At 40.5% G+C, this 144179-nt stretch overlaps 2 protein-coding genes across 5 annotated transcripts; one reads left to right on the forward strand and one right to left on the reverse strand.

Annotated features, from left to right (window-relative positions):
- Positions 1-40247: 40247 nt before the first annotated feature.
- On the reverse strand, positions 40248-106872 carry sntg1 (syntrophin, gamma 1). Of its 4 annotated transcripts, none has more exons than XM_080778077.1 (19): positions 106680-106872; positions 84227-84335; positions 82972-83027; positions 77832-77966; positions 73800-73856; positions 73521-73578; positions 71275-71318; positions 70303-70344; positions 69856-69979; positions 68968-69050; positions 62976-63106; positions 60476-60605; positions 55712-55750; positions 54069-54185; positions 53047-53118; positions 48993-49145; positions 48440-48532; positions 43321-43431; positions 40248-42828 (listed from the first exon to the last, which is right to left on the reverse strand). In XM_080778077.1, exons 3-19 carry the CDS (start codon positions 82996-82998, stop codon positions 42643-42645), a joined length of 1602 nt encoding a protein of 533 aa, XP_080634203.1. In that variant the 5' UTR covers positions 82999-83027; positions 84227-84335; positions 106680-106872; the 3' UTR covers positions 40248-42642. The 4 variants fall into 4 exon arrangements, with proteins under 4 accessions (XP_080634203.1, XP_080634204.1, XP_080634202.1 ...); XM_080778078.1 differs by having other exon boundaries at positions 69877-69979; positions 84227-84619; XM_080778076.1 differs by having other exon boundaries at positions 84227-84619.
- Positions 106873-110294: 3422 nt separating this feature from the next.
- snai2 (snail family zinc finger 2) lies at positions 110295-112994 on the forward strand. The gene is made up of 3 exons (XM_080777569.1): positions 110295-110509; positions 110763-111287; positions 111993-112994. The coding sequence occupies exons 1-3, from the start codon at positions 110431-110433 to the stop codon at positions 112172-112174; spliced, it is 786 nt and encodes a 261-aa protein (XP_080633695.1). The 5' UTR covers positions 110295-110430; the 3' UTR covers positions 112175-112994.
- The last annotated feature ends 31185 nt before the right edge of the window (positions 112995-144179 follow it).

Here is a 144179-nt window from a genome sequence, read left to right on the forward strand (position 1 = left end):
CGAAATGACAAAAACGATGGGTTATAGCCCATGTTTTTTGAAATTTTGAAAAAAAAAGTTAGCCTCGTTTCTCATCATTTTGGACCATGGGCTATAGCCCATATCGTACGGCATACTATAGCGCGCTGTTTTTCATCATTTTTGAAGATTTAAAAAAAATGACGAAATGACAAAAACGATGGGTTATAGCCCATGTTTTTTGAAATTTTGAAAAAAAAAGTTAGCCTCGTTTCTCATCATTTTGGACCATGGGCTATAGCCCATATCGTACGGCATACTATAGCGCGCCGTTTTTCATCATTTTTGAAGATTTAAAAAAAATGACGAAATGACAAAAACGATGGGTTATAGCCCATGTTTTTGAAATTTTGAAAAAATAAGTTAGCCTCGTTTCTCATCATTTTGGACCATGGGCTATAGCCCATATCGTACGGCATACTATAGCGCGCCGTTTTTCATCATTTTTGAAGATTTAAAAAAAATGACGAAATGACAAAAACGATGGGTTATAGCCCATGTTTTTGAAATTTTGAAAAAATAAGTTAGCCTCGTTTCTCATCATTTTGGACAGTGGGCTATAGCCCATATCATACGGCATACTATAGCGCGCAGTTTTTTATCATTTTTGAAGATTTGAAAAAAATGACGAAATGACAAAAACGATGGGTTATAGCCCATGTTTTTTGAAATTTTGAAAAAAAAAGTTAGCCTCGTTTCTCATCATTTTGGACCATGGGCTATAGCCCATATCGTACGGCATACTATAGCGCGCCGTTTTTCATCATTTTTGAAGATTTTAAAAAAATGACGAAATGACAAAAACGATGGGTTATAGCCCATGTTTTTGAAATTTTGAAAAAAAAAGTTAGCCTCGTTTCTCATCATTTTGGACCGTGGGCTATAGCCCATATCGTACGGCATACTATAGCGCGCAGTTTTTCATCATTTTTGAAGATTTGAAAAAAATGACGAAATGACAAAAACGATGGGTTATATAGCCCATGTTTTTTGAAATTTTGAAAAAATAAGTTAGCCTCGTTTCTCATCATTTTGGACAGTGGGCTATAGCCCATATCATACGGCATACTATAGCGCGCAGTTTTTCATCATTTTTGAAGATTTGAAAAAAATGACGAAATGACAAAAACGATGGGTTATAGCCCATGTTTTTTGAAATTTTGAAAAAAAAAGTTAGCCTCGTTTCTCATCATTTTGGACCATGGGCTAGAGCCCATATCGTACGGCATACTATAGCGCGCCGTTTTTCATCATTTTTGAAGATTAAAAAAAAATGACGAAATGACAAAAACGATGGGTTATAGCCCATGTTTTTTGAAATTTTGAAAAAAAAAGTTAGCCTCGTTTCTCATCATTTTGGACCATGGGCTATAGCCCATATCGTACGGCATACTATAGCGCGCCGTTTTTCATCATTTTTGAAGATTAAAAAAAAATGACGAAATGACAAAAACGATGGGTTATAGCCCATGTTTTTTGAAATTTTGAAAAAAAAAGTTAGCCTCGTTTCTCATCATTTTGGACCGTGGGCTATAGCCCATATTGTACGGCATACTATAGCGCGCAGTTTTTCATCATTTTTGAAGATTTGAAAAAAATTACGAAATGACAAAAACGATGGGTTATAGCCCATGTTTTTTGAAATTTTGAAAAAATAAGTTAGCCTCGTTTCTCATCATTTTGGACAGTGGGCTATAGCCCATATCATACGGCATACTATAGCGCGCAGTTTTTCATCATTTTTGAAGATTTGAAAAAAATGACGAAATGACAAAAACGATGGGTTATAGCCCATGTTTTTTGAAATTTTGAAAAAAAAAGTTAGCCTCGTTTCTCATCATTTTGGACCATGGGCTATAGCCCATATCGTACGGCATACTATAGCGCGCCGTTTTTCATCATTTTTGAAGATTTAAAAAAAATGACGAAATGACAAAAACAATGGGTTATAGCCCATGTTTTTGAAATTTTGAAAAAAAAAGTTAGCCTCGTTTCTCATCATTTTGGACCATGGGCTATAGCCCATATCGTACGGCATACTATAGCGCGCCGTTTTTCATCATTTTTGAGGATTTGAAAAAAATGACGAAATGACAAAAACGATGGGTTATAGCCCATGTTTTTTGAAATTTTGAAAAAAAAAGTTAGCCTCGTTTCTCATCATTTTGGACCATGGGCTATAGCCCATATCGTACGGCATACTATAGCGCGCCGTTTTTCATCATTTTTGAAGATTTTTAAAAAATGACGAAATGACAAAAACGATGGGTTATAGCCCATGTTTTTGAAATTTTGAAAAAAAAAGTTAGCCTCGTTTCTCATCATTTTGGACCGTGGGCTATAGCCCATATCGTACGGCATACTATAGCGCGCAGTTTTTCATCATTTTTGAAGATTTGAAAAAAATGACGAAATGACAAAAACGATGGGTTATATAGCCCATGTTTTTTGAAATTTTGAAAAAATAAGTTAGCCTCGTTTCTCATCATTTTGGACAGTGGGCTATAGCCCATATCGTACGGCATACTATAGCGCGCCGTTTTTCATCATTTTTGAAGATTTAAAAAAAATGACGAAATGACAAAAACGATGGGTTATAGCCCATGTTTTTTGAAATTTTGAAAAAAAAAGTTAGCCTCGTTTCTCATCATTTTGGACCATGGGCTATAGCCCATATCGTACGGCATACTATAGCGCGCCGTTTTTCATCATTTTTGAAGATTTTAAAAAAATGACGAAATGACAAAAACGATGGGTTATAGCCCATGTTTTTGAAATTTTGAAAAAAAAAGTTAGCCTCGTTTCTCATCATTTTGGACCGTGGGCTATAGCCCATATCGTACGGCATACTATAGCGCGCAGTTTTTCATCATTTTTGAAGATTTGAAAAAAATGACGAAATGACAAAAACGATGGGTTATATAGCCCATGTTTTTTGAAATTTTGAAAAAAAAAGTTAGCCTCGTTTCTCATCATTTTGGACCATGGGCTATAGCCCATATCGTACGGCATACTATAGCGCGCCGTTTTTCATCATTTTTGAAGATTTAAAAAAAATGACGAAATGACAAAAACAATGGGTTATAGCCCATGTTTTTGAAATTTTGAAAAAAAAAGTTAGCCTCGTTTCTCATCATTTTGGACCATGGGCTATAGCCCATATCGTACGGCATACTATAGCGCGCCGTTTTTCATCATTTTTGAGGATTTGAAAAAAATGACGAAATGACAAAAACGATGGGTTATAGCCCATGTTTTTTGAAATTTTGAAAAAAAAAGTTAGCCTCGTTTCTCATCATTTTGGACCATGGGCTATAGCCCATATCGTACGGCATACTATAGCGCGCCGTTTTTCATCATTTTTGAAGATTTTAAAAAAATGACGAAATGACAAAAACGATGGGTTATAGCCCATGTTTTTGAAATTTTGAAAAAAAAAGTTAGCCTCGTTTCTCATCATTTTGGACCGTGGGCTATAGCCCATATCGTACGGCATACTATAGCGCGCAGTTTTTCATCATTTTTGAAGATTTGAAAAAAATGACGAAATGACAAAAACGATGGGTTATATAGCCCATGTTTTTTGAAATTTTGAAAAAATAAGTTAGCCTCGTTTCTCATCATTTTGGACCATGGGCTATAGCCCATATCGTACGGCATACTATAGCGCGCCGTTTTTCATCATTTTTGAGGATTTAAAAAAAATGACGAAATGACAAAAACGATGGGTTATAGCCCATGTTTTTTGAAATTTTGAAAAAAAAAGTTAGCCTCGTTTCTCATCATTTTGGACCATGGGCTATAGCCCATATCGTACGGCATACTATAGCGCGCCGTTTTTCATCATTTTTGAAGATTTTAAAAAAATGACGAAATGACAAAAACGATGGGTTATAGCCCATGTTTTTGAAATTTTGAAAAAAAAAGTTAGCCTCGTTTCTCATCATTTTGGACCGTGGGCTATAGCCCATATCGTACGGCATACTATAGCGCGCAGTTTTTCATCATTTTTGAAGATTTGAAAAAAATGACGAAATGACAAAAACGATGGGTTATATAGCCCATGTTTTTTGAAATTTTGAAAAAAAAAGTTAGCCTCGTTTCTCATCATTTTGGACCATGGGCTATAGCCCATATCGTACGGCATACTATAGCGCGCCGTTTTTCATCATTTTTGAAGATTTAAAAAAAATGACGAAATGACAAAAACAATGGGTTATAGCCCATGTTTTTGAAATTTTGAAAAAAAAAGTTAGCCTTGTTTCTCATCATTTTGGACCATGGGCTATAGCCCATATCGTACGGCATACTATAGCGCGCCGTTTTTCATCATTTTTGAGGATTTGAAAAAAATGACGAAATGACAAAAACGATGGGTTATAGCCCATGTTTTTTGAAATTTTGAAAAAATAATTTAGCCTCGTTTCTCATCATTTTGGACAGTGGGCTATAGCCCATATCATACGGCATACTATAGCGCGCAGTTTTTCATCATTTTTGAAGATTTGAAAAAAATGACGAAATGTCAAAAACGATGGGTTATAGCCCATGTTTTTTGAAATTTTGAAAAAAAAAGTTAGCCTCTTTTCTCATCATTTTGGACCATGGGCTATAGCCCATATCGTACGGCATACTATAGCGCGCCGTTTTTCATCATTTTTGAAGATTTAAAAAAAATGACGAAATGACAAAAACAATGGGTTATAGCCCATGTTTTTGAAATTTTGAAAAAAAAAGTTAGCCTCGTTTCTCATCATTTTGGACCATGGGCTATAGCCCATATCGTACGGCATACTATAGCGCGCCGTTTTTCATCATTTTTGAGGATTTGAAAAAAATGACGAAATGACAAAAACGATGGGTTATAGCCCATGTTTTTTGAAATTTTGAAAAAATAATTTAGCCTCGTTTCTCATCATTTTGGACAGTGGGCTATAGCCCATATCATACGGCATACTATAGCGCGCAGTTTTTCATCATTTTTGAAGATTTGAAAAAAATGACGAAATGTCAAAAACGATGGGTTATAGCCCATGTTTTTTAAATTTTGAAAAAAAAAGTTAGCCTCGTTTCTCATCATTTTGGACCGTGGGCTATAGCCCATATCGTACGGCATACTATAGCGCGCAGTTTTTCATCATTTTTGAAGATTTGAAAAAAATGACGAAATGACAAAAACGATGGGTTATAGCCCATGTTTTTTGAAATTTTGAAAAAATAAGTTAGCCTCGTTTCTCATCATTTTGGACAGTGGGCTATAGCCCATATCGTACGGCATACTATAGCGCGCCGTTTTTCATCATTTTTGAAGATTTAAAAAAAATGACGAAATGACAAAAACGATGGGTTATAGCCCATGTTTTTTGAAATTTTGAAAAAAAAAGTTAGCCTCGTTTCTCATCATTTTGGACCATGGGCTATAGCCCATATCGTACGGCATACTATAGCGCGCCGTTTTTCATCATTTTTGAAGATTTAAAAAAAATGACGAAATGACAAAAACAATGGGTTATAGCCCATGTTTTTGAAATTTTGAAAAAAAAAGTTAGCCTCGTTTCTCATCATTTTGGACCATGGGCTATAGCCCATATCGTACGGCATACTATAGCGCGCCGTTTTTCATCATTTTTGAGGATTTGAAAAAAATGACGAAATGACAAAAACGATGGGTTATAGCCCATGTTTTTGAAATTTTGAAAAAATAATTTAGCCTCGTTTCTCATCATTTTGGACAGTGGGCTATAGCCCATATCATACGGCATACTATAGCGCGCAGTTTTTCATCATTTTTGAAGATTTGAAAAAAATGACGAAATGTCAAAAACGATGGGTTATAGCCCATGTTTTTTAAATTTTGAAAAAAAAAGTTAGCCTCGTTTCTCATCATTTTGGACCGTGGGCTATAGCCCATATCGTACGGCATACTATAGCGCGCAGTTTTTCATCATTTTTGAAGATTTGAAAAAAATGACGAAATGACAAAAACGATGGGTTATAGCCCATGTTTTTTGAAATTTTGAAAAAATAAGTTAGCCTCGTTTCTCATCATTTTGGACAGTGGGCTATAGCCCATATCGTACGGCATACTATAGCGCGCCGTTTTTCATCATTTTTGAAGATTTAAAAAAAATGACGAAATGACAAAAACGATGGGTTATAGCCCATGTTTTTTAAAACTTTGAAAAAAAAAGTTAGCCTCGTTTCTCATCATTTTGGACCATGGGCTATAGCCCATATCGTACGGCATACTATAGCGCGCCGTTTTTCATCATTTTTGAGGATTTGAAAAAAATGACGAAATGACAAAAACGATGGGTTATAGCCCATGTTTTTTGAAATTTTGAAAAAATAATTTAGCCTCGTTTCTCATCATTTTGGACAGTGGGCTATAGCCCATATCATACGGCATACTATAGCGCGCAGTTTTTCATCATTTTTGTAGATTTGAAAAAAATGACGAAATGTCAAAAACGATGGGTTATAGCCCATGTTTTTTAAATTTTGAAAAAAAAAGTTAGCCTCGTTTCTCATCATTTTGGACCGTGGGCTATAGCCCATATCGTACGGCATACTATAGCGCGCAGTTTTTCATCATTTTTGAAGATTTGAAAAAAATGACGAAATGACAAAAACGATGGGTTATAGCCCATGTTTTTTGAAATTTTGAAAAAATAAGTTAGCCTCGTTTCTCATCATTTTGGACAGTGGGCTATAGCCCATATCGTACGGCATACTATAGCGCGCCGTTTTTCATCATTTTTGAAGATTTAAAAAAAATGACGAAATGACAAAAACGATGGGTTATAGCCCATGTTTTTTGAAATTTTGAAAAAAAAAGTTAGCCTCGTTTCTCATCATTTTGGACCATGGGCTATAGCCCATATCGTACGGCATACTATAGCGCGCCGTTTTTCATCATTTTTGAAGATTTAAAAAAAATGACGAAATGACAAAAACAATGGGTTATAGCCCATGTTTTTGAAATTTTGAAAAAAAAAGTTAGCCTCGTTTCTCATCATTTTGGACCATGGGCTATAGCCCATATCGTACGGCATACTATAGCGCGCCGTTTTTCATCATTTTTGAGGATTTGAAAAAAATGACGAAATGACAAAAACGATGGGTTATAGCCCATGTTTTTTGAAATTTTGAAAAAATAATTTAGCCTCGTTTCTCATCATTTTGGACAGTGGGCTATAGCCCATATCATACGGCATACTATAGCGCGCAGTTTTTCATCATTTTTGAAGATTTGAAAAAAATGACGAAATGTCAAAAACGATGGGTTATAGCCCATGTTTTTTAAATTTTGAAAAAAAAAGTTAGCCTCGTTTCTCATCATTTTGGACCGTGGGCTATAGCCCATATCGTACGGCATACTATAGCGCGCAGTTTTTCATCATTTTTGAAGATTTGAAAAAAATGACGAAATGACAAAAACGATGGGTTATAGCCCATGTTTTTTGAAATTTTGAAAAAATAAGTTAGCCTCGTTTCTCATCATTTTGGACAGTGGGCTATAGCCCATATCGTACGGCATACTATAGCGCGCCGTTTTTCATCATTTTTGAAGATTTAAAAAAAATGACGAAATGACAAAAACGATGGGTTATAGCCCATGTTTTTTAAAACTTTGAAAAAAAAAGTTAGCCTCGTTTCTCATCATTTTGGACCATGGGCTATAGCCCATATCGTACGGCATACTATAGCGCGCCGTTTTTCATCATTTTTGAGGATTTGAAAAAAATGACGAAATGACAAAAACGATGGGTTATAGCCCATGTTTTTTGAAATTTTGAAAAAATAATTTAGCCTCGTTTCTCATCATTTTGGACAGTGGGCTATAGCCCATATCATACGGCATACTATAGCGCGCAGTTTTTCATCATTTTTGAAGATTTGAAAAAAATGACGAAATGTCAAAAACGATGGGTTATAGCCCATGTTTTTTAAATTTTGAAAAAAAAAGTTAGCCTCGTTTCTCATCATTTTGGACCGTGGGCTATAGCCCATATCGTACGGCATACTATAGCGCGCAGTTTTTCATCATTTTTGAAGATTTGAAAAAAATGACGAAATGACAAAAACGATGGGTTATAGCCCATGTTTTTTGAAATTTTGAAAAAATAAGTTAGCCTCGTTTCTCATAATTTTGGACAGTGGGCTATAGCCCATATCATACGGCATACTATAGCGCGCAGTTTTTCATCATTTTTGAAGATTTGAAAAAAATGACGAAATGTCAAAAACGATGGGTTATAGCCCATGTTTTTTAAATTTTGAAAAAAAAAGTTAGCCTCGTTTCTCATCATTTTGGACCGTGGGCTATAGCCCATATCGTACGGCATACTATAGCGCGCAGTTTTTCATCATTTTTGAAGATTTGAAAAAAATGACGAAATGACAAAAACGATGGGTTATAGCCCATGTTTTTTGAAATTTTGAAAAAATAAGTTAGCCTCGTTTCTCATCATTTTGGACAGTGGGCTATAGCCCATATCGTACGGCATACTATAGCGCGCCGTTTTTCATCATTTTTGAAGATTTAAAAAAAATGACGAAATGACAAAAACGATGGGTTATAGCCCATGTTTTTTAAAACTTTGAAAAAAAAAGTTAGCCTCGTTTCTCATCATTTTGGACCATGGGCTATAGCCCATATCGTACGGCATACTATAGCGCGCCGTTTTTCATCATTTTTGAGGATTTGAAAAAAATGACGAAATGACAAAAACGATGGGTTATAGCCCATGTTTTTTGAAATTTTGAAAAAATAATTTAGCCTCGTTTCTCATCATTTTGGACAGTGGGCTATAGCCCATATCATACGGCATACTATAGCGCGCAGTTTTTCATCATTTTTGAAGATTTGAAAAAAATGACGAAATGTCAAAAACGATGGGTTATAGCCCATGTTTTTTAAATTTTGAAAAAAAAAGTTAGCCTCGTTTCTCATCATTTTGGACCGTGGGCTATAGCCCATATCGTACGGCATACTATAGCGCGCAGTTTTTCATCATTTTTGAAGATTTGAAAAAAATGACGAAATGACAAAAACGATGGGTTATAGCCCATGTTTTTTGAAATTTTGAAAAAATAAGTTAGCCTCGTTTCTCATCATTTTGGACAGTGGGCTATAGCCCATATCGTACGGCATACTATAGCGCGCCGTTTTTCATCATTTTTGAAGATTTAAAAAAAATGACGAAATGACAAAAACGATGGGTTATAGCCCATGTTTTTTGAAATTTTGAAAAAAAAAGTTAGCCTCGTTTCTCATCATTTTGGACCATGGGCTATAGCCCATATCGTACGGCATACTATAGCGCGCCGTTTTTCATCATTTTTGAAGATTTAAAAAAAATGACGAAATGACAAAAACAATGGGTTATAGCCCATGTTTTTGAAATTTTGAAAAAAGAAGTTAGCCTCGTTTCTCATCATTTTGGACCATGGGCTATAGCCCATATCGTACGGCATACTATAGCGCGCCGTTTTTCATCATTTTTGAGGATTTGAAAAAAATGACGAAATGACAAAAACGATGGGTTATAGCCCATGTTTTTTGAAATTTTGAAAAAATAATTTAGCCTCGTTTCTCATCATTTTGGACAGTGGGCTATAGCCCATATCATACGGCATACTATAGCGCGCAGTTTTTCATCATTTTTGAAGATTTGAAAAAAATGACGAAATGTCAAAAACGATGGGTTATAGCCCATGTTTTTTGAAATTTTGAAAAAAAAAGTTAGCCTCGTTTCTCATCATTTTGGACCATGGGCTATAGCCCATATCGTACGGCATACTATAGCGCGCCGTTTTTCATCATTTTTGAAGATTTAAAAAAAATGACGAAATGACAAAAACAATGGGTTATAGCCCATGTTTTTGAAATTTTGAAAAAAAAAGTTAGCCTCGTTTCTCATCATTTTGGACCATGGGCTATAGCCCATATCGTACGGCATACTATAGCGCGCCGTTTTTCATCATTTTTGAGGATTTGAAAAAAATGACGAAATGACAAAAACGATGGGTTATAGCCCATGTTTTTTTAAATTTTGAAAAAATAATTTAGCCTCGTTTCTCATCATTTTGGACAGTGGGCTATAGCCCATATCATACGGCATACTATAGCGCGCAGTTTTTCATCATTTTTGAAGATTTGAAAAAAATGACGAAATGTCAAAAACGATGGGTTATAGCCCATGTTTTTTAAATTTTGAAAAAAAAAGTTAGCCTCGTTTCTCATCATTTTGGACCGTGGGCTATAGCCCATATCGTACGGCATACTATAGCGCGCAGTTTTTCATCATTTTTGAAGATTTGAAAAAAATGACGAAATGACAAAAACGATGGGTTATAGCCCATGTTTTTTGAAATTTTGAAAAAATAAGTTAGCCTCGTTTCTCATCATTTTGGACAGTGGGCTATAGCCCATATCGTACGGCATACTATAGCGCGCCGTTTTTCATCATTTTTGAAGATTTAAAAAAAATGACGAAATGACAAAAACGATGGGTTATAGCCCATGTTTTTTGAAATTTTGAAAAAAAAAGTTAGCCTCGTTTCTCATCATTTTGGACCATGGGCTATAGCCCATATCGTACGGCATACTATAGCGCGCCGTTTTTCATCATTTTTGAAGATTTAAAAAAAATGACGAAATGACAAAAACAATGGGTTATAGCCCATGTTTTTGAAATTTTGAAAAAAAAAGTTAGCCTCGTTTCTCATCATTTTGGACCATGGGCTATAGCCCATATCGTACGGCATACTATAGCGCGCCGTTTTTCATCATTTTTGAGGATTTGAAAAAAATGACGAAATGACAAAAACGATGGGTTATAGCCCATGTTTTTTGAAATTTTGAAAAAATAATTTAGCCTCGTTTCTCATCATTTTGGACAGTGGGCTATAGCCCATATCATACGGCATACTATAGCGCGCAGTTTTTCATCATTTTTGAAGATTTGAAAAAAATGACGAAATGTCAAAAACGATGGGTTATAGCCCATGTTTTTTAAATTTTCAAAAAAAAAGTTAGCCTCGTTTCTCATCATTTTGGACCGTGGGCTATAGCCCATATCGTACGGCATACTATAGCGCGCAGTTTTTCATCATTTTTGAAGATTTGAAAAAAATGACGAAATGACAAAAACGATGGGTTATAGCCCATGTTTTTTAAAACTTTGAAAAAAAAAGTTAGCCTCGTTTCTCATCATTTTGGACCATGGGCTATAGCCCATATCGTACGGCATACTATAGCGCGCCGTTTTTCATCATTTTTGAGGATTTGAAAAAAATGACGAAATGACAAAAACGATGGGTTATAGCCCATGTTTTTGAAATTTTGAAAAAAAAAGTTAGCCTCGTTTCTCATCATTTTGGACCGTGGGCTATAGCCCATATCGTACGGCATACTATAGCGCGCAGTTTTTCATCATTTTTTAAGATTTGAAAAAAATGACGAAATGACAAAAACGATGGGTTATAGCCCATGTTTTTGAAATTTTGAAAAAAAAAGTTAGCCTCGTTTCTCATCATTTTGGACCGTGGGCTATAGCCCATATCATACGGCATACTATAGCGCGCAGTTTTTCATCATTTTTGAAGATTTAAAAAAAATGACGAAATGACAAAAACGATGGGTTATAGCCCATGTTTTTTGAAATTTTGAAAAAAAAAGTTAGCCTCGTTTCTCATCATTTTGGACAGTGGGCTATAGCCCATATCATACGGCATACTATAGCGCGCAGTTTTTCATCATTTTTGAAGATTTGAAAAAAATGACGAAATGACAAAAACGATGGGTTATAGCCCATGTTTTTGAAATTTTGAAAAAAAAAGTTAGCCTCGTTTCTCATCATTTTGGACCGTGGGCTATAGCCCATATCGTACGGCATACTATAGCGCGCAGTTTTTCATCATTTTTGAAGATTTGAAAAAAATGACGAAATGACAAAAACGATGGGTTATAGCCCATGTTTTTTGAAATTTTGAAAAAATAAGTTAGCCTCGTTTCTCATCATTTTGGACAGTGGGCTATAGCCCATATCATACGGCATACTATAGCGCGCAGTTTTTCATCATTTTTGAAGATTTGAAAAAAATGACGAAATGACGAAAAAAAAAGTTAGCCTCGTTTCTCATCATTTTGGACCGTGGGCTATAGCCCATATCGTACGGCATACTATAGCGCGCAGTTTTTCATCATTTTTGAAGATTTGAAAAAAATGACGAAATGACAAAAACGATGGGTTATAGCCCATGTTTTTTGAAATTTTGAAAAAAAAAGTTAGCCTCGTTTCTCATCATTTTGGACCGTGGGCTATAGCCCATATCGTACGGCATACTATAGCGCGCCGTTTTTCATCATTTTTGAAGATTTAAAAAAAAATGACGAAATGACAAAAACGATGGGTTATAGCCCATGTTTTTTGAAATTTTGAAAAAAAAAGTTAGCCTCGTTTCTCATCATTTTGGACCATGGGCTATAGCCCATATCGTACGGCATACTATAGCGCGCCGTTTTTCATCATTTTTGAAGATTTGAAAAAAATGACAAAATGACAAAAACGATGGGTTATAGCCCATGTTTTTGAAATTTTGAAAAAAAAAGTTAGCCTCGTTTCTCATCATTTTGGACCGTGGGCTATAGCCCATATCGTACGGCATACTATAGCGCGCCGTTTTTCATCATTTTTGAAGATTTGAAAAAAATGACGAAATGACAAAAACGATGGGTTATAGCCCATGTTTTTTGAAATTTTGAAAAAATAAGTTAGCCTCGTTTCTCATCATTTTGGACAGTGGGCTATAGCCCATATCATACGGCATACTATAGCGCGCAGTTTTTCATCATTTTTGAAGATTTGAAAAAAATGACGAAATGACAAAAACGATGGGTTATAGCCCATGTTTTTTGAAATTTTGAAAAAAAAAGTTAGCCTCGTTTCTCATCATTTTGGACCATGGGCTATAGCCCATATCGTACGGCATACTATAGCGCGCCGTTTTTCATCATTTTTGAAGATTTAAAAAAAATGACGAAATGACAAAAACGATGGGTTATAGCCCATGTTTTTTGAAATTTTGAAAAAAAAAGTTAGCCTCGTTTCTCATCATTTTGGACCATGGGCTATAGCCCATATCGTACGGCATACTATAGCGCGCCGTTTTTCATCATTTTTGAGGATTTGAAAAAAATGACAAAATGACAAAAACGATGGGTTATAGCCCATGTTTTTTGAAATTTTGAAAAAATAAGTTAGCCTCGTTTCTCATCATTTTGGACAGTGGGCTATAGCCCATATCATACGGCATACTATAGCGCGCAGTTTTTCATCATTTTTGAAGATTTGAAAAAAATGACGAAATGACAAAAACGATGGGTTATAGCCCATGTTTTTGAAATTTTGAAAAAATAAGTTAGCCTCGTTTCTCATCATTTTGGACAGGATGCTATAGCCCATATCATACGGCATACTATAGCGCGCAGTTTTTCATCATTTTTGAAGATTTGAAAAAAATGACGAAATGACAAAAACGATGGGTTATAGCCCATGTTTTTGAAATTTTGAAAAAAAAAGTTAGCCTCGTTTCTCATCATTTTGGACCGTGGGCTATAGCCCATATCGTACGGCATACTATAGCGCGCCGTTTTTCATCATTTTTGAAGATTTAAAAAAAAATGACGAAATGACAAAAACGATGGGTTATAGCCCATGTTTTTTGAAATTTTGAAAAAAAAAGTTAGCCTCGTTTCTCATCATTTTGGACCATGGGCTATAGCCCATATCGTACGGCATACTATAGCGCGCCGTTTTTCATCATTTTTGAAGATTTGAAAAAAATGACAAAATGACAAAAACGATGGGTTATAGCCCATGTTTTTGAAATTTTGAAAAAAAAAGTTAGCCTCGTTTCTCATCATTTTGGACCGTGGGCTATAGCCCATATCGTACGGCATACTATAGCGCGCCGTTTTTCATCATTTTTGAAGATTTGAAAAAAATGACGAAATGACAAAAACGATGGGTTATAGCCCATGTTTTTTGAAATTTTGAAAAAATAAGTTAGCCTCGTTTCTCATCATTTTGGACAGTGGGCTATAGCCCATATCATACGGCATACTATAGCGCGCAGTTTTTCATCATGTTTGAAGATTTGAAAAAAATGACGAAATGACAAAAACGATGGGTTATAGCCCATGTTTTTTGAAATTTTGAAAAAAAAAGTTAGCCTCGTTTCTCATCATTTTGGACCATGGGCTATAGCCCATATCGTACGGCATACTATAGCGCGCCGTTTTTCATCATTTTTGAAGATTTAAAAAAAATGACGAAATGACAAAAACGATGGGTTATAGCCCATGTTTTTTGAAATTTTGAAAAAAAAAGTTAGCCTCGTTTCTCATCATTTTGGACCATGGGCTATAGCCCATATCGTACGGCATACTATAGCGCGCCGTTTTTCATCATTTTTGAGGATTTGAAAAAAATGACAAAATGACAAAAACGATGGGTTATAGCCCATGTTTTTGAAATTTTGAAAAAAAAAGTTAGCCTCGTTTCTCATCATTTTGGACCGTGGGCTATAGCCCATATCGTACGGCATACTATAGCGCGCAGTTTTTCATCATTTTTGAAGATTTGAAAAAAATGACGAAATGACAAAAACGATGGGTTATAGCCCATGTTTTTGAAATTTTGAAAAAAAAAGTTAGCCTCGTTTCTCATCATTTTGGACCGTGGGCTATAGCCCATATCGTACGGCATACTATAGCGCGCAGTTTTTCATCATTTTTGAAGATTTTGAAAAAAAAAGTCTTTTTGAAAAAAATGACGAAATGACAAAAACGATGGGTTATAACCCATCGTTTTTGTCATTTCGTCATTTTTTTCAAAAAGACTTTTTTTTTCAAAATTTCAAAAAACATGGGCTATAGCCCATGTTTTTTGAAATTTTGAAAAAAAAAGTTAGCCTCGTTTCTCATCATTTTGGACCGTGGGCTATAGCCCATATCGTACGGCATACTATAGCGCGCCGTTTTTCATCATTTTTGAAGATTAAAAAAAAATGACGAAATGACAAAAACGATGGGTTATAGCCCATGTTTTTTGAAATTTTGAAAAAAAAAGTTAGCCTCGTTTCTCATCATTTTGGACCATGGGCTATAGCCCATATCGTACGGCATACTATAGCGCGCCGTTTTTCATCATTTTTGAAGATTTGAAAAAAATGACGAAATAACAAAAACGATGGGTTATAGCCCATGTTTTTGAAATTTTGAAAAAAAAAGTTAGCCTCGTTTCTCATCATTTTGGACCGTGGGCTATAGCCCATATCGTACGGCATACTATAGCGCGCCGTTTTTCATCATTTTTGAAGATTTGAAAAAAATGACGAAATGACAAAAACGATGGGTTATAGCCCATGTTTTTTGAAATTTTGAAAAAATAAGTTAGCCTCGTTTCTCATCATTTTGGACAGTGGGCTATAGCCCATATCATACGGCATACTATAGCGCGCAGTTTTTCATCATTTTTGAAGATTTGAAAAAAATGACGAAATGACAAAAACGATGGGTTATAGCCCATGTTTTTTGAAATTTTGAAAAAATAAGTTAGCCTCGTTTCTCATCATTTTGGACAGTGGGCTATAGCCCATATCATACGGCATACTATAGCGCGCAGTTTTTCATCATTTTTGAAGATTTGAAAAAAATGACGAAATGACAAAAACGATGGGTTATAGCCCATGTTTTTTGAAATTTTGAAAAAAAAAGTTAGCCTCGTTTCTCATCATTTTGGACCATGGGCCCATATCGTACGGCATACTATAGCGCGCCGTTTTTCATCATTTTTGAAGATTTAAAAAAAATGACGAAATGACAAAAACGATGGGTTATAGCCCATGTTTTTTGAAATTTTGAAAAAAAAAGTTAGCCTCGTTTCTCATCATTTTGGACCATGGGCTATAGCCCATATCGTACGGCATACTATAGCGCGCCGTTTTTCATCATTTTTGAGGATTTGAAAAAAATGACGAAATGACAAAAACGATGGGTTATAGCCCATGTTTTTTGAAATTTTGAAAAAATAAGTTAGCCTCGTTTCTCATCATTTTGGACCGTGGGCTATAGCCCATATCATACGGCATACTATAGCGCGCAGTTTTTCATCATTTTTGAAGATTTAAAAAAAATGACGAAATGACAAAAACGATGGGTTATAGCCCATGTTTTTTGAAATTTTGAAAAAAAAAGTTAGCCTCGTTTCTCATCATTTTGGACAGTGGGCTATAGCCCATATCATACGGCATACTATAGCGCGCAGTTTTTCATCATTTTTGAAGATTTGAAAAAAATGACGAAATGACAAAAACGATGGGTTATAGCCCATGTTTTTTGAAATTTTGAAAAAATAAGTTAGCCTCGTTTCTCATCATTTTGGACAGTGGGCTATAGCCCATATCATACGGCATACTATAGCGCGCAGTTTTTCATCATTTTTGAAGATTTGAAAAAAATGACGAAATGACAAAAACGATGGGTTATAGCCCATGTTTTTTGAAATTTTGAAAAAATAAGTTAGCCTCGTTTCTCATCATTTTGGACAGTGGGCTATAGCCCATATCATACGGCATACTATAGCGCGCAGTTTTTCATCATTTTTGAAGATTTGAAAAAAATGACGAAATGACAAAAACGATGGGTTATAGCCCATGTTTTTTGAAATTTTGAAAAAAAAAGTTAGCCTCGTTTCTCATCATTTTGGACCATGGGCCCATATCGTACGGCATACTATAGCGCGCCGTTTTTCATCATTTTTGAAGATTTAAAAAAAATGACGAAATGACAAAAACGATGGGTTATAGCCCATGTTTTTGAAATTTTGAAAAAAAAAGTTAGCCTCGTTTCTCATCATTTTGGACCGTGGGCTATAGCCCATATCGTACGGCATACTATAGCGCGCAGTTTTTCATCATTTTTGAAGATTTGAAAAAAATGACGAAATGACAAAAACGATGGGTTATAGCCCATGTTTTTTGAAATTTTGAAAAAATAAGTTAGCCTCGTTTCTCATCATTTTGGACAGTGGGCTATAGCCCATATCATACGGCATACTATAGCGCGCAGTTTTTCATCATTTTTGAAGATTTGAAAAAAATGACGAAATGACAAAAACGATGGGTTATAGCCCATGTTTTTTGAAATTTTGAAAAAAAAAGTTAGCCTCGTTTCTCATCATTTTGGACCATGGGCTATAGCCCATATCGTACGGCATACTATAGCGCGCCGTTTTTCATCATTTTTGAAGATTTAAAAAAAATGACGAAATGACAAAAACGATGGGTTATAGCCCATGTTTTTTGAAATTTTGAAAAAAAAAGTTAGCCTCGTTTCTCATCATTTTGGACCATGGGCTATAGCCCATATCGTACGGCATACTATAGCGCGCCGTTTTTCATCATTTTTGAGGATTTGAAAAAAATGACGAAATGACAAAAACGATGGGTTATAGCCCATGTTTTTTGAAATTTTGAAAAAATAAGTTAGCCTCGTTTCTCATCATTTTGGACAGTGGGCTATAGCCCATATCATACGGCATACTATAGCGCGCAGTTTTTCATCATTTTTGAAGATTTGAAAAAAATGACGAAATGAAAAAAACGATGGGTTATAGCCCATGTTTTTTGAAATTTTGAAAAAAAAAGTTAGCCTCGTTTCTCATCATTTTGGACCATGGGCTATAGCCCATATCGTACGGCATACTATAGCGCGCCGTTTTTCATCATTTTTGAAGATTTAAAAAAAATGACGAAATGACAAAAACGATGGGTTATAGCCCATGTTTTTTGAAATTTTGAAAAAAAAAGTTAGCCTCGTTTCTCATCATTTTGGACCATGGGCTATAGCCCATATCGTACGGCATACTATAGCGCGCCGTTTTTCATCATTTTTGAGGATTTGAAAAAAATGACGAAATGACAAAAACGATGGGTTATAGCCCATGTTTTTTGAAATTTTGAAAAAATAAGTTAGCCTCGTTTCTCATCATTTTGGACAGTGGGCTATAGCCCATATCATACGGCATACTATAGCGCGCAGTTTTTCATCATTTTTGAAGATTTGAAAAAAATGACGAAATGACAAAAACGATGGGTTATAGCCCATGTTTTTTGAAATTTTGAAAAAAAAAGTTAGCCTCGTTTCTCATCATTTTGGACAGGATGCTATAGCCCATATCATACGGCATACTATAGCGCGCAGTTTTTCATCATTTTTGAAGATTTGAAAAAAATGACGAAATGACAAAAACGATGGGTTATAGCCCATGTTTTTGAAATTTTGAAAAAAAAAGTTAGCCTCGTTTCTCATCATTTTGGACCGTGGGCTATAGCCCATATCGTACGGCATACTATAGCGCGCAGTTTTTCATCATTTTTGAAGATTTGAAAAAAATGACGAAATGACAAAAACGATGGGTTATAGCCCATGTTTTTTGAAATTTTGAAAAAATAAGTTAGCCTCGTTTCTCATCATTTTGGACAGTGGGCTATAGCCCATATCATACGGCATACTATAGCGCGCAGTTTTTCATCATTTTTGAAGATTTGAAAAAAATGACGAAATGACAAAAACGATGGGTTATAGCCCATGTTTTTTGAAATTTTGAAAAAAAAGGTTAGCCTCGTTTCTCATCATTTTGGACCATGGGCTATAGCCCATATCGTACGGCATACTATAGCGCGCCGTTTTTCATCATTTTTGAAGATTTAAAAAAAATGACGAAATGACAAAAACGATGGGTTATAGCCCATGTTTTTTAAAATTTTGAAAAAAAAAGTTAGCCTTGTTTCTCATCATTTTGGACCATGGGCTATAGCCCATATCGTACGGCATACTATAGCGCGCCGTTTTTCATCATTTTTGAGGATTTGAAAAAAATGACGAAATGACAAAAACGATGGGTTATAGCCCATGTTTTTGAAATTTTGAAAAAAAAAGTTAGCCTCGTTTCTCATCATTTTGGACCGTGGGCTATAGCCCATATCGTACGGCATACTATAGCGCGCAGTTTTTCATCATTTTTGAAGATTTGAAAAAAATGACGAAATGACAAAAACGATGGGTTATAGCCCATGTTTTTGAAATTTTGAAAAAAAAAGTTAGCCTCGTTTCTCATCATTTTGGACCGTGGGCTATAGCCCATATCATACGGCATACTATAGCGCGCAGTTTTTCATCATTTTTGAAGATTTAAAAAAAATGACGAAATGACAAAAACGATGGGTTATAGCCCATGTTTTTTGAAATTTTGAAAAAAAAAGTTAGCCTCGTTTCTCATCATTTTGGACAGTGGGCTATAGCCCATATCATACGGCATACTATAGCGCGCAGTTTTTCATCATTTTTGAAGATTTGAAAAAAATGACGAAATGACAAAAACGATGGGTTATAGCCCATGTTTTTTGAAATTTTGAAAAAAAAAGTTAGCCTCGTTTCTCATCATTTTGGACCATGGGATATAGCCCATATCGTACGGCATACTATAGCGCGCCGTTTTTCATCATTTTTGAAGATTAAAAAAAAATGACGAAATGACAAAAACGATGGGTTATAGCCCATGTTTTTTGAAATTTTGAAAAAAAGAGTTAGCCTCGTTTCTCATCATTTTGGACCATGGGTTATAGCCCATATCGTACGGCATACTATAGCGCGCCGTTTTTCATCATTTTTGAGGATTTGAAAAAAATGACGAAATGACAAAAACGATGGGTTATAGCCCATGTTTTTTGAAATTTTGAAAAAAAACGTTTGCCTCGTTTCTCATCATTTTGGACCATGGGATATAGCCCATATCGTACGGCATACTATAGCGCGCCGTTTTTCATCATTTTTGAAGATTTAAAAAAAATGACGAAATGACAAAAACGATGGGTTATAGCCCATGTTTTTCGAAATTTTGAAAAAAAAAGTTAGCCTCGTTTCTCATCATTTTGGACCATGGGCTATAGCCCATATCGTACGGCATACTATAGCGCGCCGTTTTTCATCATTTTTGAGGATTTGAAAAAAATGACGAAATGACAAAAACGATGGGTTATAGCCCATGTTTTTGAAATTTTGAAAAAAAAAGTTAGCCTCGTTTCTCATCATTTTGGACCGTGGGCTATAGCCCATATCGTACGGCATACTATAGCGCGCAGTTTTTCATCATTTTTGAAGATTTGAAAAAAATGACGAAATGACAAAAACGATGGGTTATAGCCCATGTTTTTTGAAATTTTGGAAAAAAAAGTTAGCCTCGTTTCTCATCATTTTGGACCGTGGGCTATAGCCCATATCGTACGGCATACTATAGCGCGCCGTTTTTCATCATTTTTGAAGATTTAAAAAAAATGACGAAATGACAAAAACGATGGGTTATAGCCCATGTTTTTCGAAATTTTGAAAAAAAAAGTTAGCCTCGTTTCTCATCATTTTGGACCATGGGCTATAGCCCATATCGTACGGCATACTATAGCGCGCCGTTTTTCATCATTTTTGAGGATTTGAAAAAAATGACGAAATGACAAAAACGATGGGTTATAGCCCATGTTTTTGAAATTTTGAAACAAAAAGTTAGCCTCGTTTCTCATCATTTTGGACCGTGGGCTATAGCCCATATCGTACGGCATACTATAGCGCGCAGTTTTTCATCATTTTTGAAGATTTGAAAAAAATGACGAAATGACAAAAACGATGGGTTATAGCCCATGTTTTTTGAAATTTTGGAAAAAAAAGTTAGCCTCGTTTCTCATCATTTTGGACCGTGGGCTATAGCCCATATCGTACGGCATACTATAGCGCGCCGTTTTTCATCATTTTTGAAGATTTAAAAAAAATGACGAAATGACAAAAACGATGGGTTATAGCCCATGTTTTTTGAAATTTTGAAAAAAAAAGTTAGCCTCGTTTCTCATCATTTTGGACCATGGGCTATAGCCCATATCGTACGGCATACTATAGCGCGCCGTTTTTCATCATTTTTGAAGATTTGAAAAAAATGACGAAATGACAAAAACGATGGGTTATAGCCCATGTTTTTGAAATTTTGAAAAAAAAAGTTAGCCTCGTTTCTCATCATTTTGGACCGTGGGCTATAGCCCATATCGTACGGCATACTATAGCGCGCCGTTTTTCATCATTTTTGAAGATTTGAAAAAAATGACGAAATGACAAAAACGATGGGTTATAGCCCATGTTTTTTGAAATTTTGAAAAAATAAGTTAGCCTCGTTTCTCATCATTTTGGACAGTGGGCTATAGCCCATATCATACGGCATACTATAGCGCGCAGTTTTTCATCATTTTTGAAGATTTGAAAAAAATGACGAAATGACAAAAACGATGGGTTATAGCCCATGTTTTTTGAAATTTTGAAAACAAAAGTTAGCCTCGTTTCTCATCATTTTGGACCATGGGCTATAGCCCATATCGTACGGCATACTATAGCGCGCCGTTTTTCATCATTTTTGAAGATTTAAAAAAAATGACGAAATGACAAAAACGATGGGTTATAGCCCATGTTTTTTGAAATTTTGAAAAAAAAAGTTAGCCTCGTTTCTCATCATTTTGGACCATGGGCTATAGCCCATATCGTACGGCATACTATAGCGCGCCGTTTTTCATCATTTTTGAGGATTTGAAAAAAATGACAAAATGACAAAAACGATGGGTTATAGCCCATGTTTTTGAAATTTTGAAAAAAAAAGTTAGCCTCGTTTCTCATCATTTTGGACCGTGGGCTATAGCCCATATCGTACGGCATACTATAGCGCGCAGTTTTTCATCATTTTTGAAGATTTGAAAAAAATGACGAAATGACAAAAACGATGGGTTATAGCCCATGTTTTTGAAATTTTGAAAAAAAAAGTTAGCCTCGTTTCTCATCATTTTGGACCGTGGGCTATAGCCCATATCGTACGGCATACTATAGCGCGCAGTTTTTCATCATTTTTGAAGATTTGAAAAAAATGACGAAATGACAAAAACGATGGGTTATAGCCCATGTTTTTTGAAATTTAAAAAAAAAAAGTTAGCCTCGTTTCTCATCATTTTGGACCGTGGGCTATAGCCCATATCGTACGGCATACTATAGCGCGCCGTTTTTCATCATTTTTGAAGATTTAAAAAAAATGACGAAATGACAAAAACGATGGGTTATAGCCCATGTTTTTTGAAATTTTGAAAAAAAAAGTTAGCCTCGTTTCTCATCATTTTGGACCATGGGCTATAGCCCATATCGTACGGCATACTATAGCGCGCCGTTTTTCATCATTTTTGAAGATTTGAAAAAAATGACGAAATGACAAAAACGATGGGTTATAGCCCATGTTTTTGAAATTTTGAAAAAAAAAGTTAGCCTCGTTTCTCATCATTTTGGACCGTGGGCTATAGCCCATATCGTACGGCATACTATAGCGCGCCGTTTTTCATCATTTTTGAAGATTTGAAAAAAATGACGAAATGACAAAAACGATGGGTTATAGCCCATGTTTTTTGAAATTTCGAAAAAATAAGTTAGCCTCGTTTCTCATCATTTTGGACAGTGGGCTATAGCCCATATCATACGGCATACTATAGCGCGCAGTTTTTCATCATTTTTGAAGATTTGAAAAAAATGACGAAATGACAAAAACGATGGGTTATAGCCCATGTTTTTTGAAATTTTGGAAAAAAAAGTTAGCCTCGTTTCTCATCATTTTGGACCATGGGCTATAGCCCATATCGTACGGCATACTATAGCGCGCCGTTTTTCATCATTTTTGAGGATTTGAAAAAAATGACGAAATGACAAAAACGATGGGTTATATCCCATGTTTTTGAAATTTTGGAAAAAAAAAGTTAGCCTCGTTTCTCATCATTTTGGACCGTGGGCTATAGCCCATATCGTACGGCATACTATAGCGCGCAGTTTTTCATCATTTTTGAAGATTTGAAAAAAATGACAAAATGACAAAAACGATGGGTTATAGCCCATGTCTTTTGAAATTTTGAAAAAAAAAGTTAGCCTCGTTTCTCATCATTTTGGACCATGGGCTATAGCCCATATCGTACGGCATACTATAGCGCGCCGTTTTTCATCATTTTTGAAGATTTAAAAAAAATGACGAAATGACAAAAACGATGGGTTATAGCCCATGTTTTTTGAAATTTTGAAAAAAAAGTTAGCCTCGTTTCTCATCATTTTGGACCATGGGCTATAGCCCATATCGTACGGCATACTATAGCGCGCCGTTTTTCATCATTTTTGAGGATTTGAAAAAAATGACGAAATGACAAAAACTATGGGTTATAGCCCATGTTTTTGAAATTTTGAAAAAAAAAGTTAGCCTCGTTTCTCATCATTTTGGACCGTGGGCTATAGCCCATATTGTACGGCATACTATAGCGCGCAGTTTTTCATCATTTTTGAAGATTTGAAAAAAATGACGAAATGACAAAAACGATGGGTTATAGCCCATGTTTTTTGAAATTTTGAAAAAAAAAGTTAGCCTCGTTTCTCATCATTTTGGACCGTGGGCTATAGCCCATATCGTACGGCATACTATAGCGCGCCGTTTTTCATCATTTTTGAAGATTTTAAAAAAATGACGAAATGACAAAAACGATGGGTTATAGCCCATGTTTTTTGAAATTTTGAAAAAAAAAGTTAGCCTCGTTTCTCATCATTTTGGACCATGGGCTATAGCCCATATCGTACGGCATACTATAGCGCGCCGTTTTTCATCATTTTTGAAGATTTGAAAAAAATGACGAAATGACAAAAACGATGGGTTATAGCCCATGTTTTTGAAATTTTGAAAAAAAAAGTTAGCCTCGTTTCTCATCATTTTGGACCGTGGGCTATAGCCCATATCGTACGGCATACTATAGCGCGCCGTTTTTCATCATTTTTGAAGATTTGAAAAAAATGACGAAATGACAAAAACGATGGGTTATAGCCCATGTTTTTTGAAATTTTGAAAAAATAAGTTAGCCTCGTTTCTCATCATTTTGGACCGTGGGCTATAGCCCATATCATACGGCATACTATAGCGCGCAGTTTTTCATCATTTTTGAAGATTTAAAAAAAATGACGAAATGACAAAAACGATGGGTTATAGCCCATGTTTTTGAAATTTTGAAAAAAAAAGTTAGCCTCGTTTCTCATCATTTTGGACCGTGGGCTATAGCCCATATCATACGGCATACTATAGCGCGCAGTTTTTCATCATTTTTGAAGATTTAAAAAAAATGACGAAATGACAAAAACGATGGGTTATAGCCCATGTTTTTGAAATTTTGAAAAAAAAAGTTAGCCTCGTTTCTCATCATTTTGGACCGTGGGCTATAGCCCATATCGTACGGCATACTATAGCGCGCAGTTTTTCATCATTTTTGAAGATTTGAAAAAAATGACGAAATGACAAAAACGATGGGTTATAGCCCATGTTTTTTGAAATTTTGAAAAAATAAGTTAGCCTCGTTTCTCATCATTTTGGACAGTGGGCTATAGCCCATATCATACGGCATACTATAGCGCGCAGTTTTTCATCATTTTTGAAGATTTGAAAAAAATGACGAAATGACAAAAACGATGGGTTATAGCCCATGTTTTTTGAAATTTTGAAAAAAAAAGTTAGCCTCGTTTCTCATCATTTTGGACCATGGGATATAGCCCATATCGTACGGCATACTATAGCGCGCCGTTTTTCATCATTTTTGAAGATTTAAAAAAAATGACGAAATGACAAAAACGATGGGTTATAGCCCATGTTTTTTGAAATTTTGAAAAAAAAAGTTAGCCTCGTTTCTCATCATTTTGGACCATGGGCTATAGCCCATATCGTACGGCATACTATAGCGCGCCGTTTTTCATCATTTTTGAGGATTTGAAAAAAATGACGAAATGACAAAAACGATGGGTTATAGCCCATGTTTTTGAAATTTTGAAAAAAAAAGTTAGCCTCGTTTCTCATCATTTTGGACCGTGGGCTATAGCCCATATCGTACGGCATACTATAGCGCGCAGTTTTTCATCATTTTTGAAGATTTGAAAAAAATGACGAAATGACAAAAACGATGGGTTATAGCCCATGTTTTTTGAAATTTTGGAAAAAAAAGTTAGCCTCGTTTCTCATCATTTTGGACCGTGGGCTATAGCCCATATCGTACAGCATACTATAGCGCGCCGTTTTTCATCATTTTTGAAGATTTAAAAAAAATGACGAAATGACAAAAACGATGGGTTATAGCCCATGTTTTTGAAATTTTGAAAAAAAAAGTTAGCCTCGTTTCTCATCATTTTGGACCGTGGGCTATAGCCCATATCGTACGGCATACTATAGCGCGCCGTTTTTCATCATTTTTGAAGATTTGAAAAAAATGACGAAATGACAAAAACGATGGGTTATAGCCCATGTTTTTTGAAATTTTGAAAAAATAAGTTAGCCTCGTTTCTCATCATTTTGGACAGTGGGCTATAGCCCATATCATACGGCATACTATAGCGCGCAGTTTTTCATCATTTTTGAAGATTTGAAAAAAATGACGAAATGACAAAAACGATGGGTTATAGCCCATGTTTTTTGAAATTTTGAAAAAAAAAGTTAGCCTCGTTTCTCATCATTTTGGACCATGGGCTATAGCCCATATCGTACGGCATACTATAGCGCGCCGTTTTTCATCATTTTTGAAGATTTAAAAAAAATGACGAAATGACAAAAACGATGGGTTATAGCCCATGTTTTTTGAAATTTTGAAAAAATAAGTTAGCCTCGTTTCTCATCATTTTGGACAGTGGGCTATAGCCCATATTACGGCATACTATAGCGCGCAGTTTTTCATCATTTTTGAAGATTTGAAAAAAATGACGAAATGACAAAAACGATGGGTTATAGCCCATGTTTTTTGAAATTTTGAAAAAAAAAGTTAGCCTCGTTTCTCATCATTTTGGACCGTGGGTTATAGCCCATATCGTACGGCATACTATAGCGCGCAGTTTTTCATCATTTTTGAAGATTTGAAAAAAATGACGAAATGACAAAAACGATGGGTTATAGCCCATGTTTTTTGAAATTTTGAAAAAAAAAGTTAGCCTCGTTTCTCATCATTTTGGACCGTGGGTTATAGCCCATATCGTACGGCATACTATAGCGCGCAGTTTTTCATCATTTTTGAGGATTTGAAAAAAATGACGAAATGACAAAAACGATGGGTTATAGCCCATGTTTTTGAAATTTTGAAAAAAAAAGTTAGCCTCGTTTCTCATCATTTTGGACCGTGGGCTATAGCCCATATCGTACGGCATACTATAGCGCGCAGTTTTTCATCATTTTTGAAGATTTGAAAAAAATGACGAAATGACAAAAACGATGGGTTATAGCCCATGTTTTTGAAATTTTGAAAAAAAAAGTTAGCCTCGTTTCTCATCATTTTGGACCGTGGGCTATAGCCCATATCATACGGCATACTATAGCGCGCAGTTTTTCATCATTTTTGAAGATTTAAAAAAAATGACGAAATGACAAAAACGATGGGTTATAGCCCATGTTTTTTGAAATTTTGAAAAAAAAAGTTAGCCTCGTTTCTCATCATTTTGGACAGTGGGCTATAGCCCATATCATACGGCATACTATAGCGCGCAGTTTTTCATCATTTTTGAAGATTTGAAAAAAATGACGAAATGACAAAAACGATGGGTTATAGCCCATGTTTTTTGAAATTTTGAAAAAAAAAGTTAGCCTCGTTTCTCATCATTTTGGACCATGGGATATAGCCCATATCGTACGGCATACTATAGCGCGCCGTTTTTCATCATTTTTGAAGATTAAAAAAAAATGACGAAATGACAAAAACGATGGGTTATAGCCCATGTTTTTTGAAATTTTGAAAAAAAGAGTTAGCCTCGTTTCTCATCATTTTGGACCATGGGTTATAGCCCATATCGTACGGCATACTATAGCGCGCCGTTTTTCATCATTTTTGAGGATTTGAAAAAAATGACGAAATGACAAAAACGATGGGTTATAGCCCATGTTTTTTGAAATTTTGAAAAAAAACGTTTGCCTCGTTTCTCATCATTTTGGACCATGGGATATAGCCCATATCGTACGGCATACTATAGCGCGCCGTTTTTCATCATTTTTGAAGATTTAAAAAAAATGACGAAATGACAAAAACGATGGGTTATAGCCCATGTTTTTCGAAATTTTGAAAAAAAAAGTTAGCCTCGTTTCTCATCATTTTGGACCATGGGCTATAGCCCATATCGTACGGCATACTATAGCGCGCCGTTTTTCATCATTTTTGAGGATTTGAAAAAAATGACGAAATGACAAAAACGATGGGTTATAGCCCATGTTTTTGAAATTTTGAAAAAAAAAGTTAGCCTCGTTTCTCATCATTTTGGACCGTGGGCTATAGCCCATATCGTACGGCATACTATAGCGCGCAGTTTTTCATCATTTTTGAAGATTTGAAAAAAATGACGAAATGACAAAAACGATGGGTTATAGCCCATGTTTTTTGAAATTTTGGAAAAAAAAGTTAGCCTCGTTTCTCATCATTTTGGACCGTGGGCTATAGCCCATATCGTACGGCATACTATAGCGCGCCGTTTTTCATCATTTTTGAAGATTTAAAAAAAATGACGAAATGACAAAAACGATGGGTTATAGCCCATGTTTTTCGAAATTTTGAAAAAAAAAGTTAGCCTCGTTTCTCATCATTTTGGACCATGGGCTATAGCCCATATCGTACGGCATACTATAGCGCGCCGTTTTTCATCATTTTTGAGGATTTGAAAAAAATGACGAAATGACAAAAACGATGGGTTATAGCCCATGTTTTTGAAATTTTGAAACAAAAAGTTAGCCTCGTTTCTCATCATTTTGGACCGTGGGCTATAGCCCATATCGTACGGCATACTATAGCGCGCAGTTTTTCATCATTTTTGAAGATTTGAAAAAAATGACGAAATGACAAAAACGATGGGTTATAGCCCATGTTTTTTGAAATTTTGGAAAAAAAAGTTAGCCTCGTTTCTCATCATTTTGGACCGTGGGCTATAGCCCATATCGTACGGCATACTATAGCGCGCCGTTTTTCATCATTTTTGAAGATTTAAAAAAAATGACGAAATGACAAAAACGATGGGTTATAGCCCATGTTTTTTGAAATTTTGAAAAAAAAAGTTAGCCTCGTTTCTCATCATTTTGGACCATGGGCTATAGCCCATATCGTACGGCATACTATAGCGCGCCGTTTTTCATCATTTTTGAAGATTTGAAAAAAATGACGAAATGACAAAAACGATGGGTTATAGCCCATGTTTTTGAAATTTTGAAAAAAAAAGTTAGCCTCGTTTCTCATCATTTTGGACCGTGGGCTATAGCCCATATCGTACGGCATACTATAGCGCGCCGTTTTTCATCATTTTTGAAGATTTGAAAAAAATGACGAAATGACAAAAACGATGGGTTATAGCCCATGTTTTTTGAAATTTTGAAAAAATAAGTTAGCCTCGTTTCTCATCATTTTGGACAGTGGGCTATAGCCCATATCATACGGCATACTATAGCGCGCAGTTTTTCATCATTTTTGAAGATTTGAAAAAAATGACGAAATGACAAAAACGATGGGTTATAGCCCATGTTTTTTGAAATTTTGAAAACAAAAGTTAGCCTCGTTTCTCATCATTTTGGACCATGGGCTATAGCCCATATCGTACGGCATACTATAGCGCGCCGTTTTTCATCATTTTTGAAGATTTAAAAAAAATGACGAAATGACAAAAACGATGGGTTATAGCCCATGTTTTTTGAAATTTTGAAAAAAAAAGTTAGCCTCGTTTCTCATCATTTTGGACCATGGGCTATAGCCCATATCGTACGGCATACTATAGCGCGCCGTTTTTCATCATTTTTGAGGATTTGAAAAAAATGACAAAATGACAAAAACGATGGGTTATAGCCCATGTTTTTGAAATTTTGAAAAAAAAAGTTAGCCTCGTTTCTCATCATTTTGGACCGTGGGCTATAGCCCATATCGTACGGCATACTATAGCGCGCAGTTTTTCATCATTTTTGAAGATTTGAAAAAAATGACGAAATGACAAAAACGATGGGTTATAGCCCATGTTTTTGAAATTTTGAAAAAAAAAGTTAGCCTCGTTTCTCATCATTTTGGACCGTGGGCTATAGCCCATATCGTACGGCATACTATAGCGCGCAGTTTTTCATCATTTTTGAAGATTTGAAAAAAATGACGAAATGACAAAAACGATGGGTTATAGCCCATGTTTTTTGAAATTTAAAAAAAAAAAGTTAGCCTCGTTTCTCATCATTTTGGACCGTGGGCTATAGCCCATATCGTACGGCATACTATAGCGCGCCGTTTTTCATCATTTTTGAAGATTTAAAAAAAATGACGAAATGACAAAAACGATGGGTTATAGCCCATGTTTTTTGAAATTTTGAAAAAAAAAGTTAGCCTCGTTTCTCATCATTTTGGACCATGGGCTATAGCCCATATCGTACGGCATACTATAGCGCGCCGTTTTTCATCATTTTTGAAGATTTGAAAAAAATGACGAAATGACAAAAACGATGGGTTATAGCCCATGTTTTTGAAATTTTGAAAAAAAAAGTTAGCCTCGTTTCTCATCATTTTGGACCGTGGGCTATAGCCCATATCGTACGGCATACTATAGCGCGCCGTTTTTCATCATTTTTGAAGATTTGAAAAAAATGACGAAATGACAAAAACGATGGGTTATAGCCCATGTTTTTTGAAATTTCGAAAAAATAAGTTAGCCTCGTTTCTCATCATTTTGGACAGTGGGCTATAGCCCATATCATACGGCATACTATAGCGCGCAGTTTTTCATCATTTTTGAAGATTTGAAAAAAATGACGAAATGACAAAAACGATGGGTTATAGCCCATGTTTTTTGAAATTTTGGAAAAAAAAGTTAGCCTCGTTTCTCATCATTTTGGACCATGGGCTATAGCCCATATCGTACGGCATACTATAGCGCGCCGTTTTTCATCATTTTTGAGGATTTGAAAAAAATGACGAAATGACAAAAACGATGGGTTATATCCCATGTTTTTGAAATTTTGGAAAAAAAAAGTTAGCCTCGTTTCTCATCATTTTGGACCGTGGGCTATAGCCCATATCGTACGGCATACTATAGCGCGCAGTTTTTCATCATTTTTGAAGATTTGAAAAAAATGACAAAATGACAAAAACGATGGGTTATAGCCCATGTCTTTTGAAATTTTGAAAAAAAAAGTTAGCCTCGTTTCTCATCATTTTGGACCATGGGCTATAGCCCATATCGTACGGCATACTATAGCGCGCCGTTTTTCATCATTTTTGAAGATTTAAAAAAAATGACGAAATGACAAAAACGATGGGTTATAGCCCATGTTTTTTGAAATTTTGAAAAAAAAGTTAGCCTCGTTTCTCATCATTTTGGACCATGGGCTATAGCCCATATCGTACGGCATACTATAGCGCGCCGTTTTTCATCATTTTTGAGGATTTGAAAAAAATGACGAAATGACAAAAACTATGGGTTATAGCCCATGTTTTTGAAATTTTGAAAAAAAAAGTTAGCCTCGTTTCTCATCATTTTGGACCGTGGGCTATAGCCCATATTGTACGGCATACTATAGCGCGCAGTTTTTCATCATTTTTGAAGATTTGAAAAAAATGACGAAATGACAAAAACGATGGGTTATAGCCCATGTTTTTTGAAATTTTGAAAAAAAAAGTTAGCCTCGTTTCTCATCATTTTGGACCGTGGGCTATAGCCCATATCGTACGGCATACTATAGCGCGCCGTTTTTCATCATTTTTGAAGATTTAAAAAAAATGACGAAATGACAAAAACGATGGGTTATAGCCCATGTTTTTTGAAATTTTGAAAAAAAAAGTTAGCCTCGTTTCTCATCATTTTGGACCATGGGCTATAGCCCATATCGTACGGCATACTATAGCGCGCCGTTTTTCATCATTTTTGAAGATTTGAAAAAAATGACGAAATGACAAAAACGATGGGTTATAGCCCATGTTTTTGAAATTTTGAAAAAAAAAGTTAGCCTCGTTTCTCATCATTTTGGACCGTGGGCTATAGCCCATATCGTACGGCATACTATAGCGCGCCGTTTTTCATCATTTTTGAAGATTTGAAAAAAATGACGAAATGACAAAAACGATGGGTTATAGCCCATGTTTTTTGAAATTTTGAAAAAATAAGTTAGCCTCGTTTCTCATCATTTTGGACCGTGGGCTATAGCCCATATCATACGGCATACTATAGCGCGCAGTTTTTCATCATTTTTGAAGATTTAAAAAAAATGACGAAATGACAAAAACGATGGGTTATAGCCCATGTTTTTGAAATTTTGAAAAAAAAAGTTAGCCTCGTTTCTCATCATTTTGGACCGTGGGCTATAGCCCATATCATACGGCATACTATAGCGCGCAGTTTTTCATCATTTTTGAAGATTTAAAAAAAATGACGAAATGACAAAAACGATGGGTTATAGCCCATGTTTTTGAAATTTTGAAAAAAAAAGTTAGCCTCGTTTCTCATCATTTTGGACCGTGGGCTATAGCCCATATCGTACGGCATACTATAGCGCGCAGTTTTTCATCATTTTTGAAGATTTGAAAAAAATGACGAAATGACAAAAACGATGGGTTATAGCCCATGTTTTTTGAAATTTTGAAAAAATAAGTTAGCCTCGTTTCTCATCATTTTGGACAGTGGGCTATAGCCCATATCATACGGCATACTATAGCGCGCAGTTTTTCATCATTTTTGAAGATTTGAAAAAAATGACGAAATGACAAAAACGATGGGTTATAGCCCATGTTTTTTGAAATTTTGAAAAAAAAAGTTAGCCTCGTTTCTCATCATTTTGGACCATGGGATATAGCCCATATCGTACGGCATACTATAGCGCGCCGTTTTTCATCATTTTTGAAGATTTAAAAAAAATGACGAAATGACAAAAACGATGGGTTATAGCCCATGTTTTTTGAAATTTTGAAAAAAAAAGTTAGCCTCGTTTCTCATCATTTTGGACCATGGGCTATAGCCCATATCGTACGGCATACTATAGCGCGCCGTTTTTCATCATTTTTGAGGATTTGAAAAAAATGACGAAATGACAAAAACGATGGGTTATAGCCCATGTTTTTGAAATTTTGAAAAAAAAAGTTAGCCTCGTTTCTCATCATTTTGGACCGTGGGCTATAGCCCATATCGTACGGCATACTATAGCGCGCAGTTTTTCATCATTTTTGAAGATTTGAAAAAAATGACGAAATGACAAAAACGATGGGTTATAGCCCATGTTTTTTGAAATTTTGGAAAAAAAAGTTAGCCTCGTTTCTCATCATTTTGGACCGTGGGCTATAGCCCATATCGTACAGCATACTATAGCGCGCCGTTTTTCATCATTTTTGAAGATTTAAAAAAAATGACGAAATGACAAAAACGATGGGTTATAGCCCATGTTTTTTGAAATTTTGAAAAAAAAAGTTAGCCTCGTTTCTCATCATTTTGGACCATGGGCTATAGCCCATATCGTACGGCATACTATAGCGCGCCGTTTTTCATCATTTTTGAAGATTTGAAAAAAATGACGAAATGACAAAAACGATGGGTTATAGCCCATGTTTTTGAAATTTTGAAAAAAAAAGTTAGCCTCGTTTCTCATCATTTTGGACCGTGGGCTATAGCCCATATCGTACGGCATACTATAGCGCGCCGTTTTTCATCATTTTTGAAGATTTGAAAAAAATGACGAAATGACAAAAACGATGGGTTATAGCCCATGTTTTTTGAAATTTTGAAAAAATAAGTTAGCCTCGTTTCTCATCATTTTGGACAGTGGGCTATAGCCCATATCATACGGCATACTATAGCGCGCAGTTTTTCATCATTTTTGAAGATTTGAAAAAAATGACGAAATGACAAAAACGATGGGTTATAGCCCATGTTTTTTGAAATTTTGAAAAAAAAAGTTAGCCTCGTTTCTCATCATTTTGGACCATGGGCTATAGCCCATATCGTACGGCATACTATAGCGCGCCGTTTTTCATCATTTTTGAGGATTTGAAAAAAATGACGAAATGACAAAAACGATGGGTTATAGCCCATGTTTTTGAAATTTTGAAAAAAAAAGTTAGCCTCGTTTCTCATCATTTTGGACCGTGGGCTATAGCCCATATCGTACGGCATACTATAGCGCGCAGTTTTTCATCATTTTTGAAGATTTGAAAAAAATGACGAAATGACAAAAACGATGGGTTATAGCCCATGTTTTTTGAAATTTTGGAAAAAAAAGTTAGCCTCGTTTCTCATCATTTTGGACCGTGGGCTATAGCCCATATCGTACAGCATACTATAGCGCGCCGTTTTTCATCATTTTTGAAGATTTAAAAAAAATGACGAAATGACAAAAACGATGGGTTATAGCCCATGTTTTTTGAAATTTTGAAAAAAAAAGTTAGCCTCGTTTCTCATCATTTTGGACCATGGGCTATAGCCCATATCGTACGGCATACTATAGCGCGCCGTTTTTCATCATTTTTGAAGATTTGAAAAAAATGACGAAATGACAAAAACGATGGGTTATAGCCCATGTTTTTGAAATTTTGAAAAAAAAAGTTAGCCTCGTTTCTCATCATTTTGGACCGTGGGCTATAGCCCATATCGTACGGCATACTATAGCGCGCCGTTTTTCATCATTTTTGAAGATTTGAAAAAAATGACGAAATGACAAAAACGATGGGTTATAGCCCATGTTTTTTGAAATTTTGAAAAAATAAGTTAGCCTCGTTTCTCATCATTTTGGACAGTGGGCTATAGCCCATATCATACGGCATACTATAGCGCGCAGTTTTTCATCATTTTTGAAGATTTGAAAAAAATGACGAAATGACAAAAACGATGGGTTATAGCCCATGTTTTTTGAAATTTTGAAAAAAAAAGTTAGCCTCGTTTCTCATCATTTTGGACCATGGGCTATAGCCCATATCGTACGGCATACTATAGCGCGCCGTTTTTCATCATTTTTGAAGATTTAAAAAAAATGACGAAATGACAAAAACGATGGGTTATAGCCCATGTTTTTTGAAATTTTGAAAAAATAAGTTAGCCTCGTTTCTCATCATTTTGGACAGTGGGCTATAGCCCATATTACGGCATACTATAGCGCGCAGTTTTTCATCATTTTTGAAGATTTGAAAAAAATGACGAAATGACAAAAACGATGGGTTATAGCCCATGTTTTTTGAAATTTTGAAAAAAAAAGTTAGCCTCGTTTCTCATCATTTTGGACCGTGGGTTATAGCCCATATCGTACGGCATACTATAGCGCGCAGTTTTTCATCATTTTTGAAGATTTGAAAAAAATGACGAAATGACAAAAACGATGGGTTATAGCCCATGTTTTTTGAAATTTTGGAAAAAAAAGTTAGCCTCGTTTCTCATCATTTTGGACCGTGGGCTATAGCCCATATCGTACAGCATACTATAGCGCGCCGTTTTTCATCATTTTTGAAGATTTAAAAAAAATGACGAAATGACAAAAACGATGGGTTATAGCCCATGTTTTTTGAAATTTTGAAAAAAAAAGTTAGCCTCGTTTCTCATCATTTTGGACCATGGGCTATAGCCCATATCGTACGGCATACTATAGCGCGCCGTTTTTCATCATTTTTGAAGATTTGAAAAAAATGACGAAATGACAAAAACGATGGGTTATAGCCCATGTTTTTGAAATTTTGAAAAAAAAAAGTTAGCCTCGTTTCTCATCATTTTGGACCGTGGGCTATAGCCCATATCGTACGGCATACTATAGCGCGCCGTTATTCATCATTTTTGAAGATTTGAAAAAAATGACGAAATGACAAAAACGATGGGTTATAGCCCATGTTTTTTGAAATTTTGAAAAAATAAGTTAGCCTCGTTTCTCATCATTTTGGACAGTGGGCTATAGCCCATATCATACGGCATACTATAGCGCGCAGTTTTTCATCATTTTTGAAGATTTGAAAAAAATGACGAAATGACAAAAACGATGGGTTATAGCCCATGTTTTTTGAAATTTTGAAAAAAAAAGTTAGCCTCGTTTCTCATCATTTTGGACCATGGGCTATAGCCCATATCGTACGGCATACTATAGCGCGCCGTTTTTCATCATTTTTGAAGATTTAAAAAAAATGACGAAATGACAAAAACGATGGGTTATAGCCCATGTTTTTTGAAATTTTGAAAAAAAAAGTTAGCCTCGTTTCTCATCATTTTGGACCATGGGCTATAGCCCATATCGTACGGCATACTATAGCGCGCCGTTTTTCATCATTTTTGAGGATTTGAAAAAAATGACAAAATGACAAAAACGATGGGTTATAGCCCATGTTTTTGAAATTTTGAAAAAAAAAGTTAGCCTCGTTTCTCATCATTTTGGACCGTGGGCTATAGCCCATATCGTACGGCATACTATAGCGCGCAGTTTTTCATCATTTTTGAAGATTTGAAAAAAATGACGAAATGACAAAAACGATGGGTTATAGCCCATGTTTTTGAAATTTTGAAAAAAAAAGTTAGCCTCGTTTCTCATCATTTTGGACCGTGGGCTATAGCCCATATCGTACGGCATACTATAGCGCGCAGTTTTTCATCATTTTTGAAGATTTGAAAAAAATGACGAAATGACAAAAACGATGGGTTATAGCCCATGTTTTTTGAAATTTTGAAAAAAAAAGTTAGCCTCGTTTCTCATCATTTTGGACCATGGGCTATAGCCCATATCGTACGGCATACTATAGCGCGCCGTTTTTCATCATTTTTGAAGATTTGAAAAAAATGACGAAATGACAAAAACGATGGGTTATAGCCCATGTTTTTTGAAATTTTGAAAAAAAAAGTTAGCCTCGTTTCTCATCATTTTGGACCATGGGCTATAGCCCATATCGTACGGCATACTATAGCGCGCCGTTTTTCATCATTTTTGAAGATTTGAAAAAAATGACGAAATGACAAAAACGATGGGTTATAGCCCATGTTTTTGAAATTTTGAAAAAATAAGTTAGCCTCGTTTCTCATCATTTTGGACCGTGGGCTATAGCCCATATCGTACGGCATACTATAGCGCGCCGTTTTTCATCATTTTTGAAGATTTGAAAAAAATGACGAAATGACAAAAACGATGGGTTATAGCCCATGTTTTTTGAAATTTTGAAAAAATAAGTTAGCCTCGTTTCTCATCATTTTGGACCATGGGCTATAGCCCATATCATACGGCATACTATAGCGCGCCGTTTTTCATCATTTTTGAAGATTTAAAAAAAATGACGAAATGACAAAAACGATGGGTTATAGCCCATGTTTTTTGAAATTTTGAAAAAAAAGTTAGCCTCGTTTCTCATCATTTTGGACCATGGGCTATAGCCCATATCGTACGGCATACTATAGCGCGCCGTTTTTCATCATTTTTGAGGATTTGAAAAAAATGACGAAATGACAAAAACTATGGGTTATAGCCCATGTTTTTGAAATTTTGAAAAAAAAAGTTAGCCTCGTTTCTCATCATTTTGGACCGTGGGCTATAGCCCATATTGTACGGCATACTATAGCGCGCAGTTTTTCATCATTTTTGAAGATTTGAAAAAAATGACGAAATGACAAAAACGATGGGTTATAGCCCATGTTTTTTGAAATTTTGAAAAAAAAAGTTAGCCTCGTTTCTCATCATTTTGGACCGTGGGCTATAGCCCATATCGTACGGCATACTATAGCGCGCCGTTTTTCATCATTTTTGAAGATTTAAAAAAAATGACGAAATGACAAAAACGATGGGTTATAGCCCATGTTTTTTGAAATTTTGAAAAAATAAGTTAGCCTCGTTTCTCATCATTTTGGACCGTGGGCTATAGCCCATATCGTACGGCATACTATAGCGCGCAGTTTTTCATCATTTTTGAAGATTTAAAAAAAATGACGAAATGACAAAAACGATGGGTTATAGCCCATGTTTTTAAAATTTTGAAAAAAAAAGTTAGCCTCGTTTCTCATCATTTTGGACCGTGGGCTATAGCCCATATCATACGGCATACTATAGCGCGCAGTTTTTCATCATTTTTGAAGATTTAAAAAAAATGACGAAATGACAAAAACGATGGGTTATAGCCCATGTTTTTGAAATTTTGAAAAAAAAAGTTAGCCTCGTTTCTCATCATTTTGGACCGTGGGCTATAGCCCATATCGTACGGCATACTATAGCGCGCAGTTTTTCATCATTTTTGAAGATTTGAAAAAAATGACGAAATGACAAAAACGATGGGTTATAGCCCATGTTTTTTGAAATTTTGAAAAAATAAGTTAGCCTCGTTTCTCATCATTTTGGACAGTGGGCTATAGCCCATATCATACGGCATACTATAGCGCGCAGTTTTTCATCATTTTTGAAGATTTGAAAAAAATGACGAAATGACAAAAACGATGGGTTATAGCCCATGTTTTTTGAAATTTTGAAAAAAAAAGTTAGCCTCGTTTCTCATCATTTTGGACCATGGGATATAGCCCATATCGTACGGCATACTATAGCGCGCCGTTTTTCATCATTTTTGAAGATTTAAAAAAAATGACGAAATGACAAAAACGATGGGTTATAGCCCATGTTTTTTGAAATTTTGAAAAAAAAAGTTAGCCTCGTTTCTCATCATTTTGGACCATGGGCTATAGCCCATATCGTACGGCATACTATAGCGCGCCGTTTTTCATCATTTTTGAGGATTTGAAAAAAATGACGAAATGACAAAAACGATGGGTTATAGCCCATGTTTTTGAAATTTTGAAAAAAAAAGTTAGCCTCGTTTCTCATCATTTTGGACCGTGGGCTATAGCCCATATCGTACGGCATACTATAGCGCGCAGTTTTTCATCATTTTTGAAGATTTGAAAAAAATGACGAAATGACAAAAACGATGGGTTATAGCCCATGTTTTTTGAAATTTTGGAAAAAAAAGTTAGCCTCGTTTCTCATCATTTTGGACCGTGGGCTATAGCCCATATCGTACAGCATACTATAGCGCGCCGTTTTTCATCATTTTTGAAGATTTAAAAAAAATGACGAAATGACAAAAACGATGGGTTATAGCCCATGTTTTTTGAAATTTTGAAAAAAAAAGTTAGCCTCGTTTCTCATCATTTTGGACCATGGGCTATAGCCCATATCGTACGGCATACTATAGCGCGCCGTTTTTCATCATTTTTGAAGATTTGAAAAAAATGACGAAATGACAAAAACGATGGGTTATAGCCCATGTTTTTGAAATTTTGAAAAAAAAAGTTAGCCTCGTTTCTCATCATTTTGGACCGTGGGCTATAGCCCATATCGTACGGCATACTATAGCGCGCCGTTTTTCATCATTTTTGAAGATTTGAAAAAAATGACGAAATGACAAAAACGATGGGTTATAGCCCATGTTTTTTGAAATTTTGAAAAAAAAAGTTAGCCTCGTTTCTCATCATTTTGGACCATGGGCTATAGCCCATATCGTACGGCATACTATAGCGCGCCGTTTTTCATCATTTTTGAAGATTTGAAAAAAATGACGAAATGACAAAAACGATGGGTTATAGCCCATGTTTTTGAAATTTTGAAAAAAAAAGTTAGCCTCGTTTCTCATCATTTTGGACCGTGGGCTATAGCCCATATCGTACGGCATACTATAGCGCGCCGTTTTTCATCATTTTTGAAGATTTGAAAAAAATGACGAAATGACAAAAACGATGGGTTATAGCCCATGTTTTTTGAAATTTTGAAAAAATAAGTTAGCCTCGTTTCTCATCATTTTGGACAGTGGGCTATAGCCCATATCATACGGCATACTATAGCGCGCAGTTTTTCATCATTTTTGAAGATTTGAAAAAAATGACGAAATGACAAAAACGATGGGTTATAGCCCATGTTTTTTGAAATTTTGAAAAAAAAAGTTAGCCTCGTTTCTCATCATTTTGGACCATGGGCTATAGCCCATATCGTACGGCATACTATAGCGCGCCGTTTTTCATCATTTTTGAAGATTTCAAAAAAATGACGAAATGACAAAAACGATGGGTTATAGCCCATGTTTTTTGAAATTTTGAAAAAAAAGTTAGCCTCGTTTCTCATCATTTTGGACCATGGGCTATAGCCCATATCGTACGGCATACTATAGCGCGCCGTTTTTCATCATTTTTGAGGATTTGAAAAAAATGACAAAATGACAAAAACGATGGGTTATAGCCCATGTTTTTGAAATTTTGAAAAAAAAAGTTAGCCTCGTTTCTCATCATTTTGGACCGTGGGCTATAGCCCATATCGTACGGCATACTATAGCGCGCAGTTTTTCATCATTTTTGAAGATTTGAAAAAAATGACGAAATGACAAAAACGATGGGTTATAGCCCATGTTCTAGCGTCTAGCCCATGTTATAGCCCATGTACCAGGCATAACTAGTGTGCCATACGACCGAATTACCTCACTCAAACTTTGCTGAAATGGTCAGTCAGTCAGTGCCATATCTTTTCTGAAGTTATTATGGAAGTAAAGCACAAGTTAACTGTAAGACTAGACAGCAGTTCGGTAATTTTTCACATGGAAAATGGATTTTTGGATGCCACCTTCTTGATAAATGAATGTAGATTTATGCTACAATATAAAGGCATCCTCTGCACACTCAAATATGTGCTTTCTGTCATAGACCTTTATCAGGCCTGCTTGCTATTAAAAAAATATAAAAAAAATATAACTTTTTCACTATTCTGACTGGTAGATTTACACAATGTACATTTAATGAATTTCATGCTTGCACAGAATAAACAGATACATTTCAGCAAAAGGTTCACCAAATTACCTTGTCCAGTTAGTTACTGAACAACTTTGATTTATCCTTTCAAACAAGCAAGTTAATATCATCTACACATAGCAATTACGATCTAAATAAAACAGATTATGAATGCAAGCTTCTATTAAAAATATTGTGCATGTATCTTCATAGTCTCTTATTGTCTATATAGGAGAATATCAGTGCATATGTTGCACAAGCTGTTGAGTCCACTCCAGTCACTTTGAATTTGAACCAAATTCTGTGAAAAATGTAATCAAAATCAAAGGTTAGAAACGTCTCATTTATTAATTTATTACACATATTTGTTAATAAAACAGGTATAATCTGCAAAAAAATAATAAATCACTTGGTAGTTCCTGTGTTCAAAAGGGTATGCGACCAAAGGTCATTTTTAAAGCACGACCGCATCACTCAAACTCTCTTTGCATATAGGCTGCCATCACCGTCTCTCTCCCACTCTCTCTGACTGCATGTCAGCTTAACTAACACACATGAAGCACTTCAATGACTCCATTTAATTTCCTATCCTCTGAGTTCACTTACCCATGTGGTCCTCTCTTTTGTTGATCCTACTTAGGGAAATTGAAGGTAAGAGCATGACTGACTGCACTAATTGACCGTAAGTCTTTTAAGATGTTCAAATTTGGCTTTGTGGTCACACTGCATCATTTCATAAAATACAGAGAAAACACAAGAGTGGTGTACTGTAGACTGTTTGAAGCGCCATCTCAAACCCCTCTCAGTCTATGATGCTACATGTTTCTATCTTCCTTGATGTGTGTTTCATATTGTCATGGTGCTATATGGCTATGCCAAACAAGATCTGTGATCATAGTTTACTATTTACAAGCTAAATTTAAATTAGATGAAAGTATACAACCATAACTCATTTCAATCTCTTAACTTGGCCCATTGGGTTAATGATGAAGAGATCAAGAGGATATAAGCTACCTAGGCTATATTCTTCGGTATACACATCAAATTAAACAAATGCCATAATCCCTAAAAGTAATCCCTAAAAAAAAGAAAATCTCCATAATTAATTAATCTTTAGAGTTCATTTGAATGTCAGTACTGTATTTATATACACAATCAAGAACTGGATAAATCAATAAAAAACATCACATAAGGTGTCAACATTTTCCTAACCACGTTTGGAGCAGTGTGACTTTTCTCACACAACCCACTGCATGTGTTGTGTGCAGCACTTCTCCATTAAGCCATTCTGGATGGGAACCCCTTTTGGTGTTTTAAGCATTATGTTATACTTTAACTATTGAAAAATAGCAGCTTGTAGGTCTGCTATTTTTGAAAAATTGTGAAAATGTGGCGCAAATCTTTGAATATATATTCTTTCAGAGCGAATGTTTTTAACTCAAATCTTTGCATCTGGGGAGGTCCCTGGAACAACATATTTTCAGATGGGTGTCGGCGGCCAATTACACATAATCTCGGGGTTGACATAGAAACATAGACTTTTCAGAAAACTGTCAGGATTTAGAAGACATCTGTAGAATCGTTCCCAGGTCTAAATGTTAAGGTGATTCATTATTCACTATAGTTTGTAAATCTTCCCTGTAAAGAGTGTCCTGTATGAGTATACAGCCATGAATGATTCCATAATGACCATTTCTGAACCATTTCTGTGGGTGAGCTGATAAAACAAACTGTAATGCAACACAAACATAACATTACACATACTGTCACATACAGATATCTAGGGCCAATCTCTCTCCAGTGAAGTGGATACACATCTATCCAGTCAAACGGCACACTGGTATTCAACTGGATAATAGTCAAGGTTATGATATCCCCAACATATACATTTGTGTTAAAATGTATTAAATGGGCATAATTTACAAGCTAATAAGGGATAGTGTGCTGTAGTAGGATTTACAACTAGCATGGGAATGTATTCCATATATCCCCACACAGCATAAATGATAACCTTGTTTTATCAATGGCAACACATTTCTCCCAGACTAATATTTCACTAAACGAAAGCAAATGCTTTTGGCGTTTTTATAGGTATAGTAATTGGATTTGAATTATATTTCATTGAAAAATAATTGAAGGATAAATGTACAGTATGAAAATAAAAGTTTATCTCTGCTACACCACATAATCCAAAAAAAAGAGAAAGCATTGTTTTAACTGCAATTTACAACACCACATCAACATCAATAGTCAACTTTATGTGGAAAGTAATATTGTCAAGAAATGAAAAAATGACATTAGGGAAGTGCAAGTGGCATACAGTATTATATAAAAATGATAATCAAACTCTAAAATCTGTGCAGGAGTCCTGTACCTTGAGGATATAATTGAAGAATGCTGCTTTTAATGTTGGATGATCAACCAAATTATATCCACAGAAAGTTTCGTTCAGAAATTTTAAATAACACAATTTGTTTTCTTCATCACTGGAGTCTTTTTGTCGGCTACAAAGTTGTTCAACGTACATTGTGATGTTCAAGTCCAAGATAAGCACATGAATCCATGTTTTTTCCTTGAAATCATCCATTACATTTCTCCAGAAGAAGAGGTCTTCCACCAAAATAGTCCCACTGTCCTTCATAATATGGATGACCAGACACTGAATACACACATTTCTGTGTTTTAATTGTTCATTTAGGCCATGATTAAGTGCAAGTTTAGTGATAAGATGCCTGTCAAGTGGCATATTTGAGTTTAGATGTATGGGAATTACATGAGATACTGGTGAGAGAGGCCATCCCAGTGGTAGTCGCAGTGCCATGATGACTCTCCACAAACATTGGGTCCAGGCAAGCAACTTTGGCAGCAAAAAATGCATGGATACAATGGAGCACGGCAAAGAGGTTCGAAAATTCTAGCTCCTGTAACAGAAAGTCAATATTTGAAGTTGCACAGAAATGGGGTTACTCTAGTCTAAATATTGATGAACAAGAAATGGTCACATAGTGATATTTTGTCAGGTGAAAGAAGCGCTGTCTCCGTTGTGTCTCCCCCCCCCCCCCCCCCCCCCAATATTAGTATGAATGATTATTGTTTTAGTGTATTATTATTATTATTATCTAGTAACGTGTATGTTTCTGTGTCACAACCTCACGGCCGTTGTTTGCGTTTGTTTCCGACGCCGTGTCGGAGTATGCTGACTGAGTGTGTTGATGCTGCCTGTCTGGCTGGCCATTGGCCAGAGAGGAGGCAGACGTAGCAGAAGGAGGCAGCCAATCAGATCAATATGACGCGCGATGGTCGCTTACATTTCAGGAGCGTTCATGAGTCAGCTTTCACCTGACAAAAAAATCCACCAATCCACTTTATCTTTCTTGATGAATTTCATCACTGAAATGTACAGGCTACGTTACCTTTGCTTCGATTGCTTTGGAGTCTTGGTTTTGGAACAAAAACTTGATCTTGCTTTTCCCGTCATCGGATGATCCTTTAAGTTGCGAGAACTTGTATCTCCACAGCACAGCCTGTATAGGATACACATACCGAGAGAGGACAAATCGGGACATTTAAAATTGAAGCTATTATATTTGCAGTTTGGCGGATGAGAACACTGTGAATGTCACATTAAACAGAGGTAAAGATACAAGATACTGTATCCCGTTTCATAACGAATCAACATCGAGCTGTATAAACCGCAGCTGTGCAATATCTTTAGACAGCGGTGAGTTCTCATTCGAGCATCTCTCTGCTATACAGTTGGTGACCGATCGTCTTGTATGTGAATATGTATCTGGTACATACAGTACTACTACTACATACATCGGTACTGTGCAAGATTTAATTCCCAGTCTGACTGATAGTGGGAAAATTACACTGTACAATGCACTGTAAGTGATATTTGAATGTGCCATTGTTGAATTGTTATTCATACTTGAAATGAGTTCAGCCAATTTTCTGATGCATCGCAGAGGTCAGTACAGGGAGAGAATCACAATTCTTCAAATGCCTTCACACGCACGCACACACCCGCACGTACCCACGCACGCACGCACACACACAGTGTCGCACACACACACACACACACACACACACGAGAGAGAAGAATTGGCTTGGCTTTTCAGAGAGGGATCTCAAAGAGAGCATTATACCCATCCCATTCATATCAATTGCACCCACAAGGACTCCATAACACGTCAGAGCAGCTGGAGGGACGGTTGTAGTGGAAAGGTTTCCGAGGGAGCAGGGAAGAGGGAATGGAAGGAGAAGCCATCAATAGCAAACCCCTTGTTTTCCTGGACGGCTTCAGTAGTGACCGCTGTCTTTAAATCAGGTGAAAGAACTATCCCATCAGATTGTAGACCCATCAGTGTCCTTCCAACAGCTGATTCACGGGCTGATTTTAGGACACTTTTATATGGTAACAGGACAACTCACCCCAACCCTGTTTTCCTCCCGGAATGTTCCCCAGTGAGGGGTGGGAGAGGCTGGCCGGCAGACGGCCGTTGAACTTGAAGGACAACGGACGTGCGCTCATGAGAAACTATACAAAAATAAAAACTTTGGTGAAAACAGAAGCGCAACACGAGGATAAAGGAAACATTCGGTCCAAAATTAAATATCCAGTTCGCTAATTCACAACTACTACTTTGGTGTTGAAACTTTGAATTTCTCTAACTATAACTTTCACAGCAGACATATCCTAAGTATGAATATAATTTATGAAAAGGCTACTACAGTGATAGCCTTTCCATAGGAGTATATTTTTTGATTTTTACAAAAAGAATACGAACAGTCAATAGCATATTACAAGTTATGAATCTTAAGAACCTAAGACAACTATTGTAAAGGTTATTTGCTGTGTAGACAGTACATAAGGCAGTGTGTTGATATATAAATGCACCATATTTACCACATAAAAAGCCATGGGGGTTATCATCACTAATACTATATCTTGAAAATAATAATAATTTACTACATGTTGTTAGCTTCTTATTTTTTTCTTTGGAGCATGCCTGATGTTTATAATCTCATAATCTTCATCATCTCGCACCCATTGCTCTTAGAGGATGCCTAATATCCTGACATTTGCAGTACATCTAGTAGTAACTGGCTGTCTTTAAAGTCAATCTGCTTTCTTTCTTTCTTCTTTCTAGGCATACTGGAACCGCAGGAGGCTTTGCAACTATCTCAGTAGCTTCATTGAATGTTTGGCTGGAACAAGAGGCCATGTTGAATGAATAAATGAAGAGAATTCCTGAGTCTTTTTTTTTTTTTTACTTTTACTGAAGTCTCTTGCTATAGAGCGATCCAGCACCAGATCAAAAGAAGATTTTCTTGTGGGTGAGCACTGAGCACAATTTTGTTCTTGAACTTTGTTTAAGAACTGCCTCAAGCTTTGGCCAAAGTCAGCGCAAACGGGTGACCATCAAAGATTGCTGTCTTGTTGTTTTTGCGACAGAAACAAGTAGCCGGGTTGCGACATGCCCGCAAGGGGCCTAGAGCCTGTAAAGTGGCCGTTTCTATTCAGTCAACGATAAGGTTGAGATGTGATAATGTATTTGGCGATTTGTACTTGCAATGGATGTTGATACACAAGCGGAACTACAGACATAATTTTGTTTCTCCAAATAGTGGTTTGGTTTTTACTTGCCAATCGAAACCATTAAGTAATCCCACCATATATTTGGTGATTGGCCTCGAGACATGCACGCGCACGTAGAAACACACACACACACACACACACACACACACACACACACACATACAGAAAAAGACAAAACATATCTATTGCAGGACTTGGGCCTAAAAAAGGAGAAAACAATACAGTAGACAGCCATCGGCTGTGTCCTGTTAATTCACATAATGGGTGGCGGTCTTTTGCATGGCTCTCACTCAGACTTGAGTCAAGGCCAAAAACCAACTGCAGAAAGGAGTGAGGGTTTGTAAGCCAGAGGGGACGACCGGCCATCATAACAAATGCACTCAGACTACAAAACACTGCAGAATAAGTTAGCACCTAAAGAGATGCTCAGTCATCAGGACTAGTTTTATGAAAAAAGGAGTATATGCACATACCCACAGTTTATTTTTTTTAAGACACAGTGCTGGACCCAAAAATGATCAAATGAAGAAGAAAAGCAATGTCCACACATGATACAGTACGTAGGTTGCTCTCCCGTCTTTTCTTCGCTTTTTTGAGCCACTCCAACAACCAACTATGTCCGTCCGTCCCCGACTCCCAAGGTATATATCTGTCTAAATGAGTACGGCAATAGTGTTGGTTGACCACCAAGTGTCACTGTTGAGCAGCCTAGCACGCACGCACACTTCAATTGGCTTCATAGGCATGGGAAAACATACTTTTACAATGCCAAAGCAAAAAGTGGAACAATACAATCAAAACCAAAATGTTATGTACAATTGGAAGTCAGAATCTCAAATAAATCAATTTCTATGTACCAAAATCACTCGATGCAGATGCAGGAATACACACAGTGATTAGTCTTTAGGGTGGCACGCACGCACTCGCGCACAAACACACACAGACACACACACACACACACACACAGTCACACACACACACAGTCACACACACACACGCGTATGATTTTTAACCAAACAACAACGTTTCACCCAGTCAGAGCTTTCTCAAGTTATATGGGTATGGCTTTGAAACCCTTAAATAGGTCAGGGTCAGACATCACAGCAACATACTGTATGCCAGTGAACATGGACCTTTCAACATGTCCACCACATGTGTTGAATAACATGACATTCCAAATGGGAATTCCAGATATGGCAATTGCCCACAATGCAATTTCACATATACTGTAAATGTATGTCTCTTTAACCATCAATCAACAGGAAAGAAGTATGACATTAACATTCAAGGCATTTAACATTTAGGGACCCATCTTGCGTCAGGGGGCACTTTTTCTGGGATCTATTGTGTAAAATTGGCTACCTTATGCCGCCAGCCTAAATCCTTAAAACACCTCCGCTACCCGTTACACTATGCATGGGTGTGGTTTGGGTGGTTACGCAACTTAAACCAATCAGCGTGCCAGGTGCCGTTGCCTTTGAGAGATCCATTATCCATAATCCATTATGCCCCTGGGGTGATATCTTATAGCCTTGTGGAAATGCAAAGCGTGCTGCCTCGGAATACATTTATATTAGATATACAGAGGGTTGTTTTGTGTGTCCAGTGTCTGGCCGTCTGTCATCCACTCCCTGACCAACACCGTCTCACTTGTGCTGGGAAATCGGATTTATTAAACCGACTTGCACTGAACCGAGGGAAATATCAATGGAAATGACACCCCTCTAGCCTTTAATTACCTTTTATTGAAAAAACACATTTGGTTGACACAAGTATCAGCCTCGTGTGACTGATTATATGGGGAATTTTACATTATTTTAATCCATTAAATCTTTGCTGCGTAATGGGGTGATGAGGTGATGAAACTAATGGGGTGATGAAACTGAACGAGGTAATCGCGCACAATGCACCTTGGCACAAATCTACTTATTTGCATTGAAAAAAAGCATAACTTATTTTCACCCTTTGTCTGCCTTCTGATTGGTCCCTGACTGACAAAAGGCTCATACATAGTCTGGATTTTCGGTGGTTAGGTGACCACCGAACTACAACATGACGTCAAGCTGGAGGGGCTGGCGCCCCTCAAAAATCACACCCATGTGAAGTGAGGGGCGCTCTTATCATCGTACATCATCATACATCATCTCATTCCGGCCAATCACAATTGGCGTCCTCACCTTCGTCATCAATGTTTGTGTTACGCAACGATTGTGTCATTGTCAATGGCATTTAGCCATTTAATGTTTGTGTTAGGACAACATTGGAGGGGCTTTTGCCCCTCCAATAAGATAAGAAAAGAAAAAGACGGGTGCAGTGGCGTGCGTATCCAGGAATTACGTTTTGGGCAGGCAAGATCATGTGTTAATTGTCGTCTCCCCGCGCACAATCGTAGCACTAAAGGTTTTCAAAGAGATATACCTGCCAGACGAATATAGGATACAAAGGCTGAAAGGCACGCATTTACATTCCAACGGGTGATTGAGGGTCGCGCTCTACCGCGACGGCCAATCAGCTGTCCACTAATAGTTCTCAGGTCTTGTTTTTGTCCTCTTTTTTTGAGTGGTGCAACCACTCCTACAACCAGCAATGTCCGTATATTTATGTATATACAGTATGTGGTCATGAGCACCAGTATATGACAATAGGGTACCAGTAGGGGGCGCCAGAAACAGAGAGAGAGCGATAGTGCTGCAATGTTGCCTGCTAATGAGAGAGAGGGGGGGGGGGGGGGGGGGATTTTTTTCTCATTGTATGGATTTTGGCCAGGCCAGAAATGGATTTGGACAGGCGGACGGACACCTGCCCTCAGCCTTATTGTAGATACGCCTCTGGACGTGTGAGCACCCTTTCACATGTGTGTGGACATTGCCTTTTACCAGAGCACCCCCCCCCCCACCACCCCCACCTCCCTCCCAATCCCATGCACTCACCTTTGAGGCAGCATCGAAGCAAACGAATCCCATGCCGAAGTCGATGGTGAGTCCCATAAGGTGACTCTCCATAATGCAGGCGTACGTTTTACACTGTGGGCGCAGAAACAAGACATTATAAATAATAGCTATACCACAGAAAACGTCCCCATTTCACTACACTATTAAAGCATGTCACGGGACCATAAATCTGAGACAGGGTTTCACTATAGTGATAATGATAATGAATGTATTTATATAGCCCCATTTCTAGACAAAGTCACAAAGTGCTTTACATTAAAAGAGAACAACAAAAGATCAATCCATGCAATAGCAGGCATACCAATACAGAACATACATAATAATACAATAAAGGACAGTTAGGAAAAGGCTTTAACATAAAAGGTGGGTTTTCAGGAGAGTTTTTAAATGTGGATATTGATTTTGCACATCTTAGGTCAGCTGTAGGGGTGGGAGACCCTTCAGGGCTTTAAAAGTGAGTAATGAGTAAAAAATTCAAATCAATTCTGAAATGAATATGGGGGTAGTAGTGGTTTACGGTACACATACTGACCTGTATCCTCTCTACCTCCAGAAACGTGGCCATCTGAAAAGCCTTCTCCCAAATCAGCAGCTCACAATCCAGCTCCACGCTGAAGAACAGGTCCTCCCCGGCCTCCGTCTGGATGCTGAAGCAATGCTTCCTCTTGTCCAGAAGGTCATTGTCCTGAGAGATATATATATAACACCGAAACAGGGACGTGCAAGAGAGAGTGTTATAGAGAGAGGCAGGGGCTGAAAGAGGGCGCTTTTGAACAGGAAAAAAAATAGCAGATCTACAAGCGAAAATAGCAGATCTACTGCTCTCGCACTGCGACGCGTTGTATATCTTGAGAGCTTGAGAGCTTGTAGATCAGCTATTTTCGTGGGCGCAACCCAGCACTCTTTATCTACTGGACATGCGGTGTAACGACATGGATTTAGAAAGAAATTTGTTCCAACGCGAAATGGTGCGTTCAGGAGATATCGGGGAAAAAAAGCTATTCTCCTGAATGCTGCCTTCCAGTATGGCATGGGAAGGAGTGGCATAATTTGCATTTCTTCCACCAGAGTAAATGCTGCATTCGTGGTCTGGAGAGGGCAGTTTTCTTTTTTTTTTACAGACGGGTAAAAGGGCAGGGGCTGAAGCCCCCTTTGATGTCTATGTGTGCACGTCCCTGACCATCACGCACAGACAGTGCACAGTGACTCGGTGATAAACAAAACGTGGCAGTGATAATGATGTGTTTGAAGAGCATATATGGAACCTAAAGTCTGCAGGTTATGATCCTCAACACGCTCTGTTCATTTTGTTTTGCCACGTGAACCTTAGCGCACCTATTCTGGGGGGGGAACATTCTGCCAAAATAGTGATTTCTTGTACAGCTTGGCTATTTTCGGTGAAGAGCTTACATGTAGCAGGAAATACTGTAACAGTGGACCTAGCATAGACCCCTGGGGGACCCTATAGCTATTATGGTTTAAGTGGTTCAAGTAAAGGTAGCACAGAAAATGCTTCACCAAACAATGTTTTGCCAACAAAACAGAACAAGTACTAGAAAAGCGCTCCTCGGAGCACAGGTCTCCGCCAGGTCAGGTAGGTTATTGTGGGCAAGAATGCAGTCATTATAGAGGTGAGTGGAATGTGTAGAAGTCGAGGCGTTAATGTTGGAATTGCATGTCTTAGCCAACCAGGATGGAATATGAAAAATCGGACAGATCTGTCTTGTTCACATGACTAATAGTATAATAATATGTTTGGACAAAATCTGTAAGAGTAATATTTAAAAAAATAAATGTTTTGCAAAAATCGGTCTCCTGGTGGTGCTATAACAGGCCCTTCTGAAAAAATATTGTCTTGCCCACACCTTCGGCCTGGCAGAGACAATAACATGAAAGGCATGCTAGCTACACTAATGCCAAAATGTATGTAATAAAATCACACCCGTGTGAAATGAGGGGCACTCTTGTACATCAATGTTTAGCGGACATTGCTACATAAGGTACATAAGGTGGTCCCTTATTGGCCAAGCGCTCCCATCAACATGTGATTGGTTAGCTGATTTGCTCGTTTTGATGTTTAATTGACATCATATTTAGCGGAATTTTGACAGGATTTCTCCGTTCATTGTCAATGGCAAATCTTCAAAACGTGTGGGGACAAAAGCTGTTTATAGAAGGGGTTTAAATTAGGATCTAACTCACGCCAGCATTTTTCCCAGTTGAGCTCTTATTTTGAAAAGCCACATTTCCAGACTACCTGAAGTGAACATAACCTAGTAAATACAACAGGTCCTGGACAGGCCTTGTTTACAAGACGGGTCTATGCCGGGGCACTGGAGGGCTCCTCATCACCGGCTCTGTTCCATCAAAGAAACGTTGTTTTGACCCAAAATGCCATCTGGGACAAGGAATAGGAGATACAGGCGATTGAAAGAAACAGATAGAATGGATTATTATGGCGAGGACGATCTAAGATGGGCGATCCATTGTCATGACAACAACAGGTAGCTACCCGATGCTAACGCAATCGAAAGCGCAATTGCCATTGATCAACGGCAATGGCAGTAAGCGTAGTATAAAAAAATAGGCTTTAATTGACTTAGATGTACGGCAATGGCGCATAGAAATTTGGCATGGGGAGGGGTGGGATTACATTCCCTTCTTACAAGTACATTTAAGGTCACATTCCCACCTAATACTTCGGTAGACTCGATGCGAATAGGCGGAGAAGTTGGGATTCTTGCATATTTAATTTGCTGCGATTTGCCTTCACACTGCGCTGTCATCCGCAGCAATTGGAAACGCAGCAGGGGGGACCTTTATCAATGTGTTCCATTCATAAACTAGCCTATAAGTGAAATCGGTGTTAAAATTATACTCATAACGTGCATGTGTCGTCGGGGACGACATGCACCTCTCTCTCTCTCTCTCTCTCTCTATCTCTCTCTTTCAGCCACGCACTGTTCTTTTGGGCATGGAGGCACAGCGCGGAGCGAGATGAAAGTCCCTATACTCCCCAGTCCCCACACAGTGACAGCACTCCATGTTTACGCGAAGACAGACAGAATATTCTGTAGGCTACACTGCAGTGTTTTTATGCGTTTCCTTAAGCAAGTAAAGTATGCCTTCTCCGTCTCCAACTGTGTTCAGCTCCTCACCCGCCACATTGTTTGCTTCAAATCATTTCCTTTATTTGCTGCGGATTGCATTCCCACCTGCACCGCATCGTAATCAAGTGCGGTTGGAAGTCGAAGCGAAACCCCCGTTTTTGGTCGGAGTAGAATGCAGTTCTTTGATGCATTAGGATTCGAATGATGCTTCACACCTGCCAAACGAAGCAGCAGGATTCGTTTTAATCGCAGTAAAGCTTTCTGGCGTGAATGTCACCTATAAATTACAAAGCAATTTAAGATACGAAGCATTTGTATCCTGGTAAACCATCCTGTTCCAGCGGTCCCAGTCTCCACAACATCTACACCACTCGTTGTATGAAAAAAGCCCACAACATCATGAGAGACACCAGCCATCCCGCATATACCCTGTTCAAACCACTCCCTTCCAAAAAACGCTACCAGAGCATCAAATCTCGCACCACCAGTCTCAGTAACAGTTTCTACCCCCAGGCAGTCAGGCTGCTGAACAGCTGACCTTGAACTGTATTGCACTGTTTTGTCACTTCACTTTCTTGCACTTCTTTTTCTTGCACTATAAATGTTTGTTTATGTCCTATGTATGTAAGACTGAGAGTGCTCTGAGCAAAATAAATGTCATTGTATTTATACTCTGTATCTATACACATGACAAATACACCTGAACCTGAACCTCTCTCCCCCTTTCCAGTCAAACTACTGTAATTCTATCAATATAAAAATATCTTCAAAAAGAAAAGAGCCTATCAGCGTCTGTCAATCACAGGGCCCCGAGCGCAGACGCTGACTGACTCTTATCCCATTTAGACCCGACATCGAAATTTAAACCATGTCTTCTAAATCATGACAGTTTTCCGAAAAACCTCATGTTTCTATATCAGTGGTTCTCAATATTTCATGTCAAGGACCCCAGAAATGATATGTAATATGCCGCCGACCCCCATCTGAAATGATGTTGTTCCCTAGTATAGGGGGCCCTAGGGAAGCAAAGATTTGTGGTCAAAAACTTTCGCTCTGAAAGAATATTCAAAGATCTTTCAAAAATAGCAGATCTACAAGCTCGTAGCGCGGCACTCGGTGCCGCTCTATGAGCTTGTAGATCTGCTATTTTATAGCTAATTATTATTATATTATTATTATTATTATGTTATAGCTAAAGTATAACATAATGCTTAAAACACCAAAAGGGGTTCCCGTCCAGAATGGTTTAATGTAATGTGATGATAATGTGAATTCAAGCGACTGAGATGCTTTATCGGGCTGGTGCATTTTGCACCATACCGTTAAACCTCACTGTGGTTGGACTGCAAAAGACAATGCAGCAAAAATATTTTTCTAATTAACTCATTCCAAGTGCAGGTTCATTATTTCTTTCACCTCAAAAAAGCACACTTTTCAGCGTGTAAATATTAGACGTATGCCCCCTCGAAGCCTTACCTTCAGGACCTTGGACATGATCTCATACACAGTGAAACTCTTCTCGGCTCTGGTCCAGTCCCATGTCGTCACCTGAAACATGTCACATTATTTAATTGGATTTGATTTAATATATTCAATGAATATTTTAACTGAATAGCTATGCCGTGTGCTTTTAAAGAGAGCGGATGAGAGCCGCCCCCGGAACTAATACTTTGAGCCATTGTATTTCTCTCTCCAGGTTTGCCAATTTAAAAACCAACCAAATTTAAAATGAGTTACAGCTCAGTGGGTTGGTTTAACATGGTCTTAACTGCTATAATTTATATTCACATTATGTTCATTTACACGCAACAATTTATTATATATAAATATATTATATATAACATAATTCCCTATTCTCATCTCTCCTTTTCCAGCACGTTCAAGTGGCGCGTGCAGCTCTTACACATTAATCAATTATGCATCTATATAAAGCCAAACACTTCCCTATTCTCCTCTTTTAGCCTCCAGCACGTCGAAAGGGTGCCCGCAACTTTACTTATTAATCAATCATTTCCCATCTCTTAACTCAGTAAAAAATCAATAGCTTATCTCTCTTTGTCACAATCACTTCCATGGCTCACAAAATGTAAACACAGAGTTGATGATCACCATCAATCAGGGCCCTAGATCAATGCGGCACAATTGGTTTTGTTCGGAGTCATATCCATTTTGCGGCAGGACAATGTTTCGGTACGGGACACGGCAGCCCTTAACCCTCATACCAAAACTTATTTGCCACTTTTTTACTATTTAAAAAAAACCTTTTAAAATAGTTCAAATAGCCGATCTACAAGCTCACAACGTGTAGATGTAGATCGGCTAGTTGAACTATTTTAAAATGATTTTCCAAAATAGTAAAATAAAATGGCAAATAAGTTTAGGGGATAAGGGTGGCGCAAGATGGAGCCCTATATAAGCTCAATTCAAATGAACACCAAGACAAACGGATGACAAACAGAAACCAAGATACCTCCAACCCACAAACAAAAAAAACGTACAGGAGGCGCTGAGAACTTGAAGAGAGCGGAACCCCTCAAGGCGAGGAACTTTGGTGAGTACATTCGATCCTGAACAGAGTCCTGTTCCTTCTCGTCTGCCCAGCCCATGTAGATAATCTGTCAGATGATTAAGTGAAGTGCATTTTTTTTTAAGAGGAGAGATCGATAGAAACAGAGAGAGAGAGAGAGAGAGAGAGGTGCACGAGTAGTACAGTATATGGTACAATGTAGAAAGGGAGTTGTAGGATATACATTAAAGGGAGTTATGAGTCTGTTATAGAGGCTATAAAAGGATTGTAGGCTTCAAGGGTGTACTGTACTTATCACATTCGGGGCGATTGCAGAACCAGTGGAATGTTTTGGCAGTATTGCCATGTGGGAGATTTCGACGAATGCCAAATCCACTGAGTGAAAGATTCAGGGCGAGCATCCTCTTGTGATGCAATTTAATTGCAGAGATGATAAGTCAATCATGTGATGTTGTACTTTGTCAAATGGGAAGCAGCGACTGTTGAATTAATTATTATGGAAAACGCCAAATTCACAATCTGTATGCAGGCACTTGAGCTGCTTATTTTCTCCATCGATGGATTGGATTTTCATGATGCAAACAGTCTGCCTCTTTTGCAAGAGTTGCAAAAGATTTGATGCCGTTCTTTTCTTTGACCAACGTGGTTAGTGACAGTCCGTTTCATTCGGAAGGAAACTTTTCTTTAAAGACAGCATACAGTAGGTACACATTTATCTAAATGCCCTATTGACCATATGCAGCCCGCGTCCGTCTTGCCAACAAGGTGGTAACTAGGTGCAATTTCCCATTGGCGGCCCATTCATCCAAACAGAAAAGTCCTGTCTGATTGTATTAAACAACGTCAAACTCACCAACATTGCAGCTGTGCGAAAAGCTTGAATTATCCTCTTTCGATCTGCAAAGTGTTTGTGTCATAAAACTCCACCGTAGACATGTTATGACCTGTCAAGAAATTGCATAATCTTGCAGATTATTTTTCAGAGTTTCTTTTCTGTTTGGATGAACGGGCTGTCGACTGTGAAACTGCACCTTGTTACCACCCTGCTGGCAAGATGGATGCAGTCTGCATATGGTCAATAGAAAGATGGATGCAGTCTGCATATGGTCAATAGAAAGATGGATGCAGTCTGCATATGGTCAATAGAAAGATGGATGCAGTCTGCATATGGTCAATAGAAAGCAAGATGGCTGCAGTCTGCATATGGTCAATAGAAAGCAAGATGGATGCAGTCTGCATATGGTCAATAGAAAGATGGATGCAGTCTGCATATGGTCAATAGAAAGATGGATGCAGTCTGCATATGGTCAATAGAAAGATGGATGCAGTCTGCATATGGTCAATAGAAAGATGGATGCAGTCTGCATATGGTCAATAGAAAGATGGATGCAGTCTGCATATGGTCAATAGAAAGATGGATGCAGTCTGCATATGGTCAATAGAAAGCAAGATGGATGCAGTCTGCATATGGTCAATAGAAAGATGGATGCAGTCTGCATATGGTCAATAGAAAGCAAGATGGATGCCGTCTGCATATGGTCAATAGAAAGCAGCACAAACTTTTTTCTCACAGAGCTAATTTAGAACAAGTCAGATTCAAGCTGATTGACTTACCTGCTGATTCACTGGGAAATTTCTGTTAATCTTCTTTACCTGTTAGGAAAAGATAAATCAATTATATAGGAAAATCACTCCCGTGTGAAGTGAGTGGTGCAACTCCGTGTGGGGGTCCCCGGAACATCCAGACCCCCAGGAACGCGCCCAGGGGGCTGGGCCGATCCGGAGAGCAACCCCACGTCAGAGTTACCGTGTGGGGGTCCCTCTACTGTACCCTCTACCCTCTTTTTTTCTTATCAATTAGTCAACTAGTACCATCAAGGTCGACTAGTGGATTTACTAGTCGACTAGTCACTTAATGCCTTACTCACGACCGGATCGTAAACCCGAAAATGCTATACGCGTCCCAGGCTAGGTCTAAAGAATGAAAATACATCGCATGGATGCACCTAGGACGTATCCTCAGGGTATGTATCGTCAGGGATGTATCCCACAAGGTCATCAGGGTTTCGGGTCTCACGAACATCATACCCCTCACTCAGGCGGTGCAGTGGTACGTAATGGCGTTTGGTTTGTTTTGGTACCATGGCGTTTTAACCCATTCTGAACGGGAACCCATTTTGGTGTCAGCATCATGTTATGCTTTAGCTATTGAAAAATAGCAGATCTACAAGCTCATAGCGCACCACCGAGTGGCGCGCTATGAGCTTGTAGGTCTGCTATTTTTGAGAAATCGAAGAGCGACTGACATTTTTAGAATCTGATCTCAGGTCAGAATGGGTTAATCAGACCAGTGTGTGTCCAGTGGAAACCTCGTATGAATCTGATCTCAAGTCAGAATGGGTTAATGACGCCGCGCGCACGTGCACGCTATACACGCACAGAACAGCCGACAGCTAGCTGAATGAGTCCACTCATGACGAGACCAGGCAGCAAAATATCTAATTAATGAACTTAAAATTGATTAATATTATAGTTTACTGGTGTATAAATAGTAGTAGGACTTTTATAAATCTTCTCAAGGAATGCCTTGAGTTAAAAGGTGTACGCCATAATGCAAAGAGAAAACGACGTCAACACACTGCACAATGTATAACTGTGGGAAAGGATAAACAAAAACGATGTTTTTATAACTCTAGTCTTGATTGCATCGATCTGCGTCTGCTGCTGGAGGTGTAGGCAATTATTGGTGCCACGGTGTGGTACTGCGTTCTACGAGCATGACACCACTGCTCAGGTGACCCAGCCGGGGTGGGGTCATCAAGTCCCGACTTACGTCCCAGTAACTATACCCTCGATCAGACCCACTATAGGGAAAGACCAGGGCCACACAATCCGCCGCTCCGGAACTATACTCTACTGGGACTGGGAGGCACCATTCTGGCGCATGGAAGGACTATATAGACTCTGTGGGTTGACTCCTGTCCGGGCCCCTACTACGTCTCGCCAGGTCCACTCCTGCTCTCACCAGGCCCAGGACCTTATGCGTTGCACCAGACAACTTCATTCAGTAGTGGTGGATTCTTGAGCCGCAATGGTTCTGCCGGCTCCACCGCTGGGCAACGGTGGTGCTGCAGGCTCCGCTTGCGGCTCGAATGGCCCTCCTAAAGGCCTCACCTAAGGTTGGGCGGTTTGGGACATATTGCCAAAATACCCGGTTTTACGGTTTTACCGTCGAATACATTTTAACGTGGCCATGCGTTCGCATTATTTCATTCCATCCACAAGATGGCCCCTTTCGCTATTGTAATGTCTCGTCAGTCATGTTCGCCTGTCTTGTAGGGGCAGCGGTGGCAGCTGCCCCTACAGCGGTGGCCGAACGGTTTGCGGAGCGGTCTTGATATCGGAAGCCCCCAGGAACAGGCAAACAGCGTTGCCTGGCTGCCTGCTCCGAGTTGATCTCCCCCATACTCTATGGTTGACCGTCCTAAAGTCTCCTCTTCGGTGCTACTGAAAAGTATGAATCGGCCCTCCTAAAGGCCTCACGAGAGATTTCTGGGCTTCCGCCTCACGGAAGATGCAGGCTGGGGCACCGACCCATACTGCTCCCGGGTGCCGTCACTATCAGATCTACGTCTCACAAGGTCCACTCGTGCTCTCACCAGGTCCAGGACCTGTGCGTTGCACCAGACTCCCAGCACTGCAGCCACTTCTAGAGTCTAGAATATTATCCAACTGGCATTTGTCCCATTAGAACACACATTCAGGCCAATCGTTTCCTCCCAAGGACAAACAAATGGTGACACAAATATCTGTGGTCCTCCACATGCAATACAGAGGGACACTGTTATGGCTACTTTAATTCAATGCATGCAAATTGGAGAAAAAAAACAGGGATTCATAGTCATTTCGACGTGGACCCGAGGCAGCGTCTCTCCCTAAAATGCTGGTTATAAATGCAGGGAACGACTGGGAGAGATCAGAGCAGTGAAGCTTTAAATTAAATTAAAACATTCTGGACGGGAACCCGTTTTGGTGTTTTATAAGCATTATGTCGTACTTTAGCTGTTGAAAATAGCAGATCTACAAGCTCATAGCTTGTAGGTGATAATGCTTTCACAGCGAACGTTTTTAACTCATATCTTTGCTTCTGGAGGGGGTCCCTGGAACAACATATTTTCAGATGGGGATCCGCAGCCAAATGCAGATCATTCTGGGGGTCCTTGACATGAAAAAGCACCACTGATATAGAAACACAGGGTTTTTCAGAAAACTGTTTTCTGAAGACATTATTTGTAGAATCGTCCTCAGGTCAAAATGTGTTAAATCATTCGGTTCAGATCCCAGCAGGTGTCAGGCGTTCCTAATTCCACAGCACGCCATCAATAACTCACTCTCAAGGAACAGAACGTTGCGTTTAGACCCTCCAAATTGGCTCTGGTCTTCCAATGGAGGCAAGAACAACTGGCAAGTCCCCATTTTGAGCCCAGGGAGGAAACCACTATGTTCTTTCTTTTGCTAGCTGGAAAATAAATAAGCCTTGACTATACTGTCTGTTGAGTGTACATGTGTTCCTTCAACTGCATATTATTGTGACCAGTCACATTATTGTGTGGTCTACCAGTGTTACTGTAGCACTCGTTTGTTCGGCTGTCAAAATCATACACGGTAACACTTACACTTTATCCATTAAAAATAAATCACAGTATCTACTGTACATACACCCATATTACACTATTCTGGTGCAAACACTTTGCGAAAAAGCAGATCCGCAAGCTCATAACGCATCGCAAATATGTGACACGTTGTGAGTTAAGAGATTTGGTGCAGGCCCGGGTTCAACAAAAGGAGCAGACCTATATCACGTAGCCCTGGGTGACTCTGGTCAACTAAGTTGTTTAAGTGGAACCGAAATCTGTATGTCCTTCAGCTTATTTTGATGGCTCAGACTTTTAATAAAGGCCGAGGCCAGAAATGCCCTTTCAATCATTCAAGCCATTCTGACAATGAGTAATCTGCGTTATGCTCAGTATGACCCTCAGTTAATGCACTCCAAATTAGCCCGGGCTCCATTATCCCCCAGAGACACTCGCATACAGCTCTCTCATATAGAGCCAGCCCAAACACCACATCATAATTACCACCCTCTGAGGCTTTTAATTGTTGGACATTTATGTTGACTAGCATGCCAACACAGGTGGCTGGAGCTTTTGTGTTTCCCCCGGGAGTGTCTAAAAAACCAGCAAGCATTGGCTTTCTTAGCTCTATTAATGTACCCATCATTGGCGGAAATGATACAGGACAATACACCTACATGTTTATTTTGAAAGGTAATCAAAATGCTACAGGCTTGAAAGCGTGTTTACTAAACAACACCTGCTTAATTTGGCAATGTGAAAGCACTACATTTCCCAAACTCCTGTGAAGGACAGAAATGTGTTCACAAAGAGGCTTGGAATATAGAATTGCTATCTCAAGAGTTATTTTACTGGGCGTTTTACCCCTTGGCATCATTATTATATAATACATTGTAATGAATTATAGATAATACATGCACATGCTTTTACCTTTAGGCAGTAAATGTAGTGTGGTAGTGCTAACACTGTTAATGTTACCCCAGGGCATTAGAAGAGCATACTGTATGCACTCATCTCATTGTGTGAATATACGTCTACTTGCCATGTGACATTTGTAATATTATTGTTTATGTGAATAATGTGGACATTGTCATCATTGTCATCATGGTCCATAGCTCTAATGCGTTGCATTCAGAGCTATGTTATTCTCGACTACAGGGGCTCGCATGAATGCAGAGCAGCCTCTCGTCTTTAGCGTAAATAAAAAGAACGTTTTTGCTACTCACCAAAACAAATGCGGGTTGTGTCATTAGAAAGCCTACTTTCCTTAGTGGACGCACTCTGAGCCCCCCACCACACGTATAAACTGTACTTTTTGGGCAAAAAGGGATTTTGTTTCCACAGGAAAAAAATACTTTGTTACTCCACTGCACCAATATTGCCCAGAGAATTGCCTCATAGAGAATATTTTTCCTCCAGTGAAAACAAATCCCTTTCTGGCTAAAAAGTACCGTTTATACGTGTGGTGGGGGGCTCAGAGTGTTTCCACAAAGGAAAGTAGGCTTTCTATAATGACACAACCCGCCTTTGTTTTGGTGAGTAGGTAAAACGTTATTTTTATTTACGATAAAGACGAGAGGCTGGTCTGCATTCATGCGAGCCCCGGTAGTCGAGAGTAACATAGCTCTAAATGAAACGCATTAGAGCTATGGACCAGAGCTACTCATGAACTATACACACGTAGCAATAGAGGCTAACATATTTGCTAGAATCTTTCTGATGTTTGTCAAATACTTATACTTACATTGTGCTTAGTGAGGTTGGATATGTTTCTGGCTATTGCTTGAAGCCAGTCTAAGCTGTCTTCGGCTGTGTGGCATTGAATGACACCACTGCAAACCCCATCAACAGCTATCACTTGAAAAGCATTTTTCCTAAACAGAAAATTGGGGCAAAAAAACGGAGACAGAAAAATGTGATTAGAGGCTCATTTATACTTCATTGTGCGACAGCATCACTCAACAAACATATTGATTTTCTTTTGAGAATCACTTATTTAATCAAGCCACACACGGCCATGAAACTATAAATTAGGCTGAAGGATAGCGCCACTCCATATTACTGTAACAACACAATTATTGTACTTTTTTGTCTAATAGAAATAGCAAGGCTATGCTTTATATTATCCCAATCTGTAATGTTATTATTATTTTGATGAATTAATCAGGACAGAACTCTTTTGAACAGCATCCAAACATAGTATTGGCAAAGGCAGCATAGAGCACCGAAGTCTGACGTCAATATCGGCAGAGGGTTCATGTACTTTGCATTTATAATTCCCAAAGGGGGATTTTAGATCGCCTCATATAAGAACTGTGATCGAAAAATAAACAAATTTTCACTCATATGGATATGAAGAATCAACTGACTGAGAAAACGCTAATGTTACTGCTGCTGAATTAGTTACATTTTCGCTAGAAACAGACTTTATCAAATATGAGGGACTGACTGTCATGAACGATAAAGAGAGAGCACCTTTTTGGACCACTATGCTTATATGAGATGATTTTAAGAGGTAACAGGTACGGTCGCCCCTTTTCCAGCTACCTAGCTGTAAATAACAAACTATACAAAATAATTCATGTTGGTGATTATATAAAAGGTATTATTATCATATTAAAGTTCACTCTGTATATCCATGGGCATAATAGCATGATGATGCCATTACAAAACATGGGCTACATGGAAGAAATGTGTTTAATAACTGCTAGAAGGTCCTAAATTAACTAAATTAAGCAGGCACCGTCTCTGTGTCATGTTATTCTTTCTTAATTTTAGTAGTAGAGTATAGAGATCGACTACTATACAATCAAATAAATCTGTGTACAAGATAATTTCAGATTTCAGAGAGGAAGGGAAATACTAAATGAACTGTTAACTACATTAAAACACTTCGTGGGGGGCGAGTTGGTAAAGGGACAAGTCGTTTAGTATTCTTTTAAGATGTTATTCTCCATAGAGAAAAACTTCAGGACGTTAGAACCAGGGGATGAGCGAGTGACGTCAGGACTTTAGAAACAGGGGATGAGCGAGTGACTTCAGGACTTTAGAAACAGGGGATGAGCGAGTGACGTCAGGACTTTAGAAACAGGGGATGAGCGAGTGACTTCAGGACTTTAGAACCAGGGGATGAGCGAGTGACGTCAGGACTTTAGAAACAGGGGATGAGCGAGTGACTTCAGGACTTTAGAAACAGGGGATGAGCGAGTGACGTCAGGACTTTAGAACCAGGGGATGAGCGAGTGACGTCAGGACTTTAGAACCAGGGGATGAGCGAGTGACGTCAGGACTTTAGAACCAGGGGATGAGCGAGTGACGTCAGGACTTTAGAACCAGGGGATGAGCGAGTGACGTCAGGACTTTAGAACCAGGGGATGAGCGAGTGACGTCAGGACTTCGGCGCTCTATTACCCTCTACTGCTGGAATTGGACGGCTCCGTTTGAATAGTCATCTTGTGACTAAAACTAAGACTAAATATATTGACAATTTCGTCAACAAATAAAAACTAGACTAAAATGTTAGGGAGGGACTAGTGGACAAGAGATCCAGAACAAGTCATTTTACACTTGGTTGCATGCTGAAAATAGCAGCTCTACAAGCTCACAACGCGTCGCAGTCCGACGCGTGTTGAGCTTGTAGATCGGCTATTTTCTTCAGCAAGTGTGAAACCAGTCATTGCGACGGCATCAAGGCCCGCCAAAATACATTTTAGTCGACTAAATCTACAGTTGATTTTTTATCTTTAAATCTTAATAATAATTATTACACTACTGTAACTCAAGCTTGCGGGTGTACAGAGCCTATACAAACCGTCACCTGAAGTGACTATATGACTGCCTGAGCCACTTTTCTGACAAAATATGAGGTCCCCCTTTGTACCCCTTTGTACCACGTACAAATAGGTGTATCTACAATAAGGCGAGGACAGGCGTCCGCCCGCCCCGTACAAATCCATTTTCTGCCTGGCCAAAATCCATCCACACTGAGGACAAAAACAAGACCTGAGAATTATTAGTGGACAGCGGAATGGAGCGCGACCCTCAATCACCCATTCGAATGCAAATGCATGCCTTTCAGCCTTTTCTCTTTGAAAACCTTTAGTGCTATACTGATGGTGCATGTGGGGGAGACAGACGACAATTAGCACATCTTGCCTTCCCCAAAATGTAATTCTTGGCTGCCCAAAATTTAATTCCTGGCAACGCCACCGACTGCGCGCTGCCGTGCCGTGCCGTGCACTCACCTGCACACGTCGGAGCCCGGCACGTGCTGTGACAGGCGCGAGTGGAGCAAAGGAATGAGCCGCAGGTCCATCCATCTTTTCTCCCAGCGCAGCCCAGGGGACGTGGGCCAGGAGGAGCACGACAGGGTGTCCTGGAAGAAGACAACACATTTAAACCCATTTATAGGCCATTTAGAAATCTGTCTTCTCCATGTGTATCTTTCCGTTTTATTTTTTTTCCTTGTGTTTTCTTTTGTGTTTGTTGTTTGTGGTTGTTTGTTCTTTTAGTTTAGTTTCCATGTATTTTTTTTAGTTTTAGTTTTCTCTCTCTTCTGTTTGTTTCTCTGTCTGTTTTATGTCCCCTATAGGCACAATAAGCCATTGGCTTCAGCCTTTTGGTCTCCAAAAAGAAAAGAAAAAAAAAGAATACATGTAATGTTTTTGCTTTTTGACCAAAATAAAACTGAACTGAACTGAACTGAACCTCGAATCTATCTTCTAAATTCTGACAGTTTTCTGACATGTTTCTGTATTAGTGGTGCTGAATTTATGAGCTTGTAGATCTGCTATTTTTCAATAGCTAAAGCATAGCATAATGCTAACACCAAAAGTGGTTGTGTCACAGAGACACATTTTGTGGGGGGGGGGGAGCGTTTTACTCATTGATGGCTGTCTGAATACCAAAGAAAATTATACTAAACAAAGTCATTAAAATGTTGACATATTATTGCTTATAGCTGCTTTAACCAGAGGTCATCACATGCATGCTGGCTTGTGGTGGACATTTTAGCCAAAAAAAAAAAAAAATGCCACAGTCATACAAAATGAGTGGACAATAATATCACCGGAAACACAGAGCTATAGCCCTGAATGACCATAACAGGTCTGTAACTCTGAGAGTGTACAAATGGAACCAAATGTGCAACTAAAACATTTGAGAACGACTAGTACTAGTGCGCTCCTAATGTGCCATAGTGATATCACCTGCCATTATAACATTATCCAAATGAATACCTTTTTTTAGTGTAGGGACAGTAGGTCGGGACACGGTATTGATAAGCTACGAGCTTTTTTCGGTGGCACGTTATGTTTACCTCAGCGTTTGGGACATGTTCTGTGCTAACGCACTGAACAGGGCTACGTGGATGAGTGACTGAGCAGTGAGCACACAATCAATCACAGCTGTGAGCTGCGTGCACCACAGCAGACACGCATTAATTTGGTGTTGGACTCAGGTTTATTATGCTTTTAGCAGGACTTTTGGCTCTGTGCAGTGCTTTAATGAGCAAGATCCGTACCATAAATACCCTAGTAAAAGTGAAAAGAAATTGCGATTTCATTTAGAATTCGATTAATCGTGCAGCCCTATACGGTGACCGCTTTTCCACCGGTTGGTTCCCAATGGGAACCGGTTCAGTTCTTTTCGGTTCTTAGTCCACGAGCCAGAACTCCAAAAGCCTAGGACTAACGGCCAAGCTACACCAGGCAATTTTGCGCGCGTGCGTATGCGTTTACTGCGCACGTACAGTGCGTTTGGATAGGACCAATATATGTCAATGATACCAGCTACACCAGACGCACGGATACCGCAGGCCATCCTACGCGTGCTCTAAAAATAGGATCGGTAATTTTTTACGTGGGTATGCCCCCATGCGCGCGTATCTATATATCCTCCCGGAAGGTCCCGCACAAACCTGCCACGCGTCTGACAGATCGATGTAGCCAGGGCATTTGGCTTAGGCACGCACGGTCCGCGCGTTTAGAGTAAACGGGCGAGAAAAGCCTGGTGTAGCTTGGCCGTGAATGACACTATAGTAGCCTAACATGAGAGACTTGTTTATATATATTTTTTTCTTGAAAGCAATTCATCATGAGAGGTGCGTTTGCATAATTTAAAACATGTATAGAGTTGCTTCTTTATTATGGATTGTGATTAACAATTCGGTAGGCTAGTTGTGTCCCTTTGTCTTCATCATGTAGATTAAATGACAACCTTTGAACAGAGGGATGGACCAAAATTGTGGTGAAGAGACCCTAACCTAACCTAAGACATTCTTTATTAGTCAACTCAAGTGTTTTGTACATTGTGTTAGCTTAGCTGCCTAAAATGTTATGTGTAACTTGTATATTTCTCTTACCGAGTCCCCTAAATCCCCCTCCTTTTCAAGGACTCACTCAGATGTGTCTCAGTGTATTTTATAGCCTATAAGTGTTTTTCTATACAGGCCTAACTTTATGAACCTTATACATGGATGGAACAAATTACCCAAATATTCTGATATACTATGTTTGTATATTTATTCAAGGTTGCACTTTTGGTACATGTTGGCTGTGTAGTCATGGTTGTTGACATGACAGAGGGAGGTGTCCCCTCTATAGGGAGACCATAAAAGGTGTCACTTTCTGTGTTTGTAGCGTTCAACGCTGATGAAGGCTTGAGGATGGAAACGCATTCGTTGTTACCATGCCAACTCTTCTAAGAACAATACAAAGAGTGCCTTTGTATTATTTTCTCTTTTAGAGATGACCTTTTATATACTTGCACTAGTGTGCAAAATTATACCTATTTTAAATTGTTAGTCAATATAAATTATTATTAAATTGTAATCAATATAAGTAAATTAAAATATGATTAACCCTAGTAGCTTTTTCATATTTTCTTTTTGCATATTTCCCTATATAATGCCTCATTTGCATATTTCATTTAAAAATGTGTAATACAATAAATCATTGTCTTCGTGTAAGTAATCAACTGGGGAAGTTTCATGGCGATAACAATTTAATATAGGTGTTGTTTTGCATACTCAATTCCCAATGTTGGGAGCTCGATCTGGCTCATGGACTAAGAACCAAAAAGAACTGAACCGGTTCCCATTGACCTTATGCGGCGGCCATCTTACCAGCAAGGTATACGAACTAGATGCAATTTCCCACTAAGCCCTCACGTACACTCAGGTCCTCAGACAAAGCCCTCCTTGAGACCCCCACCCACAGCCACAGCCCAGCTCATCACAAAGGGTGGCAGCAGGCATTTGCAATTCGGGCTCCCAAACTCTGGAACGCCCTACCTATTAATCTAAGACTTGCAAAATCTGTGTCATGTTTTAAATCCCTTCTGAAACCCCACCTTTACGTCTTCTCTTAATTTCCTTTTGCATATACCTTATTCTATTTTTTGATTATATGTGCATGCTTTCATTTTGTGCTTGGTGTTATTCACCGATATCTTTTGTTGTAACTGTGATTACGTTGTTGTTGCTTTTTGTTGTTTTTTACCCCGTTATGTAAAGCACTTTGTGACCGTCTTGAAATGTGCTATATAAATAAATTCATTATCATATTGACAGCCCATTCATCCAAACAGAAAAGTCCTATCTGATTGTATTAAACAACGTCAAACTCACCAACATTGCAGCTGTGCGGAATGCTTGAATTATCCTCTTTCTGCAAAGTGTTTGTTTCATAAAAATCCATTGTAGACTTGTTATGAGCTACTTCCTGTCAAGAAATTCCTTGCATTTTTTTGCAAGTATTGGAGTTTGGAAGCACTCATTTTATGTAAAGCAACCTCCTGCTGCCTGCATCATGTGCAAATTCAAAACAGGTGGTACGCATGGGCCGTTGAGTGATATTCAACGAGCACTCCCAAACTCTGACGCTTTGAGCTTGGGAGTGCTTGTTGGATAATCACTCAACTGCCCTACATAACAACCTGTTTTGAATTTGCACATAATGCAGGAGTCAGCAGGAGGTTGCTTTACTAAAAACGAGTGCTTCCAAACTCCAATACTTGCAAGGAATTTCTTGACAAGAAGTAGCTCATAACAAGTCTACGGTGGATTTTTATGAAACAAACACTTTACAGATTGAAAGAGGATAATTCAAGCTTTCCATACAGCTGCAATGTTGGTGAGTTTGAAGTTGTTTAATACAATTAGATAGGACTTTTCTGCTTTGATAAATGGGCTGTCAGTGGGAAGTTGCACATACAGTAGTTAGCACCTTGCTGGCAAGATGGCAGCGGTATGCATAAGGATCCAACCGGTGGAAAAGGGGTCAGAGAGGAGTAGTGGTTAGCTCAAGCCAGCCGGATGGTGTGAAAATAATTCCCTGTTCATTTTCCTCATAGACTTTTCAAAAAGTATTTATTTAAAGACGTTTACGCCGCGGACAAAGCCAAATCTTGTCGTGACAAATCATGACACAATGTTTTGGGCCGAACAAATAATTAGTAAGAAGGGAAAAAAACGGCAGGTTACAACACTTTTTTTGTTGTTTTTCGTCTTTGTAATTATTAGTTTGGTCCAGTTTGTTGTCATGATTTGTCACGACTCGAGTTGGCTTCGTACGACGCAAGCTAAAAGGTCTTTAAATAAATACTTTTTGAAATGTCTATGGGGAAAATGCATTGGGAATTATTTCCTGGGCCTGGCGTCGCCATGAAAGGGGGCGGGACTGCGACGCTCTATAAGGGCATGAAAAGCCCCAAAACAAATTTTCAAAAAATAAATTGAGTCTCCAAAGTAACTTAAACTGACGTTTTCAAATAAATGACAAATTTTGACTACAGTACAAAGTATTGGAAATTGTAAATACTCAAGTAAAGTACAAATACCTCAAAATTGTACTCGAGTACAGACAGCACTTGAGTTAGAGGCACAACAGTGACTTCACACCACCGGAGAGGAGCTAGCTTATCGCTTTCCCACCGCGCGGCGCCTCATTTCTCACTCGCGCCTCATTTCATAACGGGCTGAAAATGTCAACAACCGGCGCTGCGCCGCGGCCGCTCAGGTGGGGAGAGCAGAGGAAGTTGATTCACGATCACCTCCGAGATAAAGATGGAGTGTGTTTGATTCTCAGCGAAATAGAAACGGTTGCATGGAAACAGCCTGTTGGCACGGCGCTGAGGCATATAGTGATAGAGGGACCGTTATAGAATGTGCCGTACTGTATATAGTATAGGCCAGTGATTCTCAACCTTTTCAAGGACAACCCAAGTATAAGTTTGTCACAGATTTTTCTGTTTTTTTTTTGTTTTTTTAATCTCTAGTATACCGCAAATCTACACTGTATATATCCAGTGGTAACTCTCAGAGTGTACAAATGGAACCTGACTCCCAAAGCATCATTTTTTGGGAATGTTTTTTGAAAATGTTTTGAAATAATAATAAATAAAAAACCACATGTAGGAAACAAAATCGAAGGGGACCCATAACAATGTGTCTGCGACCCACAAATGGGTCCCGACCCACTGCTTGGGAACCAGTGGAGTAAGGTAAGGGGGGCCAGAGCAGTGTTGATTTCGTCGACTACCTTTTTCCACTGACAAAAACTAAATGGAAACTAAATGAAAACTAAGCCATGATGACTAAAACTAAGACTAAATATGAGAATTTCGTCAACAAATCAAAACTAGACTAAAATGTTAGGACATGAGATCCAGTATTTATAAGTCATTTTACAATTAGTTGCATGCTGAAAATAGCCGATCTACAAGCCCACAACGCGTCGCAGCAAGTGAAAAATCACACCCGTGTAAACCGAGTGTTGTAACTCCCCTCTCCCCCCCCCCCCTCTCTCTCATTAGCAAGCAACAGTGCAGCACTGTCTCTCTGTTTCTGGCAAACAGCGCCCCTACTGGTACTAATAGTCATATACTGGTGCTCATTAACGTACACATAGGTGAACACAGACACACATAGGTGAACACAGACACACGGACATTGCTGTTCCTTGGAGTGGTTGCACCACTCAAAAAAACTGTCATTACAATAGCATCAAGGCACCGACAAAACACATTTTGTTCGACTAAATCAACTGTAGATTTAGTCGACTAAAATCTTATGATATTTAGTCTAACTAAAACTAGACTAACACTAAAACATTCCCGGGTGACTAAAATGTGACTAAAACTAAATGAAAACTATTCAAGAGATTGTAGGACTAAAAACTAAAAATCCAAATGTTGCTGCCAAAAACAACAACTGGGTCCAGAGTATAGCCTACCTACCGTGTTGTTGGGATGGTAGTTCAAATGGAGGCCACTGTCGCACAGAGGAGAGGACGTCCCGCTACTCTGGTCACTGGGCACACCTGAAGGAAACGAGCACATGGTCACTGGGCACACCTGAAGGAAACGAGCACAAGAAAGCCACATATCCCCCCGGTGTGTGTGTTCAAATTTCACAGCAGCAGTTTTCTGTGAAGAGCCATGTAGCATTTTCAAGGGCATCCTCCTTCAAAGTGAATTATACTCATCAGCTGCTAATACGATGCGGCGTTATCACACGCTGTGCAAATATTATAGGGATATCACACACACACACACACACACACACACACACACACACACACACACACACACACATTGTGCACATATTATTAGGGATACGGAATATTTGCTTACTTTACAGATAAGGCGACGGTTAAAGTGACTTAATGGCGAATGCCCGGGTATGATGGGTATTTGTCAGTCAGTGTGTGTTTTGTCTCTAATGAGGGGCTCATGCCTTCAATGTTTAGTAGTAAATTGCTCGCACAAAGGCAGCGTCTATACAATGTGCAGTGTGTCAGCACTGTCAACACCTTGTTTCGAAAGGTGCTTTATGAATAAAATTTACTTATAATATATATATTTTGGTGTGTTTGCTGTCAAATGTTTCTTCAGGTGGTATTAAATAATGCACGCTTGTCTGTTTCTTTAGTGGGGGTGGAAGTGCGTGCTTGTCTCTGTTTCGTTTATTTGGCAATTAATGTTCCTTTAGTCCTTGAAGAATGTCAGATTCACAGATTTTACGGATTTGTTTTCTCTTTTTTTGCATGCAGGTGGCACCGCAGTGGTAATTAGTTGTAAGGGACGCCGTCGTGTGGTGGAAGTATAAAAGAGGCGAATTCTTACTTAGTATGTGAGTATTCTTACATGTGCAATCTTCACAAAGGGGTAGTTTAAGAAAAGCCGGAGTCTTCTTCAGAAAGGAGACGGTGAGTGTCACGTCTTCACCAGCATTTCTCAAAACCTGGACCTGGAAAGGTACACAACATATAAATGTCTATTTGTGGCTAAACAGTAAAGGCTTATACCGCTCACCCCTTGGTGTGTGATGTTGTTATGACATGAGGCATTGTGCTACTGTACTTCTGTACAGAAAGGAAGGGTTAGATAAGGGCTTACATTGACCCTGATGTCACAGTGCTTGCATAGGCTACACGTTGTGAAGCCGTTCTTTTCAAAAATGGATAAAAATGGTTTTACACGTCCAAAAGATAATGATCGCACTGTTGAAACAAGATAAAGACGTGCTGTGAGTGTTGCTGTAGTGTAGGTGAAATATGAGACAAAACGTACCACTTCCTCATGGCGATAGCTTCTTACATTTATTCCATTTATCTGGAAACCAAATCAACATTTGGGTGTTAAAATAATAACGTCAAAGTATTGACTAACAAAACAACCACAATATTGTTATTGTCATACATAAAGGTACCTATATTTGGTATAGTTTTTTCATTTCTTATTTCCTCGGGCGGGAACCCCTTTTGGTGTTTTAAGCATTACGTTATTCTTTAGCTATTGAAAAATAGCAGATCTACAAGCTCGTAGCATGGCACTCGATGAGCTTGTAGATCTGCTATTTTTGAAAAATCGTGAAAATGTGTCGCAAATTTGGAATATTATTCCCTGGAACAACATATTTTCAGATGGAGGGTCGGTGGCCAAATATAATTCTGGGGGTCCTTGGCATGAAAAAGGTTGAGAACCACTGACATAGAAACAGGGTTTTCCAGAAAACTGTTAGGATTTAGAAGACATTTTTTAGAATCGGCCTCATGGGTCTAAATGGGTTAAATCTTGATGTTATAATTTAGCTATTGAAAAATATCTCGCTACAAGCTTGTAGGTCTGCTATTTTTTTTGAAAATATTTATTTCAGAAAACAGGAGGATTTAGAAGATTTAATTTTTATTTTGAGATCAGAAAGGCACTTGCAATACAAATACAGTTACGGGCTTGCCTTGCCTTTCTGGACGAAAAAAAAAACTGTAAACACAGGTGACATTCACAGCTGCCATTAATAGTGAATTGCTATCCTGTCGATGTTATCTTTGCAGAGTTGCATCACAGTCCCACCTATGCAACAACACAACACTGACATTTACACCTATAGAGGAATAACTGCTGAGTGTTTCAGCGTGGTGGTGGCTGCTGACATATGGCGTATGAAATATTAAAGATGTGAATCACTTTGCAGAGTGGGCTGAGGCGCATAAACAAGCATTTAAATGACATATGGTGTGTGTCTGCTTTCTCTATACCTACCTGGAGGATGCCGTCTCCGATGAAGAGCAACCCGGAGAGTTCAGCTGGAAGAAGAAAATCACTTTAGGTAAAGAAGCCTCCATGGAAAAAAAGGCACGAGCGAGGAATTCTTGCTAATGGCTTGTTGCAGAGTTTAGAGACATATAGAGCCATTGTGACTTTGACCATGTTAATTGGTGACGTCACAATGGGGCATGGTCATTGGTCAGGGCCATGGTTGCCATGGTTACAGAGGGTATTTACCCCCGCTTTCTTTCATTGTCTGTCAGCGTGTCATGTGCAATATGTGCGTAAATCTCCAAATCCCGACTTTTCTCTCCATATAATTTAAAAATTATAGACACTTTACCATTGCTCTGGGGACTTGGGAGCTTGTAGAGTGGCTATATTTTCCAGGTGTATTAATAAATGTCACGTTATAATGTAAGCTAATAAAAGTTGACGCGCGCACATTGTCGGCATGCGATATGCGATTCCATTCATTCACACCTCTCTCTCTCTCTGCACCCTCTCTCTCTCTCTCTCTCTCTCCCTCCATGACCGTGAAATGGAGAGCAAAATACAGCACGAGAATATAGTTTCACATGCGGCTATGAACACATCACCACGCATAGACTTGTTGGTGTACTGCGCAATGGCCTGGGTCCTTATTGGTAGGTTAATATCCACAGTTTATCTGTAGCGGTCCGCAATTAACCTAATGTTCAAGCTTCGCACTCGGCACCAATATACAAATGAAATCACCAGTCCGCACTGGAGGCTGATATATTTATTATTGGATGCAGCAGAGCAGAGCCTTTGCTCGCTGCAGTTGATGCAACATATGATACGTTTTAAAGTTGTTAACAGTGATATATAATATAAACACGAACAATCGGATGTGTAGTTTCCATGCAGGCACAAGCTGCATTTCTTGAACTTGAACTCATGCTTCCTTCATGCCTGAGTTTTGTTGCTCCTTTACACCTGACAGGGGGAGTTTCCCTGGTTGGACGTAGCACGTGGAAGGAACACGTTATTCCAACCAGTTCCTTTCCCCTCCATCAGGCGTCCCGGCTGGCCAGGGGGAGGCAGTTTAGAGACCAGGATTACTGCATGTTTTATGTGAGGGTACCTACCCTAGGGGACACGGGGAGAACATGCAAACTCCACACAGAAAGGCCTGTAACTCTTGAGCCATAGGTCATACAATAACAATTTTGATTCACAACAAACCCATGAACCCATGGATGCCCCCCCCCCCCCCCATAGGTGTGTCTCATTGTGAGCTTGTAGATCAGCTATTGTTGAATTTTCTATTTTTGAACAATGAAATGTATTATGTATGTTTTCAAAACAGAAGAAGAAGAAGTAAGTAATTTTGATAATGCAAAACAATGTTGCCTATACACCATGCAGATAAAAATAAGAATCAAATTTAATGAAGGAAAATAGAAGAATGTATTCATGATAAGACATCATGTTTGTTTTCACCACCAATGCTGCTGGCTTACTGGTAGTATACTTGACTTGAAATTAGCAAACAATAAAATGTAATATTGAAAGACCAGAAAAACACGAATAATTAAAGTTTGCTTTATTAAAGCAAACATATTTTGCGGCTCCAGATAGAATTGTAATATGTTTTTGGGCCAAAAATGGCTCTTCTGATAATAAAGGTTGCCTACCCCTGTTCTAGCGGGAGGCACACACTACCTAAAGTAGCCTAAACCAGTGGTTCCCAAAGTGAGGTCCGGGGACCCCCAGGGGTCCTTGAGGGAGTTCCAGGGGGTCCCCAGCTAAATTATAGTTTGGAACCAAATGGACCCTTATGGGTCTGTAACTCTGAGAGTGTACAAATGGAACTGTATACTAATGCATGTCAAACTGGTACTTGAAATTAAATGGGTTGAGAATCACTGTGTAAAAATCTTCTCTTATGGGGGTCGCTGGCATATATTTTATAATGGGCTGCTGATGTTGTTATGCTCATTTGGAAAACAAAATTCTACTTCAAAAGTTGTGGATAGCATATAAACAATAAGTTGAAGGGAAACTTCAACTTATTGCTTCGACTTATTGCATCGACATATTGCTTCAACGTATTGCTTCAACGTATTGCTTCAATTTATTGCTTCAAGGCATTGCTTCAACTTATTGCTTCAACTTATTGCCGGCCTTGCCGCACACGCCTGCGCCGCAAGGCCGCGGCAGGCGTAAAGAGTGTCCCTTATTTCAAGATCTCAAAGGTGGCAACCCTGGCTTACCTTTTTGTTCTTTTGATATTTTCGAGATCACGACAGGGATTCTGTGTTCCGCTCCACCCTGAGAGACAAATGAAACAGAGTTATTACAGAGGAACAAATAACTACTGAGACAAGATTAAAGGGCGATCGACTCCATTTTCCACAAAACACTCCTATACCCTCGCTATTTAATACATTTGAACAAAAAAAAGAAAGAAAGCTCAATAATATATCAGGTGACAGTACATTAAAAGAAGACTCTGTGGGGAGTGGGACTAGAATCAATGAGATCTAAATTACCTTAATACTCAGCCCAAACCCTCCGATTGTCTGCCTTCGGATCGTTACAGTCCTCTCCTGTCAAGAGATTTGGGTAGAATTCATTAAGAGCACAGTAATGATTTCAGGGGATGCTTGAGATCCTCTTGCATAAGACAATAAACTATGCTATACTCGAAGTGGTTCTCAAACGTTTCCTTTTTTAAATTATTTTCATTTCAAGGACCGCCGCCACCATAACTCAGAGAGTACAAATGGAGTTTGGCTCTGAGGGGACCTTTGAGAACTATTAAGTGTTACATGATATCAGTTGAAGTGTTCCAAAAAAAACTATCATCACTGAAATGCCATCATGTCTATACTAAACATTTCTGGACAGCCTATGATTTACTGCAATCATAACGACTCCAATGTCTAGTTCAGGTACCAAGATATTTTGATAGAAAAACTGTGCGTGCGTGTGTGCGTGCGTGTGTGTGTGCGAGCGTGTGCGCGCGTGTGCGTGCGTGCTAGTGAACTCACAAATCACTGGATTGATTGCAGCGCCAAAAGTCAATCCATGAATATTTGCCAATATTCAATATTGACTAAACATGATGCAACGCATCGCATCGCGACACGCTGTGAGCTTTATAGATTGGCTATGTTTGCTATTTTGGTGTGGCACTGCTGCATGATGCAAAAACTAAACAAAAAGTTGAAATATGGATATTCAAGGCTTCTGAAGCCCGACAGCAACAACAGCAACAATAGGCTACACCAACAGCCGTCTTGGTATACCTATACGTATGTGCATATAGTGCTGCAACAGACATGACTGTGATCCACAACCAAAGGTAAAACATATCAAATGTATGCTTTTCACTATAGAGAGCCTGGTTTTGGGAATTGGGAAACCGGTCAGAAATCAAAGGCAGGCTTCCCTGACCACGACGCGTCCCTCACGTGTTGTGACCTTGTCGATTTTTGGTGCGCGAGAGACCCACGCACCGAAGTATTAACCCATTTAGACCTGAAGACAGATTCTACAAAATGTCTTCTAACTCCTGACAGTTTTCTGAAAAACCCCATGTTTCTATATCAGTGGTTCTCAAACATTTTCATGTCAAGGACCCCCCAAAGATATAATGTAATTGGCCCCGCCGACCCCCCCCATCTGAAAATATGTTGTTTCAGGGAGCTCCCAGAAGCAAAGATTTGAGTTAAAGGAGAATTCCATGCTAGAAGGCTTTATTTGTAGTTGTTACGTCCCCACCAAAGAAGTCCAGGTGTTATTTTGTGCAAAAGTGCATTATTGGCTATTTCCCCTAATATAAGCCCTCAATGGGGGTTGGTTTTTTTGTGCCAATTCGCTTATTTCCATCGAAATAAGTAGTAAAGTGTGCCGCTTTGGATACTATTTACATTATGAAGAGAGGATGTATACAAAAATGTGATTTTTGAGCGCTGGAAATAAGCTAATTAGCACAACACCCCATAGCCTCATTCAATTCAATGCAATTCAATTAAATTCATTGCAGGCTTATGGTAGGGGAAATAGCCAATAATGCGCTTTTGCACAAAATAACATCCTTGACCTCTTTGGTGGGGACGTAACAACTACAAATAAAGGTAAGAAAGCCTTCTAGCATGGAATTCTCCTTTAAAAACGTTCGCTCTGAAAGAATATATACAGTATATTCAAGGATTTGCGCCACAGTTTCAAAAATAGCAGACCTACAAACTCATAGCTTGTATATCTGCTATTTTTCAATAGCTAAAGTATAACATAATGCTTTAAAACACCGCCCAGAATGGGTTTTAAAGCTTGCATGAGCACCTGCACCTTCTCCCACTGACTGCTCTGTCCTCCTGCTCTGGCAGGCCATCAGAAGAATTGACCGAGCTATAACCGTCACTCAAACAAGGTGAACATTACATTATACATATTTACCAACTAAGCCCAAATGTCGCTGGCAAGGGAAAAAACAAGCAATTTTAGCCACATGAATCCTAGCGTCCCAATTCTGCAGGGCATGTCATATAGGCGAACATTTGGTGACAATTAGAGGCAAACAATCACACTAAATAGCTCATCTACAAACACGAAGACCCAAAACGAAAGAATATTTCATTATCGTTGAATAAAGATTTTGTCCACAATTCCATGCTGTATTGATGCTGGGACCATTAGGAGAGATAACAGGCCAACCGATCAATATAACAATAATTCTTCTACATTCTCTAATTGTGTAGACGTCTTTGTATAAATCAAGTAACGAAGATGTTTAACAATAATGTAACTCTTGAGAGTGTAAAATGAAACCAAACGGACCCGTAAAGAGGTCCATTTAGTTACCAACTCTCCATCATTTAGCTGGGGACCACCTGGAACCCCCCCAAGGACCACTGGTTGAAAAGGACAACTACGGACTGCTGCAATTCGAAACTGGCCCCCGTAAAATGTTTCTTTCTTTTTCTTTTCTCCTTTATGATGAATTCCTCATTCCTGTTCTGTTCTCTGGCTATATAGAAGTGTCTATTTGTACGTCTCTAAATGTTTTGATGAATTGAACAAGGTGGACCCTCTTGTAAACAAGTGTAATGCTTTATTGGGTCGTCCACTCACGGTTAACAGTCTTTGTATTGAGTTTGTGCTTGAAATGTACTGTCATTCTGCAAACTGTTAATACATATTTCAATCAATCAATCAATCAATCAATCAGAGACACCTGGGAATGTGAGCTACTCTACGAAGCAGGCGTCACAGTGGCCGAATAATTACGCCACATTGCAATAACCACTATAGGATTAACTTCATTTTCCATGCACATCTATTATTACATTTGTGAGGATTCCATGCCCACACAATGCGATTGTATTTCTGCCCATGATGGAGCGCGGGTTCAGGTGGCCAGGTCATACACCGTGAGTGACGCATGCGGAAAACTTAGCCCATTCTGGGGCGGGAAACCCTTTTGGTGTTTTAAGCGTTATGTAATACTTTCGCTATTGAAAAAATAGCAGATCTACAAGCTCATAGCGCGGCACCGAGGGCCGCGATACGAGCTTGTGGGTCTGCTATTTTTTTTAAATCTTAAAAGATTTGGCCAAATACAGATCATTCTGGGGGTCCTTGACATGAAAAAGGGTTGAGCACCACTGATATAATATAGAAACATGGGATTTTCAGAAACTGACGTATACCACTGGCCGTGGTACGTCACTCATAGAGTATATACGAATAGAGAAGGCACCCAGAGGAAACCCTGAGGCGAAATGGACATAGTGGCCGAATGAGGGTATTGCAGCCTGGCCCCAAACACATGAACGCGCTGGTCCGTTGACTATCATTGTGCACGTTCAACGGCAGCGGGTTCATGTGTTTGGGGCCAATCCATCCCAGAATGCTCTCTGTTCCTACCCTCATGCGCTTTTGAGCAACTTAATGCAAGTGGATGGAAGGAGAACTCGGGTGCCCCCTCTATTCATATATACTCTTAAGACGTCGCTGCCTTCATTTGACCTCTGCGTTGTCAACTAAGCTCTGTGGCTGTTCCGACTATACTGGCCAATCACAGAAGGCCTTTCCTCCATAAGAAGGCGTCACCCCGCAGTTTCCTACAACTGCGGTGAAACGACACCCACCGCCACGGACGCATGCATTGTAGCACGGAACGCTCGCTCTCCCTGTAGTTCACCTACCTCTCTCTATCCTCGCTGCCCACAGTACACAACCTGCCCAGCACGGACAAAACATGGTCAGTGAGGAATACATCCCACCCTCTTCAACATTGGCCTGTCACAGCGCCACCAACAGGAACACAATTTTTGGAACAAAATGCCTCAAATCATCCAATTGCCATCCGAGGTCGTAAGAACAAATGGCACACTTTTCACATTGGGCTATTATAGCGCCACCAGGAGGCCAAAACCTGACCTGGCCTGGTGAAGAGCTGTGCCCAGAGGGGCACTTTTTCGAGTCTTAATCTGATTATAATGAATGCGTGTGTCACGAGAAGAGCAGATGATGTGGACATTTGCTATGTGTATTAGACAGCTTGGGTTACTTACACTGGAATAAAAAGGCTCTCCTGACACACAGATGACATCTTGCTCTTGAATGGTCAGAATGTCTTTGGCCAAGTGAAGTCGAATATTGAATGGCTCCTCATTACCTTCTTGCAGCAAATAAATCCCAGTCTTTGTCTGAAAATAATCGAAAAGACACCATCATTTATCATTCCTATACATCGCGACTAAATTAAGCGGCCCACGAAATGAAATGTCACAGACAAGGCCCCACCCGAGCGGAAGGAACTTGAAGAATGTGACAGTGTAAGCCTTGCCTATATCACTATGTCAGCTATTCCTCTTTGGCTTGTTGTTGTCAGTAGCCATCAGTCTCCACACAACCAAGCTTGACCCCCGTGAGAGTTTTAAAACCTGCACTGTCTGCTCGGCTCTAGTTCTTTTGGGATTACCGACTCCCGCTTTGACTCGAGGCACTGTCTGTTCTTTTGGATTACTGACTCTGGGCGCTTGCATATGGCCCGGACCACTGGGACGCACACATCAGAACCTTGACAGATGCCTGTTACGGATAACAGTTGTGAAGACATATTCATTCATATATTCACTGTTGATAGACTGCAAATTCTTATTCGTAAAACTTTTTTACTGTTCAAAGACCTTTTCATATTATGGCAATAGATCTATAGAGAGGGAGAAACTTTCACAGACAGACAGACAGACAGACAGACAGAACTGCATGGCCAACATTGAAGCTGCCACTACCTACTGGCCAAAAGTGGAACTGCAGCACGGTCGTTCATGGAGGTGGACCTGGACCGGACGTTCAGTGACGCCATGCATGTGCGTTAACTGTGGTCTCAAATTTGACGTTGTAAAATGCACGTAACTCGAGAACCGTTTGACCCACCGACTTCACATTCGACACACGCGTTACACACCCCCACAGGGAGTGCAGTGCCAGATATCAAGTCGGTCGGACACACGGTTCTCCGCCAAGCCCCAAGCCACGTTGAAGAGCCTCACTGGGGCTTTGGTTAAAACGGGTGCTATGACAACGTATTATATCATTAGGTTCCCAAGTTGCATCGTTCCCAAGTAGGCCGGTGGCCAACTGCGACGGGCACGTACAGGTCTAGCCCTTTATAACTATATATATGTGATATTATATATAATGTGATTGATACTAGTAGTTACACCAGAATTTGTGACCTACCGAAGCCTGTAACTCCAGGCGTCCCTGTTTTCTTCATATTCTTTGTGATGTTTTTGTCCTCGGTTTCCTACCACAGAGTATTTCATACCCTCGTGTGGTACACTGTACCGTACCGTATGAAGTGCATAACACGTAAGAGGACTGGACCCATTATGCTGGCTCCTTCAATTTGTATTAATTTCATCAACTGACTTGACTGATCATCCGGTTGACGCACAGGTTGGGTTGCATGCTATTATTTCAATGTCAATTTGGACAGACATGGGGGGTGGGGCGGGGGGGGCGCTATCATTTAAATTCCCAGACTGATTAGTGTTCCAAGTACAAATATAATTGACGCAAGGCATTAACAATCAGCAATCAGCATCCATTATAGTAGCCCTTTCCCCCCCATTGTAGTGTGCCTTTTTAAGCGCACGCACGCACGCACGCACGCACACACAACCCCAAAACATTGTTGTTGTCATCATCATGCACCACACGGACACAATGATGGAGGGAGGAACATAGGAGAGTGCCTCCTGGCAGAGATTTTCATTCCGCTGATAATGTCGGAAATCACCACTCAGTTCACACGGGTGTGATTTTTTTAACCCCACAAGTAGATGGCCTGTTTTTGTAATCTTAGATAATTTATTTATTAATGTATTTAAAACCACTTCTGGTTCATTATGTTGTATACAATTGTCTGAGAAGTGACATTATGTGATGTATATTTATTGTTGATTTTCTATCATATACATGTGTCACTTTACTCTTTATCATTGCCTTGTACCATCTCTGACTTGTTGTGATCGTGTGACTCTGTACACAGCTGTTCCATGTGATCATGATCAACAACCATGATCATGTTTGACAAGAGGGTTGTAATAAAGTGTTAATTCCTCTGTGTTCACAAGTCTGAGGAAGAGCATTGTGCTCGAAACGTCAACAGTCATGCATTTGTGCAAATAAAGGCACTTCACTAGCATCGGAGCCCACAGTGTGCGAGCGTCTTCATTCCTTATATTATACTCATCGCTCAGCACCTGCCCAAGTTTGGGTTGGATTGTGCATGTACTTTTGTACTTTTTTTCCCAATATATTTACTAGTCATAGTTTTTGTCATCATAGCCTAGTTTTTATTTAGTTTTTAGTCAGTTTTCCTCCTTTTCTGTCATAGTTTTAGTCGACAAAAGCAGCACTGGTGTCAGAGCACACTATACATCAGAGCAGATTTAGCCATTAATCCATTTACAGACAGCTATTACGTTAACATTTGTGCATAAATGCATAAACCGTATATAACACCAACTGCACACTGAGGAAAACCTAGTCAGGGGTATGTGTTGCTTGCTTGGATGACTCAGTGGATTGTTTACAGTACACAAAGCAGCGTTCAGCATTCAGATGCATCATCCATTCACTCTCATAAACGGTAAATGTATCCACGGCTCTAGAACACCAATGGTGGCGGAAACCATGCAAAGGCACCAAGCTCCCTCATCGGGAGCAATTAGGGGTTCAGTGTCTTGTTCAAGGACACTTGACACCAACACATGTATAGCAATGTGGTATGGCAATCTTAATGTAAAAGGAAGAAGCAAGCTGCAGCGAATAGTGAACCTCACTGTTGTCCTGCATTTTTGCCATGAACATAATTGTGTTGTTGCTGTTGTTGTTGTTTGTTTTTACTGTTGTTGAGACCGAAGACAAATTTCCACACGTGGACAATAAATGAAACTAACTAACTAAGGTCACATTCCCACCTAATACTTCGGTAGACTCGATGCGAATGGGCGGAGAAATTGGGATTCTTACATATTTAATTTGCTGCGGTTTGCCTTCACACTGTCACAGCAATTGGAAACGCAGCAGGGGGGACCTTTATCAATGTGTTCCATTCATAAACTAGCCTACACAGTGAAATCTATGGTGATAAAATTATACTCATAACGTGCATGAGTCGTGCCGTCGTTCCTTTATTTACTGCGGATTGCATTCACACCTGCACCGAATCGTAATCAAGTGCGATTGGAAGCGAAGCGAAACCCCCGTTTTTGCTCGGAGTAGAATGCGGTTCGTTGATACGCATTAGGATTTGAATGAGCCTTCACACCTGCCAAACGAAGTGCACTTTCTGAAAATGCGCAGCAAAGCTCTCTGGTGTGAATGTCACCTAACTTACTCTGATGGAGCCCGGGTTAGAACTGTCGTTCCTATCCGGCTACTCTGAGCCACCAGCCATATCATTATACTTTTCTAAAATAGTAATGCATCTATCCCATGAGAAAAGGTGAATAAAAGCGCAGAAATGGAGCTGAAATCATCGATGAACACCTTACATATGAATTTCTCAGTGTTACGCAAGTAAGGATGGGGAGACGAGCCATTTAAAACATTCTAATCCGCATAAATTTGCATTTTGCATAGCTATCTCTTCCAAGGCTAATTGGAATGCTTGTCTCGTCCTTGAGACTTAGCAAAAGGTCTAAATAAAAGAACCACCTTCACCTGACAGGATTGCTAATGGCAAATGCACCAATGTCGGCATCGTTGTCACCCTGCATGCATTAGTCACTGGTTAACAAGGTATATAGTCCCATGGTCACCTTCGCTAAGGGAGACGTCTCAGTTGCAAATGAAACTTGAGTCTAACTCACTTTACAGAGTCAATTGCCATTTAGCTACAATGAGGAACACGAGGGAAGTGAAGACCCCTTATTCAGGTTAAGAAATTAGTCGATGCCTGCAGCTTCCTTTGTGAGATATTAAATGAAAGCAACAATTCACAGTGTTTGTACTTACAGCATAATGTGCTAGGGAGAACACGAGAGAGAGAGAGAGAGAGAGAGAGAGAGACAGAGAGAGAGACAGAGCGAGAGGATGCCTGAGAGCATACGGCTGTGTGCGTATGTGATCTGTGAGTGACCTCTGTGCATGCATGCGTGCGTGCGTGCGCGAGACAGCGAAAGAGTCATTAGCGCAGCAAAATCAGGGCAGCAATGTCGTAACGTGTACATTGCTGGGTCAGACAATTTCTCAAGCGGCTGAGCATTGTTTGACCCCGCTCCAGAGCATGTACTGTATGCAATTAGCCTTATCTCTGATCCCATTTTATGGTTTATCATGTCCTCCTTTCATAACCCATAATGTTATCTACATAATCATCTACGATCAGATACAATAATGTACATGACAATTTAAACTACAGACAGCTTCCAGGCTGTTTCTCTTCTCTTTAATAGCCAGATGCCAGTCAGATACTGGGGCTTAATGAATGATGCTAAATGCTGACTAAAGGGTAACGCACCTAGCATTTTGACAACGCATCGGGGGAAAAACTAAAACTAAACACGGAGGCAATGCCACGAGTGACGCTGTTACTTAGAGCATATATTAATAGAGACGGCATTTCTCCTCCCATCCACTGAGCATTAAGTTGCTCAAAAGCGCATGAGGCGATTTCTACTCCTTCCGGGTAGGAACAGAGTGCATTCTGGGATGGATTTGACCCAAACACATGAATGCGCTGTGCCGTTGACTATCATTGCACGCGTTCACGTATATGAAACAGCGTTCACGTGTCATCATGAACGTGCGCAGTGATAGTCAACGGACCAGCTCTGCAGCCCAGCGCTGCAATACCAAATTCGGCCACTATATGTCCATTTGGCCTCAGGGTTTCCTCCGGGCGCCGTCTCTATTCATATATACTCTAATTAGTTTCACTTACAATGCATTCGTAAATGAGGACCGTCCAGAATCATACGTGGGCAACTGGCGGCCCGGAGGCCACATGCGGCCCGTGGGTCAATATCAGAATACTGGGTGAAACTGGGTGAAAAAAACACATTCATTTACGAAAAAAAAGATAAAATACAGAAATACGAGGTTTCTGCCAGACAGTATATAATGCAACGTGGCCCTCTGGAGTGACTTTGTAAATATAGTGACCCTCTCCATCGTCAAGGTTGCAGATCTTACCTCTTCATTTGAAGTCTTGAAATCCATGTGCCACCTGTGCAGTGAGGGAAGCTGTCCTAGAAGAAAAGACGATGAGGCTTAGGCTGAGTTATTATAGAACTGGCTTCACATGGCATTGCGCACTGAAAATAGCAGATCTACAAGCTCACAGCGCGTTGCATCCGGCCATGTTTTGAGCTTGTAGGTCTGCTATATAGGCTTTAAAAATGTTCAGGTGCAAACAATTTGCCGTGATGCGGTTCTGATTCGTCGCAGCGAAATGGATTAAAACAAGAATTTGTCATTGTTAGCAGTTTGTCTATTTTCATTGTGTTGGTCTTATGCACACAGAAGCTTGGAAAATCTGATTTCTATTTCAATTCTGTTCAAGAAAACAAAATCCCATTGTGCCATTCTGCAGCAAAAGTAGAGACCTTAACCCATTTAGACCTGAGAAAAGATTCTACAAATGTGTTCTAAATCCTGCAGTTTTCTGAAAAACCCATGTTTCTATGTCAGTCAAACATTTTCATGTGAAGAACCCCCCCCCCAAAAAAGAAAATTCTGATGAATGATTAATTAGCAGAGAATGAGAAGCAGCTGAACATCCTAATAAAAAGGGTTTCAATAATAGAACCCACTGCTTCCCAGAGATTAACTTTGTTGAACCTGTTCCATGTCAGGCATGAGCATCAAAACCCTTAACCCATTCTGGGCGGGAACCCCGCCCAGAATGGGTTCTGAATGGGTTCTGTACAGTATGTACAGTATTCAAAGATTACAAAAAATTGATGCTGCTATATAAATATTTGAAGTTTTTCAGAAGACTTAGGTTAGGCTTTAGAAGGCGTTTTTAGAATCGGCCTTAGGCCTAAATGGGAGAGACACAAAGCTAGTAGTCATGGTAATGGAACAGTAGTCATAACTGAGAGGCATGCTCGATAGTAAACATCTGAACCCCCACCACCCCACACACACACACACACACACACACACACACACACACACACACACACACACACACACACACACACACAGTTGCAATAATGATTATGCGCAAGCAGTCTAACATACACTACTTTACATAAGCCAATTCCACTCCGTTGCAATCAGTCATGATTGCCACGTGAGTTTTTCTTTTTCTTTTTCATGGGACATGGATTATATATAGCTTATGCTTGAATTACAGAACCAAAAATACCCCAAAAATACATCATACTTGGGGGGGGGGGACATGCAGGGAACAAGAGTGGAACAACATAATACTTAAGCCTACCTCAGAAGAAAGGCCCCCAGCTCTGTTTATGGGGAGGTCTAGCCATCGAGTACAGAGAGTTGCTCCCTAATCCAGCCCGTAGTAGCAGAGCAGCTTCCCAGACCATGTTCTGTCAGACCGAAGGGGAAAGCATTGAGATCAAACTCTCCTGGCTGGCAGTTTGCTGTTGTTGCAGAGGGTTCGACTCGGCCGCGGCGCAGGAGGGAGGGGCCGAGGGCAGACCCAGCTGTCCTGTTAGCAAAGGGTTTATCTCCGACAGTCGCTGATGGACGTTTGTTCTCTTACAGCAGGAGAACCCGCGGCGTGACCCAAGTGTTGTTCTACCCCCTAAACCGTAGGTTAAAGGTGGAAATCCATTTTACCAAGAGAAGAGAAGCTGAGATCCAGCATGAGCTGAAATAAAACACACACAAACAGCACACACAGAGAGACACGTAAACACACACGCAAGCACACGCACACAAGGTTTTGTTACTCGCGATAAAAGGCATAAAAGACAGAAACGGAATGCTTTCAGAGCAAAACGCAGCACTGCATGTAATGAAGTCAAGAATGTTGATTAAGAACTCCTGACTGTGACTCAAAGGGGCTTATCATACTAGCCCAAACAGATCATATAATTGTGATGTCGACACGCAGAAAGTAATATTGTGATGTTGAATGACAAGTGATTCAAAGTCTTGTTTTCGTCGGCAAGAACTAGGAAATAAATACACGGACGCATCAGTCAGAATCAAAATGCGAAGCTAGGAACTTCAGATCTCAGTCTATGATACCGCGGCTCCTCTCAAATACCACACCTCGTACAACCTCGTAGCTCCAGCCTTTTGAATACCAATACTAGGCAATTTGCTTATATTTTTTCTGTGTCCTTACATTTTGTATGCCAGGCACAAATTATTCTCCATGCCGGTGATTTGTTATCTTCCAACGGAACACCTTTGAGAAATACAGCTCTTTAGCCCATTCTGACCGGGCACCCATTTTGGTGTTAGCATCATGTTATGCTTTACCTATTGAAAAATAGCAGATCTACAAGCTCATATCGCGCCACCGAGTGGCGCGATACGAGCTTGTAGGTCTGCTATTTTTGAAAAATTCGAAGAACGACTGACATTTTTAGAATCTGATCTCAGGTCAGAATGGGTTAATCAGACCAGTGTGTGTCCCGTGGAAACCTCGTATGAATCTGATCTCAGGTCAGAATGGGTTAGTATGCTTTGTGGGCTCCCTGCAACCTTTTTGTCGAGCTGAAGAATGCATGTGTCGCTCTACTGTGATCATTGTTGTGGTGGGAGATTACAATTTATCTGCATTTGAAACAAAATTCCATGCATAAATGTTTGCGCATTCTGCGCACGCAGTAACACTAAACTCAATGAAATATGCAAATCTGTTTGTCTATGATGGAACTTCATTTACAATAGAGTAGACATATAGAGGACAAGAAGGAACCAAGGAAAAGAAAATAGGGAAAATAATTCACTACTGTACATATAATGGGAGAAAAGGCCTCTGTATACTTAATGGTCGGTCATGGACCATGTGGTCTGGCATTAAGCCCACTGACTATGATTAACAGTAAACTTAACATTACAGCAGACCATTTGCCAAAGTATAACATGGTTTGTTCGATTTTTGAGGAAACCAATAGATTTCTTTCCTTTTAGTACAGTAGTAAAGGGTTATTTGCATCGTGCCCAGGTTGTAGGGATTATATGATACAAATATTTTACGCACGCACGCACTCACAATACAGGACGTATTGATTTCCTCATCCATCCATCTATCCACCCATCTTCAACTGCTTATCCGTAGTCGGGCTGTGGGGGCAACATCTCCACCAGAGAGCTCCAGACTTCCCTCTCCAGAGCAACATTAGTAACTTCCTCCTGGGGGGATCCCGAGGTGTTCCAAGGCCAGCGAGTCGATGTGTTTCCTCCAACTGCGCCTTGGTCTGCCCCGGGGTCTCCTCCCAGTGGGACATGCCTCGAGGACCTCCCTAGGGAGATGCCCGAGAGGCCTCCTAACCAGATGCCCGAACCACCGAAGCTGGCTCCTTTCCAAGCGAAGAAGTAGCGACTCTACTCCGAGTCTCTCTCACGTGACTGAACTTCTCACCCTATCTCTAAGGGAGATGCCAGCCACCCATCGAAGACCCCGCTTGTATTCGTGACCTTATTCTTTCGGTCATGAACCACACTTCATGACCATAGGTGAGAGTAGGAACACTTCATGACCATAGGTGAGAGAGTAGGAAAGAAGATTGCTCGGTAGACAGAGAGCTTTGCCTTCTGGCTCAGCTCTCTTTTCATCACAACAGTGTGGTACAGCGACTGCAATACCGCCCCTGCCGCTCCGATTGATCTCCTTCTCCGTCCTCCCCTCACTCGTGAACAAGACAGATAGACAGTTAGATACTTAAACTCCTTCATGTCTCATTCCCTACCCGGACTGCAGCACCATAAGTCCATGTCCTCGTTGACTGACAAAAGACTAATCGGAACATAAACAGAAATAACTGTGTAGCTGTGTGGGGCCTCTGTCTGCAGCATGCTCTGCAGTCACTACGTTAGCTTTAAATGCCTGCGGTCTCCGAGGCTACGTTAGCTTTAGCTGCTACGGTGATTGATTGATTTGATTGAAAATGTTATTAAGCAGTTCGCAGAATTGGTATAGTTCAAGGAAAGTACAGGTCAATACAAAATCTGCTAAGAGGATGAAACCGCAATCGTTTACATATAGGGTCCTCCATTTTTCAATGAATCAAAACATTTAAAGACATTACAAATTCTACGCAAAAAAAGAAATCATCAAATACACCGTATTTGATGATGGCTTTTACTGTTTTACAGGGGCCAGTTTCGAATTGCAGCTGCCTGTAAGTGCTCTTTGAGAGTGGTTTTGAAGGAGGCTAGGGATTCACATTCCTTAACGGCTGTTGGTAGGGCATTCCACATTTTAGTGGGATAGGAGCTACATTGATTTAACCCCTTGTTTGAGACGGATCTGGGTTGAACGTGGTTTGTGGAACTATACGGTGCAGTGTTAATTCTTTTCAGAATATTTTTGATTTAGACCTTTATTTTATATTTTTTATAGAGGGACAGACAGTAGGCTAACAGGAAATGGGGAGAGAGATGGGGGAGTGACATGCTGCAGTAAAGGCCGTCTGCCAGACTGGATTGCCAGCCAATGTGTCTGGACCACTGAGCCACGGCCCGGGCCTTAGAGCCAGACACATTTTCCGGAAGTGCATTATTTGTCAATGGGACCTGGCAACTATTGGCGATAGAGGCGATAGCAGGCGAACAGGCGATGGTCGAAGAGTGGGGGGAGGAACGCCGACCAAAAAGGTTAAAATAATTCATCTTTTGGGCGACGTCGCCCAGCGAGAGTGGGCGATAGCCAATGAAATTCAAGTGACGCTTGCCTTTGGTCTCTAAGGTCTCCCGCTGTTAAAACGTACTGTAAGTCTTAGTCTTTTGAATAAACTAAACTAGCGTTCCGTTCACCTCCACCACCTCCACGATCAGCTCTAAGCTCAGCTGCTAGGACAAGATCCAGCCAAGATCTACAAGTTCATAGCGTGGCACCGAGTGCCGCGCTATAAACTTGTAGGTTTAATCGTGATCAGTGTTGGGCATCGTTACTTTCTAAAGTAACGTCGTTAGGTTACTGGATTACTGCCCATGAAAAGAATCCCTTACCGTTACAGATTACCTTCTGAGAAAAGTAACAAGTTAGATTATTTTCCGTTATTTTCCGTTACCAGACAATGAAACCCAATTTTTTTATGCTTGCGCAATTTGGTTACATTGTATTAGCCCTACTGCCTAATGCGCCGCATTATCATGGCCCGGTTAAAAACGAGAATGATACACACCATGAACTGACCATAGACAATATCCCCTTTACAGCTCTCTTTATTAACGAATATAAGTCGGCACAATCGCCAGCCTATACACGTAGGACTGGACAGAAAGAGCTATAGTGCAGAGAGTACAGACAATACCATACTAGGCTGTTGCGCTGCGCTCTGATGCCCTCTCCACGCCGCGCACCATGGCCCATGAACAACAATAACAACTCCACGTGGACCCACGACGACCCACGTATGAATTAGATAGTTTATAAGAAATGGCACGGCGGCCATCCTTGCAGGCAGTGACAGTAACATAATGAGAATCCTGTAGGCTGTGTACCCTGTTCATTTTGGGGGGCATCATCAACAACAGCCTGTTGATGATGAATGATACTATGAAACTTAACAATTAATTTACTAGTACTCACCTAATGACGCCGCCACGGAGGATATACCATGTTTAACGTAATTCCAAAGTGTTTAGTCTACATTGTTTAAGTCATAGACGCATGCGGTTTTTATGAACTTTGGCTAAAAGCATGTTGTTTTTATTATTCCACCACCCGGCACCACTACCACTGTCATGGTAGCTGGGGCTACAACCGAAACAACTTCCTCTTCCTCTTCAAAATAAAATCTGCTTGTAACAATACTTTTATTTCTTAAGTGAACTACAGGATGTAGTAGACGCAGGATGTATAGTACATGGTACAAACATGACCAATGACAAAAAACTCCCATATCTGCTGGGCGAAGTACAACAATGTGCAAACACAGCAGCAAGATTTGTGAGTTGCTGTGATAGGAGAAGGATATCAAATGGAACACAACCACCCTAAAGACTAATCATTGTGTATATTCCTGCACTATACCTGCATCGAGTTATCTTGGTACACAGAAGTTGATCTATTGAAGATTCTGACCTTCAAAGTACATAATTTTTGTTTTGATTGTATTGCTGTACTGTGGTTTTGTTCTTTCTGCTTTGGCAATGTAAACGTATGTTTTCTCATGCCAATAAAGCCCTTTGAATTGAATTGAATTGGTATAAGTGGGCTTGGAAGGATAAATCACACAGAAGGCAGGAGAAATAAACTCCGCAGACATTCGGGGCTTTATTATTTTTAAATCTTGCCAACAGAATGAACAGGGACACATTATAGTAACGGGATTACTTTGTTGCAAATGTAACTAAGGAACTAACTACTAAATTGCAAAACTAACAAGTTACTTTATTCCGTTACCAATAAAAGTAGTCCCTTACATAACGCAGTTATTAATAGCGCCATTACACCCAACACAGATCGTGAAAATATGCAGTTGGGGGTTAGCGGCCAATTTCAGAAAACCTTTGGGGTCCTTGACATGAAATATTGAGAACCACTGATATAGAAACATGAGGTTTTTCAGGAAAAAAATACATTTTAAAAGGACATTTTTGTAATTTCGACGTCAGGCCTAAATGGGTTAAGCTAGCATAATGACTACTAGTATTAACATTTTATTGTCTTTTTATTATTAGTAATTAAAGCGGTCTGAAAAAAATAATATATCTTATTACCTGTGGGCCATTAAGTGAAGGTGGCCCCCCGGGGCCGCCATGCGTTGCCCATGTACTAGTAGGCCTACAGCTGGAACATAGACACAGCAGACCACAGCTCTCCTTTGATGGATGAAGCACTATAATCTTGACAGTATTTTGGGGCTTATTTAAAAATGTACTATGTCTACATCGATCAATGGAGTGAAAGAAGAAAAAAAGAAAGGAAAAAAAAGAATGAAAGAAAAACACTTTTGGTGACTCAGGGATGATTACTTCATCCCAGCAGTGTGCCTTGAAATACTGGCGAGGGCGAGCAGTCCTCTGAATACAGCGCATTATTCTATCTAGACCGAACCTTTTGTGTCACTTAAGTTGAGTCAGCTACTCTTAGCCACTCCATTGGACATATATAGCACCGCGTCTGCTAGTGCTACCAATTCGACAAGCAGTGTTTTTCAAATAACGCTCTTGTGTCTTTGACACAATGGTAAAAGGAGTGAAAGTGAGTAGCAGGCTTTTAGATTGCCTGGCTGATATGTGAGATTGTGACATCTCCATCTCTTTTAGACCTGAGGACAGCTGTGGCCCGCATAGTGGATGATAAATGACCATTTTTGCCTGGCGGCAGTGTGTTGCAGCAGCAAATAGTTTGCAAAATGAGATGGGTTATCTGTGTTTTACTGTGATGGTAATGTAGTGTTTGAATGGAATCATTAACCCATTTTGGTGTTTTAAAGCATTAAGTTATACTTTAGCTATTGAAAAATAGCAGATCTACAAGTTCATAGTGCAGCACCGATTGCCGCGCTATGAACTATTTTTGAAAAATCATGAAAATGTGCCTATAACAATCTTTGAATATATATTATTACAGAGTGAACATTTTAACTCAAATCTTTGATTCTGGGGAGGTCCCCTGGAAAAACATATTTTCAGATGGGGGGGGGGGGGGGCGGAGGCAGAAAACTGTCAGCTGTATTCAAAAAGGTTCTATAATCAAGTCTATCCTGATGAAAGTATAAAGAAGTCTGAAAACGGTGTTGCTATCATTTCTGTCATCCGAATTTTCGAGATTTCAACAGACCGTAGTTGAGACTGCACTAGAGTCACAAACAGTCATTTGGCAAAGCTGGAACTATGCAGTGGTCTACATTATATATGACATATTGTAGGTTTTTTTTTTGTATCAAGATAGTGACCATTCTTCCCCTATTCTCCTCCTTGTGGAGTGCCCCAGGTTAAATTTGAGATCCAATCCTTTTGTCCTTTTATATGATTCCCCTTTATACTTTATACATAAAGCATAAAATCTCCTGAAACTGGGAATCCACACATTCCTCCCTGTGAAACTCGTTATACTGTCATGGTGAAGTGTTTGGCGAATTCACGCGTTAATCGGAGGGGACACACGTGCTCGTCTACGCCCTACAATTAATTTAATCAGATTAAACCACTCAACACATTGTTCTGTCTGTCATTGCACTCTTCTCCTCGCACAGTGTATTTTGACAGGTCTGCATTATATTTTCTTTTCACCTGGCAAAATTGTGTGACAGCCTCGTCAGCAGAGCACTTGGGTCTTCTTGTTGGGTTGGTTCAGTTTCACGACGCAGCTCTTTGTGCACTGTACATTTACCAAGAACTTACTTAAATGAGTGTTGCATTCATTGATCATTCTACCCGGAGTCAAGAGTGACATCCTATGTGCTGTGTGTGGTCCCGTTAAAGCAACTGTCAAAATTGTATAACCCTTCTATTACGTCTCAGTCAATACTTTGAGACGGCCAGTGCTGCTCTCTCTGACTGTACGCCAAATGCATTCATGGGTGATACAGCACAGAAGTGAATTAGTGATAGACACATTTATGGACCGAGCTCCTGACCTTCCTGATTGTGATGTATGGCTTTTGGCAAAGTAGTGCCTTCGGCAATCAGGTGGTGGGACGCACAGCCTATAAGTCCAGGAGGATCATTCCATTTGATAATCATAGGAAGGATGTCGAGGAACGGTATACATAAAGCCGTGTGTTGCGTGGTGACACGCAGGGGGGTAAAATATCGTTTAGAGGTCAACGGCTACCCGAGCACAATTGCTTTTTTCCCTTACCAGTGCATTCCTTAATTGGGACCAGGGGGGGGCAGTCAGACAGATATTTCGTGAAGCCACTAAGGAAATCGGGACTTCCTGAAAGTTCATAAATGGCCTGTTGTGGCGCTGGCATTGGGCCCAACTTCACCTAGACTGTATTAACTTAATAAACATGGTCATGAATACTTTCTGCTTCCAGTCACTAGTTTAAAGTCTCATTTCTCATGTCATGTTATTCTTTTTGGAAAATTATGGTCCCATTTATTAAAAACATGTGTATGTTCTGAGGGGCGTGGCTACCGTTACAGTCTATGAACGGGAGCCAGCCCCCGTTCAGTCAAAATAAAAACCAACGAATAGTAAGGGGGAAGTCCCACCTCGTTGTCTGGGCCAGCCAATGGCCAGCTGGGCCAAAACGGAGCCAGCCAATGGCCAGCTGGGCCAAAACGGATCTAGAAATATGGCGACTTACAGTGCAAGGAATTACAGGCTTCATTTTACGTCCATGTTAGACCCGGGGAACGCTTTGTCCATATTTTTTACAGTCTATGATTGGGACCAATTAGCCGCGTGTCATTAACATATGATATATTCATGTAAACTTTGAGCCTTATAGGCAAATGGATTGGATAAGCGAAGCATGTCGTCTTACATCGTCTCAATTAGGCTCTATGAAACAGGCGTGGTCATTAAACTGTTATAAATCACAATATTAATTCACTCTGCAGATTTTCATAAAGTGGCACATAGCACAAGGTGCAATGGCATGTACAAATTCAATACTGTCACTTTGGAAATGCGTCCAATCGGAAATTAAAGGGGCATAATGTGGGAAGACCTTGGCGCTTGAAAAGGGTATTGTTGTGTGCAGAGAATACGTTACAATGTTAAAAGCTTCAGCAATATTGACAGACTGGATCAAAGTGATGCTGCAGTAAACACTCAGAGGACACTAAATGTGGTCGAGATACAGTAGAGGACAGGGGTGGGCAACTCTGACGATGGAGAGGGACACCAATATATTTCCACACTCACTCCAGAGGGCCACGTTGCATCTAAAAAGCCGATCTACAAGCTCAAAACGCGTTGCACTGCGACGCATTTCGAACTTGTAGATCAGTTATTTTTTTTGCAATATTTGAATTGAAATCCTGAATTATTTTGTGCCGTTTTTGAATTGGAATCTTGAAAAGTTTTGATTTAATGATCAAAATCGGTATTCGGTATAAATCGCTATCGGCTAACACAGAAACGGTGTTATCGGGATCGATATCGGGAACGAAAAAAGTATATCGGCACATCCCTAGTATACCGTATACTGAATGTCTTTTCAGATCCAGCAGTACAAGAGCTACCAAGTACACTCAGATCAATCACTTCCCTCAACGTATTTAAGGAATCAATTTTCATACACCTTCTAACGCCGTGCTCATGCTTTTAAATTAACGTACTCTTCTTGGCAGTTGTCCTTGTTTTCCATAAATATAACATACCGACTGATCTGCATGTACCTTCATATGTGTTCCCTGCTGGCTCGATGCTGCTGTTCATTATTATCACATTATGGCATGCTGGTATTGCTTGTTTGTTTTTGTTTCGTTTTTTGCCTAATAACGTGGTCTCATTGTGCAAAGGGTATATATTTTTCCCCATATGAACTCTGCTATTTAGGGTTGAAACAGTGGGGTGGGAGCTATCTTTGGGAGAGCTTTTGTTCTGTTTTGTTTTGTTTGTCCTGTCTGTATGTATGGTTGTACTGTTGTATTGTTTTGTGAACTGTATTGTACAATGTATCTGTGTTGAGGACCCCCTCTAAAATGAGATGCGACATCTCAAGAGGCTTATCCTTTCAATAAAGGTAGGCTATATATAAGAGGAACCCGTTTGTCTTTATACTGGAAAGTGCCAACAGCACCTGGGCATGGACATTGATTCGAGGGGCATGCTTCACAACAGTTCAAAATGCAGGCCTACCATCCAGGGACGTGCAGAGAGTGTTAGAGGGGCAGGGGCTGAAATCCCCGTTAGAGGGCACTTTGGGACAAAAATAGCTAAAATAAAAAGCTCACAAGCTTGTAGATCTGCTATTTTAGCTAGTGGAGATGCGGTGTAACGACATGGATTTCTAAATCAATTTGTTCAACGCAAAATACTGTGTTCAAGTTCAGGAGACTTCGGTAAAAAAAAAAGCAATTCCGGCATGGCATGGAAAGGAGTGGCATTTTGCCACTGTCTCTGGTCTGGAGAGGGCATGTTGTTTTACAGACAGGATCAAGCCCCCTTTGATGTCTATGTGTGTGTGTTCACGTCCCTGGTAACAGTAAGTGTTTTCTCAAGCGAAACAAGAATGAATGAATGAATGACCTTTATTTATATAGCACCCTTCTCAGCACGAGTGCACAGGGTGCTTTACAATAGTACAAAATTAAAACTATAAAAACAGCAGCAGCCATTTTCACAGGGTCAACAGTGAAAAACAACATAGCAACAAAAATAAAAACACAAACAGTAGAAAAACAGTGATTATATGTGACCAAATGCCTGTCTAAACATGAGTGTTTTTAATTGTTTTTTAAAAGAGGCCTCAGAAAGGACAGTTCTTAGGTCCAGGGGGAGGGCGTTCCACAGCCTAGGGGCTGTCACCTCAAAAGCTCGGTCACCCTTTGTTTTTAATCTGGTCCTGGGGACCACGAGGAGGTGCTGATCGGCTGAACGGAGTGAGCGTGTGGTTGTGTAAGGTTGAATCAGTTCAGTGATGTAGGCAGGGGCTTGGCCGTGGAGTGCTTTGTGGGTGAAAGTGAGGATTTTGAAATGTATTCTGTATTGTACCGGGAGCCAATGCAGTGAGGCTAGAATGGGTGTAATGTGACATGACTTTTTTGACCTGGTGAGTAATCTGGCGGCTGCGTTGTGAACCAGTTGCAGTTTGTCAATGGATGTTTTGTTGAGGCAGGTGAAAAGTGAATTGCAGTAGTCTAACCTGGAAGATATAAAAGCATGTACGGACAGTTCTAGCTCAGAGTGGGAGATGATGGACCGGAGTTTTGCAATATTTCTGAGGTGAAAGAAACAGGTGCGAGTGAGTGATTTGACGTGGTTGTCTAGGTGCATGGATTGGTCAAATACCACACCCAAATTCCTTAAGTGTGGGCGGATGTTTCCCTTGAGTGACCCCATAAAGGACGCCACTTTAGTGACGGTCTTGTCCGAAGCAACAATCAGCACCTCCGTTTTGGTTGCATTCAGTTGCAGGAGGCTGCTCCCCAGCCAGTTGTCAATGGCGAGCAGACACTCCTGGAGGGTGGTTAAAATGTCCAGTTTGTCCGGTTTGAACGAGCAGTGGAGCTGAATATCGTCCGCATAACAGTGATATTTAATGCCAGAGAATTTGTTTATGAGGGGGCCTAGAGGTAGCATGTAAATGGCAAAAAGAAGTGGACCTAATACAGACCCCTGTGGAACACCACACGAGAGGGGTGCAGGGTCCGATCTAAAAGGACCCACGGCAACTGAGAAACATCTATCTCTTAAGTACGAGGCGAACCAATCAAGGGCGCTCCCGGAGATGCCCACCCACTCGCTGAGCCTCTCCAACAGAATGCTGTGGCAGACCGTGTCGAATGCCGCACTCAGGTCCAGTAGGACCAGCACCGAGCACTCACCAGAGTCGCTGGACATCATAATGTCATTTGACACTCTGAGCAGTGCGGATTCCGTGGAATGTTGTTTACGGAAACCAGATTGATATTTATCAGAAATGTTGTGTTGTGACATGTGGGAGGTAAGCTGTTCGGCAACAACCTTCTCCAGTAGTTTAGATGTGAACGGCAGCTTAGAGATGGGCCTATAGTTGTTGTGGATGGTGGGGTCCAGGTTTGGTTTTTTTGAGGAGGGGCTGTACGACGAAGACAGTGACGGTCAAGTATACAGTTAATTTGCTGTGCCATATCACACACAGAAATAAGAACTGGGTTAACCCATTTTGATCTGGGAACGATTCTGTCTTCTAAATCCTGACAGTTTTCTGAAATGTTTTCTATGCCAGTCGTTCTCAAACATTTTCATGTCAAGCACCCCCCAAAGATATATGTATTTGGTTCTCTCTGAAGGAATAAATATTCAAAGAGTTGCGCCACATTTTCACGATAAAAAAAATAAATAGCAGACCTACAAAGCGGTAGGTCTGCTATTTTTTCAACAGCTAAAGCATAACATAATGCCAAAAGGGGTTCCCGCCCAAAATGGGTTAATTATTGCCAGGAGTTATTTGCAATTCAGGAAATGGAATAATTGAAATGCACAGAGGCAAGGCATGCAGTAAAATAGTTTACAGTGGGACAAGGACCATTTTAAATCAAGGTAGAGCAAACAGTAATAGGCGGTACTGTACTTGGCTGTTGTGGAAGGGGTGCTTAACAAAATAGGCACAGTGTCCACATTCATCAAACATGACCTAAAATTGTCCAGCCTTACTGTAGATGCTGTAAAGCATTGGTTCCCAACCTTTTCATGCTAGTACCACCTAAGAACATATTTGGCTCTCCATGACATGTTATTATTTAAAGAAATACAGGAGCGTGTATACCTGCCCTTTTTGTTCCATTCCTAAGCCAATAATGCTGCTGCAGCCTCTGACAAAACTCAAGTCTATAATCACTAATCAGCACAGCTGATGATATTTCTAATGTGATTCATCCATTTTCAAATCTTCTGTTAACGGCTAGGTGTGCTAGACCGTCATGCCCATTTCGGCACGACTGGATAGCCTATTTCATCCAATTGCTCGGTCAGAAGAACTACCTGTAGTACTATAAATATTTTATTCCACTTGTGTCCTTTTTCTCCTTTCCGTGTGTGTGTGTGTGTGTGTGTGTGTGTGTGTGTGTGTGTGTGTGTGTGTGTGTATACCACCAGAGGGGCGGAATCAAGTACAACTAGTGGTACAAGTACCAGTGAAAACTCTGCTGTTAAGCATCCAGGGAATCATTAGCCCTTAGACAGGAATCCAGAGGAGGAGCTGAATGCTAATGTTGTACTCAGTGACTCTTTTTCCTTTTATGGCTGTTAGTTATTCATAATGGTAACCCAGCCAATAAGAAGACAACCATCTGTTGTTTACAGTCATATATTTCAATCACTAGTGTTCTTTGATTATAGTCAGTGAGCAATCACCTAGGATGGATGTGAGGGCTCCACTGCTGTGGTCTGTGTCGCCGCCGTGAACATCAACATCTGATGGGCTGCTGTATGAGGTGCATCTAATATAAATGAATGTTGTCTCTTCTACACTTCCCCCCCCCGCCATGAGAGTTAACCCATTTAGACCTGAGAACGATTCCACCAATGTCTTCTGAATCCTGACAGTTTTCAGAAAAACCCATGTTTCTATATCAGTCGTTCTCAAACATTTTCATGTCAAGGACCCCCAAAAATATATGTAATTGGCCGCCAGACCCCCATCTGAAAATATGTTGTTCCAGGGACCCTCCCCAGAAGCAAGGATTTGAGTTAAACACATTCGCTCTGAAATAATATATATTCAAAGATTCGCGCCATATTTTAGCGATTTTTCAAAAATAGCAGACCTACAAGCTCATAGTGCGGCACTCGGCGCTTGTAGATCTGCTATTTTTTAATAGCTAAAGTATAACATAATGCTTAAAACACCAAAAGGGTGTTCCCACCCCGAAATGGGTATTAAGACTGAATTTGCTTGATTAGTCATCAGTCTCTATAGTACATATGCCAGACAAACTAACAAATGTGGTTTTACATGAAAGTGACGCTGTGGGCAATGACTGATTGTACGTTGCTGCACTCTTAAGTGAAACGTCTACGGGTATTTTGCCATAAAATAGTGATGAACATTTGGGTTTAATATCTCCTCTATGAATTCAAGAGTGCATCTGGAACAGTTTGTACAGATGAATGAATCACACGGTGCTGTACATCCACAGAGTGCACACAAGCACATCAGGTGTGATCTATAGTAGCTTCTCTATAACCCCCAGGGGTCCTTGAGTGTGTGTTCCAGCAGGGGATCCTGCAGGATAAATGATTGATGGGAACCAAATGGACCCTTGTAAGGGTCTGTGACACCCAAGAATGGTATAGGAAGTACCAAATGGTATAGGAAGTACCAAAAGGTTCCAATTTGGTTCCATCTGTGCACTCTCACTAGAGATTGATCTTATCAAATGGGAATCCCACGGCCAAATCCATATCAAACTGGGGGTCCTCGAAATGAAAAAAAAAAGGTTGAGAATCACTGCTCTACACTACAGTCTGCATTGCTTGGTTCTGGGGGCTAAATTGTGAGAAATGTGCCTATGGTAGGGCATTAAGCAACTAGTCGACTACCGTAGTTTACTAGTCGACTAGTAAATCCACTAGTCGACCTTGTTGGTACTAGTTGACTAGTTGATAAGAAAAAAAAGTAATTTTTTCTTTTTTTCCCGATTTTGTAGGCCTCAAGATCAGGTAGATTATAGTTATATAGTCACCAATCTACACATTTTTTAAATGTACAAATATTTATTTCCAAAATATATATATATATTTTTTACATAATAGGTAGTTAAACAACTAGTCGACTAGTTGACTAGTAAACTAGGCAACTAGTCAACTAGTAAAAATGACTAGAAGTGATTCAAGTGAATGCCCTAGCCTATGCAGGTCATCCTCACAGTGCTCAACAACATCCTCTCCAGAGTGACTAGAAACTAGAAATAACTAGAAATACAGCATCGCAGTCGTATATATTCCTCCGCCAGACCAGCTGCTGTTTTCACGATGGAACGTGTTGTGTGTGTGAGCTCACACATTGACCTTGACTTTTGACTACCAACTTCAAATCAGTTCATCATCAGGTCCAAGTGGACATTTACGGCAAATGTCATGAATTTCCCTCAAGGCTTTCCTGAGATATCAGGTTCACAGACGGATGGACGGACGGCGTACAATCGGAAAACATTCTGCCTCCGGCCGCGGCTCACGGAGGCAGAATCAATGTGTGCAGGGAGATCAATTATAGTGTTCTAGTTCAGTTTAAATATATATATATATATATAGATATATGTGTGTGTTAGGGATGCTCCGATCAGGTTTTTTGGGACCGATCCCGATTGTTTTTCTCATGATCGGCCCGATACCGAAAATTTGAATATTTCCAAAATTATTATACCCACGTCAAAACTGTTGAAAAACGCTCCCTTCCCTTCTACAGGTGTTTGGTTTGTACTGCAGTGACATCAAAGCCTCCCTCGCTCACTCTGCCTCGTGCCAAAGACGAGTGCTCCTTTTTTAATCCGACCGGTTTTCCAATCGTATGCCGTATAACATATATCTAGTGAAAAGCACATGCATGCTATATACATTCACCATCAATAGTACATGTGGCATTGTCAAGGGGATGTTTTCTTATTTATTCGTTTTCTGATCATCCAACATTATTAATGCTTTCCTGTCTCCGTTCTCCAGGAAGAGCTCAGAGAGCGTCATCGTAATGAGCCCAACATGTCCTAGCAGGGTCATATAATGAGTCACTGAACTGCCTCACCCCAATGAAAGAAAAATAAATTGGAGGGCGATGCTTCATTCTCACTTTCAATAGAGTGACAATGTTGAGATTCCGACTTGCAATCTCTGAATATTCATGCAGGCTCCGCGGTGGTTTTAGCCAGCGGGTGACACTAGTAGGCAGAGAACAGCACTTTGAAAGTGTTAACCCATTTTGACCTGGGAACGATTCTACAGTTTTCTGTAAAACCTATGTTTCCATGTCAGTGGTTCTCAACCTTTTTCATGTCAAGGAGCCCCAGAATTATATGTAATTGGCCGCTGACCCCCATCTGAAAATATGTTGTTCCAGTGACCCAAGAAGCAAAGATTTGAGTTAAAAGCGTTCACTCTGAAAGAATATATATTCAAAGATTTGCGCCACATTTCCGAGATTTTTCAAAAATTGCAGATCTACAAGCTATGAGCTTGTAGATCTGCTATTTTTCAACAGCTAAAGCATAACATAATGCTTGAAACACCAAAAGGGGTTCCCGTCATGAATGGGTTAACATAAATAATTGATCTCCACGTGAACATTCAGTGATTCTAGGTATGCTTTAGGATACTTGTCAATTAAAGCAAGTTATGCAGTCAGCATTTTGTAAATGTAAAGACACTGACTATAATTTTAGACATGTAACTCACAATATAGCGAGTATAGTAGTGACAGTACTCATGTTTTAATATTCCTGTAATTATTAATCACAGATCGACCTAGCTCTATTGTACACAAACAATTTGACACTGATTGTCTTGAGCTCAGGTGTATGAAATTATTATGTTGATATCAATAACTTTATATAAATTAAGGATGTTGCTCCATCTTCTAATACAACCACGAAATGTCTTTTAAATGTTAGTTCGATCTCAAATAAGACTTTTTTTTATGTTGAATGATTTTTCTCCGCCTAAGCTTGATCTTTTTTTTTTTCTTTTTCTCATTTTTATGAGCCACGGTGCCGGTGGGAGTGCAGCTGTTTTGAATAAGCATTTTAAATGCTAAACCATTACTGTTTTTAAATATTATTTTGGCCTGACACAACCATGGCCATATATTTGGTGTTAAATATCTTCTCCCTTAAAGTGGCACTGTAACATGTTTTAACGAATGAAATGTAAGTTAGTTCAAACTATATGGAGAGTATGTGAATACAATATAACTCATAGGCCTACAATTGACGTGTATTTGGTCTCCCTGTAGTAGACTGACAGGAAATGGGGAGAGAGATGGGGGGGGAAGACACGCGGCAAAGGCCGTCGGGGTCGGGAGTCGAACCCGCGGCACGCCGTCAGGCTGGCTCTATAGCCTATAGGTGCCGTCCGGGCCTGGTCTCCCTCCCTGCTCTTCTATTGAGACATTTAGATTGTGTCAAAGCCAAGGTCATGTCTCACCTATAGACACAGGATCTGACACAAAGTTTGACTTGATGGTCATATCCCCCGAGCAATGCTCTATTAGAGCAATGGAAAAGATGTCAGCACTTGCTCAGGAAACTGTGTTCAATTCCCAGGGTAGAAGGGAAAGTTACATATATTGCAGCTTTAACTAGGTTGATCTCTCTGTGTGTTTAATAACTCATGCATATTATGTGATGTGATTACTTTTTTCAAATGTGTTATAATAGACCAGAAACATAGTGAACTCTCCCATTTTGGACGAGAATGCTGTTATCCCAACATTCTGATGTTAATAACTTAGTGAGTGGTTTTAATCTACTCTGTGGACTGTACCTGTTTAGATACTACTGTGTAGCATCTGTTAAACCTAGCATTAAGCATATAACACACGGTTATCTCCTAGATAAGTGAAAATATTTGTGATAATTTCCCTGTGTGTTTCCCTGTCATGCTACAGTATTTACTCTGATCTCGTAAGCTGCTCTGGATAAGAGCGTCTGCCTAGTGTCAGGCTAGCGTCTGCCTATACCAACATATTTATTGTAATTGATTGGGTGAGGAGAACTACACTGAGCTCTGATATCATCATTTACTGTAATGTACAGTTACTTGCCATTGCCATACATCCAGTTTATGCCTTTTTATTGAACTCATGGATATTGTGAATGGCCTCTATGGCTGTGAATGCTGGACACTAACACAAGCCCTACAGAAATCCCTGGACGGGTCCTGCTACAGCAGAATGTTACGTGTGGTACTTAACATCAACCAGGACGAGCACATCAACCAACAAGCGTCTGTACGGGGCATTACCAAGTGTAACAGAGAAGATATAGCTGTAAGGAATACGAGACTGCTCGCCCCTTTACCAACTTGCCCCGGGCGTACAGCCGGCGGAACAGCGCGGCCTGGTATTCCTAAAGTAATCCAAGTAAATTAAGCTTATTCCTAACCTCAACCTCAGTAAAACGATGCTGAAACATAACCCTATTCCTAAACTTAACCCCAGTTAAACTATGCCTAACCCTAAACTTATTTCTAACCTCATTCTCAGTAAAAAACACTAAATAAAGAATACAAGAACCGCCGCACCGAGCTGTCGGCGTGAGGTCGGCGGAAAAAAGCTGGGGCGAGATGGCGAAGGGGCGAGATGACCTGTTACCGCAGTAAGGAGGATGAGACTATAGCTGGCCACTGCCACCGACACCAAGAACTCCCGGCCAAAAAGTACTGTGGGAACCGACACACGGGCATCGATGGAGAGGACGTCCCACAGCGACCTATGCGTGGACGTACTAAAGAAAGGTGCTGGTGCAGAAAGCACAAATGAGCTGGCCAGATGTATGGAGAACCGAGATGACTGGAGACGCCGATGGAGGGCTCGTCTGAGGACGACGTAGAGAGAGATGGATATTGTGTTTCAACTTCCACTTGGCTATTGATATCATACCCTCCAAATGTATTGTAAGAAGTTGCTCTTTTCCTTTCCATTTTTTAAAAACTATCATTCTTTTGGTTCTCCCCAGTCCCCACTCAACAATTGCAAGCCAATTTCTAAATTACCATTCATTTAAAAAAAAAAAAAAAAAATCTGGAAGCCTTACAATTTCTGGCAGCTGTCAAAAATAATATATTAGATTGGTTTGTTCGACAGCACCACAGTACGGAGACTGCATTGATTATAGTAAAAACAGTGTAATGAATGCTGACACCGGTGGTGTTCCATGACATTCCGAGTGTAGCCTTTACACATTGATCAGCACATTCTTATCAATAGATTGGCATATCAAGGGACTGCTTTGCAGAGGTCTGGAAGTCAAATAATTCCCTCCAATTAAGTCTGATAAAACTGAAATCACTTTTATCCTCAAATGCAGTCTCTTGGTCTTTGATCCGACAATGTCATGACAGGTCTGCTGGCAAAATCATTGGTGTCTTATTTGATCCCGGACTAAACTTTGAGAGCCACGTTATCAAACTTGTTCATATAATATAGCAGGGTTCCCCAATTCATTTTTCCTCAAGGGCCATATTTTGACTAGGGTACCAGGCTGGGGGCCAAGTCTGCACACGAGGTCGAGGTCTTGCAGTTTGACATGCATAGGCTACTGACCCCCATTTAATGCCATTTATATCTGGGACCCCCTTTTTTAAATTCTTCCAGGGGCCACAAGGGGGCGCTTCCATTCAACGCATGGAATTCAATGTCCCAAACAAACCACACCAAAGGGTCACCATGCAACTCCTTGCAACCGTTTGGACCCAAGGAGTTGAATGGCGACCCTTTGGTGTGGTTAGGGCTTAAGGAATATATCCAGAATCCGATCACTTTTGAATTTTAATTCAAGTTTATTTCTTCATACATTGGGTATTGCAAAGGTGTTTTAACATCTAAAAGAAAAATCACCCTTGTGTGGACGATGACGAAGTATAGATTAATCCACAGAGGGGTGCCCTGGGATCTTGGCCAGGTGTAGCTAATGAGTGCTGATTACACCTCAGTAATGGCTGGTGCTCAGGGTACCCTTCCGTGGATTCGTCTATAGACGAATTCAGAAACGGGTCTCACATGGTCGCAGCCAACGTATTTTCCGTAGGCGAGTGTGTAGGGAGTGACTGATGTTAGTCTGCTCAAACGTTACTCTTTTACCTGCTTTAACTTTACAAAGATGCCCAGAACATCGGGATGAACCTGTGTAGTTTATGGCTATGAGGCACCATCAACTTTGGAGAGAAACAGAATGTCAAAAAATACACGCAGTGGCTGAGACCAGAGCCACATAGAGTAATGGTTGAGACGAAGCAGTGAGGTATCAAGATACTGAAAGGTCCTGAAAGATACAGAACGTTTGTCTTACCCAATATTTCTGTTGTGTGAACACAAGGCTGCTGTACTTTATACCTCATACTAAGCATTTACAGTATGAGGTACAAAGTTGAATGTTGCTACTACTACAGCCAGAACAGATGAACAGGTTCATCCTGATGTACAGGGCATCTTTGTAAAGTTTGTGTAAAAAGCAGGTAAAAGAGTAACGTTTGAGCAGACTAACATCAGCCACTCTACCACTCAATGCAGTAGAAGACCTGACTGTTTACACCGCAGACATGTCGTCTCCGCCTATACAGGTTGGCTGCGACCTATGAGACCCGTTTCTGAATTCGTCTATAGACGCAGTAGCCCTGAAACATGACTGTCATGATGCAACCGCAGCCTGTTTTACGCAATCGCTACATTTACAGTCCAAACGTGTATATAAACATTCCGATTTCCAAATATAAAATCCTCGCCACATGTGCCACGGGTGCATTTTTATCCGAGCGCCCCGGCTACGTTTCTCAAATGGGGTTAGTTTGGGAAATCCACAGTTGCACACCGGTTGCACACCGACCGATAGGGGCGCGTAGTTGAAAGCCAATAGCAAAATAACAGCTCGGATAAAAATGCTTTTTATTAAACAACGCGGGATGCAGCAATGCTAATCGCTGTACCAGCAAAGTTCTAACACCCGTGGCACATGTGGCGAGTACTTCATATTTGGAATCTGAATGTTTATGTACACGTTTACAATGTAAATGTAGCGATCGCGTAAAACAGGCTGCAGTTGTGCCATGCCTCTCGTGAAGTACGAGCGTCATGTGAACCATGGCTATAGACGCAGTAACTACTAACTACAGTCCTTGCTGCTGCTGACTAATAGACACACATGCACATAAAGTCACATGTTGAAGCGGTCAGCACTGCTCAAAAACAACAACCTCAGGCTTCAAATTGTATAGAACACTGTTGCTAAATAACCTGGAGGAGAGACCATTAATCCTAGTTTACCTTCACTAAACTGTTTGCCAAGTGGGCACAACTCCTATGAGGCCTGCTGTCTGTGCAGCGCCTGTGGTCCTGCAGGCAGGAGGCTGCTGGTTGTGTTCCTGAGTCAGAGCTAAAGACAAAGGGGTGACCGTGCCTTTGCCGTCAGGGCTTCTCTCTCCACTCTGGAGTCTGGAGAATGGCCTGCCCGAGGAGCTCAGCTCACACGGAGCTCGACAAAGCGCTGTATTCTTTTAAATCACTTCTTCCAGTTGTACCGAAAGGCATTTCCATAATTATAATGGCAATTTTGTTTTATTTTTCACTGCACTGTGTTTTATATGTTATTATTAACCTTGTTCTATAGAGTTATTACTAAGTGACCTGTTATAGCATATATGGGGACATACAGTAGGCCTATGTGGGAAATGATGTATAATGTCATTATAGAAATTGTGTAGTCAAACAGTATATAGCTTGTGATCATTGTATTGCGTCACAATCTGTTCAAATCAGTGCATATATATATACGACATTCTTTTTGTACCATTTTCGCGAGAATCAGCTGACAAGGCATGGCACTGTACAGTAGCACTGCATGCATGCATGTGCAACATAAACTGGAATTCATTATACCTTATTACCTGCAGCTTGATATGACAAGTCACAGTGATGGCAACACGGCAGAGCCCCTAACAAACAAGGGACCTTTGTCACACGGCCAAGTGGGCCAAACCCTTCTCTGATTTAAGACGTGAGGTGAACGGGTGTGTGCAGGCTACACCACCAGAGGCATACAATTCAAAATTCTCATTGGCGTGTCAAAGCCAAGCTGTCCAGTACATCAACCAGATTGCTCCTGACCTTTGACCCGCTCGAGGGACCTTATATGTACGCATACGCAGTTCAATATACTCTCATACAATTATATATGAACACAATGCTCTGCATGCTGAAGCCATGCATAAGAAATACAATAATGACAACGAAAGATGGAAGAGATACTGTGGGCATATATAAGAAGGCGTATATAACTATATATCTGATTAACTCATTAACTCAACACATTGAATGCAATTTGTTTATATCACAAATACCTATTACAGTGATAATGTAATAGCCTGTCTATCCTGTCAGAACTGAACTCCAGTTTTATAGTTTTCAATTAAATCTAATATAAGAGAACTGACATTCTATATGATGCCCTCTCTGCAGCAAGGCTTATAAAATGCACTTGACAGCCCTATATGAACTAGTCCTCAGGTTGAGCTGGACATTAATGCCTCATTGGTCATGGCTATTCGTGGCTTATGATGACAGATTGAGGCGGCTGAGCATAGCCTACAGTTGTGACAGACAGAGACGTTAAAGAATAAAGATGTAAAGGCTATCTAAAGGACAGTGTCGATTGCAGGCAGTATAGGCTACTGTCCAACGTTTCTCAGTGCCAGTATAGTATATAGCTATATAGGGATGAAAAGAGGTCTGGTCAGCTGGGGAACTGCGGGTGCCTCTCTCCAACACTGAGACAGTGTGAGAGGACCGTCTCTAGAATTCTAAAACATTTCGTTGGAAATAAAACACGTTTTAAATTTGAAATAGTATTTAATCATCCATTAGACTTTTAAGCCATCCCCATAGTGGATGTATTTGTATGTGCTATTCATTCAGACTGCAAGCTTCTTTCTTTTTCTTTTTTACATTCATGGCTCATAGGTTATTGGTATAGCCTATAGCCTAATGCGCAGTAGCCTGCAATATCCTACTAAATAAGCAGATTGCATTATCAAAAGTAGGCGAAATTGTGTGAAGATAGACTCATATCGTTGTACTAATAATCAGCACCCATCTAGTCATATAAACGAATAACCACCTACGTCCAAACTGCACTGCAAAACGAAACCACAATCAATGGTCTATAATAAACCTTTAGCCTAACTGATTTTCTGGTAACAGGTGGCGATGTGTTATTAGATCCCTTTGGACCCCCGACCGACACCAATTCCTCATGAGATGTCTTTATTTAATTTATGCAACGGTTGCTAAAACATCTCTGCAAAAAAACATCACAATGTATCCCTTGTGGCAAACATCGCCCACACCACACGGCATATCCTGGTCAGCCCATATACCCAGCAGCAGCAATGAGCAGAAAGAAAGAAGAAAAATTACAAACACACTCCGCACACTTACATGATCTTCCCATATTTCCTGTGCAGCAGCTAGCGATGATATTTTAGGGATTCCGCTCCGTCCGTGCATGGGTATACAGTTTCACATCCCGCTTGCATCGTGCGCTGTGCTGCCAAAATGACTGGCTGAAAATCACATGCGATTTGTTTCAACAACGCACGCGTCCGTCAATCCACTCCCGTATATTCCGTGGTACCCAACAACCAACGCCGGCGCAACTCTGTGTGGGCTATACATGAATATTGGATGCTGCTGTACACTACTTTGGCTCGTTGGGGTGAAGGAAAAGGACGTCTGTCTCTCGCTATGTCCTATGAGAGAGAGAGGTGGGCACCACCAGATACTACATTTCACAAAGCAGCGCGTTTGAGGCCAATTATATATTTGCGTGCACTGCGGTATGAATCCATTCGGGAATTATTTCATAGCCCAGGTTTGGTTTATCAGCTTAATGCGGTTGAGCAAACAAGCCGCGGATAGGTTTTAGTGGAACAGTGAAAAGATGACGGGACTGCAAGGGGATTTTTCAGAAATAGACGTCTCAAAGTTGTGTTTGTTTGCATGTTGTTGTGTCAGGGCCTAATAATATTAAACGCCTATTAGCATTTTTCAACACTTTTTTAATAGTCAGGGTGAGAGTCAGTGTGAGTGTATGTGTGTGTGACTGCACTGTGTGACTTTGTGTGTGTGTGTGTGTGTGTGTGTGTGTGCGTGTGCGTGTGCGCGCGTGCGAGAGAGAGTACTGAATGGCTGCATATCCTATCTACAATTCTACATTGAACAGCTGCGTACAGTGACTGTGAGAGCCTTCCCAGCGGCCGCTTATGCGTGAGCGGTGAGCAGTTGCGCAGGTGGGTGTGCAATGTGCAGGCAGGGCAGGTGCGTCTCATTTCCATGTCAGGGAAGATTCCCCTCGTTTTCTCGACTAACGCAGCTTGAAACACCTGACATTTAAAGGAGACATATAGAGCCTGCAGCATGCTGCGTGATATGTATAGGCTATATGTGCACACAACCACTTTGATCATTCTTCTGGATCTTGAAAACCAAGTAATTTCACATGCATGGTCGAAAAAAACAATTTCCAGCCAGGATATCAGGCCATGACTATTTCAAGAGTCTATATTTACCTCCAACATGAAAGGCAATATTGCCTCTATGATAGCAAAAGTGTGGATAATCATACGCCCTAATGCCCACGTGGTATGTACAGGCCTCGGAATGGAGGGCTTTATACTGTATTCAGTTCTCACTAGCACTTAATCCCTTTCAGTTTGAGACTTCTCCAGTTTACACATGAAGGGCTGAACAGTGTTCAAACCATGTTTAATGTAGGCCTACGCCTCTGTAATGGATCTAATATTGCTTTGAGGAGTCATCAGCACATGGGGTCATCTCATCGCCATGTTGGCTTGTGGTGGGACAATAATATTAACAGAAACTGAGAAACACAGAAATAAATATACCTGAATAACAGGTCTGTAACTCTGAGTGTTGAAATGGAACCAAACGGACCCTTATATAATTGCAGGTCCATTTGGTTCCATTTGAACACTCTCAGAGTTACATATATAGGGGTCTTTGCAAATAAATCATTTGAGAACCACTATCTTGAACATAACTAATGCGCCATAGTGTCATAATAAATCATTGCCATATACATATTCTGAAGAAAACCTGGAGATTGACATGCAGTAATTGGATCAAAATAAGAACTTTTAATGGTGTGTAAAACAGAAAATCTAAAATGTGCCACAGTCACATTTGTCCGTCCTTTAGCCATGCACTGAATGGTAAACCACCAATATTTTATCACCCACTTTGACTTCACCCTTATTTCTTCCTGAGCAGAATATATATGCACACAGGGCGCCATTATATAGGTTGACTGATCCATCCATGTTATGTCAAACAATAGGATTGATGCAGTGATATACCTGTAATAATTACATAAGAGCCCTGCAGGTCTCAGAGGTTATCATGTGCGGATTATGTAAATCAATGAACTCCCGCATACACCACAAGAAGATATTATACGGGTAATATACGTTCCTCTCCCTTGTGAATTCTTCACAGATCCTAAATGACTGTCTCTCTCTCTCTGTGATTTAGAATGTTCTGTGATTTGAGTCAGCACTTTGACTTCTGGTTTCACTTCAGTTTATCGCCATCCGTTGTCGTCAGTGACATTTAGTAACATAACATTCTATAAATAATGCAGAGAGAGCAGTATTGAATTCAGTTTTTCTCCTTGAATGCCTGCGATGAGCAGACAAGCCCATCTTGCTTCAGTTTCATTTGGTTCGGTGCAGCATGCAGCATTGATTACAAAGGATAAGACCCCCAGTTGGTGGTTGGTGCACACAGCCATATACTGTATATGTATACGACTACCATAAAATATGTTCGCCCACCATGCGTTGCATCGATGGATGCTCATGCTCATTTGAGAGCATGCTATAGGTCTGTGTGACACTAGGCTATATATGTGCAGATAAACCTCCCATGTCTTCTATAATCCAACCAACCAAGCACAAAGGGAAACTATTTGTGTTGTGTAATTATGTTTGTTTTTTTGCAGTCATAAGCGGTTCACTTTATAAGTCTTGCCCCATGCAGCCAAACAGGCATGTTCATTGATCTGCTTGCCAAGACAATGAAGGTCCTCCAAGAAAGGGCATGCCTTATAGTTTCAATATTCAACGATGATTCTGCAAGACTAATTTGTGTTTTTTGTGTTAGTCACAATCATTACAGCCTATACAGTTTACCCACTGAAGTGAGTTGAACACAAGGGGGCGTAGACTGATAAGTTTGCCTCCCCGTGTCCAGTTGAGCAGCAAAGGTACCGAGGCAATTATGCTACTGACTCTAGTCTAACCTCCATGGTCGTCATGGCTCTATACTTAAATGTAGGCTATACTAAGATGCACATTTCAAGAAAGATAGGAGCAAGGAAAAGGCATGTTTTTTTGTTTAAATAAACATAATTAACCGAGTGGACAGAGAGAGAGAGAGAGAGAGAGGATAAAGATATGTACAAAACGTGTCTCTTCAATAGATTTGAGTGAACACCACCATTGAACGTTCCTATGTGCATATAGCAATAAATCCTCCCTTTCTCTGGATAAATACTTTTTTAGACAGCCACAGAAAGAATACTAATTTTCTCCAGACCTAGGAATGCGCAGCACTCATTAGCAACAACGCAGTCTAGTGATTGCACCCATATGAATTATAACGGGCTCATTACTATCATGACAACCCATCCTCATCCCCATCAACTCACATGAAGCTATAGGCGCGCATACAGACCGCGCGCGCGCACACACACACACACACACACACACACACACAGCATAAAAACAAAACACCTGTCTCACTCAGTACAGAAGAAGGTGCATGTATTAACCCCGCCCTTTGCGGGTGTATACGCACGCGTAAAAAATAAAAATAAAAGTCGTATTTTAAAGGGCTCTCTTCTAAAAGAGCAATTTAATTGGATTGAGCCATCCCGATATGTAAACGAGCTGTGCATGGCTCCTCCCATGCACCTGATAGGGGAGTATTTACAGACTCTTTACGGCTATAGCCTCTGCACTGTTTCCAAGAGCACTACACACGATGACACTTAACTGGACTATGCAATAGGGATTTCCGTCTTTACGCAGGGAACTGTCGCGCCGTGTGGCGACCGTTATATCTTAAAAAAAAAAGTTTTGCAAACAAGTAATCCCATTTGTTTTCCAAGATGCCACGCTCGTTTCTTGTCAAGAAACACATAAACTCCGCTAAGAAGCCAAATTATAGTGAGCTGGAATGTCCAACAGGTAAAGTTTTGAGTTCATTGATACAAGTCCTGCTTTTGCTTTACAAACTAACTGCTTTAATGTACACGTTTCTACATGTAAAGACATTGACCAAGACCTCTTCTTTTAATTCTCTCAAAAGTTTGAACCTGTCCTCCTAACTTTAGCAATCTGTGTTTCTCACTCTAGTGATGCAAGCGCAGTCCTTACACACAACACGTTACGAACGAAAAAAAACAAAGTTTGACACATTTTATGTTGTTGTCTGTTTCAGTATTCTTTTCACCGTACATCTACAAAGGCCTTCCACTGCCTGTCATCCCACAAGCGGAGATCCTAAGCCCGGTGGCGTACAGCCCCATCACGGTATGGACTACGAGCAATTTGCCGCTCTCTCCGCTACCAAGTGACCTCTCGCCCATCTCTGGATACCCGTCATCGCTCTCCGACACCTCATCAAAAGACCTTCACAGCGGCTCTGAAAGCCCGAGGAGCGATGAAGACGAGCAGCTCATCAGCAAGCTAACAGACGCTCATGGAGTGGAAGCGGAGAAATTCCAATGTGGCTTGTGCAACAAGTCCTACTCGACTTATTCTGGACTGCTCAAACACAAACAGCTGCACTGCGAAGCCCAGACGAGGAAATCGTTCAGTTGTAAATATTGCGAAAAGGAGTATGTCAGCCTCGGAGCGCTCAAGATGCACATCAGGACTCACACTTTGCCCTGTGTTTGTAAAATCTGTGGCAAGGCTTTCTCCAGACCATGGTTGCTCCAAGGACACATTAGAACGCACACCGGTAAGTGAGTGAGTGAGTGAGTGAGTTAAACCACTTCCAACCAGGCTGTCATCCATATTTTACTAGGCATGTCATTTTCAAACAAATATTCTCAACAATAGTGGAAAATAGCACATCTACAAGTACAAGCTCACAATGCTTCACACACTGTGTGAGCTTGGTAGATCTGCTATTTTGACTATTCTTGCGTGACACCATCCTATAATGAAGTATAATGAAGTGGTTATGAGACAACGTGTAAGCATGACACTGAGGGTGTGTGGGGTGATGATGAGCCACCACTGACTGAGATCTTGTAATTGTGGTTACTGATATAGCCTACTTGAATACTTTTTACTAAACAATGATACACAATGAATGAAAGACTTCATAGACTTTCAAATTAATTTGTGACCGTCAAGACAAACCACTGATCTTCAAGTAGGGGCTGCTAACCACTTCACACAAAGCATAATTAGTTGTCCTGTATAAACACTATAGGCAGTGCCTTTTCATACACACAATAGTTATTAATTTTTTTCACTAATGGAATTACAGAATGACCGGCATGTGCATTTACTTGTCAAAGTAAACAGGCCTTCAGAAGAAGACAATAACTATACTATGAGTTTGGTTATACACAAACCCTAACAGCATTGTTCAAAACCCGATATCATGCCTTGTGATCACTGACACCTTTCTTTCTTTTTTCTTCAATTTTGACAGGAGAGAAGCCATTTTCCTGCCCCCACTGCAACAGGGCATTCGCGGACAGGTCCAATCTCAGGGCTCACCTACAGACCCATTCGGATGTGAAAAAGTACCAGTGCAAGAACTGTTCCAAAACCTTCTCCAGAATGTCCCTTCTGCACAAGCATGAGGAATCTGGTTGTTGTGCAGCACACTGACTGAACTGCTGGGATAGTACTGCTTCCACCAGAGACCTCGGTTACTTTCCAAAAACCCTGGAGAGATGTCAGGGAATCACACTGAGGGTTTTTGTTCCAAAAAACTCCGGACTTTTTTTTTTCTCTCTCTCCGAGTGGTGATCTATTTCATGACAAGAGTAAAAAAAAAATTAAATAGCTCTGACTGTCACATGCTTCTCATTTCAAGCAGTGTTTTCCGCCACAGCAATCAGTGTTGAGTCTGTTGACCTTCATCATAGCATGTAATCCACCCACCTGTGCTATTCATGCACTTTCTCCTGCATGTTTAGATAACGTGTTGTGTTATACATCTTCAGAACGTCATCTTGTAACATGTATATGTCTCTCTCTCCTCGGCGGCTGTGTCATAGGTTATAATGAAATTCTATTTTTGATTTGTAAGAACTAACACAAACTGTATCAAATGGTGCAATGTTTAAGTCAGACTAGTCTATAGCACACATCCAAAGGAATATTGAAGCCATTATTGCTTAGGGAACAAGCGCAAAGATGTATTTTTTGTGTGGGCGTTTTATAACTTTTGCACAGTCATGAATCAGAAACTATTTGCCAGCACTCGAAAAAGAGCAATATTTTCTCCCCCAAAGTGCCTCAGTTTACTTGGCAGTTATGTATTTTTAAACAATGGTTTGCTTTTATATTTTTATATATTGAATGTAAGTGTGACTGAGATGATTGTATATAAAACGGTGAGAAATGTGATACTGAATGAATGAATTTTGATACTTTGATACCTTCACGTTGATTTTTAAAATAAAAGTAATTTTTTTGTATAATTCCTGCTTTCCTGTCTGAGTAATGCCTATTGAGCTCTTTTGTGCTCTCAATATCACCCAGGATCAATAACTTAATGCGATTAATGTAGCCGATTGTCCTCACAGTGAGATCCGGAATGTTGATTTATCGCTGAAAGCGTAACAATAATGGACCCCTTAGCGTTTGTTAACACACGTTCAGCGTTAAATTATCACTCCGGATTTGACTGGTCATTTTGTACAACAGCATAACTCCTGCTTGGAATGGACTCGTGTCATGGAGGTGTAGAAATGAAGAGTATTATGATGACTCAACTCCGAATCAAGGCTGAACCTGTTCCTTGTGAACCTGTCCAGACATCAAACAAACTTGAAATTTAACACATACAGGCCATATTGATCTGCACCCACTTGTTATCCTCTTTGAGGACCCGTGGTGCTTTCTTTGCCTGAGAGACTGCCACTTTTGAATGGAAGAGTTTATCCCTTGTAAATGTCTAAAATCTAAATATCTATTCTTTACCTGTAGTTGTTTAATGCTGCCGTTAAAGAAGTTTAAACCAACTAAACTGCAAGCTTTTCATTCACAGCATCCACTGTGGGGAGTGAGGACAGTGACATTTTCTCGCAACTGTCTTTCTTTCATTATTTCTTTCTTTCCTTTTGTTTTTTTTTACAAAACCACATTTTCCCATTCGCTTTTGACAACCCTCTTGAATTCTGGGATCCTTGCCATCGCGGATTAAATTGACTTCCTCAGGGTGTTTTCTGTTGTCTATTGTAGCCTGTGCTGTCAACATACAGCGCAACACAGCGAGAACAATCCCTTGAAGGACACAAGCCAAAGTTCAATTCCTTATAACAAACCTCAGGTTCGCACTGATGCCCAGAAGCTGCTGACCTGAAAGACGTGATCTGACAAATAGACACTTGTTTTGCTAGCTGTGAAGGGGGGCTGAACCCCCTCTAGGTATAGCTACTCCTTAGCGTGAGTCATCATCAAGCTATTCCAGGTGCTCTCACCGACTGATGTGATTGGGCCAGGTGGCTGCCGGCGCTTCAGCCTCCCTGGAAAGCAGGTGCAGCCACCGGCGCCAACACGAACCTGGAGCTACAATTCCACGCTGCGTGTTAGGAACCCCCAGACATGATTTAATGTGGAAACGTTACAAGGAGCGGGTCCTAATATTCATAAAAGGCAAGTGCCATCAGGGGGACACTCTGAACTTCAGTATTGAAGTGATAGTACACAGCGGAACCCGGCGTGTTCATTTAACTCTGTCAAAATGAGCTCTAATGGGAGGAGAGGGGATGATTCTAACTTTCATAGTTAATTAACACTCCGGGATTTACTGTACAGCTCAAACTCACAGCCTTTAGGTTTTTTTTGTTGTGTATTTATTTACCTCTGCATTAACTAAAACATTTGTCCTTGTGTGGTTTACCGTCTTGTAGAAATATAATAATGATAATAATCTACAAATAATAATACAAATTGCTCTTTCATTGCACTGTTCATTTAACCGATTCTTCACATCACAAAACATGTGAAACAAACACAATTATCATTGACATTTAATATTTGATTGAGCTATATTGTGGTGATGGGAGGAGGAGGGTTTGTTATTTTCCTTTTACAGCATATGGCTGTTACAGGATGTGTCGAATACCTTTTGGGAGTGAAAACAGATTAAAAAGCCATTCTGGTGGTGAACAGTAATCACCCAACCGGCAAGATCCAATAGCAGGAATTCAACCAGGAGTTTCTCAGTCCAACATGAAAAAAGGAACTCCTTAATGACTAATAATGTATGCACAGTAAACAAAACAATATGAGCGGCGTGAATTCTTCCTCATTTAATTTAATTTCATGACTAATTACAATGAAATGACGAAAATGTGAAGTGACATTATTATTCTGCGTGCACTGTGCAGTAGGCTCAAATGTTGAATATAACGTCGTAAGACTTCATACACAGACAGAAAGAGGATTAGGCATACCCACAATCGCCACACTGCATAATCCAGAGTGTTAGTTTAACTGTCAGAGTGTAAACATTTCAAAGCTGTTTTAGAGAGACCAGAGGGTTAGGAGGTGGCACTTTAAAAAAAATAAAAAGCCGACTGCTGACTTTATGGAGAATGGGGAGTATGACTCCTTTATGACCATCAAGTGGAACAAATGAAATACAGGGCCTCCGAGGCCCTGGCTGAGACACTGCATGATCCACAGCCCTCCTCCCTTATACCCTGGTGCATCAGAATGGAGCTGATTGTGTATTCCTCGTTACACTAACTGCCCGGAGGAATGTTTGCCTGTTTATTGAGCTCCCATATCTTGTTAAAAGGAGCATTCTCTTTCATTTCCGTTGTCTCCTCTCCTCAAGTGGCCAAAGATAGCTATTTAGAATGGTGCACATCTACTCAGCTGAAGGTGTACATTCTAATTCTCCAGATGATACCGCTTGCCTCTAATTGCGCGGCGTCCTTTGCGTGGAGGAGGCAAATATATTTATGCGTTGATGAATTTGCTTCATGCCGATCCGCTGTGGCAGAGGGAGCCTTTTGAAGTCGTGCTGAAGGTCATGTTTTTTTTCCCCACCTCCCGTCTTGGTGTCTCATTAAAGTAAAAGGTTAATATACAGGGGGGTAAAATAGTGATGTAAAGGCCTCGACATTGGCTCAACACTGGGACGATAATCAGACCTGTGTCTTATTAAACGCGTTATAGAAAGAGATATAGAATATAGGTCATAGATGGACCTGGTCGGCGTGTCATTTATAAGTGGTGAGGACAAGAGTCGGGTCTGACTGAGACAGACAAGGCTTGTGTTGTCTTGATCAATAGCACCCTGGCCAGTTTGTGTTGCTGCCTTGTCGAGCAGAGGTCAGCTGTCAAAAGATCCTGTGATCATACTTACTTGATTGTATTTCCTCCTTAATGTCCAACTCAAAAAGCCCCATGACCACAGCAGGGAAAGATCAACACAGCTCCTTTGTAACTGCGGATCATTTGGAGGATTGAGACATCAACACATGGCATTCCGTTTTATGACGATTATCATTACCACAGTTCAAATCGTCTACTGATGTGAAGACATTACTTCATGTATTAAAGTGTCTATTAAACCGATGGCGTAATAATATTGGACGGATGTTAATGTTCAGCTTCATCCACAAATCCTTTCCCCCGTGCTTGTGATGGATGGTGCCTCGTCGGGGCTATTTTCAATCTTACGAACGGGGGGTAAACAGTTCAAGCTTTCATCGTTTAAATTGAACATTCAAACTTTCCAACTATGTTTTTTTTTTCTCTTTCTATAATTTAAAAGTTTTACCCTAGTGCCCACATGATGGTGACCGTCAGCAGTTCCATAGCCAAAACAGCTCTGATCCATCATGAGACTGCCTGAATCACATGCCCCTTAGCCAAATAGAAAAGGAATATAATGTGACTTTCCAACACTCTTCTAAATTACATTTTTGTGTTTTGTTGTTTCGTAAAAGAAAATCCTCAATAGTGTCTGATAAAATGGAGCTGCTGTCAGAGATAGCGTTATCCTCGTGTGAGAGATATGACAAGGTGAACAACATCAGGATGGTCACGATGACACGGGTATTGATTCATTTGGATGACGCCATCTCCAGCATGCTGTTCAGTTCACTGAACAGCACCTCCATGTTGCCAAACCCCCTCAGGAATAGAGGCCATTCGGGAGGATAATATGTTTGCTTGGCTCTCTCGAACACTCTGTAATAAGGGGGTGGTGGTGGTGGTATAGTGTGGCATGCATGTGTCTGTGTGTGTCTGTGTGTGTGTGTGTGTGTGCGCGCGCGAGCGCGCGTGCGTGCGCGTGCGTGCGTGTACGAGTTATGTGGAAGAAACCTCAAAGTAGGAGCCTAATAGATATAATAGAGTCCAGCCAAATAAAGAAGTGGCGCAACAGAACCTCTAATTATTTTGAGTCGATAAATGCTTACTTTACCTAATTACAGCACACAGGGGTGTTTGTTCTGTAGGGTCTTGTAAAGGGGACTCGATTTACACTGTGGCAAAACATCCATATATTGTATTATCTTCATTGAATGATCACTTCTGGAGCTCTGTATTTAAAGACGGAGTGCCGTGAATTTTTCCCCCAGCCTAAAACATGATCATCGGGTAGTATTATTATATAAGGAGGAAGAACGTTTTTCAAAAAAAAAGTGTACAGCATCTGTTAAAATGTCGTTTTTATGTGGACACGCCCACCAGTTCATTAAGTATGCCTGGTTTGCCTGGTGGGTGGTGATGGGTGTTCCACCTGAACTGAAGCCACACCCACAGCTGTTTGATAAAGGGGGAGGGGTTAGGGGAGGGGATGATATTATGATGTCACTATATCACTGTTTTTTTTTCATTGGCACGTTTGACTGTCAAGGTATCAGCCTCCAGGAAGAAATCCTCTATACAAAGGGAAGACATCATTGCACATAACAACCACACCAAGAGGTCTAATGAACACATGAAAAACTGGCAAAAACAAAAATCACGGCACTCCATCTTTAACACAAGTTAACTCATAATCGATTTCGCCCTCCACAGCAGAACCATGTGTGGACAACTGGACATATGCCAGTTCTGGGCTCCAAAGGCACACTTACAGCATCATTTCACATCCAAATAGGTAAAATAAACTAAGAAATTATGGCTCTATGATGTCTCCATATTAATGTATGTATACAAACTCAAATTTATTTAACTTTTAACTTAATGAGTGTTAAAAAAACCAAAACACTTTCAGTTGTGTATTCCGTTTGTTTCCCGAGGAGGAAAGATTGCAAGCCAGTCTCTTGCTCCCCATGCGTTCACCTGTTTTCGATGCATTCCATTAGGCAATATTATTTTGACTGGTAAACATTTCTCTCTGTGCCCAGAGCTCCGGTGATACACGGTAGCAATAATGTACGAGAGTGCGAGAGCACTCCTAGGAGGCCAGCAGACTGAGCCAGTGACCTAATTATGATGAATCAGAGAGCTAGGAGGAGATGTCTGGCCACCGGCCGACTCTAAGTGGAGTTTCACTCCACCACGGCAACAGGGTGAGCGGCCTCAGCGAGGACAGCAACATATCAGAGCAACAATATGTACTCATCAGCACTGCTGTGAGCCACCAATCACCTATGAAGACACGTTGAAATATAAATCAGAACCGAGTGGTGCTGCTGGGCTGTCGGACTATTGGTTGTCAGACTGACTATTGGGTGCATGCGTTTGGTCCGACGTACTAGCAGTCCGACAGGCATTAGTCCGACACCCTACCCAAAACCAAACCCTATAAACCTAACCTCACGGGAAGCCACGGGTTAGTTTTAACCTGCCACGCATGTCGGGGACCCATGGGTTAGTTTTAAGCGGCCACGGGTTAGTTGCAACCGGCCACACAGTGTTGTTTGACTAATGCCTGGCTGGCGGGTTAGTATGTCTAACCAAAGTATGCACCCCGGACTATTAGCTCTCGGGCGATTGGTTGTCGGACTATTCGAATAGTGGGACTGTTGGTCGTCGTACTATTGGTTGGCGGACAATTGGCTGTCAGACCATTGGTTGTCGGTGCTATACAGCGTAGTCTGTGCTGCACTGTGCTCTATGCTTCTCTCATTCTCTCAGCTTCCCATCATGCACCTGTGCACAGTGTGAAGCTCCACAGCGCCACTTTGTCACCTGTTGGTACTCTAAACAGACAGACAGACAAAGGGACACGCACATTTCTGTTCCTTGGAGTGGCGCCGCACCACTCGGAAATAAAGTGAGAGTGACTGCTGAATTGTTTTTAAATTGCGATGTTACAGATGGTGAGTGATTCATAACTGTTGAGGTGGGGTTCTGAATTATGATTAAAAAAAAAGAGACAGAGGAACTTGTGTTAGCTGTGAGAAAAACAAATGACTGGATCAAAACAGTGCAACATTCTCTCAGGAATTATGCTCCTCTCCCAGGTATACTGACATCAAAGAGCAGCTGTTCGGGACTGGCGTATTATCGCATGACCTCTCTTAACTTACGGGTGAAATGGAATACTGTGTGGGCTTGAGAATTGCCTGCCCTGTAGATCAGCATCAACAACATTAGACCTCTGTCTGGGATCAGGTGCCTTCAGCGTCAGATCAGGACATTGGGCCTGTTAAACTCTGGACTTTGCATTTCCTTTACTTGCAACAGCTAGTCCCTCATGGCCTCCAGACAAGCCATGCTATAGTAGTAGAATGCAGGGCCTGCATGGGCATCACTGGAGATGCTTTGGACTTTTCCCGTCTGTGTGTCTAGTCGTTATCTGTTCATCAGCAGAGGGAAAAGGTGAGCACAGAGTGCAAACAAAAGGTGCTTGAATAAACTAGCTCCCAGCCACATTATTCAGACTCTGGGCATTGTGCTCAGCAGACAAGCCCCGACAGGACATGGATCTCCGGAGCAGCTTCTCTGAGGTTGGGTATAGGACCTACTGTGCTTAAGCTTAACAAGACTCCCATGGGAAGCGAAGATGATTCGACCGTTACAGTGGTTTTATCCAGTCCAGGATGGGCCCGTTCTTGTGCAGCATATCACAGAACGTACAGCAATTGTCACCGTCTGTTAGAACTATGCAACTTGTATATATTACATACATTATTTCACGTGCATTATGAAATACCATATGCACGCTCAACAAAAGTGCATGGACGTCACAGAGAACCATTGCAGTTGAGTCAATGAAAACAAATGGTTCACAGGACTCGAATTGTATTCCTGTGATTACTGGAAGAGCACCGCCACCGATACAGCATATGTCTGGAATAATATGCAACAGAAATGTCCACTGTGAATACTCGTGGAACGGCATGTTTTTATTTACGCGGAGCGGCTCTCCTAATTGCCATTTCCCCTGTCTTTCGAGAAGAGTGAGACGCATTGCAAAGCGCTCTAACATTTCAAAGATAACAATCCAAAGTAGCTGAATATTTGCGCTCTATGGGGTAATATATTGCAATTATGATTCTTATAAACAGTGCATCAATATCGCAATGCCCCCTCTGAGAAACGGATTGTTTGTCTTTCCAGCGAGCGGTCGCAGTCCTCACCGCCATAAATAACTTCTGTCATTGTTGCATTCCTCTGCTTACACCACAGCCTTTGAGTAGTTTCAGAGATTGCCTGGTCTGCACCAATGCTCTCATTCCACTGCACTGATCACAGGAGTCCCCGATCCAGCTGTGCGGTGAGCCTGCTGAGAAAGAAACACCACTGCTGATAAGAGATCGAGATGACACCGACTGATGTGGTATAAGAGAGACTTTAAAAGGCAACGTGCACCATTTGGGATGTATTAGGGAGATAATGCCAATGGCATTGCAGATTAACGCTAATTTGGGCCTCGGCGATTAAAGCATCACTTTTTTGGCTTAAGCTTGTTTTGAAGATGGCGTTTGATACGAGACGTGATTTCACCCCCTATATATAATGCCACCCCGATGGGAGGAGCAGCACAGAAGGCACTATATCCACTGGGGGGGGGGGGCTCTCCGGGGGGGCGGGGGGCTCCAGGGGGAGACACGTCATCAGGCCCGCAGCAGTGGGGCTACATGCCACAGGCAGCTGGAATGTTCCACCGAGATGACAGAGGGAGTGTCCGACAAGAGAGGGCACACAGGACACGGCGCCCCACCCCCACCATCCCTATATACTCCTTCCACCACCTCCCCATCAACATGCCTTCTCGTTGAACCCCCCCCCCTCTACTAATCCCCTGGTCCTTGCTATCTGGTCAGGCCCAGACAAATGGCAGGGGGGTGGGGGTGGTGGGCTGGCCAGCAGTGAAGAAGCAGCAGGTGCTGTGCTGTCAAAAGGCACTTCACACCTCCACTCTCTCACACTGCCACACCACCCAGCCCAGCCCCAGCCCAGCCCCGTCCCGGCCCCAAAAACCCCCCCGTCCCGTCGTTTCCATCCATATCCACCCTCTCACCGCGGGAGGAGAATGAGGGACTCTCCAGGGCCATTTCTTGTTATCAGCACGCAGCCAGCTTTGAAGTGAGCACCGAGCCAGAATCTGGACTGTGTTTACTTGAAGGCGTCCCCCCTCGTGGTGTGTCAGCCTGAGGTAATTACAGCCAGAATGAGTAGCCCTGTCCGTGATGACATGGCTGGTGGTGGTAGGTGCAGGGAGAAGCCGCCAGGGCCCTGAGCGCTGAGTGCATCAACGTCTGGAGCGTCTCTTACTCACTAGGATGTGGTGTAGACATTTAGACAAGGGAGATCCCATGTGTAGGCGGTGTGGGGGGTGGGGTGGGGGGTGCTTGCATGGACAAGATTCGTACAAAAGGGATGCACAACTGTGGCTAAAGATGGCTTTCAAAGCATTGTTATCGTAAAGTGCAGGCCTGTTGTACTTTTTCTCTGTGGGGTGTCTGATAAAAACCTTGTGAGGCATAGAAGTATGCAGGGATGTACTGTCGCCTTGTGAGATACAGTAGGTAACAAATGAGAATGAAGTAATGCCTTCCGTTTCAACTGAATCTGGGTTTGTGAATATACCATGATTTAGGACATGAAGTATAGGACCTTATTTACACTTTGTGGTTTTTAAACTTTGATTATAACTTACTACAACTTGTAGCTGTGTGAAGGATATATCCTTTTCCAGTAAGTCTTCTTATACGTTACTTTAGTATGACAAAGATCACCCTTTAGGCACAGTATAGTTACAGTAAGTGTTAGCTGTCCATCACAAAGCACATTAATCTAAGTGTGTAATCTGAGTCCGACGCTTCGCATTGCTTATTATATTACAGCCTTTGTAATTCCTCTGCAGAAATTGGAAATAAAAGGGATTGAAAATAAAGCTTATTCTATCCAATGCATTCTACAAAAGAAAACAACAGACCATGCACAACAACACCAGCGAGGGTTTGATAATGAGAATTCCCTCCCGCTGCTCCATTCAGAAGCCAAAACATTGCTTTTGTTGTATAGCTCAAGGAATGCCAATGAAGTGTAGCCTTCAAACTAAAAATATATACACATATCCAAAGAATGCCCGGGCTGAATATCATGACGCCCATTGTACTGTACGATCTTCTAGCTCAGTGCTACTCAACCCGCGGCCCGTGGGCCTGCACGTGGCCCCCTGCTTGATGTATCTGCGGTCCGTCATGGTCATACCAATAAAAATATAATTTGTTATTTTCATTGTTTTGAACAACATTGTAGGTATAGTATTGTTTGTGATATGGCCTGACATCAGGCTCTTCCAATTTTGTGAATGAAGACTGAAGATTTTGTAACTTCATCATTAATCACAATGTTTTTGTTCATTGAGGTTTGGCCTTATAGATGGAAATGTGGCTTTTTACTGTACGTGTGTTTCCTTGATTTTTAGACTAGGCGTGTAGTCTCTGTTACAAAATGAATTTGTAAACATTTAAAAAATAATACTGACATTTTTTAGCTAGTGCGAGACCCTTTGGACTTTTGCTGAGTGTCCCCTGAGCCATCTTAAGTTGAAGTAGCCCTGCGAAAAATAAAATAAAAAGTTGATGACGTCAAAGAGGTCAAATATAAGGAGGTCAGTAGACTTTGTGAGAGCCTAGACAATGTTGCATGGACTCTGTAATCTGGAGTGAAGGCTCAAGAATCACATTGCAAAAACATTGCAGATAGCCCCCTGAAGCCCAGTTGCTAAAGGCAGATGTGTATACCGGTATGTGCATTTTGTAAAGTATATTTTAATCCCATGCATCGTTTGACCTAATAATGGAGTGATATATTAAGCACGTCGCATGTGCAGTTAAAGCCTTTTATATTTATATTACTCTGCACTGCAGGGGCAGGGATATGACATCTGAGAAATCCAGGCACGTCAAGGAAACTTGTCTTGTCATTTCGCTTTTTAATGGGCTATAGTAAACTTTGACTGCCGCCCAAATTCAATAGATGTTCTCTCTCATGAGAGAATAATGGCCTGTCTACTTTACACGACGATTTTTTTTTTACTGTACTTACAGTACATGGATAACGAGTTCACTACATTTTATGAAAAGGGTTCAATTCTCTTGACAAATTCTATAATTTATTGCGTCGCGGACGGTCCGGGGTGACGGACGACGGTGCTTTGCAGAGCTTGTTAAAAGAGACAAGTGAGAAAGGCAATATTCAGTGATTTGGGAGGATCTTCAAAGTCTATCAGGAATCAGATAACGCTTCTGTTGTTTTCATTAGTGACTGCAGTGCCTCTGCTTTTATCTCTCACAACTGCTGAGCTTGCCTTATCACGTGTAGCACAGCCTGGAATTCCAACCTCTGATAAATCGTCTCACTCAGATATACCTTTGGTTTACGCTATAGCAGAGAGTGTTTAAACCAAACATGGAGCATTACATATTTAACAAGCCCAGAGCTATGTGTGCATGGCAGCATACTGCTCACCCAGTGGTGGAAACTAACTAAAGTACATGTACTTAAGTACTGCTAAAGTACAATTTTACATAATTATTTGTACTTCAAACTTTCTTACTTCCACTGCACTGAGCTCACCTGTGATTCACTGAAGTTGTGCTGTGAGAAAAGAATGTTGCTGACCAGTTCGATTTTGATGAAGCAGCACTGTAACCCCCCCCCCCCCCCCCCATCCCCACACACATTTTATTCATTATGATTTATTCCTTTTATGTATCATAGTAAAGACAACTAAACCTGACATGAAGCTTAAAGAGACACAACTTTAGAGCAAGGTAAATCTCCCACTGCATGCCTTGATGCCAAAAGAAAAGCAGAGGGCGGCGATGGCCGACCTGGTCCTTCTCTGCTGTTGGTCTGTGGGTTTTGGGCCAGGGACAGGAACTCCCTGTACAGACACTGTGTCTGCGATTGCTGAAAACTAGCTCCACAGAAGAACGCTTTGTTCACTGCCACCAAGGAAAACCCTAGACAACAAAAACACACACATTCTGGAAAAATGAACACTTGAGAAGGGGGTCGTTTCTGCTCGGAGAAGTCGTGCTTTTTTGGGTTTCCGCGGTAAATAATATTCCCCTGCAGAAAAAAGCCTGTCATGAATCTTTAGAAATATGCCTTCCAGATAGCAAAGAGGCCTGTTGTTAATAAACCGCTTATCCAAATTCACAAGGGGTGAAAGGTTGTGATGTCATGCTTTCTAAATCGTAACGTGGAGGGAAAGAAAAGACCACATAACCACATGATGACCCAAGATTTAAATACTTAAAATATGGAGGGGGCTGGTTACGCCTGGAGGGGAAAACCACACGAGGTTCATAATTCATGAGAAGCTAAATGTTTTGGATATCATATCAATGGTTGTATCACTTGTCTTAGAGCAATTTGTACATAGTAAAAGTAAAAGAAGTGTGATGATAGATTAGTGCTAAGATCAAATATATACATTGTTGTTATTTGCTTAGTATAGCTGGAATTATTATTGCATTATTGATATAATTTGACTAAAATAAAAGGTACATAACATTACAGTTTCCACTTTTGTAACAAAACAAGCTCAACCCATGTTAAAATCTATTTACATATCAGCCGTTATATTTAAGCATGTAGCCTACTATACCAGTAAGACGCGCAAACGCGGGAAGCGAACGCAGCTCGTACATATTTGGGTTCTTTTAAGATTTATTTTTAAGTTATTATTTTTTTAAGTCTCATGTCACCATGACTCAGCCATAACCATATAAGGAGTCCCCAAAGCAGCTATACGTCCAAATATGGTGTGTTGCATCAATCACAAACAAATCACTCAGCTCCATATGGGCACAAAGGGGGGACACGCACGCACGCACAGACAGACATGATCTGCTAGGTCTCATAGTAAGTGCTCACTGCGTTCGCAAATACTGTTCGTTTTACACTGCTAGTGTTTTCCCACACGGCAAAATCCTCAATGCAGTGTGTAAAAAAAGACCTATAAGGTCTATTTTCACACTCCGAGTTAAATTTGCATTGAGGATTTTGCACCTATACATTCAATAAAACTAAACACTACCAAAACATGTGTCAGTCCAAAAGATGAGTTATCCAATTATGTGCATTGATGCATTCCCTGTGAAGCTGGAAAATTGCTTGTGACCTTTTTTTTCTCTCGATAGAAATGAAATTTTCATTCCCCCAGGCTAAACAAATTCACTAGTACTCCACCCTGTTCCCCGTGACGGAGTGAGTCACACTGGGAGAGTCAAATAATAAAGCTTACATTATACCGACAGATGAGCCGTTTTGAAATCGACCGTGCACCGATGCGTCACACAATGCAGTAGTTGAGTATTGACATGTCCGAGGGGGATTGGAATATCTTGGGATGATTGGGACTAGATGGCCTCCGTGTGTCTCCGAGCAGGTTATCCCTCCCCGCAGCAAGCTGCCACGCGCCTCTTGCACCTGATTGTCTCATCGCCACATTCCAGACGAGAGGGCCTCGACATGCCGGGACAGAGCGCCACAGACACTGATACACTTGTTCAGCGAGCCAGCCGCAGGTGTAGCTGCCCTCTTTTTCTCCAGTGCTCCCAGGAGGTACTAAAGCGTCATGGAGGAGCAATGTTAATCTTGGGGAAGGCAGCAGGAAAAATCAATGACAAATGACCTTTCCTCTCCATAGAGCACAGTGGAAAAAGAACGACCCGAGTGGGGTTTGTCCCGCGCGATAATGGCTTATATTCCTATCCATCATTCGAGATTGATTGAGCGTATAAAAGACAATGAAATAATACATCTTGCGGCGCCGTGTGTAAGCAATGCTGGAGCATGTGATGGCACTAAAAATAGAATCCTTCAATGTACACAGTACAGAACCCAATCTAATAGCCAGGGCATGAGGCAGAGCTGCATATATGAACCCACTGAATAAGGCATATACGACAGTATAGAGGAGTCTGACATTAGATTGAATGCGAGATACTGCATTATGTTCTGCCTCAGAGACTGAACTTCATCGTGGCCCCTTAAAACGACGGAGAAGGCTTTCATTTCATCAGCTTCCATTCAAACAGAAATTAGAATAACTCTCTCTGGCCCTCAATACATAACCCTCAGTCATATACGCAACGCATATACTGGATATATATACGTGCGTGGCTTGGCGTGCGTTCATATGCATACCTTCTATATTTAGTATGCCCGAGTGGATTGATTCTCTTACAGTAGCGGATGATCAGCCACTGAAGGGCGTAAATCACAGGAACTAGAGCATTTGATGAGGTAATTGGCAGCAGATGCACAGGAAGATGAAGATAAAGGAAGAGGAATGCAAAATAATATGTGTTTGGGCACGCAGTGGAGGGCTGTCATGAGCAGCGAGGGACCCCGTTACGCTTTGACTTCTCCGCCATATCGGATCCGCCGATTCTAAAGTGTTTTCACTTGACAGCGGTCCAGGCGGGTTTGCGCGAATCGCCAACGCAACAGAGAGGGGGGGGATGCTCCTCTTTGAGACGCGGCTTTTCCCCTCTGAAAGGCTGCCATTGATTCAAGTTTGTAATCCCCACCTGATCGTGGTGGCCTATACAGGGAGGCCCAATTGAAGAAAATGAATTGGATATGCTAATAAACTGACGCACGGATATATGTGGAGAGGAGAAAGCCCATTATAATCGGCTATCCCTCATTCAGCTGGGTTGCCTTAATAGTGGTTGGTTGGTTTCCTAATAGTCAAACCAATACGGCTGGCTGGAAGCAATCCAACAGCCCCTTTTTCCAGGGGCATCCCGTCCCGGTCCAAAGACAACCGCAATGAAAACGTCTTAAAGGAGGTCAAGAAGACGCCTTTTCGTCTCCCTCCTTATAGCCCGGCTTGACAATAGGACACGGAGAACAACAAGCAGGGACTGAGTAAGAGGAGTCAGGCAGGGGGGTGGGGGGGGGGGGGGGAATGCAGGCCGGAACCTGCACACCGGCATTAAGTTATGCCTTTGTATGGCAAAAGGCACTTGCCTGTGGCAGGTGCAGGGAGCAGACGTGACTCTGCAGTGCAGAGGTGTTTTCTATTGAGAGGTACGACTACGTACCCAACCTGCTGAATTGTCAGGACAAGTCGGCGGCTCAGTCACCCTCCTCCCTTGTTTCCCCGAGAAGAAGTAGAAGGAGGAAGGGAAAGAAGGAAAAAAGAAAAGAAGGAAAATCCCAGGGCTTTGCCCATAAAATTATGGGATTGTTTTGGCACTTGTCATAGAGGCTAATACAGAGAATAAACACACCATAACAGTAATTACTGTTCCGCTAGGACAGCCTCGTTTATCTCTCCACCTTGAAAACAAAACAACCAAACTAAAAATGTTTACCCGGAGTAAAATGAGGCCATATACAGTAGGCCTACAGTACAGTGGACAAGATATAGCGCTCAATACAGTGGAGGTAATTATCAAAATGTCAGAATGTTAGTTTTTATGGGGGCAGCCCTATAGAAGTTGAGTTTAAAGGGAACATAATGACCAGTGTGCTGATGAGGCTAGTGTGCAGCGGGGTTATTTTCAGAGACGTGGCTGTTGTTGCAGCCATGCAGGTCCACAGCTGGGACTTCATATCCTCCTGTGTTTATTAACCCATTTAGGCCCGACGTCGAAATAATAAAAATAAAAAAATCCTCTAAATCATGACAATTGTCTGAAAAACCCCATGTTTCTATACGAGTGGTTCTCAATATTTCACGTCAAGGACCCCAAAAATTATATGTAATTGGCCGCCGACCCCCATCTGAAAATATGTTGTTCCAGGGACAACCCCCCAGAAGCAAAAAAATTAGTTAAAAACGCTCTCCCTGAATGAATATACCTGTATATTCAAAGATTTGCACTACATTTTCAAAGATTTTTCAATAGCTAAAGTATAACATCATGCTTTAAAACACCAAAAAGGGGTTCCCGCCCAGAATAAGTTAAACCTGTGGTGTGCAATTCAGCCTTGAATATAAGGCTGCGTGTAATGATGGACTGATTAGAACGGTGTGGTGGTGGTGCTGTGGTCGAAAGGCACCTGTAGATGATGATGATGATGATGCAGTACTGTAAACCTCAGGGCAATGTAAGCATTCATGTCTGGTCACGCCGGTAGGCATTCTTGTAATCACAGTTTGACAGTAATCATCTGCAAGCATGCGCACACACGCGTGCGTGCGCACGCACACAAACACACACGCATACACGCACTCGCACAAAATGTGAGGTATGTACTAAAGAATCTTCTGAAGTACACATGATTCACTTAGTCAAAATCTTGTCATGTTTTAGTAGCAAACCCCCCCCCCCCCCCGCCCCCCAGCAATTTACTGCCAGGTTCAGCGATGGTCCATGCATGCTAACTTATATACGGTATGTATTTGGACATACCGCACGAGATACGGCTACTTTGGCATGGAGGTGTTTCAAGTGGGGCTTATGTATGAGAAAGAATTCCATGTTGGAATGCTTTACGTTTTTGATCTAAACTATGAAATGTAAGAACCAGAAACCTGTTTCAGCCTGTGATGTTTAAAATCGGAGTTTAGATGAAATGGAAGATTTGTAGCCCCCATGCTGGTTTGGAAATGCAGAGATCAAGTCATCACCGACCAAGATGAATGAACTATAACATGTTTCTATCTTTCTAGGCTGTACAGTGGAATTAAAACATTAGGTAATTTAAAAATGTATATAATATGATTCTAATTATATTTATATATAATTATATAGAATATAATTTAGGTAATATTTACAAATATATATCTCTGCTGTCCGAAGGAAACCTCATAACTCCAAAATGTTCATTTTTCAGGAAATAAAAATATACGTTTTTAAGGAAATAAATAAAACCTTACGTTTTTTTTAAACGACGCAATACTGCCCCATCAAAGTTGGTGTTGGTGACTTTAGATATTGTCAATTATACTTGCATGAGAAGGAGAGAGGTGGTGGAGTTAGCCGTTTTAGCAGACAGTTTGAGGGTCCAATGGAGTTAAGAGGTTTTGGCCAATGCGGTTTTTTTTTAACTACTTTCCATTGGTTCAATATTTTCGAAACAACACACAGACGTAAAGGGTGTTCAATAGCACTGATTTATGGTTAAAACCTCGAATGATGAATGACAATGATGATCTGTAATGGTCACACACACACACACACTCGCGCACACGCACGATTGGAGTGGACTCTTGAACGTACCGAGGTTTTAACAATGAATGCAGAGCCAGAAAACGGCTCCGTCTTCCTTCCTCTGTTTGCTTTGCCTCAGTGAGTCGCGGCTCCACCACCAGCATGGTGGTGTCAGAATAGATTAGCGCCATGGTCCATATCTCCCAGGCTGCACAAAATAAAATCCTCTTAAAAAGCAGGAGATGTCACTCAATCTCGACTCGTAGGACACGTCGTACCTGCATGGCACACACCGAGGTACTCCGACCGATATGTATATACACTGCACAATCAGGAGGTTTTAACGCATTCTGACCTGAGATCAGATTCATACAAGGTTTCCACTGGACACACACTGGTCTGATTAACCCATTCTGACCTGAGATCGGATTCTAAAAATGTCCGTCGTTCTTCTATTTTTCAAAAATAGCAGACCTACAAGCTCGTAGCACGCCACTCGGTGGCGCGCTATGAGCTTGTAGATCTTCTATTTTTCAATAGCTAAAGCATAACATGATGCTAACACCAAAATGGGTTCCCGTTCAGAATGGGCTAACCATGTCTGCTTAGGCTGTAAATGGTATTTAACAAAGTGTAACAATGATACTTGTCCTTGCCTTCCTAAGGGAATGTTTTGCCATTTGCAATTACAATTTTCAATTTGTCATTTCCGCTGTAATGCATCATCGCAACACATGGCTGATAGGCATTAGCTATGGTGCATTGCTGATTTCCACTGAGGCACTATAAGCAAGTACTCGACGGTATACACATGCAGACGTAGACTCCCAAAATGTAACAAGACAACTAGTTATTTTTATAGGTTAACTAGTTAGTTTATAAGTGCTACCAGAAGCAGGTCTGGCGAATTAATGTGTGGTCTTGAAGAAGACAGGTTTGACTAGCTCTTATCTTTCAGACATCTCCATGTAGCCTCCAGCTCCCTGGCATTTTATAATCACAGCCTATGGCCACGAATAGGGGGATGGCTTATTTTCAAAAGCAACAAGGAGTTTTCAATCTGTGTAACTAAGAAAACAACAGGAACTTCCGCTGTGAAGGGCCTAAAGGCAAAGGTTAAGAGTTCATGGTTCGCCATACCAATATCCCTATGAATAACATTTGTTTGTTCGATCATTTTAATGTCAGAATTTCAATTTGTTTTGTGGATGTTAAAAAAAACATCACTGTGAAATATGTATACAGATATATTCTGAACTTTGGAAATATTCTCCAACTATTTTAGCCCCTTAAAACGTATTTCCTCCTACAGAATAGAAATGAACAAAATGTTTAGGGCATTCACTTGTATTTCAGTATAATAGTCCCCATCAAGTCCTCTGTTCACATATCTCCTCTGGGGGATTTCATGACTGATTGAGTGTGATGTCACATCATGTCAGTCAATTTGTTTGGACTCGCTCACCTCCTCATAGAACATGCAAAGGAAAGAGAGACAATCGCGAATGACCCCTGGCTGGGAGAGATGTCTCGCGTACGTATATGCAGAGATAGTGGTCTGTGTAGTAGTGGATCTACCTGTCGCATGGAGGTGTTAGCTTGACAACCTGTCACAATGTTAGCATTTCAGCTGCACACGCCCATAGCGGAGGAAGTGCTCTGTCAGAAATGCTCATGCTAGTGAACACTTTAAGCAGTGCAACAGTTGATGCACATGGCATGCATGTGCTCACTAGTATGCACTAAACCCAGGGTTTTAACCCCTGGGGGGGGGGGGGGGGGGGGGGTGTGACGGAAATACACGCCTCTCTGCATTTGATGTCCCTCACACCCATGCATGTCATTCATTTTTGATCACCGGCGGATATATATATATATATATATATATATCTTTCTTTTCTCTTGCTTCTGGTCAACTCGAATACATCCAATGCCTCATGATATGTTACTGTAGATGTAGATAATATCACAGTTTAACAATTCAAAGTATATGGTAAACACTACACTTCCAGTGATTATAGGCAAATTGTATAATGTATAACCCTTGTAAAAAATGTTTTATTGTATGTATTGTTATTTAAGAAATGACCAACATTTACGAGCTCACGATGTATCGTGATGTGGCACAAGAGCTTGTAGATCCCTTTGTGTTTGTTGCTATTTGATGTAGATGTGTAGAACATCGAGAAGTGGTTAAGAAATGATGTTCCTCATTCATTTATTTTTCAAATTAAGCCTCGCCTAAACCCCAAGTTATTGAAGTTAACCCATTCTGACCTGAGATCAGATTCTAAAAATGTCCTCTACATCCTGACAGTTTTCTGAAAAAGCTATGTTTCTGTGTCAGTCGTTCTTCGATTTTTCTCGTACGAGCTTGTAGATCTGCTGTTCTTTCAATAGCTAAAGCATAACGTAATGCTAACACCAAAACGGGTCATGCATTATGCAAACTACTACAAAAGGACACATCGTAAACATTCTCCCAGACGCAGACACACACAATATTTATAACATTAGTAGATGCTGCATCCGTTTCCTTGCTTCATGTTTCATTCTTAAGAGTGCCGAGGCCTGACGTATAGGCTTTGGTTATAACGGCCGGCAGCTTCCGCAAGAGTGCGGCGGCTATAAGATCAATTACCTGAGACATCTGCTAACCTTTGAAGTCGGGGTGTAATTGTCCACATTTTCTCAGGAGCACTAGTGTGTATCACAACAAATCGATTTGAATCACCCACCTCTATCGCAAAACAACAAGAACACTAAACTCTACCCTATTCCTTTCATGTGATGGTGTCATTGATCACTGGAATTTCAAAAGGTACTTACTACAGGTGTGTGCTCATCTTCTCAAATAGAAAATCCATCTGTAATACCTAGCTACCTAGTAATACCTAGTGTCTCTGTGTGTGTGTGTGTGTGTGTGTGTGCGCGTGTGTGTCTGTGTGCGCGCACGTCTCCAATCTCGATATGAGCACCTGTTTGTAATGTGTGGGTGTTCTGTACAGTGTATTTTGTACTTCTGGACTCACAATGTATGTGTGTGCGTGTGCGTACGTGCGCGTGCGTGCGTGTGCATCCATGCGTGCACAAAGGGACAACTCTGGTATAATGATAGACTGACAGCGGGGCAGACAGCTCCACCTGAGGAGAAAAGCTTCACATTCCATGACTGCGAGCTGTGAATCTGAGCACAGATTGCAAGTTAAAACATGCAGCCTCGCAGCCACCAGTGTTTTAGTAAATACTTTTAGAGCCAGTGTTTAGGAATCATAGCTTTAGGACAAGGGTAGGTTTGATTTCCCACACAGGGATTATGGTGTTGTGGTTGTCCACATTTTTATTGAAGGTTGGGAAACTGAATACTAGCTACACCTGCCGAAAATGGGCCCCTTTTCTGTCAGAATATCTTTTACGGTAGTTTTGATAATGAGTTCGCTGAGTCAAGTAAGCATAAATAATACATCAAGTATAATAGTTCATTCTTGCCATATTAATAACATAACCCTAAATAAGCCCGCTGCCTTTCATACTGTATTAAGAAATGAGAGATGAAATCGGGTGGCTCACTCTGGCTGCGTCACAGGAAACAGATTACCACCTGTCACTCAAATCTGAAACACCTGCTTCCTCAAGGGTGTCCATTGCCAGCTGTCTCACTGTGCTAACCTCTCAAATATTCACACAAACTCGGAGCATTAACCATCATAAGATATATATACCCCCCCAGATCTGACCAAAAACTCTTAATTCTATAAATGATCATGTGAATGTTTAATTCCACTCACGTATTATTTTAAATTTTATTTCCTGCTTTTAGCTGTGCTCTGCTGAACTCTCGTCCGAGTCGATACTGGGTTGCATGATATATTGCAAGAACGTTTTTCCTCAATTCACGTCCGACATATACTCGAAGGGGAGAACATTCTCAATACTATCACCCACTCCCAGGCTCTTTTCCTGTCTAATTTAAGTCAAACATGAATCACACAGACAAGGTGGTATGACTACATAACATTCAGAGGCCGCCTATAAAGCTGTGAGGCAGCAGGGATAGAATACAGCATGACAATTACTACTGCCTGGTCATGGAACGTATGCTTAGTAAAAAGAGGAACGATAAACAGCACAGCCTGCATCGCCATTCAATGTTATTCATTATTCCAGCCTCCTCTGGTTATCCCTGCACCTGAGGCTGAGTCTTGATGATAATAAACACAATTAGCTTTGACTGTGCATGTTCTAATTTGTATTGGGGCCACACCTTCTTACCTCATTGGAATTCATAGCAGTCTTTGCCCTGTTTTGTGTTTTTGCCATGTGCTTTTGTTTACTAGCCTATTCTGTCAATTATTTTTGTCAGTTTCATTAGGTTTTTAATCTCCACTAGTAAGGCTACATGAGTTGATTCATCTTTTGCCAAGCCACCAATGTCAATAAAAAGTTGTCTCCTCATTGACTTTCCTCGAGTTAAAACAAATCAACTTAAATAACACTGTCCTGTGAGCAGTCACTCCTTTCCCACCCTTTGTCTTTCTTTCTTTTCTTTTATTGCTAATGAGAAGAACAATGAGTCAATGTCTGATGATAATGTTTTTGGAGAATAATTCATCCTTTTATGTGTAATGACATACTTTGTGAGCCTAATAAAGGTTGTTTTAAAGTTGTCTTTAACCACTCTGATTTCCTAGTATGACTCAGTAACAGAAACGGGGAGACCTCCAACAGGGCGGAGAGGAAAATGGCTGTTGTACCTGATTAGGTAAGGGCCTATTGCCACCACCTGGAGCTGAACTGCAGTGCACCACCTGTAGCGAACACCTGTGCTCACACAGACAGGTGCATGGTTTCGTTTTAATGAGCATGTGTTGCCTGGATGTATATTCCTGGATGATTCCTGGAATCTGTCTCATCTATTAAGCAAAATAACAATTTCGTGTGAACAGAAAAAAACAAAGAGAAGAAAAACAAAACTCTTAGCTTTCAGAATCTATACATATATTAGCAAAATACTGGCGAGAAACATAACTTTGCAGGATGAGCACATGACAAAGCTAACAAATTTGTCAACAGCACACAGACATGGATTGTGTTCTGGGATACTCAGACATTGTTAGCGATACTAGTGGTCTCGCTTAAGTTTCCTATAACTACCCGAAATTCAAATAAGGGACACAAGGCTGGGCGCCCCTTATTTCTACAGTATACTATGTACAGTTTTTGTAACAACCAACCGGCAGCCATATTCTGGGGGGAACATTAGCCAGGAATAGTAGATCAAGCGAATAGTATTGGCTGTTTCTGGCAAAGAGATTTGGTGTAGCCAGAAAAGCTACACCAAATTACAGAGACAACGCAAGGTCCATTCTAATATTAAAGTCTAGAAGAGGGTTTAAGTGGTTACAACCTGCGTAATAGTATGTGTATGTGAGCCGTTGTAAGATGTGTGCATGTCATATTGATTGATTCCCTCCAAATAAAGTGTGTCCCTTATCAGTTCAACATGGGACACGTCTATTAGTTTCCATATATAAGGGACCATTCCTTATTTCAAAGAACGGTTGGCAAGCCTAGTCTCGGTTGAAGCATAAACACAAATGATAGATTATGAAGAAAATCTAAACGGTCATCAGATTTAGAATGCACAGGCCTGCATGACCTTGACATCATAGCCCGCTCATGTGGTGACAGTCAATACATAAGAATGAGCTATCGTTCCAAGTAATGGTATACAAAACGTTGGCATTAACAAAGCTATATATAGACATAAAAACACATGTAGTTTAGAGGGTCACAAAAACAATAAAATAGTGTTCTTTAAAGCGGGCCCGTTGTCCTCACAGTCATGCTCGTAGCACAATGTGTGCTGGGTTTCCCCACATTGTTAAAGCCTGTTTACTGGCAGGCAGAAGGAAATCGGCATATATCCTAAAGACTGTGGGGTTGGAACTAGTGTCTGGCTGCACGGCATGGCGAATGAATGCCACACAGGCGGCCGGTGGCGATACGCTTGTTTCAGGCAGGACTGTCTGGTGTCTGGATCTCATGCGGGCAAAACCCTCAGTGTTTGTCCATCCGCGTGTAACTCGATCAAGCTCAAGCTCGTAGCGCGCCACTCGGTGGCCCGCTATGAGCTTGTAGATCTGCTATTTATTTATGGGTTCCCAACTTCCCGCCTAAAATGGGTTAAAGGTGGGTTTTATGGTGACTGTAATAGTCCTAATACGTGAGGGGGCCGTGGTTTGTCATTTACTGTTTTCATCTACTTTTAATAATTGTTTTTGGAAAATAACGAGGACTCCTGGAGGACGGAGGAGACTTAAAAATAGGAAATTTTAAAAATAAATGAAAACAGTGAATGGAAAACCACGGCCCCCATTAGAAGGACAATATCAGTCAACCAGAAAAAAGACGGGCGTTTTCAATGAATCTATCATGGTTAAAATGGAGTTTTAAACCTATAGGTTTCTATAGGGGGCGGGGCACCTAAGATGACTATCAAATATCTAAATAACAACTTAAAACCTGTCTGGGGTGTTCACATAAGCCCGAGTAGATGATAAAATGACAAAAACATTTTTTTAAAGTGAAATATGTATCCCTTTGACCCATATCGCAGTATATAGTTCGTACCCTTTCAAGATGTTTAAAACATGTCATTTTTGATTAGCCAATGCAAAAACCTAAAAATGAGGAAATGACACAGATAATTTCCCAGTTTGAATGGGTTAAAGTGGCAATCTGTAACCTATTTTGAATAAATGAAACAGTATTTAGAGTATGTTAACACAGTATCTCTGCAACGCATTGGTTGACTTACTTGACTTCATCCTCTTTACCCCGTCGAGGGGCATAGGGCGTCCACCAGAGCTCTCCATCTCACTCTCTTCTGGGCCTGCGCTTTTGCTTCCTGCCAGCTCATTCCGATGTCCTTTAGGTCCTGGAGAGTGGAACGCATTGGTTACAGGTAGTATTATCTTGAATAAATGAAACAGTATTTAGAGTATGTTAACACAGTATCTCTGCAACGCATTGGTTACAGGTAGTATTATCTCTGAATAAATGAAACAGTATTTAGAGTATGTTAACACAGTATCTCTGCAACGCATTGGTTACAGGTATAGTATTATCTCTTCCATTGAGAAAATGAGCCTGGTGTCAAGTAGGACATCTACTGGTTGACACGTGGTACTGCCCGAAGCTCATAAGCATTGCGAGCTTGTAGATCTGCTCTTTTCCAAAAATGGTAAAAAAAAAATGATGTGGGTTTCGTATATACAGATATTCAGGTGAGGTTTCGCGGCCGACTAAAAGGTTTGAGAAACCCGACGTGGATTAGTCAGAACATGGGCTGGGTCGTCAAACGGAAGAAAGGGGAAAGATCAATGGTCCGGGGGAAACAATGGCATCGGCACCATGAACCGCAACAAGGGACTCTGAATCAAATTCCACGCCGGGTGGGGGGGGGGGGTTGCGTGGGGTGGGGTCTGTGGGGGGGGGGGGGGGTTACGGGTGGTGGACAGGAAGCCGTGGGGAACCAGGAAGGACACTGCCCTTGCTCTTCCTCTGGTCATTCGAAAATACACCGCCTCTGCCTACCGGCTCTTCAAAAAATGCCGTGAGATCCTGTTTTCACGCTCTCTCCCCGTTCCACAATTTCCAGTCCCCAGAAAGCAGAAGTACTCTGTGTACTGTACTGTGCGTGTGTGTGTGTGTGTGTGTGTGTGTGTTGGGGGGGGGAGGGGGAATCACACTTCAAAACAACAAATATATTTGATGAACTCTGGTGGTCAAGCCATCATAAAAGCCAGTTGACGGGCAGACGATATAATGAAAAGGGACAATATTCTACTGCTATTATTATGAATCTTTTAAGCCATTGCAAAACGACTGCATCTGCGTCACGTTATCCAAAAGGGCCAGTGAGTCATGCTAAGTCATATGACATGATCAACATGGCCTGCGAGTCTCAAAAAACATATCTTTCCTACAGGAAAGATGTTTTTACATGTTACACCATAATCATTTAATTTAAGCGTTAACGTCATCTCTAACGTGAACCAGGCAGTGTGTTTGCAGAATGTAGTGAAAGTAGTCTACATGTATTAAGTAAGTACGTAAGTAACCTTAATGCATTTGTAATGATCTGTCCTCTTTAAGTAAAGTAAAACTAAAAAACGATATGTTACTTTCATGAAATGGAAAAAAGAGCCTGTGTTTCAGTGGATCCAATGTAGTTATCTAGTCACAAACTCTTAATACTAATTAATATTAATATTATGAATAATAACAATTAATAATAATACATTAGTTTCATCGTTTCATTATCCATAGAATCCAAAGACAACTTTCACTTTACACAAATAGCAAAAATAACTGGGCACACGCCTGCATGTATAGCTCACAAGCAGGAAAAGAAGAAAAAGGAAAAGATAAAAATATGAAATATGGAGATGTGAGGTGTAACAGCAACGATATGGCAGCGTTTAATTGATGCGTTTTTTTTTAATGTCTTGGGCCTGGAAAAAGGATCTGGGGAAGTTGTAGTACCGAGTACAGGAGTCGTGTCGAGGTCAGGAAACAGCCAACAATGTGAGTGCAGTGAAACAGTCAGAGAACGCAGCAGCAGGCACTGAGAAGGCTGTGCCACCACTACACCTATCTGAGATCTTAGCTTAATCACTTATATTCAAAAAAAGAATGTATCACTGGTATTGTTCGAATTAGAAGAAGCCTATGATATGCTGTAAAAGCAATGGTGGTTTTCCCCGTCTGGCACTGGGAGATCACGGCAGCCTTTGGAACATGGCTAGAAGTGATCATGTGCCCAAGAATCAGACACGTCTGAACTGTGTGGTGCTGTTGGGGTGTGGGACTATTTGTTGTGGGACTATTGGTAGTGGGACTGTTGGTCGTCGTGACTATTGGCTGTCGGAATATTGCTTGTCGGACTATGTAGTCTGTACTGTACTGCCTCTCATCATACACCTGTGCATGTGCTACACACAGTATGTACTGCACTCCGTGCTGGTGTTCCACTAATATTACACACAAAAACTCAGCTTCCCACCATGCACCTGTGCACAGTGTGAAGCTCAACAGTGGCACTTTGTCACCTGTTGGTACGCTAAACGGAGACATATACAGTAGGAACCCTAGACAGACAGACAGACAGACCCACATTGCTGTTCCTTGGAGTCAAAAAGGTGGCCCAAAACTGATGTACCGTAAAATGCAGTGTCTGCAGTCAAGCCTCAACCTCTTTCTTGCTCTCTCTCTCTCCCAGGTTCAGGCACACTATATCTGGCGTGCTGCACTCCTAACGGCAAGGATGAACTTCCAGCTGGAAATGTTCTATTGGGCTTTGGGCCCATTTCCTATAATCGTTGCTTATTAAAAGCAGCTCTTGGTTCATTCACATGCACTGCGCAACAGCATACCACAAATGCTTATATAAGAGAGAGAGAGATAGAAAGATAGAGGGAGAGAGAGAGAGAGAGATAGACGAGAGAGAGTGAAGACACCATAAAAATAGGAAGCAGAAAGAACATTTTACCATCATTCTTATACTGATTTATTATCATCTTATTGTTGTTGTTTCATAAAGAAAGAGGACGACACTTCTAAAGCTCAATATTCCATGGCATGCCGTCTAAGTTCATTTTGTGTCAGCATGTGGGTAAAGAGTTATTGCCATGGTGAATGTACAACAGCGATAATCAGGAAACGGGTGAGGAATGGTGAGTCGTGTGATGAATAGTGGATGACAGTGAGGAAAAAGAGACCGTGCCGATCAACAAAATGAAACATGAATCATGTAACTTTCCATTAGTTTGGTAATATATTGCCAAAGACACACTATAGCCCCCGTGAGCGCGATTCATTTATTATTTTGTCGCGGGTCGTCGTCATGCATCGAAAATATATAGCGGATGAAGCTCACAGCTCGTTACGTCGCGTTGTGAGCGCGTCGAACTGCCATTTCCATGTATTTCACAGTATAGAATTAAGCAGTAAATCATCAGCTGATCGATGAACGTGCGGGTCTTTTTAATCCTGATCCTTCTTTGCCCCAATCAAGGTTTTGTAGGTTATGATCTGCCTCAGAGCCATGTGAGAAATGAGTAAGACCTTTCAACACGTTGGCTGTTCATTCATCTTTTTATGGCGTTGGGTTGATACCGCCACTGGACCACTGCACGGAGATCAGTGGTGGAAAGTAACTAAGTACTTTCACTTTACTTAGTACTGTACTTAAGTACAATTTTGAGGTATTTGTACTTTACTTTGCTTTCCAATTTCCAGTAGGCCTACTGTTACTTCTACTCCACTACATCTCAGAGCCAAAATCTTTACTTTTACTCCACTACAATTATTTTACTAGTTACTTTGGCCATTAAAAATTTGATTAGAAAACATACATAATGGTACCACTTCAACCCTATACCCTATTTTGGCCATTTGAAAACAGACAATCTACAAGCTCACAGTGCGTCGCGTTACGACGCATTGTGAGCTTGTAGATCTGCTATTTTCAATAGACTTTGTATACATTTTGAACTTGTGAAGTGGGACATTCTGCAATATGAGTACTTTTACTTTTAGTACTTTAAGTACATTTTGATGCTGATACTTTTGTACTTTTACTCAAGTACATTTTCAATTCCGTACTTTTACTTGCAAAGGAGTAGCTCTAAATTGCAGGATTGGTACTTTTACTTAAGTAAAACAATTTGTTTTTGCTTTGTAGAAAATGAGTTTTTGGGAGTTCCTGGAGCTCCTGTTTCACACACACTGATTGAGAATGCGGATGAAAGACATTACAATTAGATGTCGGACACCATGGATTAAGCCAGGAATTGTTTGTACAAACCGAGGGAGTCAATTGTTTGCCAAATATAAATCACAATCAGTGTGGTCTCCCTAATAAAGAGGCGGTGGATCAGATCTATTCAATTACAATTTCTATTAAATGACTTGACAAAATCAGTGTCAATGTATCCCTTTTGACTACAAGAGTGTACAAATGTTTGGTTACTTTTTGTACAAACTCCGAGTTAAATGAACACTTGAGATTTCACAGTGTATAGGCAGCCCAGGGCCATGCTTGTTCTGAGCTCTGTAGCCAAAGTGAATCTGTCCTCCAGAACATCTTCATTCAAAATAAGAAAAGAACACTCAAATGTTTTACTCAAGTAAAAGTATCAATACTGCAATGTAGAAATGCTAAAAATGCTTCAAAATGTACTACAAAAGTATTTTCAAATGGCCAAAAATGTATATAGTTTTATACTATATACGTATGTTTTGTACTAATACAATATTTGGATTTGAGATAGTGGATAGTGGAAAGTATTGGAAATTGGAAATACTCCAGTGAAGTACAAAATACCTCAAAATTGTACAGTACAAGAAAATTTACTTAGTTACTTTCCACAGGCATTATAACCACTTGCCGGTAATGCCTATGCAAAAATGTTTGAAAACAACTGATCTACAAGCTCGTGTTGTTGAGTTGTGAGCTTCTGCAATTTTTTTTGGGAAAAAGCAATTTTGTTTTTTATTTTATTTTTGTATATATTTCAAGTATAATGACACGCCCAGAATATGGTTGAAAACAAGCATGGTCAAGATATGTGTGAGGCTATATGACGCAATATGGAAGTTCTGCATGAAGTAGGTCACAAAGTGGTGACTCAATATATGGAAACGAAGGTTACACAAACATCATCTACCTAAAGAAACATTATTCCCCTCCCCCCACTCACTCTCCATGGTTTTGGAAAAAGGAATTCCAACAGAGTCTAAATTTAGGCTAGGAGGAGGACTGACTTCTCTGTTGGAAGTTTGTATTAACATGAAGTCACCGTGTGTGGTGTAAACGTTATGGGAACGGTCGTTTCCTAAAATAGACGTTAATGCACATGTCCTAAATTGTGTGCATGCGTGCGTGGACGGATGGTTTGCATGTGACAGGTCTGCGCGCGCGCGCGCGTGCGCGTGTGTGTCCATGAGCGCGTATGTGTGCACACGTGTAGCTCTGTCTGACTGTCCATATCCGTCGATGAGATAGAATCCGATACTTCGGAGGACAAGAAGAAAAACCCTACACAATCTTTTGTGCGTGCGTGTGTGTGTGTGTGTGTGTGTGTGTGTGCGTGTGCGTGTGCGCGCGTTCACGGTGCGAGACTTTGTGTGTGTGTGTGTAAAACTGAGTTTGCATTTTCTCTAACAAGGCCCTGGCGTCCCCACAGCCATCAGTGGGAGCCACGCTGGGCCCTTTCGCAGTAATCAGCCAGCCTGTCTTGCTCTAATTGTTTCCAGACTTGTGTGGGAGGTCAGGGCCCCGGAGTGCTGATCCTTGCCAAGTTTATAAACAGAGCAGTGTTTCCAGATGGCCACTGGCTCCAGACTGGCTAGCAGGTTGATTGGGACCAGAATAATAACAGGTGGAGAACAGACAATGAATTCCTTGACACTTCTTACCTCTCTCTCTCTCCCTCTCTTTCTGGAACACACGCTGGCACACTTTCAACTACGGAGCGAGAGACTACTGACGCCGTCTCCTCGTTTGAGCGCAAGTAACGACGGGAATTTAACAGCAACACTCATGGCAGGATGTCGAATGCAGAGGATGTTTTAAAAAAAAGAAAAAAAGAAAAAAGAAGGGAACCTCAGCCAAATAATATATTAGGGATGATAAATGAATCAGCCAAATAATATATTAGGGATGATAAATGAATAATCAACTTTCTTACAAGAATACCGTCATTATAGTGTGTGTGTGTGTGTGTGTGTGTGTGTGTGTGTGGGGGGGGGGGTTCAGGAGTTACCGGAACAAATTGATTTGCCCTTTGACTCCCATGGAGCTTTGACATTTTGCAATGCATTTTGCATGGTTTGGCTTTGTCCCTCATTTTCCTCAGACAAGGACGATGTCAGCTGTTGGCGACAACAGCAGGGATTAGAAAATGTAATGCTTCCGCTGGACATCAATGATGATCAATTTCCTTTGATGTCTTTAGAGGCCACATCAATGACTAAAACAATCTGAATCTCAGAGTCACAAAAGTTTTGTTTGTATTATATACGTATATTATACAGTATCTAAAAATGGTATTAAAGAAAATAGATCAACGGCTGAACTACTGTAAATCCTTCTCTCAACCCTTTACATTTTCAAACTTCCATTAGGGCTTAAATTGAACTTTTCCCATAATCAACACGCACGCGTGCACACACACTCTCTCTCTCTCTCTCTCTCTCACTCAAGGTGAAGATTTCAGCAGCTCTGGTGAAGACATTCCCATCGCAATCACATCATTAGCTGCAGCACGTCTCTTAATGCCTCTCTCAAGTTTTTGTTTACGGAATCCAGTCCTCCCAAGGTCTTTACAATATAGCTTGAGAGAGATGGAGAGGGTGGGAGAGAAGGAGGGGGGGGGGTAATGGTGGGAAGAGGGTTTGAAGGAAAGAGAAAGAGAGAGAGAGGGGGGGGGGGGGGGCTGCCTTTCATCGGTTTTGCTCTGCTACACTTGCTCGGGCCAAGGTTGGCCCCTGTTTTTCAGTAAGCATACTCCACTCCAGATGTGCGTCGGCTCCAGAGTGGCTGCCATGTACAGTAAATCGGCATCGGAGGGCTCGTCAATCTGTGGGGTAGAGCTCTGCGGTGTCGTCAGCCCTAGCCACTGGTATAAACGGAAATTTGTACTGCTGAGCTCCCATGAGACCCTGGGGGGGGGGGAGGTAGTAGCGGGTAGATACTGTGTGTGTGTGTGTGTGTGGGGGGGGGGGGGGGTAGAGAATTCCATAACTACCGAGAGGAACTTGATGTGTATTGAGGGACAGAGGTGATGTTAACATGCACCAAAAAGGTGCGCCGCGTGTCTGAATATTCGCTTACATAGATTGTTTGCTCTGTTGGCGCTGTCTGGCGCTGCTAAATGAGGAGTAGTAGAGACATGCCTAATTTATGCTTCGTCGTCATGCGATGATGAAAACAGCCGACCTACAAGCTCACGACGTGTCGCGTCGGCGGCGCATTGTGAGCTTGTAGGTCAACGATTCTCAGCCGCGCGACACCAGAGTACGGCCGAAGTACATATCGGGGCTATACACAAGCGACGAGAGAGTACAAGTGATGACTTTCACAGGGAGACCGTTTCATTGTTGAAAATGGAAACATAAGTGCGGAAGCAGGTCTTTGTTGGGAGATTTTCAACATGCCCTAAATCAATTCCTCCTCCAAAAAACACAATAAAATAGACAACATGATACTCTCTGGCTTCCATTTCCAAGTGTATAAAAAAAAGAAAAGAAAGCTAGAACTACACACGCACGCACAATTCCATAAAATAAGACACATCGCACTAAAACTGTAACAAAAAACCAATGCCGTGTGGAGGATACAGCGCTTTGACACTGAATGTATTCGGAATTGACAAGCGGTGGCGCGGCATATTATATATTTATATACACAAACTTAACAACAGGATGGAGAAATACCCAACGCACACAAACAAAACGCGAGGGGAGGAACGACGAAACAGCTGATAATGCCGCAGCAAAACATGGCTCGGATAAACGTGAAGGCATTACAGCCTAAGAGTCATAGTAAAGATAAAGCTGATTTATAAAAGGATGCTGTGCAGACTCTAGAGGGGTCATCAGTGCAGACAGTGCGTTTCTCCCCCCCCCCCACACACATTCCACTCTTTTACATTTTCCCATGCTCGGAGCTGCACTGAGTCAGCGTGGTTATCACTGAGACGGAGTCATTGGAAAAGCCACTTGATGACTTACAGGGTGAAGCCAAAGCCCTGGTGTATACTCGGGACTAGCGTTGGCTTAGCTGCACGCGGGATCCTCCCTTTGTTTGCACTTTGTCGGCAGCGATTGGGTCACAGTTCTGTTACTGTATAGCATGGGAAACTATATTGAGATATCAAGGAAGTCACAGGATTCTTAAGATGGTTATAATACTCTTGCAACTTATAGTAGAAAGATTGCACCCGCCCGACCTTGATTTCATTCTCTGTAAAGATATGCCCATAATAAGGGAATACATTTTCATTTTGTCCAGTCTGTATGGTACAACGTGTTAACGCCTAGAA

The sequence above is a fragment of the Protomyctophum bolini genome, assembly GCF_963924005.1.
Source record: "Protomyctophum bolini genome assembly, chromosome: 12".
NCBI lineage: Eukaryota > Metazoa > Chordata > Actinopteri > Myctophiformes > Myctophidae > Protomyctophum > Protomyctophum bolini.

Bases quoted from the DNA above. Each gene is read 5' to 3' on its own strand.
- sntg1 (XM_080778077.1), bottom strand. From the start codon at position 82,998: ATGGATTTCAAGACTTCAAATGAAGAG. The intron at 69,980-70,302 runs GTACGTTTTGTC...GTACCTTTCCAG, and splicing joins GCTATCGCCATGAGGAAGTG to GTCCAGGTTTTGAGAAATGC. The intron at 63,107-68,967 runs GTAGGTAGGCTA...GTCTTCTTCCAG, and splicing joins ACTACCATCCCAACAACACG to GACACCCTGTCGTGCTCCTC.
- snai2 (XM_080777569.1), top strand. From the start codon at position 110,431: ATGCCACGCTCGTTTCTTGTCAAGAAACACATAAACTCCGCTAAGAAG. The intron at 110,510-110,762 runs GTAAAGTTTTGA...TGTCTGTTTCAG, and splicing joins TGAGCTGGAATGTCCAACAG to TATTCTTTTCACCGTACATC. The intron at 111,288-111,992 runs GTAAGTGAGTGA...CAATTTTGACAG, and splicing joins ACACATTAGAACGCACACCG to GAGAGAAGCCATTTTCCTGC.